General features: G+C 42.7%; 1 protein-coding gene across 3 annotated transcripts; it reads right to left on the bottom strand.

The window, feature by feature from the left end:
• Positions 1-43,395: 43,395 nt before the first annotated feature.
• kiz (kizuna centrosomal protein) lies at positions 43,396-83,234 on the bottom strand. 3 transcript variants are annotated; one of them, XR_002470760.2, is made up of 15 exons: positions 82,965-83,234; positions 82,156-82,218; positions 80,551-80,713; positions 78,950-79,027; positions 76,539-77,148; positions 75,956-76,325; positions 72,570-72,689; positions 71,745-71,909; positions 70,337-70,487; positions 61,954-62,116; positions 61,370-61,432; positions 59,983-60,063; positions 59,580-59,706; positions 44,771-44,817; positions 43,396-44,415 (listed from the first exon to the last, which is right to left on the bottom strand). XR_002470760.2 is itself a non-coding variant. In XM_021584620.2 (15 exons), the coding sequence occupies exons 1-15, from the start codon at positions 83,027-83,029 to the stop codon at positions 44,321-44,323; spliced, it is 2,304 nt and encodes a 767-aa protein (XP_021440295.2). In that variant the 5' UTR covers positions 83,030-83,220; the 3' UTR covers positions 43,396-44,320. The 3 variants fall into 3 exon arrangements, 2 of the variants coding, with proteins under 2 accessions (XP_021440295.2, XP_021440297.2); XM_021584620.2 differs by having other exon boundaries at positions 59,637-59,706; positions 82,965-83,220; XM_021584622.2 differs by lacking the exon at positions 82,965-83,234 and adding an exon at positions 82,743-82,864 and having other exon boundaries at positions 59,637-59,706.
• Positions 83,235-144,179: the final 60,945 nt, after the last annotated feature.

The raw sequence follows: 144,179 nt of genomic DNA on the forward strand, positions 1-144,179 counted from the left end.
ATTAAAACAGTATACCAAACTTACTGTGCACACCACATGTTGATGCTGCGATGCACTTTTCTTTGTTATAAGGCCTGCTATACATTCCCAGTCGGTTTTAATGGTACAATGTTTTCTATTCTAAAGGTTAACAAAAATGTATCACACTGAGTTATCCAACACTTCACTGCAATTCATTTTTTTATTCAGTTTTACTCTTTAGTCTCCCTCCATAGGCTATATCCTAACTGTGCACTTTCTATTGCATAATGATACTGCAATATACTGTTCTGTACTCAGTTGATCTTGCACTGCATCCAGAATACTGCTGTTATTCTCCAACATCACTGAGTATAGAAACCTATCCTAATATTGTAACTATACAAAATAGCTCTGTTTCTAGCTACTTCTATAAAGTATGAGTTATCACTCTCGAATTTCACGTTTAATTCAAAATATATACAGTAAACCATCACGTACTATTACCACAATACGAACCGTTCTATTTCTACAGTAGTTTTTTCCCCCACTTTTCAACTGGATCTAAAACTATCTGAATATAGTCAAAGAAATATACATGATACAAGTTATTGTAATATTATAATAATGTTGAGGGGCCCTTCTAAAACTAGCAGAGAAATCCAAACCCTCTTTGATAAGTCAATCTTTCATAAGGATGGCATGAAGTTACTACCTCTTAAATATTTTGTATTACACTCTCCAACACATTTAAATCCCAAGTTGTTATCTGTCTCTCTCTCTGTAGTCTGTCTGGTCTACATCAGGATTTGTACTGGACACCTGATAATAGGCCACTGCCTTCCATATCCATTGCCCATTTAAACACGTTTCAAAATTGCATCTCAATAACAGTCATGATGATACCCTTGGAGGAGGATGATGATGATGATGATGGCCTATTGCTGTCTCTGCATCCTCTCCCTGAAAAGCGCCAATATTATTACAGCTGCTCCCCATACAGCTGTATGGACACCCACTCCCTCAGATTACACACTCCTGTGCGGGGAATTATATAGGAAGAACTGAGACAATGTTCACTAAAGCCGTACAATTTGAATTCCATTCTTCAAACATGTTTTATAATATGTCATTTGCAAATGTTTGACATGAGGTTCAAAATTAAGGCATATATTATCATGGTGCAATAGTTGTTTTCCTGAACTCTATATTTTCTGTATTGTGGGTTTGGTTTCACTTATTCTCAGCAGAACTTTTCATGGGGGAACTAATGAACTGAAGCCATTATTGTCCTTGTGTTTTAGTTATGGTCATTAGTAGTCTATGGTCGTCATTTCTGACATTGCTACGATTGTGTCTCACAAGTTATGGGGATGTGCATTGAACTGCCTTCTCTTTAGTTGAGAGTTGTATGCAATAACTGCTTGGATTGTGGACACTGACTCTGCGCCTCTGTCTGTATCTGTTGGTAAACCTTTTGGGTGACTTCAGTCTCTCCATCTATTCTAGGCCTGGTTGATCAGCCATCTATCCAGTTGGCAGGCTATTCATGTACACAATTGTCAAATGTTACATTAGGAACAGAAAAATAATAGCATTTAGTAGAATACATCACATACATACATACATACATACAAGGGTAAACACATCAAAATACATTCTGAGATATGGCAGTTGTGCTATGGAACTGGAAGGATTCTTTCATTTATTCAATGCCAAACATATAACCATAAAAGATGGAGAGCTTGTTTTCAGTTCATGCACAGCATATTTCTGGTTCCATTCTTTCCAGTGAATTGCAGGTTACAAATGAATTCTTACCGCAGAGTAATTTGAATCTAGCAAGGGGCCTTGTCTGTGTTTTCTACCCCATTATTCTACTTAATATGTCAGAAGGTCTGATCGTGGAGAAACCTTTTCAAGTTCTATTGATGTGTTCTTCAATTGACCATGGTGACCTAGCAACCCAGTGGGCACTAATTGGCAGGGGATTATCGTAATTGGCCAGTACAGTTTACTTAGAAACAAAAATACAACCTTCATAATACATTTGTTTTGACAAAATGGTGGTCTGAGAAATGCACCTTGTACAGGCTACATATTTCACTATACATACACATACACAAATCCTTTTTCATCTGCAGCAGTTCCCAGGTTCTAGGTTTTTCCATGTCATAGAATATCTTGTATAGGACCTTCAATAAAAAATACAGGACAAATGTTAACCCGTCCCCCTTTGATAATGAGTCAGTACACATGATAAAGAACAAACTAAATAGACTACCATACAAGTTATTAACCTGTTACCTCACTCAGAGTTAACACTATCTTTAGAGGATCTTAGGTTCGTAAACTGTCTACAGGAATTCATACTTTGACAGCAATGGGTAAAAAAAACTATCCAATTGGACTGGGGGAAAAGCAAGGGTTGATAAAGATATGCTCATTCTCAATTGGCAAGTACCCAAGGATTCTAAAAGGTGATACAAGCATACCCCCCCCCCCCCCCCCCCCCCCCCCCGCCATCCACCCTCCCACTCCAGGTCTCCTTTTTTGCCAAAGATAGTCCCCAAATCTTGCACCATGTGAAATGAGTAGGGGACGAACACCGCTTTTCAGTGCAGCGCCGAAAGGATGCTTTGAATTGGCAAGTTCTCAGAGAGATTTTAATTAGTGTAATGCCCTCCCATTCTGGCAAGGAGATACAATCTTTCTCTTTTCTATGACAAACCTATCCCTGCCTCACTCAGAGTTGTTTGGTGTCCACAGAATGAGTCAATGCAGTTCTATATTCCTGCAGCAGGAGAATCATCAGATGTCAGGATCAAAGGAGATTGTGCCCCAGGAAGCAGATACTTTTCCAATTCAAGTAATTTTCAACTGGACAAATATTTAGACAGAACAAAAACTATTTCAAGGAGGTCATAGGACTCAGAAAGCAATTCTCACTTTAATAGATTTCCATGAAATTAAATAAATGAAACCACATTTTAACATTGACTTTAGTTTGAAGATAACATGGACTGACTCTCTCTCTCTCTCTCTCTCTCTCTCTCTCTCTCTCTCTCTCTCTCTCTCTCTCTCACACACACACACAAACACACACACAAACACACACACAAACTAATTCCGTTGCTTGCTATGAATAACATTTTAGCAATATGTGGCATTGTGAAGCCCAAGCAACCTTTTGAAGACCACTCTACTGCACTGCTAGAGGGAGAGATAGGAGAGAAAGAGCCCGGGGGAAGCACAGCATCCCTTATTAGAGAACCATGTCACATTCTCTCCAGTGCCTGCTTGCCTCGCCTTGCTGCCAGTAATCCTCCCTTCAAATGCTCTACGCATTTTATTCAGTTCGCTCATAAGTAGTTAAAGAAACTGTTTTCAGTCGCCACTAATAACTACTGACCTGGAGTGACACAGGCCCACAATGGGTTTGTCAGGCCTGAAACGCTGAACCAAAGAAGCTGATTAGTACCTCAAGTGGTTTGAAGCAAGAATCAATGGCAGGTCTGTCCCGACGCAGAGCTTCCAGCATGGCGCTGATAATGGTGGAACACCCTTAGTTATGCCTCATTAAGTCCTGCATTAAGTCCCCTTAATGGAAATGTGTTCAGCCTGTTCAAAATCTTTTACACATTTCAACAACCACTGTGGGGCTGTATGGTTGGCGATGCCCAAAAACATCAGTAAACTATAGGTAAGGCCAAGAAATGTAACTCATATATGTAGGAATCATTGGCGCTGAAAGACTTCAGCCCCCACTGTGACCCATACACTTGATATAACATATTATAAGGTATGGTATCGAGTTACAAAAGTTGCAAAATTGGTATTGCAACACAGTTCAACTTCTGAGATCCAATCTCAAGCTAATTGAGAATGAAACCATAAAACAATGAGCCATGTCAACGTGTGATTATGATTTAGGCACCAGGCACACATGTTCAAGATATGAGAATTGTGTAGGAGCCGTGTGGCTTTATGGCAGGCATGAGAAGGAATACATATGATGGATAGAAACCCAGAGAGCTACACATTGCCAAGGCTGAACTAAAACTCACAGGCTCCAGAACACACTCCGACCACTTGAAACCAGAATAGGGACAAGGGTAGATGGAAAGTCTCCACTGACTGACTATAAAATAGCTTTACATGTATTCATCAACTCAATAAGTTCTTTCCGCACATCATCATCTTCACTACTTTGTATATCTGAATTCTTGAAAGGCGTATGGCATACTTCCGTAGACTGTCCAGCCATTCTGAGGGTTGTCTTTATGTTAGTTATTATAATACATTTTCACATCATCCTTGAGACATCTCAAAGATTGGAATAAAGAAAATGATCATGAAACATGAAGAATGTGCTCCAAATATCAGAATAATAAAGAACCAACTACTGCGTTATATTTTTTATGCCTACCTATCCAGAAATATGTACTTTATATACAGTACCAGTCAAAAGGTTTTTTCTTTATTTTGACTATTTTCTACATTGTAGAATAATAGTGACGACATCAAAACTATGAAATAACATATATGGAATCATGTAGTAACCAAAAAAGTGTTAACTTCTTGACGCAACCCATCCCGTTAGCGGAGCGGGATAATTTTCATCAACAACCACTGAATTGCAGAGCGCCACATTCAAATAATATTACTAAAAATATTTATATTCATGAAATCACAAGTGCAATATAGCAAAACACAGCTTAGCTTTTTGTTAATCCATCTGTCATGTCAGATTTTGAAAATATGCTTTACAGCCAAAGCAATCCAAGTGTTTGTGTACGTTTATCGATCACTAGACAAAACATTATGAACACCTAGCATCAAAGTAGCTTGGTCACGAAAGTCAGACAATCAATTAAATTAATCGCTTACCTTTGATGATCTTCAGATGTTTTCACTCACGAGATGCCCAGTTACACAATAAATGTTCCTTTTGATCCATAAAGATTATTTTTATATCCAAAATACCTCCGTTTGTTTGGCGCGTTATGTTCAGAGATCCACAGGCTCGAACGGTCACGACAACGCAGACGAAAATTCCAAATAGTATCCGTAATGTCCACAATCCTCAGGTTGTTTTTAAAATATATAATCGATAATATATCAACCACGACTGTTTCTTTTTCAGTAGGAGAGGGAGAGACAATGGCTGCCCCACTCTGTTGCACAAGCAAAACTCATGCGAACACCCAGCTATCCACTGACGCAAAGTTATCTTTCTCGCTCATTTTTCAAAATAAAATCCTGAAACTATGTCTAAAGACTGTTGACACCTCGAGGAAGAGATAGGAAAATGAATCTGGTTGATATCCCTTTAAATGGAGTGAAGGCAGGCTATGGAACATGGAGCTTTCAAAATAGAAGCCACTTCCTGGTTTGATTTTCCTCACGTTTTCGCCTGCAGTATCCGTTCTGTCATTCTCACAGACAATGTTTTGACAGTTTTGGAAACTTTAGAGAGTTTTCTATCCTAATCTGTATATGCATATTCTAGCATCTGGGCCTGAGAAATAGGCCATTTACTTTGGGAACGCTATTTTTCCAAACATAAAAATAGTGCCCCCTAGCTGAAAGAGGCTAAACAAATCTAAATATATTTTAGATTTTAGATTCTTCAAAGTAGCCACCCTTTGCCTTGATGACAGCTTTTCACACTCTTGGCATTCTCCCAACCAGCTTCATGAGAAGTGCTTTTTCAACTGTCTTGAAGGTGTTCCCACATATGCTGAGCACTTGTTGGCTGCTTTTCTTCACTCTGCGGTCCAACTCATCCCAAACCATCTCAATTGGGTTGAGGTTGGGTGATTGTGGAGGCCAGGTCATCTGATGCAGCACTCCATCACTCTCCTTCCTGGTCAAATTGCCCTTACACAGCCTGGAGGTGTGTTGGGTCATTGTCCTGTTGAAAAAAAAATGATAGTCCCCCAGAGCGTAAACCAGACTGGATGGCATATCGCTGCAGAATGCTGTGGTAGCCATGCTGGTTAAGTGTGCCTTGAATATTTTATAAATCACAGACAGTGTCACCAGCAAAGCACCCCCACACATCACACCTCCTCTTCCCTACTTAACGGTGGGAACCACACATGCGGAGATCATCCATTCACCTACTCTGCGTCTCACAAATATACACAGCGTTTGGAACCAAAAATCTCAAATTTGGACTTATCAGAACAAAGGACAGATTTCCACTGGTCTAATGTTCATTGCTCGTGTTTCTGGGGACAAGCAAGTCTCTTCTTATTATTGGTGTCTTTTAGTAGTGGTTTCTTTGCAGCAATTGAATGCCTGATTCACACAGTTTCCTCTGAACAGTTGATGTTGAGATGTGTCTGTTACTTGAACTCTGTGAAGCATTTATTTGGGTGCAGTAAACTCAAATGAACTTATCCTCTGCAGCAGAGATAACTCTGTGTCTTCTTTTCCTGTGGCGGTCCTCATCAGAGCCAGTTTCACCAGAGCACTTGATGGTTTTTGCAACTGCGCTTGAAAAAATTGAAAATGTTCTTGAAATGTTCCATATTAACTGACCTTCATGTCTTAAAGTAATGATGAACTGTCATTTCTATTAGCTTATTTGAGCTGTTCTTGCCATAATAGGGACTTGGTCTTTTACCAAATAGGGCTATCTTCTGTATACCACCCCTACCTTGTCACAACACAACTGATTGGCTCAAATGCATTAAGAAGGAAGGAAATGACACAAATAAACGTTTAACAAGACACACCTGTTAATTGAAATGCCTTCCAGATGACTACTTCATGAAACTGGTTGAGAGAATGCCAAGAGAATGCAAAGCTGTCATCAAGGCAAAGGGTGACTACTTTGAAGAATCTGAAATATAAAATATAATTTTATTTGTTTAACACTTTTTTGGTTACTACATGATTCCATATGTGTTATTTCATTTAGGTGTATTCACTATTATTCTACATTGTAGAAAATAGTAAATATAAAGAAAAACCTTTGAATGAGTAGGTGTGTACAAACTTTGACTGGTACTGTATTTTTAAAGACCTTTTTGGAATTATAAGGAACATAAATAAAAAAAATTTGGTCGACAGAATGCCTTTGAATGTTCAAGAGATGAGTACTGGATTTGGATGTCCCCAAAAAATGTTTAAGCATAGAATGGGCAGCATTGTGAACTGGTGAAGTGCTCCAGGTCCCTCCATGGCCTCCACGAAGCTACACTTTTTAACAAACAAACAGCTTCTTCCCAATCCACCGTTGCCAAGGTAATGGCCAGCTGCGTGTCTGTGGCTTGTTTGTTTATAGGGGCAGGGTTGGAGAGCAGTTCAATGTAGGCTGGCAATGGGATGTTGGGAATGAGATCATCCCTTAAAGTGTGTGTGTGTGTGTGTGTGTGTGTGTGTGTGTGTGTGTGTGCGCGTGTGTGTGTGTGTGTGCGCTTTGGAGGGGATTCCAATAATTTGCATAGGTTATGTTTTGTATGACTGATGAACAGTCACCTCATAAATTATTGGCACCCTTCAGAACGATCTTCCTTACTGTGTGTGGGGACGAAATACACATACTTTCCCCCTGTAAACTTCTTAATTATTGCCTTAATATTGGTAAGTGGAATATTTAGATTTTTAGCTATTGTTTTGTACCCATTGCCTGATTTGTGAAGTTTAACAACCATTTGTCTCTTTTTGTTTGTGAGTTCTTTGCCTTTCCCCATGGGGATGGATGACAAATGGATTTGAAATGCAGATTACCTCATTTTTATACCCCAGTGACAGGAAGCCATGGAAGGCCACAATACAGTTCCTTAATGTGATATGAACTTAATAAAAGTTAAATGTTCATGCAAATGTAATTTTGCTAGATTTTATTTATAAGAAACACATTTTGACACCTATCTTTTTGATAAAAATTTAATATATTACTTGTTAAACAAAATCTCTTTCTATGGGAAGCTGTATTGCTATAAATAAATAAATAATTCCCCCCAAAAAATTGCATACAGTGTAGCTCAGTACTTGTGTATTATTGATTTTAATGTTGTTTTTGCACATTTTTTAACAAGGGTTCCAATAATTGTGGAGATGACTGTATTTATGGTTATAAAAACAACAACAACTATACACCTTAGCCTCACACACACACACACACACACACACACACACACACACACACACACACACACACACACACACACACACACACACACACACACACACACACACACACACACACACACACACACACACATATATATGGATATCATAACAACAACAACAACTATATATCTTAGCCTCACACACACACACACACACACACACACACACACACACACACACACACACACACACACACACACACACACACACACACACACACACACACACACACACACACACACACACACACACACACACACACACACACACACACACACACACAGTAGATGAGAAGACGAGAGCCAACACTCAATATAGAGGTCCGGTAAATTAAGTGAAGAAGCTAAGCGTTTCTGCAAATTTGACATTTGATAATCTCCTCTGCCAATAGCACATTAAAGTCTTAATACAGCATTCACAGGAGGCCAAGGAGCCAAAGAGGACCACCCACTTTCTTTTCAATTATCATTTTGCAGCAACCTGTCTCCTCTCCAGTATTCACCAGAAGACACTGCTCTCCAGAGGGAATGACAATTAGACACCCGTTGTCCCCCTAATAAACTTTCAGACTGTAGCTTACAATCCACTGTCTGAAGACCATGTGACCCCACAGACAAACAGGATTACACCCAAAATCCCCACGTTCCTTTTAAGGCCAACAAGGACGATAGAAAGGACTATGTGTCATGGGCTGCCAATTAGGCTAGGATCCAGTGACCACATGGGACAAAAGGTATGTTTCAGACGGCATGCAAACATATTGATGCGTGAATGCTGCTGTTTATTTAGCTTGCTTTAACTAACTGGCCATACGAGAGGCAGAAAGGATACATTGACTTCACCCGGCGGGGGGTAGTAACATACCGAAAAGGAAACCGAACTCTGTTTTAACTCCCTTTCCACAATGCACCACATCCAATCAAAAAATCCCCCAAGCCCCTTTTGTCCTGTTGTGGGTGGGTGGACAGGGACAGGGAGGGGGAGAGGCTGAGGCGCACCAGCACCCTTCTACCCCTGAAAATGTCCTGTCCGGCCGGCCAGGCGGCCACACTTCACAGTTAATTACCAGACAGATTCACTTGCCAGTTGTAATCAGCGAGACAGACAGTTAAAACTGCCCTAATCAGACGTAATACCCGCTTTGTGTCACTACACCCCCCTTCCCTCCCCTACCCTGCCCTCCTCCCATAGACTGCTTACCCTCTCTGTCTGTATTGATTAAGGAAGAGGGAGGGGGCATCATTTGGGTGTTTGTCCATCAATACTTGGAAATCTATGGCCAGTCTATAGAGGTGGTTCAGTAAAACTTCTGTGACAGACATGCTTGTTAAACTCTTTCTCTCATCTCTTAAAGTTGTTTCTACATTAACTGTGTCTATGATTTTCATCAATGACAATAATAATTCTAATGTAATGAAATGTAATAAATGTAATGTAATAATGTAATAATGTAATAAAATTGATGTATGGATCATAACCACTGTATGAGGCAACTGAAATGAGTATATTCCATGTTAATAGACCCCTCTCTCATGGGAACTGAAAGTAAACTTATCCAAGTTATCTCAATCGTTCAGTAATTTGGCATTTTCACAGTACTTGAGATAGGGGGAAGGATGTGGGATCTGTGGAAGTTGCATAGTCTCAAAAGCACCAATTTGTCAATTGAAAGCAATGTCTGTTTTATTTACCCAAAGCTTTTAGGAAAGTCTACTTTATGGCTGTCAATGTGTCTTTTTAATTAAAGCCAGCCTAGTGTTAATTGCTCATGTACAAACACTCGGAAATGGTTGGGAATAAAAAGATCCAGCTTTGTGATGCACCAATTTGTCTGAAGTGATCATTCAGAGAAGAATATGTACTTTGTAACAAAAGCCCATTTTATGAGCCATCATGACAATCTGGAATGGATGAAAAAAAGAAGCCAGAAATCTATTAAGGAATATTCAACATCGCTGAAATTCTACAGTGCCATTTTAGTCAATTTACTAAGTACTTACTAAAAGGTGAGAAAGCCTTGGGAGAATATTAGAAGTAGATCCACCATGTAGTAATAGAATCAGGACAAAAATACAGATATTTGCTGAACCATCTAATCCCATAAACCAGTAGTCTACTCTACATTCTGACCAACAATACGCTACCTAGGCTAATTCTCTCCCTCTGTGCCTAAACGAAGCGTCTGACATTTGCTTTCCGCAGTGGGAGAGACATTACGTAGGCAATTAGGTTGTCAGAATGTACAATGTGATTGAATTTTAATCCGAGTGCTGAACTGTAGAAATGGATGAGGTAATTACCGTACTTTTCAGGACTGTAAGGCCATAAATTAAAATCTCCAACAACTTCTCAAGTGACAACTCATCTAATCAGAAGGACAACCATGGAGAGGCCTTGCTGTTTACTGATTGCTCTAATCAAAAATGCCTTCTTCAAACACAGCTAATTGATGAGTTTACTCACGGAAAGGGAAAGCAGACATGGAGGGGATACTGCCGTGATTTGAGGAACCCAAATATCCTTATTTGCATTGAGTGCCACCAGAATGCACTTGACTCCCACAAGTTATCAGCAAACCAGACAATTATTCATCAGCCACAAATTGGCACATCAAAGTCAAATCAGGGAATTAGCGCCAGGAACACCCTAACGCACCGGCTGAGAGAGGAAAGGTAGCCTTTGATTGACCGTATTGCCCTTCCTGAATCTGTGGTCCACATTACCATGCTCTATGCACAGCACTCAGCGCTCGGCCTGCTTCACAAGTGCTAAACTCACATAACGGACATTTCAATGGAGAATGGATGTTCTTCCAAGAACAATAAACCCTGGTCTTTCTATGAACTACAACATATAGGCATTATAGAGCATTAATTCAATCTTCATAAGACTTGTATAGATGCTTCACAAATCATCTATAAGTCACACAATATTAAGGGCAAAATAACAGCTCCCTTGGTAGGGTGCATTGTCAAATGTGACATATTGCATATATCCTGGTGACATTAAAGAAAGGAACATTATTTGAGGGTGAATACTGTGGCACCCCTGATGGTAGTACAGAGCAGTAGATGACAGGTGCGTCGTCAAGAGGTCCCGCTCCAATATTATTCTGGTTATAGCCTTCCACCCTGTTTTCCCAAAAATGTTTCATTTGTCCTCCAGTATAGAACCTTGAATACAACGCGTCCAAGCAGAAACAAAACTGCCTCACTGACCTACAAAACAAAACGTCTTGCCCAAAGAGCATTAATGGAAAAATTCAGTTTATCATCAGGACTTGGGTCTTGAAATAACTGATTTCATAAAAAATGAATCCACACAGGCAGCACACTTTTACCCAATAAAAGAGATTTGTTTGAACGGCATCAACCCCATTCATAGAGAAATAAACAGATGACTGTCAAAGCAGGGATTTAATGAATGCTGCTTGGCCTTCCTTTAGTCAATTGAAGAATGGGGCTTTTCAAAAGTTAACTGAAAAGCACACACATTGTTGCACTCATGTCTGTGGTTGACATTGATAAAAAGCGGAGATGTTTGCATATAGAGAGAGCTTATCAAACATATATAATGGAAAACAATTAAGAATAATGCATTGTTTAGCTGACTGAACAAACTTTTTATTTTATTTTTTACTTTTTACTTTATATTTGTGGTGAAGTTTTCATATAAGTTATTTTGGGCTTCCAACCTCAGCTGCTCACCGTCGTAACCCGTTTTTCTGTCTGTACTGTTTTGTCTTTCAATTATTTTATTTGGTGTGAATAAATAACACTTAAAGAACCTATGTTTTTTTTCCCATTTTCTTTATCAAACAAGACCACAAAATAATGCATTGTTCCAGATGGAGTGGACACTTATTAAATAGCAAGGTATATGGCCATTGTAAAGTGGCTCCAAGCCTTCACTATAGAGAGAGACAAACAGTTGAAGTCGGAAGTTGACATACACTTAGGTTGGAGTCATTAAAACTAATTTTTCAACCACTCCACAGATTTCTTGATAACAAACTATAGTTTTGGCAAGTCGGTTAGGACATCTACTTTGTGCATGACACAAGGAATTTTTCACCCCAAAAAATAATAAACAGATTATTTAACTTATAATTACTGTATCACAATTCCAGTGGGTCAGAAGTTTACATACACCAAGTTGACTGTGCCTTTAAACAGCTTGGAAAATTCCAGAAAATTATGTCATGGCTTTAGAAGCTTCTGATAGGCTAATTAACATCATTTGAGGCAATTGAAAGTGTACCTGTGGATGTATTTCAAGGCCTACCTTCAAACTCAGTGCCTCTTTGCTTGACATTATGGGAAAATCAAAAGAAATCAGCCAAGACCTCAGAAAGATTATTGTAGACCTTCACAAGTCTGGTTCATCCTTGGGAGCAATTTCCAAACGCCTGAAGGTACCATGTTCATCTGTACAAACAATAGTACGCAAGTATAAACACCATGGGACCACGCAGCCGTCATAACGCTCAGAAAGGAAACACGTTCTGTCTCCTAGAGATGAACGTACTTTGGTGCGAAAAGTGCAAATCAATCCCAGATCAACAGCAAAGGACCTTGTGAAGATGCTGGATGAAACAGGAACAAAAGTATCTATATCCACAGTAAAACAAGTCCTATATCGGCATAACCTGAAAGGCCGCTCAGCAAGGAAGAAGCCACTGCTCCAAAACCGCCATAAAAAAGCCAGACTACGGTTTGCATCTGCACATGGGTACAAAGATCGTACCTTTTGGAGAAATGTCCTCTGGTCTGATGAAACAAAAATATAATTGTTTGGCCATAATGACCATTGTTATGTTTGGAGAAAAAGGGGGAGGCTTGCAAGCCGAAGGACACCATCCCAACCGTGAAGAACAGGGGTGGCAGCATCATGTTGTGGGGGTGCTTTGCTGTAGGAGGGACTGGTGCACTTCACAAAATAGATGACATCATGAGGTAGGAAAATTATGTGGATATATTGAAGCAACATCTCAAGACATCAGTCAGGAAGTTAAAGCTTGGTCGCAAATGGGTCTTTCAAATGGACAATGACCCCAAGCATGCTTCCAAAGTTGTGGCAAAATGGCTTAAGGACAGCAAAGTCAAGGTATTGGAGTGGCCATTAAAATGCTCTGACCTCAATCCTTTAGAAAATGTGTGGGCAGAACTGAAAAGTGTGTGCGAGCAAGGAGGCCTACAAACCTGACTCAGTTACACCAGCTCTGTCAGGAGGAATGGGCCAAAATTCACCCAACTTATTGTGGGAAGCTTGTGGAAGGCTACCTGAAACATTTGACCCAAGTTAAACAATTTAAAGGCAATGCTACCAAATACTCATTGAGTGTATGTAAACTTCTGACCCACTGGGAATGTGATGAAAGAAATAAAAGATGAAATCAAACATTTTCTCTATTATTATTCTGACATTTCACGTTCTTAAAATAAAGTGGTGATCCTAAATGACCTAAGACAGGGAATTTTTACTAGGATTAAATGTCAGGAATTGTGAAAAACTGAGTTTAAATGTATTTGGCTAAGGTGTATGTAAACTTCCGACTACAACTGTAATATCACATCCACATAGCATCCACAGGTAGATAAAAACAGATAGATATCCGCAGATTAACAGACTCTCTAATGGCACGATACAGTCAACTTCCTGCACTCAGGCCAGTGGACGTCTGAATGAGCAAGTGTGTGTATTGTGTAACTGGAGATGGATAGCTCTCATGTTTTGATGTCAGAAGAAAACACATTTATAAGGCTAATTGTCAAAATGCCTCTTCCGCTTGAGCACTAGGAGACATAAGTACACCTCTTTGGTTCTTCTGCTTTGATCATAAGTCCAGACAAGTTTCCTGCCTCAGGAGCAGTGGCTCTCCATTGAATGCATGTTGCCTGACATGTCTCTCTTGATCACAAAGTTAGATGGCAAAGAGCGATGGTATACAACATCACACAATATATCCCGCAATATAATATACAGCAATGGTATACATCATGTCTACTTTACTGCTTGCTACTCTCCTACCTGTCTGACTACCTCAACTTCATTCATGTGTACATAAAGAAGCAGTCCTGTACAATACCCATAAGCCCCTCTGTATTTAGACAGGAGGAACAGGAAATCCACTGTGGCCATCAGAGATTGCCCACCAAGAAGCCTGGCAACACAGGGGTTCTTCTGACCACCATTAGTGTCATGGGCTAATATCAATTTCAGCCCTGGCTGGAAAATAAACTCTGTCAGGCCGTGCGGGGCAGGTGCTTCAAGTTGTGCATTAGCATTTCAGAGCCATGTTAACGGCTGACCCCTATTCCCCTAGAAGGGATCAGGGAACTCTCTGAGCTCTCAGGCAGCACAGCATATTAATAACAGTGAGCCCCTCAATCCCCCCACTGTGTCTTGGCTAATCTGCTTTCATCACCTTTGCTAACATCTCTATTATCAACAGATTTCTGCCACCAGAGAAAGGAATAACATGAATGCCACTTCTTGTGGCCCAGTTGGCCTGGGCATGGACTGGTGTATGTCAACATGTTTATTCCCCCCAGGGCCAGAGGTGGAGAAAGGGATTGGGGTGGAGACATTAGTAATGCAATTAAAGGTCACCATTACACACTGTGTTTGTAATGCGTCTATGTAGCATAGGCTTAACCTACCCAGCAAACTGGGGACATTTCCAGAACATTATGCTAATTTTCCCATTAAGTTCAAGTCAGGTTTTATCTAACATTGGGATGATAAACATCCCAAAAACATTAAAATAATATTTTGATAACAAAATGTTTTTTTTGTTCATTTATGTTTAAAATAACATATCCTTGGAATGTTGTAACATTCACTAAAATGTTCCCAGCAAACCAAAATTGGTTCTGTGAAAGTTCCCAGATCATTTGTCAGGTTGCAGCAAATGTTCTCATTACACAAAACTGTCCAATCGTGCTGATGATTATACAATGTTTGTATAAAACATTTGGCTGATGTTGCAAGAACGTTCCCAGAACACATTTCGCCTGATCTTTAAAGTTTCCAAGAATGTTTTATTAGGCAACCCGATTCATCTCTATCGTTCATTGAAGTTCATCGTTAATTTATAACAAAACCTTTCGATATTGCCAATCATTTCATTTACTATTTCACCAACAAAGTGAGAAAAAAAACTTGAGTGAAATGACAAGATTGAACAGTGAACCATCATATTTTTGTATAAAAGATCCAATAATGAAAGAGAAGGATTGCAGAAATTTGCTCAAGATAGCGTGGGAGAGGTGGAACAACTATTGTTATCCAGTAGAAAGAGGAGGAAGGGAAGCGCTACTAAGGTACACAATAGTACATTTTGGTAGACAGAAGGTGCTCTTTGGTAAAAGGGGTAAATTGGTCATCAAAAAGAAAGGAGGACCAAGGCACTCTTCATAGTCTTCCTTTATTAGTATGGCATGTTCAGTAGAAACAAAGCTTTTTTTAAAACCGATGCGTTTCGGCAGCATGGCCTTCTTCAGGGAGTACAAAAAAAGGAATACAATGTCCTCTTTTGAATAGCTTTTCCAATTAGCCCTAATTGGAAGAAGGAGTGGTTACAAAATTGATTGGGTTTGTGGTCAAGCCAAGTTTTTTGAGAGTCACCCGGAAGATAACTGTGGACTAATTTGTCATTTAGGGTAGGACATCTCTTAAAGCTTATGACTGACTGGCTGCTCAGGAAAGACTTGGCATAGTAGCGTATCACTTTGGATGATTCCCCAATTATTTTTTATGATTCCTTTAATGTTCTCTGCTTCAATGCTGTATCTTGTAACAAAATACACTCTCTCTGATCTATCACGAGGCACTCCCCTTCGCAACAAGTTCTCTCTGTCAAGTAATCCAGCCCTTATACAGGCATCTTTCAGGACCTGAACGCTGTAGCCCCGATTCAAGAAGCGATTCTCCAATTCAGCAGATTTGACACTGTAGTCTGTTTCCTGATCGCAAATTCTGCGGACTCTTTGGAATTGGCCATATGGAGTATTCTCTTTTAGCCTTCTGGGGTGAAAGCTGTCTGCCCTCAGAATGGTATTCCCATCTGTAGGCTTCCTAAAGATTGATGTGTGCAAACAACCTTTGTCATTTTTACTGATGTCAAGGTCCAAAAAATGAATGTTATCCTTGCTGTACGCCATAGTTAGTTTGATGTTAGGGTTAATGTTGTTAAGGTATTGGTGGAAGGAAATAAGTTAATCTTCCGAGCCGGACCAAAACAGGCAAACATCATCAATATAGCGTCCCCACCATATAATCTGGTCAAAGAAATGGATATTAGAAGGATTCAAAATGAAGTAATTTTCCCATTTACCCAAGTACAAACCAGCAGAGGAAGGGCTGTAGCTCCCATGGCACACCCTTTGACCTGTTTAATACGGACCTGAAAGATAAAGATGTTATGATGAAGAGTCCATTCAGTCAGTGAGACAGTGAATTCTGTAGGAGGCATCTCAGTTTCAGGTCGGGTACTCAAGAAATGGTACGTAGCTGCCAAATCTTGTTCATGCTCAATGGTGGTGTATAGAGACTCCACACCCATGGTGACTAAAAAGGAAGCTGTACCTATAATTGTTCAATCCCTTCATTTTGTTCAACACATCTGTGGTATCTTGAAGATGGGCTGGGAGTGACGTCAGAAAAGGCTTAATAAAGTAATCAATGTACTTAGAGATGGGTTCTGTCAGACTTTCATTACCACTAAGGACGGGTCTGCCTGGGGGATTTTCAAAATTTTTGTGGACCTTTGGAAGAAGATAAAGAGAAGCCATACGCGGACTCCCATTGAAAATAAATTTGAACTCATTGTCTGAAATGTAGCCATTCTCCTTAGCTTCTGTGAGGATCCCTTTCAATTCAGTTTTTAGGTCCTCTGTAGGGTTGAAGGTAAGAGATTGGTAGAATTCATCATTGTCTAATTGACGGTAGGCTTCTGTCACATATTTGTCTTTACTCCACACTACTGTAGCACCACCGTTGTCTGCTTTCTTAACCCCAATCTGTTCATTTTTTGACAATGATTCAACTGCATCCTTCTCTGTCTTAGAAAGATTACGTTGTGTTTGGTTGGAGTCAATTTAACCCATAAACAGATTCCACACATCAGAATTCACTTTCTTGGCAAATGTATTTAGTGTGGCATTCTGGACGATGGGACAAAAAGTGGACTTGGGCTTAAAAGGTGTTTTAGAGGAAACAGAAACTGCCTGACCTGAGACACTGGCGTCTGTAGTTGGAGAGATGTTTTGCTTGTACCAGGCCTTCAGATGTAGATTCCTGTAGAAACGAAATAGGACAATCTTTGTATTAAATTCATTAGTTGAATATGTAAGGGCAAAGGACAGTCCTTTAGACAATACCCTTATGCAATCATCAGAAAGGGGTTCTCCAGAAATGTTGATCACAGCCTTGTTCTGGTCCTGCTCTGTGTGGTTGGATAGTCTTGATTTCTTCCTCCCCCTCCGTGTTGGCCTCTTCCGCGTCCTCTCATTCTCTTGTTGAGGAACCTGCGTGACTCCTCTTCCTGATCTAAAAAATCTTGGGAGGAGCTGGCCTCTGAGCATCTGGGGTGATCCTTCCTTCTCTGCAGATGTGATTCTGAATTCTTATGTGTTGGTTTTCTCCAGGCAAAGACCTTGCCATCTCTATAGTCTACTTCATCTCTTCTAAATTTTCTTAGCTTGTCTTGTTTCAATATCAGAGTGAATGTGTCTACTTTCTCTTTCAAGATCTCATCACATTGTGCTTTTTTAGAATTGTCACTGTGTTCTGTGATTTTCCTTTTTACTTCTTCAATTTCTGTTTGGACTACTTGTCTGTCCTTTTTAGATTATTCTATTAGAAGTAGCATTAGGTCAAAAGAACACTTGTTGAGAATAGCCTCCCGTTTATAGCCTTCCAGTATTCTCTGTGGCTGTCATCTCATCTAGCAATGAGGTAGTGGTAATAATCCTTTGGCCCTCTTCATGGGAATAGGAAAATCTTGTAGCCTCTTGGGTAAAATCCATAGTTTGAGTTGTAAAATGTCCTCAAAAAAACAGAAAGAAACGACTGTGGGGCTGCTTCCTCTAAGCACCACCCAAATGCTATGTTTAACTAGTAGAAAGAGGAGGAAGGGAAGCGCTACTAAGGTACACAATAGTACATTTTGGTAGATGGAAGGTGCTCTATGGTAAAATTGGTAAATTGGTCATCAAAAAGAAAGGAGGACCAAGGCACTCTTCATATAATTATTTTAAATACCTTTATTAGTATGGCATGTACAGTAGAAACAAAGTTTTTTTTAAACCGACGCGTTTCGGCAGCATGGCCTTCTTCAGGGAGTACAAAGAAAGGAATACAATGTCCTCTTTTGAACAGCTTTTCCAATTAGCCCTAATTGGAAGAGGGAGTGGTTACAAAATTGATCGGACACACCTAGTAAGCAATACTATACACATTAAAAGGTGAAATACTGTAGCTATGTTATCATAAAAATACAACTCCAAGCTAGAAGTATCAGAAGACTAAAAGGTAGTTCTAACCTTAAATATGACTGGGAGAAGTGTCAAGAATAAGAAAGCAATATATTCCATAGTACACTAGAACAACAAAACATGACCAACAACAGTCTAACCATTGCTGAGGGCAAATTAAGCAAAAGGTCAACTGGATGACAGCAAATGGACCCATCACAACCCTACAGGAAGGGTGATAAATCCATATCTTCATTTAAATTAATTGTATGAAGAGTGCCTTGGTCCTCCTTTCTTTTTGATAACTATTGTTATCCATCAATAATGATAAGCCACCAGGTATAAACCACCTTGATGGGAAACTATTGACAATGGTAGCAGACTTAATTGCCATACCTATTTGCTATATCTTTAACCAAAGCCTAAAGGTGTGTGTTCCACAAGCATGGAAGGAAGCTATAGTTCCACTGCCTAAAAATAGTAACATCTGCCCAATCATTTTGCTGCCTGTTCTTAGTAAAATGATGGAGAGAATTGTGTTTGACAAAATACAATGCTATTTTTCAGAGAACAAGTTATAGGAGCGGGGAGTGCGTCATTATAGCTTATTTATTATCAGAGCCTGTACCAAGACAAGAGATCACAATCATCTATTGATTAACAAAATATTGAATAACAATTAGTATTTTGCATAGAATTGTGGACTGTAGCATTTACTTTTAAATCGTTCAATAGACAATCAATATTGCAGAAAGCACAGACAAGGTTTGGCACTCGCTATAGACGGTATGCATTTTTTGTTTTAAAAGTCGCTGCACAGATGAAACATTGTGCCCACACCTCTACAAACATGTGCTAAAATGTGCCATTGTGCATTCTTTTAGAAACTGACATGGCCTAGTTCCAACATTTCCAAAACATACAGCAAATGAGGGTGTTTTTGTTACCATAAAAGGCCTTTTCCAGGCATGGGCTTTGTTTATAAACCATGCATAAATGTCTTACAAGATTCTGGCATACGTGGAGATTCTAGGATTTGCGTGCAGCAACAAATTATTTGGATTTATCAAACTGTCGCATACAACATATACACATGTTTTCATTGATGAATCAGAGCCATACTATGTTTGTGCGCTTGTGAAGGAGCGTCACAACCCTGCCTAGAAAACGCCCTCCTTCCACCTTTAATGGTAACAAAAACGCCCTAATTTGCTGTATGATTTGGAAATGTTGGACCTGGGCCATGTCTGTTTACATTTTTTTTACAGAATAGCTAAATCTATCACATTTCTGTAAAGGACATTATGTTTTAATTTTATGCAGTTACCTTTTCAACACAAAAAAGCATGCTGCCGATAGCAAGTGCCAAACACTGGCCGGGCATTCTGCATGATTGATTATCAATTTAAAAGTAAATGCTACAGCCCACGCTATGCAAAAGACAAATTGTCGTTCAATATTTTATTTGTCAATCGATGATATTCTCTCATGTCATGGTAAAGGCTCAGAGATTAAATAGGCTATGATGTTGTGTTCCTATTTCACAGCAATACTGCAGTCTATCCATACTGTCTAGGCTACCGGTCTATTTATTTTCGAGCAGGCTTGGATATTGAATGAGCAATGGTTAAATGGTAGAGTAGGCCTCCCGAGGTCTAAGGCACTGCATCGTAGTGCTTGAGGCGTCACTACAGACCTGGGTTTGATCCCAGGCTTTGTCATAGCAAACCTGAAGACCCATGCGGCAGCGCACAATTGGCCCAGCGTTGTCCGGGTTTAGGGAGGGTTTGGCCCAGCTGGGATTTCTTTGTCCCATCGCGCTCTAGCGACTCCTTGTGGCGCGCCTGCAAGCTGACTTCAGTTGCCAGCTGGACAGTGTTTCCTCCGATACATTGGTACCGCTGGCTTCCGGGTTAAGTGAGCAGTGTGTCAAGAAGCAGTGTGGCTTGGTTGGGTTGTGTTTAGGGGTACTAATGGCTCTCGACCTTCACCTCTCCTGAGTCTGCAGCGGAGTTGCATTGATGGGACAAGACTGTAACTACCAATTGGGGAGAAAGTACAACAAAAAGTACAAAGGGGTAAAAGTACAACAAAAAGACTAAAAATACTATGCTATCTCCTTCCCAAAGGCATCTGTTTTATCATTAGCATACGTTTGTATGTTTTTAATAGCCTACCATTATTATAATTCCTGTGCATCAAACACCTCCATTTCCCCCAAAAGAGCAATATTTGTTGGTACTAGAATTATTCTACCACTAGAAGTTGCCCGTGTGCATGCTCTCAGATTTGCATGGCGATAGGGACACTTTCCTGTCAAGTTCAAATGTGATAAATTGTCACGTTTATCATATTGATGAGACCAAGGTGCAGCGTGATAAGCATACATTCTTCTTTTAATGAAGGAAAAACACTAAACAAACTAACAAAACAACAAAACGAACGTGAAACTATAAGACACGAGTGCTGACAGGCAACTACACATAGACCACACAACAACTAAACCAACCACCCTCGTCACACCCTGACCTAACCAAAATAATAAAGAAAACAAAGATAACTAAGATCAGGGCGTGACATAAATACCAACCTTTTTGGGAAAAGTGGCGCGCACAAGGTTTAGAGTCTGTCTTGTGCCTAGGCACGCATCTTTGATGAGGCTCCTGGTCTTTCACCTTCACATTCCTCTGATTATGACTGCATGCACCTGAAACCAGAAACAAATCAAATGTACCATGTTATGACAACAATGCACAACCTTATGTACTGTACTCCATTTAAATATCTGAATGCTAAATCCTATCATGTTTCATAGTTAACTCACAGATTATGATGTCACAAATGTTCAGATTCTGAAATTATCGTTTCCCCGTCCGCCCCTTGTAGCTGTTTCCCCGGGAGACGTTATTTAGGAATACAAGCTATTTTAAAGGAAGCTTTATGAATATCTATCTAACTAAAAATGTATTTCATAAGACTAAGTACAGTGTTACAAGTACACAGCATTTGAAGAGGATGGGAGAAAAAAAATTAAACTCAGAATCTGTGTTCTGTGTTCTGTGTCCTGATTTACCATACAACTGAAAACCCCCACAACACCACATACATTCCCTAGTGACACAGAGGGTTCAGCACTTGCTGCAGAGCTGAAGAGTGCAGGTTTAAAACCCACATGTGTAGATGATCAAAATATGAATTGTAAAATATATGGTTGTGTTTGTGTGATTAAATACCGTTCAAATCTCCTTTAAATGAAATGCTGTGTGTCTAAATCACCTTGCCTACAACATAATCCTCAAAAGCACAAGCATTTCGCTACACCTGCATTAACATTTGCTAGTCACGTGTATGTGGCCAATAAAATTGGATTAAATCTGGAGAGAAACATAATGGGGATGTATTCCAATCTGCTTGATTAAGGAACTAGAATTTTGCACGCTGAGAATGTTGTGGTAGAATTAGGTCAAACTTAAATATTACATTTTCTAAATGTTCTTGAAATATTCAGAGGACCTCTAAGATAAGGTCAAATGTATATTGTGTGAACATTAATGGAATATTAAGTTAAACCCCCCCCAAAAAATATATGCTATGAACATCATAAAAATTGATTATTTGGAAATTGTGGAACATTGTGAAACATTGTGGGAACGTTCTGTGCAGGTACAATATGTGAATATCTATCACAAGAATATTATTGCAACAAGAACGTTCTTGTAACATCAGGTGAATGTTTTTTGCACCCTAAAAGAAACGTAGAATCATCTGCAAAAAGGGGCAGTTCATCTTTTGTGATGTCCCCACAATGTTCCCACCAGCCTGTTCCCTCAACCTAATGAAACATTGCGGGAACCTTTAAAGAACAGACTTTCTTTAAATGCGTTCTGGGAACGGTCTTGCAACATCAGGCAAATGTTTTAATCAAACATTGTAGAATCATCAGCACGACTGAACAGTTTTTGCGTAATGAGAACATTTGCCATAACCTAACAAATGTTCTGGAAACGTTTACAGAACCAATTTTGGTTTGCTGGGTAGAGACCCACAGAGAGACATAAAGAGAGATCATGACGCCCCGCTAGGGTGGAGAAACAAGATGTTTAACTCCCTCAGATCATTTAGCAGTATTTGTACACTCAGGAAAGATGCAGAGCATCAGTGGTGTGGATGTGTGGGCAGTCGGGGAGATACATGTCTCCTGTGGCAGTGGGGACTGCACTACGAATAAATTCAGCCCTTCCTCCCCAGAGATTGCCTTCAATCACAGAGCATAAGGTGTCAATGCTTCGCCCTGCACAGTGCACAGAGCAGGGAATTACCTTCTGGAAAGAAGATTGCTGAGCTGAGCTGGGTCTAATAGGACATGGGAACAGGCTGAAGAGGATGGCCTGCTAATTAACCAACCCGCAATCAGAGCGCACAATCTGGGCCTTCCTCACCACAATCTAGGCCTGCTTCCAACGTGTCATGTTCAACCCTAGGATACATGATGATGTTCAGGTAGCCAACAGGAGTGATAGAAAAACGTCTTTCTGGCAACATAAAAAGCGGTCCACAAAGTATGCCTTGGGACCGCAAAAGTCCTTTAAGCAATTACATGTACGTTATAACCCTTAAAACATAGTAACAACAGCAATCTTACATTGGACATGTGCCTGTTGTATTCCAATAATCTATTGAGAACCAGTCAGCACAAAGATATATGCACTGTAGCCTTCACATGGAGGGTTTAACAATAGATTATTTTTCACCCGATTTCTGAATGTCTTTATTTGGGACAATATTCTATAAAATTGTGCATAAATCATTTCAGAGCCTCCTGAAATGTACCCAGCAACTCAATGGCACATATCTATGGAACCACATAGCATCAAAGGCCATCATTTGCTATGTGGTTACTTATTACAACCCAGAACATTACATTCGCAATTTACATACCAATTTGTATGCATCTAAAAGCACAAACTCTTTATTAAAGCATTTTCCATTTGGAATAATAGGGGGTTTCCACTACTTTTTTTAATTGACAAAACAAAGACATGACTAGTGAATTAAAGCAATTGTCTATTGCCACTGAATCATAGCGTGTGTGTAATTTTGCCGTAAATGATTATTAACTGGTACAGAAACCATGTATTTGTATAATAGCCAGTAATCATTCCCCCTCAGAATATGTTTTCTCCTGATATACAGGGTTAAAGAATGACTCTGTGGTCAGTTCCATTTAGCAGGTCACCAAAATTGATTTGCTGCATAAGGAATGTTTTTATTTTTTTTGCTGTGCTCTGGCTCAGCAATGGTATTCTGCTCACATAATCAAGGATAAGCACTGCCTGTCTACCCAAGCTACTACTTGGTCCCACAGAGAAAACTGACTTGTAACAGGAAAACCTGCATGAATACTAATTAGCCTACTTGGCTTTAACAGCTTTGGCGAGCCCATCTCATAGGAATTTGCAGAATATGATGCTTTTCCATATTAATTACCCCATCTGAAAATAGGGACAGAGAGAGGGTGAGGGAGAGAGAGTGAGAGAGAGCGAGAGAGCGAGCGAGAGAGCGAAAGAGAGAGTGGGGATCACGGGAATACCTATAAGCATGGACTCTGCTCCGTCTTAAATACAGTTAATTATAATGTGATTTTGAACATTTCAAGCCAGAATCTGGTGGACTGGAGCTGTGGTTCAGGGACTAAATCCCAGAGCCCTTCCTGCCCAACTCTGCCCACTCTACACCAGGGCAATAGATGGCCTTCTAATGGTATTTATGAGAGAGAGAGAGAGAGAGAGAGAGAGAGAGAGAGAGAGAGAGAGAGAGAGAGAGAGAGAGAGAGAGAGAGAGAGAGAGAGAGAGAGAGAGAGAGAGAGAGAGAGAGAGAGAGAGAGAGAGAGAGAGAGAGAGAGAGAGAGAGAGAGAGAGAGAGAGAGAGAGAGAGAGAGAGAGAGAGAGAGAGAGAGAGAGAGAGAGAGAGAGAGAGAGAGAGAGAGAGAGAGAGAGAGAGAGAGAGAGAGAGAGAGAGAGAGAGAGAGAGAGAGAGAGAGAGAGAGAGAGAGAGAGAGAGAGAGAGAGAGAGAGAGAGAGAGAGAGAGAGAGAGAGAGAGAGAGAGAGAGAGAGAGAGAGAGAGAGAGAGAGAGAGAGAGAGAGAGAGAGAGAGAGAGAGAGAGAGAGAGAGAGAGAGAGAGAGAGAGGCCAATAGTGAAAATGTAGGCCACAACAAAAGCACCACAGCAGTCTGCAGTGAACCCACAACTTCCAGCAATGGGCAAGTTGGACTAGAACATACCACTGAGCTAAACCAAGTTCAATCAAAGAGTGCTCCTTTTAATCTAACATTATTTTTGGGATATACTGGTGTACAAAAAGTCCCATGTGGATGTGGTGTACAATTTTCCGTTTCAGTTGTACTGCTTTATGGCATTCGTCTTCTTTGTGTTCAGTGACATTTATGGAACCCATGACAACTCGCCATTTGACAATGAGGTATCCATTGGTTGTGCAAAAATATCATACTTTTATGAATCCCATTCAAATCCTTGGCCATGTTGACCGGAATTCATTTGGCCTTTTGTGTTTGAGAATCTCACCTGGGCTTTAGAGAGCGAGCTAAGCGGACCTCTGTGTCCGCCCGCCCGCCCGGCTCCCCTGCCTGTGCAGAAGGCCTTCCTCTGTAACCTACGCTCTCATTCACAGACATCATTCATGTGCAAATCACCCCGCAGCCCATTGTCCCCAGCTTGCTCTGTCAGATACTTGCTGAATCAAGGAATACTGTAATGGTGGGGCTCAAGATATTTTTGTTTAGTGGAAAGTGGTGGTTCTGTATGGCTCAGTTGGTACAGCATGGCTCTTGTAATACCCGGATTGTGGTTTCGATTCCCAGGGCCTACCATACGTCAAAAATATGCAAACTTTGACATTTAAAGTGGTAATAAGGCTAAATCAGGGCTGCTCAGATGGTTTTGTTTGTCACTTTAGCCAGGTACAAGACGCACTCATGCACTCATACGAGCCATATTGTATCGAGTCCCATTGGAATTCAAGAAGATTGATGCATCATGACAGATACATATTCAGCCATAGTGAATCAGGAGCATAGACCCCCAAGCAAAATTGACTCTGGTATAAAATCTAGGTGATGTTTGGAGCAACATGTAAACACAATCAACTTTATCTATAGGGGTTCAGGTTGATTAAATGACACTGCTTTGGTTTCAGCATCAGAGGCCAACAACTCAAATCTTGGCTAAAGCAAAGATACTGTTTCACTAAATGTGTTGATCAGAAAAAAAGGCTGTTTAACTCACCATAATGGTTCCTGATGTCTTTGAAACAGCCTAAGCTTGTTTAATCAAAAGCACAGCCTTTGTCTCCTCGACACACATACCCAGAGAAGCTGTCAAAGAGACCACAGAATGAATGACTGTTTAATTGAGGCCTATTGAGACAGAGGATCAAATGACCTTGCTTTAAATTATTCTTCTCTGATAAAAAAAAATTAAAGTGGAGTAGGGGAGAATGGGAGAACGGAAGGTGCACACTCGAAACTTGTCCAGCGAGCGAGAATACATTACACAAAGACCCAGTATGCAAATAACATTCTGCAACCATATTATTGTTGGTGAGGGTTTAACTTTGCCACTTGCTTTCATGTGAATCTTCTTCCTTTCAATGATGATTCTAAATTCCTCTCAAGACAAAAAAAACAAGAAATTGAGACAAACACGCTTTTGAAGTTGTAACACTGCATCCAAACTGTGGTGTAAATGAGTGTGTAGAGTTGAGGAGCAGGCAAAAAATTTGAATTATTTTCGACCCAGAAGGAATGTTTCATTCAATAATTCGATTTTTTTTTGAAACCCTCGAAAAACAACCTAGAAATGGCATCATATTGTTAGTCAAAGTGAGACTGAAACTCGTTACTCATGTTTTGTTGTTATGATCTATACTCCTAACAGTACCGTCAAGATTCTGCCTTCTCACATCATTGTTGTTCAACTATTTAACCAAAAAGCTGAATAGTTTTTTTTCGGGCAACAGTGATGCCTTTTATATTGACAAAGTCCTCTGTCTAGTAAACTACATAATGTGCCTGCAACAAACCCTTGTCTGGCTGAATCCGCATACTTCAGTCTTCAGAGGACTGCAGATTATACACAAAACATTCAGTATTATGAGATAAGTGAAGAACATTGGGTAACACTTTATTTGGATAGTCTATTTGTAGATCAGTAACATTTCAACTAACATTTTATTTATTTATTTAAACTTAACTAGGCAAGTCAGTAAAGAACAAATTCTTATTTACAATGATGGACTACCCAAGCCAAACAGACAAACCTGGGCAATTTGTGCGCTGCCCTATGGGACTCCCAATCCCGGCCGGTTGTGACAAAGCCTGGAATCGAACCAGGGTCTGCAGTGACACCTCTAGCACTGAGATGCAAAACCTTAGACCGCTGAGCCACTCGCCACACTATCTACTACCCCTAATCCTAGTCCTAATCCTAACCTTAACCCTTATCCTAAACTTAAACTTAACCCCTACTCTATCCCTATACCTAACCTTAAACCTTACTCTAACCCTTATTCTAAATGTAACTCTAACCTTAGGAAGCAGTTGCTTATCAACAAATAGTTTGTTGATAGTATGACCATCTGTAGAGCATCTACAGATGGATTATCAGGACAGTCCAAAAAGTGTGACTGAACATTGTATTAAAATTTGAACATTTCTTCAGGTAAAATACATCTTGACAAAAATGTTGATTATTCTGGGTGTCAAAAGTGTCAAAAATGACCCGTCCCTATCATTAGCAGTAGAGAAAACCCCCTAAATGATATTTTTTCAATTTGAAATTTGATGACTTTTCCTAGAATGACCCCAACATTAGAAAAAGTGAAACATCGCCTTTGTTCATATTTCATTTTTGACCCAGCGGTTATAAAATAATTTACACACCACACACACACGCACGCACACACACGCACGCACGCAAGCACGCACGCACACACACACACACACACACACACACACACACACACACAAACACACACACACACACACACACACACACACACACACACACACACGATGAGACATTGAGATTGTATGCTAGAGATTGAACTCAGACAAAACTAAAACTTTGTTGTGCATGTGCAGCATCTCCCCTCCAGGACCCCCCCGTACATGACTTCACAGACAAATTAAAAACTACAGTGCCTTGCGAAAGTATTCGGCCCCCTTGAACTTTGCGAACTTCTGCCACATTTCAGGCTTCAAACATAAAGATATAAAACTGTATTTTTTTGTGAAGAATCAACAACAAGTGGGACACAATCAGTAAGTGGAACGACATTTATTGGATATTTCAAACTTTTTTAACAAATCAAAAACTGAAAAATTGGGCGTGCAAAATTATTCAGCCCCTTTACTTTCAGTGCAGAAAACTCTCTCCAGAAGTTCAGTGAGGATCTCTGAATGATCCAATGTTGACCTAAATGACTAATGATGATAAATACAATCCACCTGTGTGTAATCAAGTCTCCGTATAAATGCACCTGCACTGTGATAGTCTCAGAGGTCCGTTAAAAGCGCAGAGAGCATCATGAAGAACAAGGAACACACCAGGCAGGTCCGAGATACTGTTGTGAAGAAGTTTAAAGCCGGATTTGGATACAAAAAGATTTCCCAAGCTTTAAACATCCCAAGGAGCACTGTGCAAGCGATAATATTGAAATGGAAGGAGTATCAGACCACTGCAAATCTACCAAGGCCGTCCCTCTAAACTTTCAGCTCATACAAGGAGAAGACTGATCAGAGATGCAGCCAAGAGGCCCATGATCACTCTGGATGAACTGCAGAGATCTACAGCTGAGGTGGGAGACTCTGTCCATAGGACAACAATCAGTCGTATATTGCACAAATCTGGCCCTTATGGAAGAGTGGCAAGAAGAAAGCCATTTTTTAAAGATATCCATAAAAAGTGTTGTTTAAAGTTTGCCACAAGCCACCTGGGAGACACACCAAACATGTGGAAGAAGGTGCTCTGGTCAGATGAAACCAAAATTGAACTTTTTGGCAACAATGCAAAACGTTATGTTTGGCGAAAAAGCAACACAGCTGAACACACCATCCCCACTGTCAAACATGGTGGTGGCAGCATCATGGTTTGGGCCTGCTTTTCTTCAGCAGGGACAGGGAAGATGGTTAACATTGATGGGAAGATGGATGGAGCCAAATACAGGACCATTCTGGAAGAAAACCTGATGGAGTCTGCAAAAGACCTGAGACTGGGACGGAGATTTGTCTTCCAACAAGACAATGATCCAAAACATAAAGCAAAATCTACAATGGAATGGTTCAAAAATAAACATATCCAGGTGTTAGAATGGCCAAGTCAAAGTCCAGACCTGAATCCAATCGAGAATCTGTGGAAAGAACTGAAAACTGCTGTTCACAAATGCTCTCCATCCAACCTCACTGAGCTCAAGCTGTTTTGCAAGGAGGAATGGGAAAACATTTCAGTCTCTCGATGTGCAAAACTGATAGAGACATACCCCAAGCGACTTACAGCTGTAATCGCAGCAAAAGGTGACGCTACAAAGTATTAACTTAAGGGGGCTGAATAATTTTGCACGCCCAATTTTTCAGTTTTTGATTTGTTAAAAAAGTTTGAAATATCCAATAAATGTTGTTCCACGTCATGATTGTGTCCCACTTGTTGTTGATTCTTCACAAAAATACAGTTTTATATCTTTATGTTTGAAGCCTGAAATGTGGCAAAAGGTCGCAAAGTTCAAGGGGGCCGAATACTTTCGCAAGGCACTGTATTTCAGACAAAATAAACATTTCTTGAAAGCATTGTTTACTAATGGGGAATGCAGTCAGAAGCTATAAAGGTGCTGCAGCAGGTGACAGACCCCCCAGTTGTCTCTTTGCTGAAGCCATGAGTGCACGTTTCAGTGCCCAATAGGTCGTAGATCTGATTTTTTCAGATGTCCAGGAGGAACTAGAGAACGATGGGGAAGAATACAACCCAGAGCACGATGCATCATCTTCAGATGAATACGAAATCCCCAAAGCTGAAAGAGAGACATTTTTGTCAAAGAACAGCAAAATAACATGGTCCTTCTCACCATATGACAACCAGGGCAGGATGGCAGCACAAAGTGTCATAAGGATAACCCCAGGGCCCACAAGACATGCAGTTGCCCATGCCCAGGACATCGCCTCAACATTCAACATGTTCATCACACCAGTTATCGAAAAAATCATCCTGGAGATGACGAATTTGGAGGGTTTCTGTAAATATGGAGACAACTGGAAAAGGATGGATGAGATTGACCTGCGTGCCTACATAGGGCTGCTAATCTTAGCGGGTGTGTATAGGTCCCGAGTCGAGTCTATGTGTAGTGTCTGGGATGCAGAGAGTGGATGGGTGATTTACTGGGCCACGATGCCACTGAAAGTCTTTCACACGTTCTCACGAATGCTACGATTTGATAACCGTGAGTCAAGACCTGCAAGACGTGTGCGAGACAAACTGGCGGCTGGCTATAAGAGAGGTCTGGGAGAAGTGGGAGGAGCCATAAGAGAGGTTTGGGAGAAGTGGGTGGAGCGTCTGCCATACCTCGACAACCCTGGGCCTGAAGTAACAGCGGATGAGCAACTGGTTCCATTCAGAGGAACATTTTTATTTTCATATCTGTAATGTAAGTGATATTCACTGTTAATTTTATGATGTATTGCTGTAATATCATTGAATTATGTGATAGTTTTCTGTGACACTGATACTAATTACTGATAGTAATTAGTCTCTTTTGTCAAAAGGTGGCTGTCCTTTCCGGCAGTATATGCCCAGCAAGGACTGGAAAACCAATACTATGTGCTGCACACGAGAAATACATCTGCAAAGTCCATGCACACACACCTGTACACTGTCCTACATGTGAGAAATACATCTGCAAAGTCCATGCACACACACCTGCATACTGTCCTACATGTGAGAAATACATCTGCAAAGTCCATGCACACACACCTGCATACTGTCCTACATGTGAGAAATACATCTGCAAAGTCCATGCACCCACACCTGCATACTGTCCTACATGTGAGAAATACATCTGCAAAGTCCATGCACACACACCTGCATACTGTCCTACATGTGAGAAATACATCTGCAAAGTCCATGCACACACACCTGCATACTGTCCTACATGTGAGAAATACATCTGCAAAGTCCATGCACACACACCTGCATACTGTCCTACATGTGAGAAATACATCTGCAAAGTCCATGCACACACACCTGCATACTGTCCTACATGTGCTAGTTAGAGTTGATTGATTTATGTTCTTGACGTTTTTGTTTCGTATCATTATCTTATTTTATTCGTATTTATTGTTGTTGTTTATACACCTTGTGGGTGGGGGCAATGGTTCAACAAATGGGAGAAGACTAGTATTTTGTAGTTGAGTTCCTCATTGTACAGTATTTAAGAATATATCACTATGTTGCCAAAAACATTCAATATTGTTATTGTTTCCCTTCAATAAAATGCATTCAAAACTACTTTCTGTACATTTCTGCTACTTTCTTAGACTATACAGGTGCTATCTCTTGCAAAAGAATTATGTTAACACCTATGCAGTACCTTCAGCAATAATAATAATAATAATAATAATAATAAACCTCTAATTCAGTAAAGAAAATAATTAGCCTTTTTCTCAGAAGTGGCTTCCATCTGGCTGTAGAAGTGCTGTAGAGACTGTTCTCCCATCTCAGCCAACCAACGTCCATCTTTCCCAGTTGTTCAGTTTGGTCAGACGGCCAGCTCTAGGCAGAATCTGGGTAGTTCAATATTTTTCAATCTCCAATTATGGAGACCACTGTGCTCTTGGAATCGTTCAAAACTCTAGAAATTGTTTGATACCCTTCCCCAGATATACGCCTCATCACAATTCTATCTTGGAGATCTACAGACAGTTCCTTGGACTTCAAGGTTTAGTTTCTGCTCTGACGTGCACTGTCAACTGTGGACCTTATATAGACAGATGAGTTGATTTCTAAATCATGTCCAAACAACTGAATTGGCCACATGTGGACTCCATTTAAGTTGTGACATCTCAAGGATGATCAAAGGAAAGTGGATGCACCTGAGCTTAAGTTTTAAATGTCACAGCAAAGGAGTGTGAATACTTACAGTTGAAGTCAGAAGTCTACGTACACCTTAGTCAAATACATTTAAACTCAGTTTTTCACAATTCCTGACGTTTGATCAGAGTAAAAACTCCCTGTTTAAGGTCAGTTAGGATCACCACTTTATTTTAAGAATGTGAAATGTCAGAATAATAGCAGAGTGAAGGATTTATTTCAGGATTCACATTCGCAGTGGGTCAGAAGTTTACATACACTCAATGAGTATTTGGTAGCATTGCCTTTAAATTGTTTAACTTGGGTCAAACGTTTCGGGTAGCCTTCCACAAGCTTCCCACAATAAGTTGGGTGAATTTTGGCCCATTCCTCCTGACAAAGCTGGTGTAACTGAGTCAGGTTTGTAAGCCTCCTTGCTCGCACACACTTTTCAGTTCTGCACACAAATTTTCTATAGGATTGAGGTCAGAGCTTTGTAATGGCCACTCCAATACCTTGACTTTGCTGTCCTTAAGCCACAACTTTGGAAGTATGCTTGGGATCATTGTCCATTTGGAAGACCCATTTGCGACCAAGCTTTAACTTCCTGACTGATGTCTTGAGATGTTGCTTCAATATATCCACATAATTTTCCTACCTCATGATGCCATCTATTTTGTGAAGTGCACCAGTCCCTCCTGCAGCAAAGCACCCCATAACATGATGCTGCCACCCCTGTGTTTCACGGTTGGGATTGGTGTCCTTCGGCTTGCAAGCCTCCCCCTTTTTCCTCCAAACATAACAATGGTCATTATGGCCAAACAATTCTATTTTTGTTTCATCAGACCAGAGGACATTTCTCCAAAAGGTACGATCTTTGTCCCCATGTGCAGTTGCAAACCGTAGTCTGGCTTTTTTATGGCGGTTTTGGAACAGTGGCTTCTTTTTTCATCCTTTCGCACCAAAGTACGTTCATCTCTAGGAGACAGACCGCGTCTCCTTCCTGAGCGGTATGACAGCTGCGTGGACCCATGGTGTTTATACTTGCGTACTATTGTTTGTACAGATGAACATGGTACCTTCAGGCTTTTGAAAATTGCTCCCAAGGATGAACCAGACTTGTGGAGGTCTACAATTATTTTCTGAGGTCTTGGCTGATTTCTTTTGATTTTCCCATGATGTCAAGCAAAGAGGCACTGAGTTTGAAGGTAGGCCTTGAAATACATCCACAGGTACACCTCCAATTGACTGAATTGATGTCAATTAGCCTATCAGAAGCTTCTAAAGCCATGACATCATTTTCTGGAATTTTCCAAGCTGTTTAAAGGCACAGTCAACTTAGTGTATGTAAACTTCTGACCCACTGGAATTGTGATACAGTGAATTATAAGTGAAATAATCTGTCTGTAAACAATGTTTGGAAAAATGACTTGTGTCATGCATAAAGTAGATGTCCTAACCAACTTGCCAAAACTATAGTTTGTTTACAAGAAATTTGTGGAGTGGTTGAAAAACGAGTTTTAATGACTCCATCGTAAGTGTATGTAAACTTCCGACTTCAACTGTATCTGTAAGGTCCCTAAAGTCAAGCAGTGAATTTCAAACACAGATTTCACCACAAAGACCAGGGAGGTTTACCAATGTCTCGCAAAGAAGGGCACCTATTGATGGATGGGTAAAAATAAAAAAGCTGACATTTTTGTGGTTGAAAAACGAGTTTTAATGACTCCAACCTAAGTGCATGTAAACTTCCAACTTCAACTGTATGTAAATGAGACATTTATGTATTTCATTTTGAATACATTTGCAAGAATTCCCAAAACCTGTTTTCACTTTATCATTATTGTCTATTGTGTGTGGGTGAGAAGGAAAAAAAAGTAATACATTTTGAATTCAGGCTGTAACACAACCAAATGTGGAATAATTTGAGGGGTATGAATATTTTCTGAAGGCACTGTAACAGACAAAACAACTATTTAATTCTGTGCTGAGGTGCAGATACAGGGCTTTCTGTCACGCCTGCTCCCGCACTTCCAGGGCGGCGCCAGGCTCGAGAGCGCCAGGCTCCCCAGCATTGCGCACTCCTGCCATCATCATTACGCACACCTGCCTTCCCCCGTCATGCGCATCAGCAATTATTGGACTCACCTGGACTCAATCACCTCTGTCATTACCTTCCCTATATCCGTCTGGTTCAGCGCTCTGTTCCCTGCTTTTGCATTGATTGTCGTCTGTCTTTGTGTTTCCCAGTTCTGACACTGTTCCTGTCCTGTTGCATGTCCGTTCCAAATTAAATGTTGACTCCCCGTACCTGCCTCCCTTCTCCAGCGTTGTCCCCTACAGCTTTCCCTGGTGGACCGAATACTATCAGTGTATTCAATACATATACATGTATAGGTTACTGCCAAAATAAAGGAAACCGTTGAGTAAATGAGTGATACAAAGTATATTGAAAGTAGGTGCTTCCACACAGGTGTGGTTCCTTAGTATATTAAGTAATTAACATCCCGTCATGCTTTGGGTCGTGTATAAAAATGCCCAGTTGCCCATTATTTTGGCTACCATGGCTAAAAGAAGAGATCTCAGTGACTTTGAAAGAGGGGTTTCAAAGGAGCATAGGGGGTTTACATATGTGTGTATGTGTGTGTGTCAGTCACCAGACCTCAGCTCAATTGAACACTTATGGGAGATTCTGGAGAGGCGCCTGAGACAGTATTTTCCACCACAATCAACAAAACACCAAATTATGGAATCTTTCTCGGAATAATGGAGTCGCATCCCTCCAATAGAGTTCCAGACACTTGTAGAATCTATGCCAAAGCTCATTGAAACTGTTCTGACGGCTCGTGGCGGCCCGACGCCCTATTAAGACACTTTATGTTGGTGTTTCTTTACCTTGTTTGGAGCCATGAAAAGGCTTTGTGGGAGCACTTTAGACTGGAGGATTTACCAAAGTGACAAACTAAAAGCATGTCCTTCATGTGTCCTTGAGATACTGTATGCAAGAAGTATACAGGTAAAATAAACAGTTGCCTTCCAGTGGAAAGGAATTCATCTTACATGGTACAAAAAGGCATAGAGCTTCTTTATATTAGGCATTCTCTGCTCCAAGAGGGAACTCTTTGGAGATTTGATGGAGAGTGAATTTTTCATTTCTACAGCACTTTCGGATGCCTCAAAGACACTGCGGGGCATTTTAAACAGGAACATAGGCCTGCCCTACAGGGTGTTGCTCATAGAATTGCAAGACACAACAATCTAGTCATTCCATTTCAAGGTTTTATTAGTTGTATGTAGAGGATACACATCAATAGAGGCTCCTCAGAGGCGGAAGGGGAGGACCATCCTCCTCAGTGAATTTCATAAAAAATAAAATAGTGAAACTTTAAAGTTATACTTTTTAGATAAAACTAAACTAAATATATTCACGTCACCAAATAACTGATTAAAATACACGGTTTTGCAATGAAGGTTTACAGTAGCCTCAGAAGACCTCTGTAGGGTAGCACCACAGTGTAGCACCAGCTAGTTTCTGTCCTTCTCTGGGTCCATTGACTTCCTTACAAAACATAGGAGGCTCATGGTTCTTACCCACTTCCATAGACTTACACAGTAAATATGACAACTTCCGGAGGACGTCCTCCAACCTATCAGAGCTCTTGCAGCATGAACTGACATGTTGTCCACCCAATCAAATGATCAGTCAATGAATCTAGTATTGAAAGCATAAGCTACAGCTAGCTAGCACCGCTAGTAGTTGACTAGTTAACTAAAATAGAGAGAGAGACAACAGTTTAACAGTTTTGAACAAATTAAGTTATTTCAAAATTAATATGAAGCAAGAGAGAGAGAGAGAGAGAGACCTAGCTATATTTGGTTGTGGTTTTTTAAAACTTTCACATAGCTAGCGAATGCAGTTGCCTAGTTTAGCCTAGCTGGTGTCGTGACATTGTATTAGTTAATGTGACAACTGTTGCTCATCGAATGATTAAAGGTTTCCAATTGCGTGATTAACTGAATCAAGCAATTATTAACTCATTAACCTGGGGCACCATGGGAAAATTTGTTTTATTGAGTTTCTATTTCCAAAATGAACTCAAAGAATATCAGAATATCGATTTTACAACAGCCGCTAATTAATCAGTTACCTCTACAGTCTCGTTCTGAATGTTGCATAATCCGGGAATCTGCACGGACCCGGGTCTCACCAATGAGTTCGTACCACACCAATCTTAGTTGAAAGAAAGCTAAAATGATGATAAAAGATATATATAGACAAAAACACATTCTAGGCTATGGATTAGAACTTAGTATAACGGGCCAACACACTATGGCGCGTGTTACCCAAAATGGGGATTTAAAAGAGAGAGAAAAAGAGAAAGTACACGAGAGAAATATACATTTGGGTGAATTTGTCAGCTATGCTTATTCTAACCCTAGCCTTGCCCCAAACTGCTGCTCTTATGGGTCAGAATATAATGATGTAATTACGTGGGGAAGGTCTCCGTGGATTCTCCGCGTGGACCGTTCGGACTGCTCAATGACGCACTTCTCCGGCGCAACTCTTTGGTTGTCCTCACGATGTCAGTGTCCTTTTGGCTTAGGAGTCTGTTCCCTCGCCCTTGCTCTGGAAGGGCTCTTCTGAGGACAGACAGCTCTGTAGCTCAGGGCTCACAGCGTAGGAATGAAACAGTGTAGATACCACAATTCGATGGAGAGTGGAGGTTAGGTGGTCCGGCTTGAATTCACCCGCTTAGACACAGCTACTCATCCGTAGCTTGGGTAGAAAAATATTTATTTGTCTTCAAACTTGTGTTGCGTTTTGGGTTCGTTGACTTTTTAAACCTCGGCTGTAGCTTGGGTCACTTAGTCTCATCTTTAAATTCTTCACTCACAGGTTTTATACCCTCGGGTCAGAAGTGGGCGTAACGGCCTTTAGGGCAATTCTCTGGGCGTACCAAGTTAACAGGCAAGGTCTAGATTTGACTCAAATCCAATTTTAGACAACTAACTTCACATTTCATCTTTACCAAAGCATTCTCTTTGATTTTGACATTTTCCACACTACGTACAATATATAAACATCAAATATATACTAGGTAAACTGTTGCCGTTACAATGTTTTCGTAATAACGTCATCTATTAACCTTTAATAACAAAACAAATATGACATACATTTTCATATTCCATCTATCATCATGACCACCATTGTGGCTGACGGAAACCATTGTTCCAAAGTCCCTTTATTTCATGTTTAATGTTCTGAGGCTGGTTCTCCAAATTGAGGGGACACAGGAATGTTGTGTGGCCTAAGATTTACCAGGGACGTGAGGGGTCATAAAACCCACACATCTTCATACCCCTAGATCTCTCCTCCTCTGTTGGGGTTGAGAGATAATCTCTAGGGTTGTGGTCTCCTGTAACCTGACCTGATCAGGACAGTCATGACACTGGCTATGGCTATCCAACACTGGAACTCTTCCAAGTCAAGGTAAGATTTAGATTTTATAAATGTATTGCCAGCGGGGCCCACCGGTGTAACTGCTAAACTACTTTCTGACTGTACACTGTATACTGCATGACTGTAGAGGGTTTACTAATGCGTTAGTTATAGTATGTTGACTATGAGAAACAGTGACATAGGCCTACACTCTGAATAATAAAAAAATATGAATCCCGTATTGGTCTTTCACAGTAGGGCAAACACAAGCTGTACTGTGCAAGTAGGCTAATAGTAGGCCTACCATTGAAACAGATTCATGTAAAAAAAAAACGCACAGGTTTTCAGATTGATGCAAATAATCATGATATCATTCTGACAGCTACTTTGTAGCTACCATAGTTAACATTTCATTTGGGAAAGCCTTCCCATCTACCAGAATATGGTTAGGCCTATCATTAGCATGGCTCTAGTTTTTCTATTCCTTAATTGTTTGAAACCTGGATGTTTTACTTCATATTATGAGGCATGTCTTACTTTACTTGAAAGTAGCCTATAGCCAAAATCCCACCATAGAAACGTGGAGGCAATTATTTTTTTAATAAAGACTCACTCATAGGCTTTCTCTTGTTCTATTGGTTTTCTTTCAACTTTCTTTCATTGTCTAACAGCCAAATCATATTAGCAACCCATGATAGTTGCATATTTAAACCCACCTCTTTCAAAATATATAATGGATAGTTCCAGCTCTGTCCATGAAACCGCTCACATGTGCGGCGCACATTTTAGAACAGTTTTGCTGCCAGAAAAGGCTTCGCTGATAGCCTGTGGTAGCAGTGGTAAGGTGTTGGGACTGCTGTTGGGACAGCTTTCTGTAGGCCCTAACAGTTTATGGGCACCGTTTGTCACTGTTGTAGTCCAATCAATGTATTGTTTAGTTTTGTGTTGTGTCGTGTAGTGTAGTGAGTTTGCCCCACGATTGACATGCTAAAACCACCACTGCACACACACATGGTATACACCATCCAAGAAAATGCTTACTTGCAGGTTCCTTCACAACAATGCAACAAATTAAGAAATACAAAAAATAAAAGAATATGATCATAAAGTAAATGGCTCAGTAGAATAAAATAAACATTTTAGCATAAGTATACAAGAAGGCAGAATTTATTTAAGTGATAATGCCGGAGAAGCAGGTGTTTGGAGGATATATTGGCACGAGTGTTAGGCCGGAGACGAAGTCAAGAAAATGTGCTCTCTAGTCAGGACACTGTTGTTCAGAGGAGCTAGCCAACAACACAGCTAACCCAATCACTTCAAACGGAAGCTGGAAAGACTGCAAACTAGCTGCATTGCGTTTAATTTTACCTGTTTCTATTGACATTTCTTTCTATATATCCATAAAAACGATGCCAGCTGATGCATGATTTCGACTGGCTAAGAAAAGCTGTCTGCCTGTCTGTCTCATCCCGACAAGTTCAATATTGAAACAATTTCAATATTTCAATATTGAAACAATGTTGCAAATGTCGCAGAGACAGACAGGAAAAGTGTATCAATTGTTCAGTAACCAGAGTCTGGTAGCGGCAGTTGTGGTGTGTGTGTAGCATGAATGTACTGTATACAGTATGTGTGTGTGTGTGTGCGAGTATCTGTACCCTGCTGAAGGTGTCGCAGGTGTTCATTACTTTATGGTTTAATAGATGCAAATCAAAGCTACTTTTTGTGTAATTGTAAACTTAGAAAATTGAAAGTGAGAAAGAGAACAATTCCTGACATAGCTTATTGAGAGCAGTGGTCACATACAGTATATATTTTACTTTATGGGGACTGAATGCTGAGTTAAGGCTTGCAAGGACAGACCAGATACAAATTCAATTAGCACTAAGGTGTGAAGTAAAAGGTGTCGAGGCCTTTGGGCCCAACAAGTGGCAGGAGTCTTTGAAGCATCCTCTGAAGCCCTGTCATGATGTTCAAAGACCATTCACTGGAATTTTCTACAATAACTAAATAAAAGCTTCATTTTACTATTTTCCTCATGACTCCTGCATGCTTTGTTGACTACAAACTTTCTTAACCCAACCGTGGGACAGACTATGTGTGTTCCCACACTCGGGACTCTGACTCTCTATTGGTTACACAGACATTTGCCCTCCCATCCTATCCTTAACCACCTCTCGCCGGCTATATATTCATGTTACCTGAGGAAATTGCTGTACAATTGTCGCGATCATTATAATGAGTGGACCGAAGCGCAGTGTGATCTGGGTTCCACATCTTTTTATTACTAAGTGAAACTCACAGCAAAACAAAACAATAAATCTCAAACTAAACGTGAAGCTAAAAATAGTGCTAACAGGCAACTAATCCATAGTCAAGATCCCACAAAACACAAAGGGGAAATGGCTGCCTAAATATGAGCCCCAATCAGAGACAACGATAAACAGCCTCTGATTGGGAACCATACCAGGCCAACATAGATGTATAAATCACCTAGATAACCCACCCTAGTCACACCCCGACCTAACCAACATAGAGAATAGAAAAATCAGGAAAATTAGAAATAAGTGCACTCAGGCTATCCGGAAGGCCAAAGGTAGTTAGTTCCCTTAAGGAGCAGTTCTCTCTCTGTGGGTCTAACCCCAAGAAGTTCTGGAAAACGGTTAAAGACCTGGAGAATAAACTCTCTCCCTCACAGCTGCCCATGTCCCTTAATGTTGATGATGTGGTTGTTACTGACAAGAAGCACATGGCTGAGCTCTTTAATCACCACTTTATTAAGTCAGGATTCCTATTTGACCCAGCCATGCCTCCTTGCCCGTCCAACGTTTCCTCAACTTCCATCCATTCTGTGACTATCCCCAATGCTTCTCCCTCTTTTTTCCCCTGCCCCGCTACCATGGCAGCCATGGTTCGTCCTTTATTTAAAGGGGGAGATCAAGCTGATCCTAACTGTTATAAGCCTATTTCTATTTTGCCCCGTTTATCAAAAGTGTTGGAAAAACTTGTCAATAATCAACTGACTTGCTTTCTTGATGTCTATAGTATTCTCTCTGGTATGCAATCTGGTTTCCGCTCAGGTTATGGATGTGTCACTGCAACCTTAAAGGTCCTAAATGATGTCACCATTGCCCTTGCATCTAAGCAATGTTGTGCTGGTATTTCTATTGACTTGGCCAAAGCTTTTGATACGGTAGAACAGTGGTTCCCAAACTTTTTATAGTCCAGTACCCCTTCAAACATTCAACCTCCAACTGCGTAACCCCTCTAGCACCAGTGTCAGCGCACTCTCAAATGCTGTTTTTTGTCATCATTGTAAGCCTGCCACATACACACTATACGATACATTTATTAAACGTAAGAATGAGTATGAGTTTTGTCACAACCTGGCTCGTGGGAAGTGACAAAGAGCTTTTATAGGACCAGGGCACAAATAATAATATAATAATAATCAATCATTTCGCTCTTTATTTAGCCATCTTACATATGAAACCTTATTTGTTCATCAAAAATTGTGAATAACTCACTACAGGTTAATGAGAAGGGTGTGCTTGAAAGGATGCACATAACTCTGCAATGTTGGGTTGTATTGGAGAGAGTTTCAGTCTTAAATCATTTTCCACACACAGTCTGTGCCTGTATTTCGTTTTCATGCTAGTGAGGGCCGAGAATCCACTCTCACATCGGTACGTGGTTGCAACGGGCATCAGTGTCTTACCAGCGTGATTTGCCAAGGCAAGAAACTCTGAGCGCAGCCCTATCCAGAAATCTGGCAGTGGCTTCTGATTAAATACAATTGCAATTTTGATGAGGCTCTTGTTCAGATATCGGTAACTGAACTGTAGGCAGGGCATGAAAGGGATAATGAATCCAGTACCTGCGTAATTGCGCACCCAGCTCACTCAGGTGCTTCGCATATCACATTTGACATTTTCCGTAAGCTTGAGGTAATTTGCACACAAAAAATCATATGATGGAAAGACCTGTGTGTTGTCCTTGTCAATGCAGACAGAAAAGATCTCCAACTTCTCAGTCCTAGCCTCAATTTTGTCCCGCACATTGAATATAGTTGCTTAGTTTCTTAGTGTCCCACAAGCTTTCTCTACCCGTAAACTTGTTCTAAACACCTCCAAAACAAAGGTCATGTGGTTTGGTAAGAAGAATGCCCCTCTCCCCACAGGTGTGATTACTACCTCAGAGGGTTGAGCTTGAGGTAGTCACCTCATACAAGTACTTGGGAGTATGGCTAGATTGCGCATTGTCCTTCTCTCAGCACATATCAAAGCTGCAGGCTAAAGTTAAATCTAGACTTGGTTTCCTCTATCGTAATCACTCCTCTTTCACCCAAGCTGCCAAACTAACCCTGATTCAGATGACCATCCTACCCATGCTAGATTACGGAGACATAATTTGTAGATCGGCAGGTAAGGGTGCTCTCGAGGGGCTAGATTTTCTTTACCATTCGGGCCATCAGATTTGCTACCAATGCTCCTTATAGGAAACATCACTGCACTCTATACTCTTCTGTAAACTGGTCATCTCTGTATACCCGTCGCAAAACCCACTGGTTGATGCTTATTTATAAAACCCTCTTAAGCCTCACTCCCCCCTATCTGAGATATCTACTGAAGCCCTCATCTTCCACATACAACACCCGTTCTACCAGTCACATTCTGTTAAAGGTCTCCAAAGCACAAACATCCCTGGGTCACTTCTCTTTTCAGCTGACTGCAGCTAGCAACTAGAAAGAGCTGCAACAAACACTCAAACTGGACAGTTTTATCTCAATCTCTTCATTCAAAGACTCAGTCATGGACACGCTTACTGACAGTAGTGGCTGCTTTGTGTGATGTATTGTTGTCTCTACCTTCTTGCCCTTTGTGCTGTTGTCTGTCCCCAATAATGTTTGTACCCTGTTTTGTGCTGCTACAATGTTGGTGTTATGTTGTGTTGATACCATGCTGTGTTGTCATGTGTTGCTGCCTTGCTATGTTGTTGTCTTAGGTCTCTCTTTATGTAGTGTTGTGTTGTCTCTCTTGTCGTGATGTGTTTTGTCCTATATTTAAATTGTATTTATTTATTAATCCCCTGTCCCCGCAGTAGGCCTTTTGATAGGCCGTCATTGTAAATAAGAATTTTCTCTTAACTGACTTGCCTAGTTAAATAAAGGTTAATTAAATAAAAAATAAAAAAAAATATTTGCAGCCTGCTACCACTGTGTCAATCAGGAAAAGTTATCTTCCAAGCTATTTATTGTGGTGTTATACACCGAGTATACAAAACATTAAGAACACCTTTCCATGACAGACTGACTGAAAGCTATGATCCCTTATTGATGTCACTTGTTATATCCACTTCAATCAGTGTAGATGAAGAGGAGACAGGTTAAAGAAGGATTTTTAAACCTTGAGGCATGAGATTGTGTATGTGGGCCATTCAGAGGGTGAATGGGGAAGACAAAAGATTGAAGTGGCTCTGAACAGGGTATGGTAGGTTATGGTAGGTGCCAGGCACACCGGTTGTAACAAGAACTGCAACACTGATGGATTTTTCTCGCTCAACAGTTTCCTGTGTGTATCAAGAATGGTCCACAACCTAAAGGACATCAAGCCAACTTGACACAACTGTGGGAAGCATTGGAGTCAACCAGGACCAGTGGTTGACTCCAATGTGGAACGCTTGACACCTTGTAGTCCATCCCCAGATGATTTGAGGCTGTTCTAAGGGCAAAAGGGTGTGTGTGTGTGTGTGTGTGTGGGGGGGGGGGGGGTGCAACTTAATAGGAAGGTGTTCCTAATGTTTGGTATACTCTGTGTATTTTGTACAATATACCTCCTCTCACAGAGTTATCTGCTGCACCAAGTATCTGTTGACCTGCTCCTTAACACGGATATTATGTTAGGGAGCCTTTTAGCAAACTCCAAATTATCCCGACACATTCCCTTTCTGCGTGAGGTGCAGGGCTGGCTGAAGCCATTACTGGTAATGAGTGTGGAGTCCTACTTTAGAAGGTTCAGGCATATAAAGTCACCTAAAAGCTGACTAATGGAATCCTACCGATGTACTGAACGCCAGGGGCTTTTACAATATTACAACATAACATGGCTTTGCAAATGTTCAATATTCTATAGACATGATACAGATTAACTTTCATGTACGATTCAGAAAGGCGACCTCTCACAAGATAGGAGTAACAGGTTATTTACAGAACTGGAAAACAGGCTCAGGGCCAGTGGAGATGCTGCATGGTTCAGGTGAATTTATTTCCAAGGCATTTTAACTAGTGTAATGAATAGTCACTGTCATTGACATGCACTGCCACTTGAAGGGTGAAAAGGAAAAGGGTGGATGGGAGGAGGGAGGTTGATGGGTTTAACAAACTGCATGTTTTTTTCCACAAAATTAATTATTATGTCTTTTGAGTACTGTATGTCTACTCGACACATAATTTGATCACAAAGCATTATACAAAAATAGAACACGAAAACATGATTGTACTTCTTCTGAGCAATAAAAAATGAGTGAGTTTGAAATGTCATAGCAAATGAAAAGGCCCATGGGAAATGAAAAAGGAAAAAGAATACAGGTCTGATATAATCATTGTATATAAGTACAACTTGTTTCAAAAACATACATTGTGATCATTGTGGATCTGTTAACACGACGGTACATCTTGTCCTGGGCGATGGGCCACTTCAACAGGTCCGCAGGTCGTTTGGTAACATCCAGAGTGGCCATTGTTCTTTGTCATTTCACAGGTGACTCACGTCACTACACTCAAGCATGCTAGATGCAGACCACTCGGAGATGCTAGCAGCATTCAAAATGCATGATTTCCAGCCTAGTGCAAACAAATCGCTTCAAAAGACCCGTTTAATCTATTTCAAGCTGTTATTATGAGTTGTAAGAGTCATTCAGATAAAGAGACTGAAGCAGGGTTAACATCGTGTGTTTGAAAACTCTTCACATACTTTAACCATAGTAAGAGGTATCAGGTTTATCATTATACCTTTTTTTATGATACAGTATGCATACAGTTTACAACGTAGATAGAATTTAGTCGGGTAACAAATGGAAGAAAAATAAACAGTATGCAGATGTTCTCTAAAGCGCTTTCTCTCAGCAGCTTGTGTTAAGAATCCCTCTTCTCAGGTAGTCAGTCCTAAAAATCCTCAGAGTTGTCATTGTTCGTATTGTATTGAGGGCGCAGAGCTGCTTCTATCTCGGAGTTGCTGTCGTCTGACTCTCCCCAAAAAGCTACAAAATAAATAACAGACCCAACATTTGACGCCTGAAACTGAATCATGAAATCCATAAAAGCAGAGATGGGGGGGTGTATTCAAATGCAAATAGGAACCGATAGTCATTGTGAAATGCATACTAATTACACATGTAACATGGCTATTACAGAGAGCAAGATCTTGAATAATTGTCCATGTGCCCTTTTGGATCACACCCATTTGTGATCCATACTAAGATGGATGATTCTGACATTGGCATAACATCTCACGTGGTTCACAATATTGCTAACAACTAGCTAGCCTGCTTGGAGATATGACAAAGATAGACAGCATTATTTTTGCTTTGGCTTTGTAATGCATTCTAAACTCACCTTTAGACTGTACAGCAGAGTAGGTTTTCATTTTTGTCGTTTCTCTCCTGAAAATACAAAGAAAACAGTCAATAGCCCTGTGTTTTGTTGATAGAGCATCATTTCAAGAAGCAATAGTTAATTGTGACGGTGGTCTTTCACATTGAGAGCACTTAAGATTTCAAATGTGTATGGCAGTTGTATCCAATAAGGAAAACCTCACCAGTTGTGTCAAAAGACACACAAACCTTTTATAATCTCATACAAGAAACAATGGTTCAGAATTCACACAAGTCAAGCACATAACAGGTAAATAGCCTTAAAGGATAAAAACATTTATATTGTTGCCACACAGTCAGTGAAATCCTAGAAAAACCATCAATACAGCTCAGTACATGTCCCATCAATCAAACGCACAACTCACACCGACAAATACCTTGTTTCTTGTACCAGTGCCCTTACCAAAATGTGTATCTAACACACACGTTACAAGGATGCCTATCCAAACATGGAGGAGCCAGACTTCCAAGCCTAAGCCCGTTTTAAAGGAAAGGAAAACCAAAGGGAACTTCCTTGACTCCTGTTCTAATCGTGCTGAAGGACTTCCACAAGCCCCCACTTTATTCAGAAGTGGTCCAAAGACAGGGTTGCTGGGTTCCCATAGCATCAGTGATGTCGCTATGTAAATGTAGGACCCCTGAAAAGGCTTTGATGTGCCTTGATGCATATGCAGTAGGCCGTTCCACTTTTAAAGGCCTCTTCAATTTACATCATCACAGGGCCTATTCACAACCACCACAATACATCCCAATCATCTTTCGGGTTATCGTATATCCATATGGCCAGTTGTTTATATTTTCATGTCCTACGGTGAAAGTCTTCTCTTTGAGATGTAACAAAAATAGGGCAGAGTTTGCTCTCTCTCACATATACACACACACACACACACACACACACACACACACACACACACACACACACACAGGTTGTGTTGATTCATCTGCATCCATGTGTCCCTCAATTGAAACGCATGACCCCTTTGATTGCCATCCTCACAATTACCCCCTTCTCCCCAAGCACAGCCTTGGCAGAGCCAAATGTGACTGCTGTACATCGAGTATATGAACTCAATTATGTTATATATATATTTTTTTTTTAAATCCTCCCAACTCCCCATTTCTAACAGTGAGAAGATTGCTTTCCAATACAATGCATTCAATTATGTAGCCGGCATAACTATTACGGTGTGACCATCACATTCACATATCAATAAGCTTCCTGGCAGATATTTGGATGATGTCTACCTCTTGCCTCAATGCAAAAAAAAAGAGAGTATAACTCTGAAAACCTTTGGCACTCCGAGCAGGCAAATCAAAATAGAGCCAGTCAAAAAACCAAGGTCAAGAAAGTAGATGTGTGGGACGAGGCAAGGACGCAATCACAAATGATTAGCCTGTCTGCATCTTAAAAGGGCACCTTGCAAACAGTATGTCCTTCTGAAACCCAGAGCAAGGCTTTTGTTGGGGGCCTTAAGGCTTTTAGATTACACCTTTTATGTTCAAAAAGGTACAGATTCAGATATGATTCAATTAGATATTCTTTAAGCAAGAAAATGGCGAAATGTAACATTAATTTATTCAGACTAGACAAATACACAGTGCCTTCAGAAAGTATTCACACCCCTTGACTTTTTCCACATTTTCTTGTATTACAGCCAGCATTTAAAATGGGTTCAATTGAGATTTGTCACTGGCCCACACACAATACACCATAATGTCAAAGTGGAATTGTATTTTTAGACATTTTTACAAATTAATTCAAAATGAAAAGCTGAAATGTCCTGAGTCAATATGTATTCCTCCCCTTTGTTATGGCAAGCCTAAATAAGTTCAGGAGTACAAATTTGCTGAACAAGTCACATAATAAGTTGCATGGACTCACTCTGTGCCACGCCCTGACCTTAGAGATCCTTTTAATTCTCTATTTGGTTAGGTCAGGGGGTGACTAGGGTGGGATATCTATGTTTTCTATTTCTTTGTTGGCCTGGTATGGTTCCCAATCAGAGGCAGCTGTCTATCGTTGTCTCTGATTGGGGATCATATTTAGGCAGCCTTTTTCCACCTGTTGTTTGTGGGATCTTGTTTTTGTGTAGCTGCCTGTGAGCAGCCCAGAAAGTCACGTTTCGGTGAGTTTCATATTTATTAAACATGTGGAACTCCAAGTACGCTGCGCCTTGATCCATTCATTCAGACGAGCGTGACACTCTGTGCAGTAATAGTGTTTAACATGATTTGTGAATGACTACCTCATATCTGTACCCCACGCACACGATTACAGTTGAAGTCGGAAGTTTACATACACCTTAGCCAAATACATTTAAACTCTGTTTTTCACAATTCCTGACATTCAATCCTAATAAAAATCCCCTGTCTTAGGTTAGTTAGGATCACTTGATTATAGGAATGTGAAATGTCAGAATGGTAGAGAATTATTTCAGCTTTTATTTCTTCCATCACATTTCCAGTGGGTCAGAATTTTACATACACTCAATTAGTATTTGGTAGCATTGCCTTTAAAATTGTTTAACTTGGGTCAAACTCTTCAGGTAGCCTTCCACAAGCTTCCCACTAAGTTGGTTGCATTTTGGCCCATTCCTCTAGACAGAGCTGGTGTAACTGAGTCAGGTTTGTAGGCCTCCTTGCTCTCACACACTTTTTCAGTTCTGCCCACAAATGTTCTATAGGATTGAGGTCAGGGCTTTGTGATGGCCACTCCAATACCTTGACTTTGTTGTCCTTAAGCCATTTTGCCACAACTTCAGAAGTATGCTTGGAGCCATTGTCCATTTGGAAGACACATTTGCGAGCAAGCTTTAACTTCCTGACTGATGACTTGATGTTGCTTCAATATATCCACATAATTTTCCTACCTCATGATGCCAACTCTTTTATGAAGTGCAGCAGTCCCTCCTGCAGCAAAGCACCCCCACAACAGGATGCTGCCACCCTCGTGCTTCACGGTTGGGATGGTGTTCTTCGACTTGCAAGCCTCCCCCTTTTACCTCCATAACGATGGTCATTATGGCCAAACAATTTTATTTTTGTTTCATCAGACCAGAGGACATTTCTCCAAAAAGTATGATCTTTGTCCCAATGTGCAGTTGCTAACCGTAGTCTGGCTTTTGTATGGCGGTTTTGGAGCAGTGGCTTCTTCCTTGCTGAGCGGCCTTTCAGGTTATGTTGATTATAGGACTGGTTTTACTGTGGATATAGATACTTTTGTACCTGTTTCCTCCAGCATCTTCACAAGGTCCTTTGCTGTTCTGGGATTGATTTGCACTTTTCACACCAAAGTACATTCATCTCTAGGAGACACAATGCGTCTCCTTCCTGAGCGGTATGATGGCTATGTGGTCCCATGGTGTTACTTGCGGACTATTGTTTGTACAGATGAACGTGGTACCTTCAGGCGTTTGGAAATTGCTCCCAAGGATGAACCAGACTTGTGGAGGTCTACAAATATTTTTTCTGAGGTCTTGGCTGATTTCTTTAGATTTTCCCATGATGTCAAGCAAAGAGGCACTGAGTTTGAAGTTAGGCCTTGAAATACATCCACAGGTACACCTCCAATTGACTCAAATTATGTCAATTAGCTTATCAGAAGCTTCTAAAGCCATGACATTTTCTGGAATTTTCCATGCTGTTTTAAAGGCAGTCAACTTAGTGTATGTAAACTTCTGACCCACTGGAATTGTGATACAGTGAAATAATCTGTCTGTAAACAATTGTTGGGAAAATGACTTGTGTCATGCACAAAGTAGATGTCCTAACCGACTTGCCAAAACTAGTTTGTTAACAAGAAACTTGTGAAGTGGTTGAAAAACAAGTTTAATTGACTCCAACTTAAGTGTATGTAAACTTCCGACTTCAACTGTATCTGTAAGGTCCCTAAAGTCAAGCAGTGAATTTCAAACACAGATTCAACCACTTGACCAGGCAGGTTTACCAATGTCTCGCAAAGAAGGGCACCTATTGATGGATGGGTAAAAATAAAAAAGCTGACATTTTTATATCCCTTTGAGCATGGTGAAATTTTTTTAAACATTTTTTGCTTCTCATTGAGAGATTGTTTGATTTAGGGAATACCAGACAGATAAAACTGTAATTACACAACGCACACACACAATCAATAGTTACATGGTCAAGTCATAATTTTGGGAAGTGCAACCTTGTTGTTCTGACTACACAGTTTATCCATAAGAGCATTCATGAAGTCTTAGTGCAAGGTGAGCTTCAAATGAAATGTTTTTAAAAACGGTCTGTACTATTCAGAAAATTGGCACTTGAAGTGAAAGTGGAACAGCAAAGAGTGTCTTGTCGTGATGTGTTTAGTCCTATATTTTTATTTTAATCCCAGCCCCCGTCCCTGCAGGAGGCCTTTTGCCTTTTGGTAGGCCATCATTGTAAATAAGAATTTGTTCCTAACTGACTAGCCTGCTGCTACACTAACATAACTTGTCAAACACAGTCCCTCTTATTTTGGATTGTGACGTATTTTACAAAATTATACATCAGCTGTTACGGCATTGCATCCTAGGCTATGACATCTGAAAACACAGACATAATCAATATGCATGTATATATTCACATTCCTTTTTTAAAAGACATTTACAGCAACATGTTACTTCTTCTCCCCGCCACTGTAATGACGGTAATAAATACATGTTTCCGGGGAATAAATTGGACTATTCTTTTATAACTTCCGCAGGCAGCATGGGAATGATCCGTCAGCTGCTCCACTTCAGACAGGGACCGGACTGATTTTCAAGACTGGTCCATTACCATAGAGAGCCCAGGATACCAATGACCCCTTCAAATCTGATATTACATTTCCATAAACATTTATGCCAGTTCATATTGTGCTGAGTTTCCCTTAATTGAGGCAATGATCTGAATATGTAAGACAGACTGGGCTGGCCACTGTTTTGCACTCTGGTAGACAGAGGTGAACGTAATGTGAAAAATGCTGCAAATTATAGCTACCATTGAAATGCCTCCTTTTTGGAGAGTCTCCTTCCTGGATATGTGATTGTTACATATTACTGTTTACCTTATGTTATATCAACATTACAATAAGGTTTGTGAGCAGGACTGGCATCCTTCATTCACAACTTCATGATTTTTTCCCTAACATTTGATTGTCTATCATTAGGTTATAGGCCTTGTAGAATTAAGAATTGTATGATACATTTGGTACAAAGGAAATATCAATATAACCAATCATGTCTTAGCCCTTATAAAATAATTCCATAATTACAAATCCGTATTATCCCACTGCATGTGAAAAAGCAGACTTTATTGTTCCCCAATTCGACATACTTATTGCTAGTGTCTAAGTAAAGGAGACCTAGACCTATGACTGCCTCCTTCGCTTCTCATATGCTATCTTTTCAAACTGCACTATATAATGATTGTGAATGTTTTTGTAATGAGTTCATTGGAATGAAGGTAATTTGATGATGTTCTTCCATAATGGAAAGCTATACAGGGTGGTGGATTCTGTCTGGAAAAATAATGCTTACCTTGCATTTCATATACTGTTAGCACAGCCTGTTAGAGAATGCTGCCTCTATTTACACTGTCTTTTTTAAGCTCCTAACACCCACACAGAAATGCTAATAGCACAGGCACTCTAGCACAGCATTTGTCTAAAGGTAAAGGGAAAAAAAGAGGGAGACCCATCACCCCATCACTCCCATCAACTCCTACTCCCTTCCCAGCTATGACCCACAGCTAAATTGTTTAGATGTTGAATAAAGCAGAGGATTATAGTAGGATGGAGCACTCAGGGGATTCACCGATTCCACTCTGTGCTCTCTAATGTATGAGTGCTCTCTGCTGGCCATAAAGGAAAACTGCAGCACTGGAAATAGTGCCACAGATTCACACTCGGGTACATTCATTGATAGTAGGTGGCTCCTTCATTGGAATCAGAGCTGCTTGACAGAACAGAACATATTGACTGACAGAAATAAAATTGAATATTTTTATTCAATTTTATTTCTAGACCAGTGAAATTAGTCACAAATGATATACTGAAAAAAATCTAATGTGCAAAAATGTCAGGTTTTACTAATCGGTTAATTTTAATAAAATGAATTTCAAATTGTATTAGTCACATGCGCCGAATACAACAGGTTACAACACCTTACTTACGAGCCCCTAACCAACAATGCAGTTAAACTAAATAAAAATACTAATAAGAAATAAAAGTAACACGTAATTAATGAGCAGTAGTAAAATAACAATAGCGAGACTATATACAGGGGGGAACCAGTACAGAGTCAATGTGCGGGGGGTACCGGTTAGTCGAGGTAATATGTACATGAAGGTAGAGTTATTAAAGTGACTATGCATAGATGCTAACAACAGAGAGTAGCAGCAGTGTGTGTGGGGAGGGGGGCAATGCAAATAGTCTGGGTAGCCATTTGATTAGATGTTCAAGAGTCTCATGGCTTGGTGGTAGAAGCTGTTTAGAAGCCTCTTGGACCTAGACTTGGCGCTCCGGTACCGCTTGCCGTGTGGTAGCAGAGAGAACAGTCTAGGACTTGGTTGGTTGGAGTCTTCGACAATTTTTAGGGCCTTCATCTGGCACCGCCGGTATAGCGGTCCTGGATGACAGGAAGCTTTGCCCCTTGATGTACTGGGCCGTACGCACTACCCTCTGTAGTACCTTGCGGTCGGAGGCCGAGCAGTTGCCATACCAGGCAGTGATGCAACCAGGATGCTCTCGATGGTGCAGCTGTAGAACCTTTTTGAAGATCTGAGGACCCATGCCAAATCTTTTCAGTCTCCTGAGGGGGATAGGTTTTCTAGTGGCCTCTTTACGACTATCTGGTGTGCTTGGACCACGTTAGTTTGTGGTGATGTGGACACCAAGGAACTTGAAGTTCTCAACCTGCTTCACTACAACCCTGTCGATGAGAATGTGAGCGTGCTTGGTCCTCTTTTTCCTGTAGTCCACAATCATGTCTTGATCACGTTGAGAGAGAGAGGTTGTTGTCCTGGCACCACACGGTCCGGTCTTTGACCTCCTCCCTATAGGCTGTTTCGTCGTTGTCGGTGATCCGGCCTACCACTGTTGTGTCTATGGCAAACTTCATGGTGTTGTAGCTGTGCCTGGCCGTGCAGTCATAAGTGAACAGGGAGTACAGGAGGGGACTGAGCACGCACCCCTGAGGGGCCCCTGTGTTGAGGATCAGCGTGGCGGATGTGTTGTTACCTACCCTTACCACCTGGGGGGCGGCCCGTCAGGAAGTCCAAGATCCAGTTGCAGAGGGAGGTGTTTAGTCCCAGGGTCCTTAGCTTATTGATGAGCGTTGGGGACACTATGGTATTGAACGCTGAACTGTAGTCAATGTATAGCTTCTCATATAGGTGTTCCTTTTGTCCATGTGGGAAAGGGCAGTGTGAAGTGCAATGGAGATTGCATCATCTGTGGATCTGTTGGGACTGTATGCAAACTGGAGTGGGTCTAGGGTTTCTGGGATGATGGTGTTGATGTGAGCCATGACCAGCCTTTCAAAGCACTTCATGGCTACAGACGTGAGTGCTACGGGTCGGTAGTCGTTTAGGCAGGTTACCTTAGTTCCTGTGCCCAAGGACACTATGGTGGTCTGCTTAAAACATGTTGGTATTAAACTCGGATAGGGAGAGGTTGAAAATGTTGGTTGGTCAGCGCATGCTCCAGTACACGTCCTGGTAATCCGCCTGGCCCTGCGGCCTTGTGAATGTTGACCTGTTTAAAAGGTCTTACTCACATTGTCAATGGAGCGCGTGATCACACAGTCTTCCGAAACAGCTGGTGCTCGCATGCATGTTTTAGTGTTATTTGCCTCGAAGCGAGCATAAAAGTAGTTTAGCTAGTCTGGTAGACTCGTGTCATTGGGCAGCTCTCGGCTGTGCTTCCCACACCCGACATGCGTCAGAGCCGGTGTAGTACGATTCAATCTTAGTCCTGTATTAACACTTTGCATGTTTGATGGTTCGTCGGAGGGCATAGCAGGATTTCTTATAAGCTTCAGGGTTAGAGTCCTGCTCCTTGAAAGCGGCAGCTCTAGCCTTTAGCTCAGTGCGGATGTTGCCTGTAATTCATGGGTTCTGGTTGGGGAATGTACGCACGGTCACTGTTGGGATGAAGTCATCGGGGCACTTATTGATGAAGCCAATGACTGATGTGGTGTACTCCTCAATGCCATCGGAGGAATACCAGAACATATTCCAGTCTGTGCTAGCAAAACAGTCCTGTAGCTTAGCATCTGCTTCATCTGACCACTTTTTTATTGATATAGTCACTGGTGCTTCCTGCTTTAATTTTTGCTTGTAAGCAGGAATCAGGAGAATAGAATTATGGTCAGATTTGCCAAATGGATGGCGAGGGAGAGCTTTCGATGCACTCTGTGTGGAGTAAAGGTGGTCCAGAGTCGTTTTCCCTCTGGTTGCACAATTAACATGCTGACCGATTTAAGTTTCCCTGCATTAAAGTCCCCAGCCACTAGGAGTTCCGCCTCGGGGCGAGCGTTTTCTTGTTGCTTATGGCGGAATACAGCTCATTCAATGCCGTCTTAGTGCCAGCCTCTGACGGTGGTGGTATGTAAACAGCTACGAAAAATACAGATAAACTCTCTAGGTAGATAGCTTATCATGAGATACTCTACCTCAGGTGAGCAAAACCTTGAGACTTCCTTAGATATAGTGCACCAGCTGTTATTTACAAAAATACATAGTCCGCCACCCCTTATCTTACCAGACGGCGCCGTTCTATCATGGCGATACAGTGTATAACCAGCTGTATGTTGATAATGTCGTCGGTCAGCCATGGCTCCGTGAAGCATAAGATATTACAGTATTGAATGTCCCGTTGGTAGTTCAATCTTTCGCATAGGTCATCGATTTTATTTTCCAAAGATTGCACGTTTGCTAGCAAAATGGAAGGCAGTGTTTTTTTTTCTCCAATTGCCTTCGAATTCCCAGAGAATTCCCCCCTTTTCTCCACCTTCTCTTCACACAAATGACGGGGATCTGGGCATGTTCCCGGGAAAGCAGTATGTCATTCACCTCGGGCTCGTCAGACTAGTTAAAGTAACAAAAGGATTCTGCCAGTTCGTGGTGAGTTAATCACAGTCCTGATGACCAGAAGTTATTTTCGGTCATAAGAGATGGTAGCAGCAACATTATGTACAAAATAAGTTAGAAAATAAAAAGTTACAAACAACGCAAAGGAGAAGAGAAAAAAAACACGTAGAAATGTCAGCCTTCTTCTCCGGTTGCCCTTTGGCCCTAATCTATGGATTTCACATGACTGGGCAAGGGCACAGCCATGGGTGAGCCTGGGAGGGCAAAGGCCCACCCACTGTGAAGCCAGGCCCAGGCAATCAAAATGAGTTTTTCCACACTAAAGGGCTTTATTACAGACAGCACTCCCCTCCGATGCTCCCACAGGTGAAGAAATTCAATGTGGAGGTCCTGGGCTGGCATGGTTACACGTGGTCTGCAGTTGTGAGGCCAGTTAGACATTAAGCCAAATTCTCTAAAACAACGCTTATGGTAGAGAAATGAACATCCAATTCTCTGGCAACAGCTCTGGTGGACATTCCTGCAGTCAGCACCCCAATTGCACTGTCTTTCAAAACTTGAGACATCTGTGGCATTGTGTTGTGTGACAAAACTGCACATTTAGAGTGGCCTTTTATTGTCCCCAGCACATGTTGCACCTGTGTAATGATTAATCAGCTTCTTGATATGCTACATCTGTCAGGTGGATGGAATATCTTGGCAAATGAGAAATGCACAATAACAGGGATGTAAACAAATTTGTGCAAAACATTTGAGAGAAATGTTTTTTTGTGCATATGGAACAATTCTGGGATATTTTATTTCAGCGCATGAAACATGGGACAAATAATTTACATGTAGCATTATATGTTTCTTCAGTATACAAATTGTTTTAACTACCTAAGTAAGACAACCTACTTATTGGAATTCGGAACACATTTTCTAATTCCATTTTCTACTTACTTTTATCATGAATAGAAATGAAAACACTTTACATTGTGTGATTAAAAGCCCAGTGCAGTCAAAAAGTTGATTTTCCTGTGTTGTATTGAGTACACAAAATATTATGCTCTTTCCATGACATAGCTTAGACCGGGTTTCACCTTGTTAGTCTATGATCCCTTATTGATGAAACTCGTTAAATCCACTTCAAATCAGTGTAGATGAAGGGGAGCAGACAGGTTAAAGAAGGATTTTTAATCCTTGATACAATTAAGACATGGAGTGTGCATGTGCGCCATTCGGAAAGTATTCAGACCCCTTGACTTTTTCCACATTTTGTTACGTTACAGCCTTATTCTAAAATCGGTTAAATAGTCCCGTCCCCCCCCTTATCAATCTACACACAATACCCCATAATGACAAGTCAAAAACAGGTTTTTAGAAATGTTTAAAAATGTATTAAAAAAACTGAAATATCACATTCATATAAATATTCAGACCCTTCACGCAGTACTTTGTTGAAGTACCTTTGGAAGCGATTGAAGCCTCGAGTCTTCTTGAGTATGACACTACAAGCTTGGCACACCTGTATTGGGAAATTTCTCCCATTCTTCTCTGCAGATCCTCTCAAGCTCTATCAGGTTGGATGGGGAGCGTCACTACACAGCTATTTTAAGTCTCTCCAGAGATCAGATTCAAGTCCGGGCTCTGGCTGGGCCACTCAAGGACATTGAGACTTGACTCGAAGCCACTCCTGCGTTGTCTTGGCTGTGTGCTTAGGGTCATTGTCCTGTTGGAAGGTGAACCTACGCCCGAGGTCCTGAACGCTGTGGAGCAGGTTTTCATCAAGGATCTCTCTGTACTTTGCTTGGTTCATATTTCCCTCTATCCTGACTAGTCTCCCAGTTCCTGCCAGTGAAAAATATCTCCACACCATGATGCTGCCATCACCATGATTCACCGCAGGGATGGTGCCACTTTTCCTCCAGAAGTGACGTTTGGCATTCAGGCCAAAGAGTTCAATCTTGGTTTCATCAGACCAGAGAATCTTGCTTCTCATGGTCTGAGAATCTTTAAGCGCCTTTAGGCAAACTCCAAGCAGGCTGTCATGTGCCTTCCGTCTGGCCACTCTATCATAAAGGCCTGATTGGTGGAATGCTGCAGAGATGGTTGTCCTTTTGAAAGGTTCGCTCATCTCCACAGAGGAACTCTGGAACGTTGTCAGAGCAACCAGTGGGTATTTGTTCACCTCCCTGACCAAGGCCCTTCTCCCCCGATTGCTCAGTTTGGCCAGGCTGCCAGCTCTAGGAAGAGTCTTGGTGGTTCCAAACATCTTCCATTGAAGAATGATTGAGGCCACTGTGTTCTTGGGGACCTTCAATGCTTCAGAAATGTTTTGGTACTCTTCCCCAGATCTGTGCCGCGACACAATCCTGTCTCGGAGCTCTACGAACAATTCTGAGGACAAAAGGGTGGGGGCGGGGGGGTTGTTTGAAAAGACCACCTGAAATTCAGCCTGTTTTTAAATTAGTCGATAGACAAATATGAGAGAGTGCTAAACCGCTCTGCCAATAACAGCAAATTTTCAGTTTTCCACTCCCCACTCAAACCATTCCGACAGCCCTAGTAAAATTCTTGCTTGAGAAATTGCTATTTGCTAAGAAGCTAATTTTTGTTATTTTTATTTTATTTTTATAAACCATTTTTATTGAAGACAATCACAGTATGGTACTTAATTGCTACCAGTAAAAATGTCTGCTTTAACCTATCAGACAGATGTATACACTATATGAATACGGTTAGATATGGTGTGATTGACTGTGGGAGGAAGAGAGGAACTCAATGCAGGAGAGTGACCTCGTCTGACAGTATCACCACAATGCTGTCTGTGCCCGTTTCTCTTGCCCAGTTCCAAATCAACTCATAGTGGGCTATATGGAGTTACACCCATATTGCTTACACAATTACAATGCTTTCAGATCTACAAATGAAGGGCCATCAAGTATCTAGGGGTAGGAGCAAGCATTTGTTTTTAGACTGGGCATGTGTCTGCCTTTGCCATGAATTCACAATGGGAAAAAAATTGTCACCATATTATTTCTCTGCCGAAAGTCTCTGAACACATTTCTGTCAGATGCGCTCTAAATCAGGCTCTGTTAGTTTGTCTGCATGTTCGTTGGTCTCTCTACCTGGCACCTTCTGGTGCCTGATCTCGGTTTTTCCTCCTGCTCGCTCTCCCTTCCTCTCCCTCCCTACCAGTGTTCTGTGAGAGATGCCACACACATCGCTTCTTCCTGCCTCTCCTCCAGAGGGCTAATTTCTGATTATGACACTTTGTGTCTGTCTGAGTGATTGGGGGGGAGGGGGGGGGGGGGGGCGAATGCCTGAGCACATCCTGTTGTCCAAGGAACGCTCCACACTAATTGTCAAGTCAAGGTTTTTGTCAAGCAGGAAGAAGGCATCACAACCACATCACTCACTGATTACTGGAGAGGGAGAGATCACCTATGTTTTCTTTTTCAGTGTGAGAATCTTTTCTTAGATCAAGGCCAGGCCCAAAAAAACAACAAAAAAAAGGGAAAAAAGCGAAGAAAATATAAAAACAAGAAAGGAAAAGGAACATCTGAAATGCCTACAGTAAAACAAAGAAAAACAGCATAATGAATCTTGCACAACAGGAAGCAGTGGCATGCACCCCCAGACAAAGGGGAACAAGTAGTCTTTACATGGAGTGCAGCTGCTTATTAAGTCTCACTCCTTCCTGCATTATTCCTTTCATCCCCACTCAACCACAAAGTGATTTTGCTTTACCACTCACAATGGCAGCAAAAGATTTCTAATGGATGAATCCTTAATAAACTGTTGTTGCAGCTCAGTCTGCTTGGCCGTGACTTATAATACAATAAACAGCACATTCTATACTCTGAAAAACACTGTGGAGGAGAGAGAGAAATACTGAATATGAAAGACCTTGATTCTCTCCAATGCCATAATAGTGAAATGAGCACATATAAATGTGTTAAGAGTATTTCTTTGCATCTTGTATCGAACGTGCGTATTTAATCTGTAAAGCTTATTAAAGGCAGAGTCATTGCTATGCAAAGAGGCACCCAGCGCCTTTCTCTTGCTTTTCAGCGGAGTGTAGTGTTTGGCCAATAGGACTGCCCCCCCCCCGCCTCTCATTCTGCATTCATAACATGCAACATTTGCACAATGCATCTCTCAAAGGCTCCTGAATAGAGGACCGTAATACTCATGTAAACAACTGCAAACCAATTACTTAATGAATCGGGCCCACACATAATGAGGAGCCATACAAAGGCCTATAAATGCATTTTTTTTGCACCAAAGCCTCTGCTTTAAACTACAATCCCTCAGCTGTAGTCTAGGCTTAACTGGGAAATCATAATTATTGTCTAAGACAACAGAGAGGAAGCCATTTTTTGAGTCCAGCCACAGAGTCGTTTGATGTCACTCATCAGCTCACTGACAAAATAAAGCAAATTATAAAAAATAAAAAAAAGGATGAAGTAGAGGGGAAGAGAGGAAAACACATAAGGACAGGGTGAGAGAGAGGAATAGAGAAAGGGGGAAAGAGATGGGGAGAGAGACATTGAGATAGGGAAAGACGTGGCAGAGCATGCTACAGTGTTATGCTTCTGTTCAAGTGCAGGGTTTCCAGACCACTTGTAGAAGCAATAAAGCGCAAGAAGTGACTGTGGTAAGTGGAATGCTTAAAACGGAAGCATCCGGGGGTGGGGAATCACAGAGGAGCAGGAAAGAGGTGCGATGGTGACCGCTCTTAGCTGTCGCTCTACAACAGATCACTCCTCCCCTGACCAGATTAGGTGTCAAGCATGCAAAACTAGTCATTAGTCTCATTTCAATAATTTATGCACAGGACCAACACGGCCACAGTGGCCAATCAGAGTGGTGTGATTCTCTCCATTTCCTCGACATTTACATGTGTTTTATCGCCTTCCCATGTTCCTTAATGACAGTGGAGACAGAGCGATCAGAGGGTCTGGAGTCTGAAATTGGCTCATGTTTATTAAAGAGGTATAGTCATTGGGCTGGCACTGGCAGACAGTAGCGCCTCAATAGAACTGGGCCATTATGCCCTTCCCTCTGCTAATAGGTAGACTGAGAGACCCGCTGGCCTGGCCAGGGAGACGCACACTTTGGGCCCTTGTGTCAGCGTGGTGCCCAGTAATCACATGAAATCAGAGAAGATTATTCCTCATAACGTTTACCCAGCCATTACCTTCCCAAATGGGCTCCCGGTGAAGAGCCGCTCTGAGGACCTACAATTGCAGATTTTGATGAAGTCGTGTTGATATTCAAATGTGTGAAAAACATGCAGCTATTCAGACGTTATTTTCCTACCACTCAACACTTTGATTTGAGCAGCCTAAATGCAATTCAGGATGTGGGGAAGCTCTGGAAATGAAGGGATGTGTCATCTTAAAACTCCTCCTTGTAAGTCTTCTTTTCAAAACAGTTGTTTCTGATTTTCTATTTGTTGAAACACAGTTTGTACACATAGTGCAAACCATTTGGGGTCGGATTGGATTTTCCAAACTAGTTTAGTTGGCAACGGTCTGGTTTATAGCTAGCCTCCTAAAACAAAAACCCAATAAATAGTGAGAGCAGGCTTTAGGCTTGATAACAGTCTGGCCTTTTGTTTTCATGCACAAGTTAATGGGTGGCGCCCCCTTGATCTAATGGAAATTAACACAGAATTATGAGAGCTACATGCAGATGTACATCATTACCTTTGGTGTCTGGTGGCCTATTTCCATAAAGGGTGTGAAGAAGAACAATGTCCTTACCAAGGGTAAGGGTCTTGATGAGAGGAGCGCTCAACCCTCCCAGTGTTCTCTTCATAGCCATCATTTATTCCTTAAAGAGCAAACAAGACAGATCAAACATTTTGACGTGCATCTAATTACACGATAATCTATGTTGTGTATTGACATGTAGGTAAATAAACGGAGAGGAAAAGCACAGAAGACTGACAAAATAAAACCTGTACACAGGGTGGTATTCTTTATACAACACTTGTGCCAATTCTTTATAGAACATAGAACAGTGAGACATATGGTCAGTGTTGACTGATGATTAGGCCACGGTGGCTCGCTGGAGGGGTGGGGTGGTGCAGGCGCTGTCTCCCCTTACCTGACAGATCCTCCTCGTCTCCAGAGCTCTGCTGCCTCGCCTGCGTGGCAGACTGTTTAAGCAGCTGATATGCTTTTGTCTCTGTTCCAAAAACACAAAATGTCAGAGTTAAATATTGACTCAAGGCCCAGGTTTCCAACTTTCAGAGGCTGTGTGTTTGATGAGACAACACGCTCCGATGGCTGGCTCTTTGGGCCTTCTGATGAACAGTGGGTCAAAACACAGCGCAGGGCAGGCTAAGCTGTGTATTTAAGCAGTGTGCATACACACGCCAAGGGGAGTAACCGTTTCCACGACACCATAACCACCCTCCACCTTATCTCTGTATCAGGTTGGCAGGCACCCCAACTCGGAAGAGAGAGATTTTCTTTCAATAAAACACTAACTACTTCCATATACAGTGGATTAGGTCTGATATTTGAGAACTACACAGGCTTTACAATCTATAGAGCAGCTAGCTGTATGTCATAAATGGCCAATTGTCTCAAGTTGATGACACTAACACACTACGGTAAATCGAAACATAAAAGCGTTATATCTGGTCGTTTTAATCCAAGTTCAGGCCAGGGGTCGAGTTTACGCATCCAAGCGTGCTTTCCATAGGCAAGAATCCTTTGAACTCTGTGGGCCACAAATGTATGTTTGGCCTTACAGAAATTATGAAACAATGGAACATTTTTATGCCAAATATATCTAAGTATCTGTCCATTGTAGTTGTCTTGTCTGTCAAATCATTTGCTCGGACTAACAAGTGCATGTCACTTTGAGCATTTACAGCCACACATTATTAACTCATTACCTTTGGTTGCCCAGCAGTGGCTCCAGACATGAAACTGGACTGGAAATGTTTCTTTTCAAAACAATATTTTTATTTTAATTAGTTGAGAGTTGAAACTGGACTAGTTCTGCGGTCCTGCGTCCTTGGGGGTGTTCCACACATGAAACGCCCAGTAGGAAATCCCATAGCCTAGTGTAATAAGAAATCATTTTGAATTTCTGAGATTCTGGCTGTGGACTAGTACACAGGCCGCTTTCAGATCCCGTCTTTTCAAGTCTGCTGCTGCACAGCATTGTTTATAAGATAATGAGAACCAATGACAGATCTTTGGCTACACCCCGGTGTCCTGACAATTAAACAGCTGCATTATGCGGGGCGCGAATTATCAATTTGGCCTCGCCTCTGCTCTGGCCGGCTGAAAACACGCACTGTTTCTCCAATATAATTAGAGGAACTGCACAGCTCTTCAGGTGGGACTTTGACCCCAGATTCACCTTGATCATCCTACCACAGCCATCCATTTAAAAAGAGCCCATTATCGGCTGCTGTGGGAGGAAAACAAACGGCACACAAGAACTCTGAATGCAGGGCTCGGTACTGCCTTTTTACCTTTAATAGGAATACTTTCCACGGGGTTCTCGTCTTGGCTGTCCTCTTCACCACTTTGTAGTCCTGTAAAAGAAAGGGAGGCCCACACAGAGCTCAGAGACAGGGGGAGGCTAGGCTGGGACTCTGGGTTTCCCTTTGTTTGAATAGAAGGCCCTATGAAGACTGAGGCTGCCAGGGATTCAGAAAGAGGCCTATGGTGAAAGTGTTGCGATTCTTTGTCATATGGGGGAAGTTTCCTTTCAGTGCAGCGATTGCTCATACTTAACAGAAATGGCACCATTCTACAAACGCTCACATCCCAACCTCTCTGTCTCATTGGGCAATTACTGACTTTCCTCAGTTTGAAATGTTGTGTAAACTTAAGTTGCAGTATGTGCAAATTACTTCTGATTGAAAAAATTATAGTCTAAAAACATTTGCATCATTGGACAGGGTCATAATCACAACTTCCCTCGTTAGTTTTAGTCTTGAGGCTGGCTATACAGTTTCATTATCATAACCGGAGAGTGATGCATCACTACAAAGGAGTAGCACATTAGCTAACAACTGCCCATACCGAAATGGTGAAAGAGAGGGATAATGACCTTGCATCCCTGAGGCGCCGTGCTCCTGAGAAGGTCTGGCTGGTTGGACCTCCGCAACGCTGTTGTTGAGGAACGAGGGAAGGCCACAAGATGAAGACTCACTCTCCAACGAGGGGCACTCCTCACTGGACCGGGACAGAAGTGTCCTCAGCAGCACTTTGGCCTGCAACCATGGCAAATTAAAACCACATTATAACTGCTCCCACATTGTGAAGGGAGTGTCAAATTGAACTCCTAACGACTAAACAAGTAATCTACCCAGGCCTGGCTGTGGTACAGAGTACTGCACACATCCTGACTGTGACAAAGAAAATAACTAGAAATTCTCTCTGGTTTAAGCAAAAGAGATTATCCTCTCTCTCTCTTTCTACTCTCCCTCCCTCCCCTCTCACACACACACACACACACACACACACACACTCCTCTCATCCATGAGATTAGACAAGTGCCTAAAGAACGCAATCATCCTCGCGTTAACGTGAAATGCGTTAAGTTATCTCCACTTGGCGGAGAGGATTGAGACAAACTGCTCTCTTCCTTCCTCTCAACTTATCTCCCGGGAGACGAGGACACACACAATTAAGAAGAGCTGCTCCATGTGAGGAGGAGGAGGGAGATGGACACGGTGATTCCATTCACCATATCAAACCAGCCATCATCATCATCATCTGAGCGATAGGCCCTCTCTTGTCTTCAAAGCCTGCCTCTCGGCTCAGACGGCCCTTCACAACTTTTAATGAGCGTTAATATGAAGGGGAAGATCAGGACGATTTAGAAACAGACAAACCTGTACAATATTAGTTGTGATCGGCAGGTCATCGGGAGACTGATAGCGTGTACAGGCTTTCATATCCTGAGAGGAGAACAAACACCCAATCTGATCTTTTCTTCCTACTCAACACTCACAATCCAAAATGTCCTGATCCCTCCTCGTGATATTTCTCTTTTTAAATATATTCCAAATGCACCACGTAGTGGAGAGAGCTCTCACAAACCACTGCAATTGAAATATCAATGAATGCAACGGTTGGCCCTTCAATATTCAAAGGGTCTCTGAGTGTGCATGCGAGATGCATGCTCCCGTTGGTCACAGAGTGGTGAAGGCTGTGTGGCAAGACGTGAATGGAAATTCTGTTCGGGCTCGTGTGTGAGAATGAAGGAGAATAAGCTGTTGTGTGGGTTTGTGAGAGGGGGCAAGAGAGAGAGAGGGGGGGGGGGGGTGAGAGAGAGAGAGGGGGGGGGGCGAGAGAGAGGGAGAGAGAGAGGGGGGGCGAGAGAGAGAGAGGTTTACACTCAGGCTCTTCCTGATGCGCTTGGACATGGTGATCAGGATTGCGGCACCTCTTCTCTTTGTCAGTTCATATTTTTAAGAGCCTCTACAGCCTCGCAAGAACCAGAGCTAAAATGCTAGCAGCCTTTTCAGAAGATTGGACACATAAGATTTGTTATTTTTTTTAACTGATTTATATTGAAAGAAATAAACAAATATTCCCTACTCAATCAAATGTTAAGATATTAATCTGTACAGACCTACTCATTGATTTGTGATACATTTACAGTTGAAGTCAGAAGTTTACATACAGTGGGGCAAAAAAGTATTTAGTCAGCCACCAATTGTGCAAGTTCTCCCACTTAAAAAGATGAGAGAGGCCTGTAATTTTCATTATAGGTACACTTCAACTATGACAGACAAAATTAGATTTTTTTTTCTCCAGAAAATCACATTGTAGGATTTTTAATGAATTTATTTGCAAATTATGGTGGAAAATAAGTATTTGGTCACCTAGAAACAAGCAAGATTTCTGGCTCTCACAGACCTGTAACTTCTTCTTTAAGAGGCTCCTCTGTCCTCCACTCGTTACCTGTATTAATGGCACCTGTTTGAACTTGTTATCAGTATAAAAGACACCTGTCCACAACCTCAAACAGTCACACTCCAAACTCCACTATGGCCACCACCAGAAACAAAACTGTAGACCTGCACCAGGCTGGGAAGCCTGAATCTGCAATAGGTAAGCAGCTTGGTTTGAAGAAATAAACTGTGGGAGCAATTATCAGGAAATGGAAGACATACAGGACCACTGATAATCTCCCTCGATCTGAGGATCCACGCAAGATCTCACCCCGTGGGGTCAAAATGATCACAAGAACGGTGAGCAAAAATCCTAGAACCATACGGGGGGACCTAGTGAATGACCTGCAGAGAGCTGGGACCAAAGTAACAAAGCCTACCATCAGTAACACACTACGCCGCCAGGGACTCAAATCCTGCAGTGCCAGACGTGTCCCCCTGCTTAAGCCAGTACATTTCCAGGCCCGTCTGAAGTTTGCTAGAGAGCATTTGAATGATCCAGAAGAAGATGGGGAGAATGTCATTTGGTCAGATGAAACCAAAATATAACTTTCTGGTAAAAACTCAACTCGTTCTTGTTTGGAGGACAAAGAATGCTGAGTTGCTTCCAAAGAACACCACACCTACTGTGAAGCATGGGGGTGGAAACATCATGCTTTGGGGCTGTTTTCTGCAAAGGGACCAGGACGACTGATCCGTGTAAAGGAAAGGATGAATGGGGCCATGTATCGTGAGATTTTGAGTGAAAACCTCCTTCCATCAGCAAGGGCATTGAAGATGAAACGTGGCTGGGTCTTTCAGCATGACAATGGTCCCAAACACACCGCCCGGGCAACGAAGGAGTGGCTTCGTATGAAGCATTTCAAAGTCCTGGAGTGGCCTAGCCAGTCTCCAGATCTCAACCCCATAGAAAATCTTTGGAGGGAGTTGAAAGTCTGTGTTGCCCAGCAACAGCCCCAAAACGTCACTGCTCTAGAGGAGATCTGCATGGAGGAATGGGCCAAAATACCAGCAACAATGTGTGAAAACCTTGTGAAGGCTTACAGAAAACATTTGACCTCTGTCATTGCCAACAAAGGGTATATAACAAAGTATTGAGAAACTTTTGTTATTGACCAAATACTTATTTTCCACCATAATTTGCCAATAAATTCATTAAAAATCCTACAATGTGATTTTCTGGATTTTTTTTCTCATTTGTCTGTCATAGTTGAAGTGTACTATGATGAAAATTACAGGCCTCATCTTTTTAAGTGGGAGAACTTGCACAATTGGTGGCTGACTAAATACCCTTTTGCCCCACTGTACACTTACGTTGGAGTCATTAAAACTCATTTTTCAACCACTCCACAAATGTCTTGTTAACAAACTATAGTTTTGGCAAGATGGTTAGGACCTCTACTTTGTGCATGACAAGTAATTTGTCCAACAATTGTTTACAGACAGATTATTTCACTATCACAATTCCAGTGGGTCAGAAGTTTACATTCACTAAGTTGACTGTGCCTTTAAACAACTTACAAAATTCCAGAAAATGATGTCATGGCTTTAGAAGCTTCTGATAGGCTAATTGACATAATTTCAGTCAATTGGAGGTGTACCTGTGGATGTATTTCAAGGCCTACCTTCAAACTCAGTGCCTCTTTGCTTGACCTCATGGGAAATCAAAATAAATCAGCCAAGACCTCAGAAAAATAATTGTAGACCTCCACAAGTCTGGTTCATCCTTGGGAGCAATTTCCAAACGCCTGAAGGTACCACGTTAATCTGTACAAACAAAAGTATACAAGTATAAACACCATGGGACCACGCAGCCGTCATACCACTCAGGAAGGAGATGCGTTCTGTCTCCTAGAGATCAACGTACTTTGGTGCGAAAAGTGCAACTCAATCCCAGAACAACAGCAAAGGACCTTGTGAAGATGCTGGAGGAAACCGATACAAAAGTATCTATATCCACAGTAAAACCAGTCCTATGAATCGACTTAACCTGAAAGGCCTCTCAGCAAAGGAAGAAGCCACTGCTCCAAAACCGCCATACAAAAGCCAGACTACGGTTAGCAACTGCACATTGGGACAAAGATCGTACTTTTTGGAGAAATGTCCTCTGGTCTGATGAAACAAAAATAGAATTGTTTGGCCATAATAACCATCGTTATGTTTGGAGGAAAAAGGGGGAGGCTTGCAAGCCGAAGAACACCATCCCAACCGTGAAGCACGGGGTTGGCATCATCCTGTTGTGGGGTTGCTTTGCTGTAGGAGGGACTGCTGCGTTTCACAAAAGAGATGGCATCATGAAGTGGGAAAATTATGTGGATATATTGAAGCAACATCTTAACTTCTCAAGGGTAGGGGGCAGCATTTGGAATTTTGGATGAAAAGCATGCCCAAATTAAACTGCCTTCTACTCAGATTTGGATAGAAAACACTAAAGTTTCCAAAACTGTTAAAATAATGTCTGTGAGTATAACAGAACTGATTTGGCAGGCGAAAACCTGAGAAAAATCCATTCAGGAAGTAGGAATTTGTCATTACAGTATCCATTGACTTAGGACTCAAATTGCAGTTCCAATGTCTTCCACTAGATGTCAACAGTCTTTAGAAATTATTTCAGGCTTGTATTCTGAAAAATGAGGGAGTAAGAGTAGTCTGAATGAGTGGACCCTGCCGTGTTACAGAGCTTTTTCATGTGCGTGACCAGAGAGAGTACCTTTCTTGTTTACCTTTTTATATTGACGACTTTATTGTCCGGTTGAAATATTATCGATTATTTAGGCTAAAAACAACCTGAGGATTGAATATAAACATCGTTTGACATGTTTCTATGAACTTTACGGATACAATAGATTTTTTTTTGGTCTGCCTGTTGTGACTGCGTTTGAGCCTGTGGATTACTGAAGAAAACGCGCTAACAAAACTGAGGTTTTTGGAAATAAAGAGACTTTATCGAACAAAAGGAACAATAAATGAATGTCTTCTGAGTGCAAACATATGAAGATCATCAAAAGTAAAAAAAAAAAAGAATTACATTTTCTCTCTATTTCTGACTTGTGTAACTCTTCTCCTTGGCTGGTTGCTGTTTGTAATGATTTGTCTGCTGGGCTATGTTCTCAAATAATTGTAAGGTATGCTTTCGCCGCAAAGCATTTTTTAAATCTGACAGTGGTTGGATTCACAAGAAGTTAATCTTTAAACCAATGTAAAATAGTTGTATCTTTTCTGAATTTTTATAATGAATATTTCTGTATTTGAATTTGGCGCTCTGCAATCTCACTGGATGTTGGCCTGGTGGGACGCTAGCCTCCCACATACTCTAGAGAAGACATCAGTCAGGAAGTTAAAGCTTGGTCGCAAATGGCCTTCCAAATGGACAATGACCCCAAGCATACTTCCAAAGTTGTGGCAGAATGACTTAAGGACAACAAAGTCAAGGTATTGGAGTGGCCATCACAAGAGGTTGACCGATTTTATGATTTTTCTACGCCGATACCGATTATTGGAGGACCAAAAAAGCCGATACCGATTAATTGGCCAATTTTTATTTAATTATTTGTAATAATGACAATTACAACAATACTGAATGAACACTTATTTTAACTTAATATGATACATCAATAAAATCTATTTAGCCTCAAATAAATAATGAAACATGTTCAATTTGGTTTAAATAATGCAAAAACAAAAGTGTTGGAGAAGAAAGTAAAAGTGCAATATGTGCCATGTAAGAAAGCTAACGTTTAAGTTCCTTGCTCAAAACATATGACAGCTGGTGGTTCCTTTTAACATGAATATTCAATATTCCCAGGTAAGAAGTTTTAGGTTGTAGTTATTATAGGACTATTTCTCTCTACCATTTGTATTTAATATACCTTTGACTATTGGATGTTCTTATAGGCACGTTAGTATTGCCAGTGTAACCGTATAGCTTCCGTCCCTCTCCTCGCCCCTGCCTGGCCTTGAACCAGGAACACATCGACAACAGCCACCCTTGAAGCAGCGTTACCCATGCAGAGCAAGGGGAATAACTACTCCAACTCTCAGAGCGAGTGACTTTTGAAACGCTATTAGCGAGCACCCCGCTAACTAGCTAGCCATTTCACATCGGTTACACCAGCCTAATCTCGGGAGTTGATGGGCTTGAAGTCTTAAACAGCGCAATGCTTGAAGCACAGCAAAGAGCTGGCAAAACGCACGAAAGTGCTGTTTAAATGAATGCTTACGAGCCTGCTGGTGCCTACCATCGCTCAGTCAGACTGCTCTATCAAATCATAGACTTAATTAATACATAATAACACACAGAATGACGAGCCTTAGGTCATTAATATGGTCGAATCCGGAAACTATCATCTCAAAAACAAGACGTTTATTCTTTCAGTGAAATACAGAACCGTTCTGTATTCTATCTAACGGGTGGCATCCATAAGTCTAAATATTGCTGTTACATTGCACAACCTTCAATGTTATGTCATAATTACGTAGAATTCTGGCAAATTAGGCAGCCCAAACTGTTGCATAAAACCTGACTCTGCGTGCAATGAACGCAAGAGAAGTGACACAATTTCACCAGGTTAATATTGCCTGCTAACCTGGATTTCTTTTAGCTAAATATGCAGGTTTAAAAATATATACTTCTGTGTATTGATTTTAAGAAAGGCATTGATGTTTATGGTTAAGTACACATTGGAGCAAGGACAGTCTTTTTTCGCGAATACGCACCGCATCGATTATATGCGACGCTAGATAAACTAGTAATATCATCAACCATGTGTAGTTAACTAGTGATTATGATTTTTATAAGATAAGATTAATGCTTGCTAGCAACTTACCTTGGCTTACTGCATTCGCGTAACAGGCAGGCTCCTCGTGGAGTGCAATGAGAAGCAGGTGGTTAGAGCATTGGACTAGTTAACAATAAGGTTGCAAGATTGAATCCCTGAGCTGACAAGGTATTAGTATCGGCCAAATCGATGTCCAAAAATACCGATTTCCGATTGTTATGAAAACTTGAAATCGGCCTTAATTAATCGGCCATTCCGATTAATCGGTCGACCTCTATATTGGAGTGGCCATCACAAAGCCCTGACCTCAATCCTATAGAAAATTTGTGGGCAGAACTGAAAAAGCGTGTGCGAGCAAGGTGGCCTACAAACCTGACTCAGTTACACCAGTTCTGTCAGGAGGAATGAGCCAAAATTCACCCAACTTATTATGGGAAGCTTGTGGAAGGATACTCAAAAAGTTTGACCCAAGTTAAACAATTTAAAGGCAATGCTACCAAATACTAATTGAGTGTATGTAAACTTCTGACCCACTGGGAATGTGATGAAAGAAATAAAACATTCGCTCTACTAATATTCTGACATTTCACATTCTTAAAATAAAGTGGTGATCCTAACGGACCTAAGACAGGGAATTTTTACGAGGATTAAATGTCAGAAATTGTGAAAAACTGAGTTTAAATGTATTTGACTAAGGTGTATGTAAACTTTCCAACTTCAACTGTACATGTGTCAAATTAACAATGACAACCCTGAGCACACAAACAAAGAAAGCAACAGAGGATTCCGGAAGGAAGATGAGTAGCAATGATGGTACCTTACTCTTATCTCAATCTTTCATCCTCTGTGGGCCTGGTGAATAGTCTGTCATTTCATGGCCGGTTTAATTGGGCATGCTCTGCTGCAAGGTCAATGAGTAGGGAATTTCAAAGACTCCCGCCTCTGTTGTGAAGAAGGTCTAATGGCTGCCTCATTAATGTGGGCCTGGGCCACAGCAATACTTCAGCTAATAACAAATTAAAGGTCTGTGTTTTTCAGGACAATAAGCCACAGGATGAAAGGAGTCTGGGCAGAGCCTGTTATTTGCGATTAGCACATGGGTCAGAGTTTCCTTTGGCCAAGGTCACCCTGTGTAGCAATCTGATGAACGGGAAGCACTACATTTCACACACACACAAAGTGTGAGTCTGTCTGTACAGATGTTTTATCAGGGTCTCCTGAGTGGCGCAGCAGTCGAAGGCACTCTGCATCGCAGTGCTAGAGGCGGAACTACAGACCCAGGTCACAACCGGACGTGATCGGGTGTCCCATTGGGTGGCGCACAATTGGCCCAGCGTTGTCCGGGTTAGGGGAGGGTTTGGCTGGGGCCTTTACACGGCTCATCGCGCTCTAGCAACTCCTTGTGGCGGGCCTGGAGCCTGCAGGCTGACCTCGATCGTCAGGCGAATGGTGTTTCCTCCGACACATTGGTGCAGCTGGCTTCAAAGTGAAGCGGGCGGGTGTTAAGAAGCGCGGTTTGGCGGGTCATGTTTCAGAGAACGCATGACTCAACCTTCGCCTCCCGGGCCCTTTGGAGTTTGCAGTGATGAGACAAGATCGAAAATAGAAAAAGGAGTTCAAAAAAATTCTAAATAATAATAAAATAAAGAAATAAGTATATCCTTGTAATGCATGACATGTTCTTCCTGTGCATGACAGAGTATGTACTGTAAGAAAAGGTACTGTACCCTGAAGTGTATTGTGAGATGCATACCTTGGCACTATAGGAGGCGTTGTATGGCAGCAGCAGTGGAGTGAACAGCTGGACGAGGCGCTCGGGGGTGAGGACATGGTAGTCCTTCAGCAGAAGGGCGTGCTTGAACCAGCGATCCCACAGAGGAGCAGCATCAGGGGGGAGACGGGAGCTGCAGCATGGATGACACACTGTACCGTGAGCGAGGATCACAGGCTTGTATCTTACCACAGTAAGATACAACATAAACATACTTTATTACAGTGAGAGAATGCATTTATACATATACTGTCCATCTATATAGTGTAAACACTCCAAATATAAACAATTATGGAGTTGGGTCATTCATGCATGTAATGGTGAGAAAGAAAAACTCAATGGAAAGAAACACACACACGGTGCGCCTAAAGAAAAGGTAGTGTAGTTTGACATCTTGATATATTGACCAAAGTTGGCTTATTTTATATTTGTGAATTGAAGTTAACCTAATGACACATAAGTTGGCTACATACTGAGAAAAGGTCAAGCGACCACAGTAGGGTATAAAAGATACTGTATCTCAAGACACTTTCTTTTTGCCTGAATACAATAAGGTATTCAGGCATAGCAGAGCCTGAAGCTATGGTTCAAAATGGAGCTCCTCATTATCAAAAGAAACCAGTCACAGATAGGGCATTTCATTTTCTCATGACATTCACACACACACAGAGTTACTGCTTGAGGTAACACCAATGACCTTTACATTTGTGGAGGATGGAGATGTGTTCACGGACATTCAATTCAAATCTCAACCTGTTCTAAATATGTGCTTCCCCTCTCCTCTGAACTCCAATCAAACCTTCAAGAAAAATGCACAGGAACTAATCTGCTCTTTGTCTGGAAAGTGGAATTCATCTTTGAATCGGTTCACTTTTCATTTGGACGGTGAGATTGTCTATTGGACTCGGTCACTTTTAGAGCACTGATATCTCTGCTCAATGACTCCATTATAGCTCACATTTATTACAGGAGCAGAGTTGAAAATGTTCCCGTCTTGACTCACTCAGACTTGATGGAATATTTAGCAAATATAATACTAAGGGACCCTGAAGCAGCAACACAAGACCAATTGAAGCATTTTTCTACCTGAGTTTTTACAGCACAATAATTATGTAATTATCCAAAAATAATACCAAAAGCAATTAATAATTTTCTTTAGAAAAACAAAAGGACGCAAAGGAGAAAATAAACATTCTGTACATGAAGGCTCAATTTCAAAGGGTCATAACATTACTGACCAGCATGAACCTGAAGATCATTTTAACTGCCTCACCTAACACACACTTCTATTTACGATTGAAAAGAAATGCATCAAATTATACATTTTCAAAACAGTGACATCAACAAACAAAAAAAGACTTATCTGGTGCAGAGTTCAAAGAAGCCTTACCTTATTTTCCTGGGCTCGGTGGTGGACCAGTTGGAGCTAACTAGCTCTTCGGGTAACAGGCAACCCATTGACATGGTCCATGACAACCTCTGAAGCTGGTGAAGGACGACTGCTCCACATGCATCAAGGTCCTCTCCATTCAAGCCTGCCCTGGCGTTACAAAGGCTGACGAATATATAGAGCGGAGTGAGCCATCGCCATGGAACCCGGGGCTCAGCCTAGCAGCCCACAGGTCAGGAGTATAGAGCACAGCAACTGTTCTCAGTACACCCCATGTTAGGGATGAGCCCCAACACACACAAGCCCCAAACACATGGCAAAGGCCACAGCAAGAGACAAAACGCACACAATTCACCGTCTGACAACCAGGTGACAGTAGTTCTGATCATTCTGGCAAAAAGGCAAGAAGTTGGGAATGTCATTTCCTTCCCTGCTATTCTATTGCAAACACTTATTGATAATAAAACATTTGTATCTTTATCCTCTTGTACAAAAATGTAATATATTTAGAAAAGTGTTCACTTTCGTTTCAAATGACACATAGCCAGTGCATTTCAATGACTCCCAAATGCCAAGAGGACCATAATTCAGCAGCAAAGTGTGGTTACTATGACAATCCTGTGTCTTTGAAAAACCCTTAGAAACCAAGATGTGCTGCAAGAGCATTGTTGGTGCCAAGTGATGACACTTAATTTAAAGTGAGAGCCCTTGGCGGCAGGTTCATACATTTTTCCCAGATCCATGAACACTGGTTGATAATGAAAATAATTGCAGCCAAACTCAAGGCAAAGACCAAAATCGTTTCTAAATATGGAAAGAGCTTACCTGATCACTTTATTGCGTTTGCTATCGCCAAGTGACGAGACACAGTACACACTTCGTTCTCCTCTGTGGAATCGTTCTTCGATGCTCTCCAGTAGATGGAAGAATCCCTCCATGGACAGTCTGAAAGAACATGTATATCAAATGAAGACACAGAAACAAAAAGTCTGACTGGATTTGAACCATACGTGTTTACAGATTTTTCCTCTCTCTGTGTGTGTTTAAGGGGTCAAGGCACTATGGTAGCATTTGTATTGACTGACATGTTAACCAATGTCAGAGATGTCGATTGATGAATACCAATTCGATGTCAATTGATGCGGAGTGAATACCAGGCAGGAAAATAAAGTGCCTCAGCACTGGGTACACAGCTAATAAACTGAGGGATTAGGAGCATAGAACAAAACTGTTCTTGTGTCTCATTTCAATATAACAGGGGCCTGGAAATTATTACAGAAAAACATGAATTTCATCCATATTCGGACAGCTAACATAGCCCAACCTCCCAACAAGAAAAAACCCAAGATGATTTCTTTTGGTGAGAGATTTACACTTTAATCTGGCCATGTGAGGCTGTAAAATGAGAAATGGGTGCCTAATGCATGTGGATCGGGGGAATCCATCTCTTTCTTGAGCATTAAGCTCTGGGTGGCCCTCATTGAATTCCCCAGAAACCCCAGCCGAGATCCTGAGCCCCCCAACATAAAAGGGGCAAAAAGAATGTATGACAATCTATAATGGGCTCCGGGGTTAGAGGTCAGCAAACAATTGCTCCTTCCCTTTTGCAGGTTGTTTCCTGGTAACATCCTGATTAAGCTGGCAGCTTGAATTATATCCATGACATGTAGTGCACCATCCATCTGCGCTAAGTCCTCTTCAATGCAGCTGAAGTAGCATGGGTAAAAGCTCTGCCTTTTTTCCTCCCGTCAGCGTGGGCCTTGAAATTGTCATCAACTTACTCTACATTTTATTTGTCAGTGCTCTTCAAAAAGGGACCTTTTAACTAAAAAAAGGGAATTAGTTGTGTGCACCAAACCTCTCCGTATTGTTGTGAGGGCTTCATCGCGAGGTCTCATACCACACGTTTGGTGTTGCTGTGTGTGTGTCTGAGTCTCGACATCATCAGGAGTGTATTATTAGTAGGGATGGAGGGGGGGGGGGGGGGGTCAGCCTCTGGCGAGTGATATAACACTGACACTGTGTACAGTGGCGATTTCACCATGATTTCCTAAAATGTAATGGTCTCAACATGAGTGATTGGTGTCAGATCACTTTCAGGGCATTTCTTTCACACACAAAGAAAAGGGAAAATGCTGGAAAATACTAATAGTTGTATCAAATGGAGAGACCTGGTTAAACAAATAACACTGTACAATAATTCTCACTATTAAACGGTCGTATGTGAGAGTACACAATAACCAGTACAATCCAGACAGCCTTTGTCCGTTTGGAACCATTTCTAAGTAATGCCCTTGATTAAGGAGCTTCGTACTCAGACACTTCATATAGCTACAGAATCTCCACATGATTTTTAGAAAAAAAAAACATCTCACAGCTGACATAGCCATGACGTTGTTGTCTTAACAACAACATAATACAAGTAATTCCCAGTCACCACAGGAGACATTACACAGCATCTTCTAATTATGTACATATTTCCATCGTTACACTTTTTTTTTTCAACTACTTTTTATCACTTATTTGTTAATATTAAGATACTTTTACTGCACTAAAGACAGCGTACAGGTAAGCATTTCACTATCACTGTATCAGTGTTTAGTTTTTTTTACTTGTCATGTTTTGTGTGGATCCAAGAAAGAATAGCTGCTGCTTCTGCAAAAGCTAATGGGGATCCTAAATAAATAAACACCGCATCCCTGTGAAAGACTCCAGCCATTACGATGAGCACTAAAGAAAACCCAAGAGGGTTTCTGTTCTCTACTCCCTCACCCAGGTCACACCAGGGGGAAATATAATGGAATAATGGAATGAATTGCCAACACTTGTTTTCCTGCCTGGGAGCTGAATGGGAAAAGCGATATAAACTCTAACCTTGACGTTGAGTGAGGCCGCGTGGCACTGGAGACAGGCTGCTCTGAGCTTCACATCAAAGCTTTGTGTCGTCCCCCCCCCCCATACACAGGGCTCCATGTTAACAATGGAGAGCTCAGATTCTCCCCTCCCCATCGCCGCCACAACCAACCACTCTACAGCTTCTCTAAAGGGCACAGTGGAACATTTAAATGGAGTACACAACATCTAAACAAAAACATTCATTGTTCAGGTTCTAAGTACAATAATTTGTCTGTTTTATTTTCATTCCATGTCAAACTTCAACCCTGATACCAAGCAAACAATACATTTTTGTTGTTGTAGCAGATCAAATGTTAAAATAGTTTGGACTGTAAAAAGAAATGCTGTATTTTTGTGGCCTTGGAAAACATTTGTACAATACACATGTACAACTGGAAGATGAGGCCTATGCATTGAGGAATATACACCCATGCATTGCTAAATCTAAATCACAGACAAGCTACAGTTATTTATAAGAAATACCTTTGAGTTTCACCCCCAAACAGTTACTTGTCTACCAACACATATACTGAGAATTATCTTAACACACAGAGGAAAGATGCGTATTATAGCTACATCTATAGCCTGCCATCAGACTTTTTTCAGAGGACAGTAAAGATCTGGATTAATGGACAGAAATTGTCACTCCGTTCACTGTGCAAGCCATCACAAGCCATCCTTAAAATCAGAGGACACCAAGCGCTGGATTTCTTAGTGTGAGTGCCTGTCCACATGCCCACCCTCCAGAACACTCTATGGCGCCACAAATGTCCTCCTCCACTGAGACTTCCTGAGGTCTCCCAAGCAGAAAATTGCTCTGTTACAGCATTATCTTGGATTAAGGCAATAATGTTTGTCACGGGTCCTAAACCCTCCCTATAAGGTGCACTGAGGCTAAAGCGGCTGCTGCTGAGAAGAAGTGAGTGCGGTGGGTCGTGTGGAGCGGGACTCCCACCATCCTCTCTGGCGGCTACAGATGTGGCGCAAGTCAACTGTCTTGAGCAGAATCCCCAGTGCAGCTTAGTTATCCTGCAGCCCAGTTCAGCTTGGCCACTCTGGAACATGCTCATGTAAAGCTGTAGCTTCACTGCTTTAGCCTGCCCCTCTGTTTAATTTACTCAACAATAAAACTGAATTAAACAGATAGGCTGGGAGGAAAATGTAGAAAAATGTTTACAAAATTAAAAAGAACTGTGTTTGTTATGATGGTTGACATAAGGGTTTAATTGAATGTCATCAAATGAATAGACAGCTCTTTCCAGTGCAGTGCAACACTTCACTGAGACCGAAATGTAAAGTACATAACGAACTCCTACCTTTTCAATGGGATTTCTGGAGACGTGGATTCGCTACGTGATTCTGGTCTGTTCCTAGGCTTTGGAGTGTCCAGTGATTGACTGTGAACACTGGCGCTGCGGAGCTCCCTCTCGCTGGGTGGAATAGCACTCCTCTGTGGTGGGCTGTCTGTCCTCCTGGTGTGGTTGTCTGTCCTCCTGGTGTGGCTGGCTGTCCTCCTGGTGTGGCTGGCTGTCCTCCTGGTGTGGCTGGCTACATGGACTACACCCTCTGGCACCTTTGGTAGCTCAGCCAGGTCAGACTCAGTCAGGGAGGTGGACAGGTCACTACCAATGCTGGTCACTGACAGCTCCATACTGGAACTGGATCTACTAAGGGTTTCACTCTTCTCTAAAAACACATAAACATCAGGCTATTTGAATCCGTGTGTATATGTAGCATTATAAGTCAAAATATATGCATTTCAGCAATTCCTTAAAAGGAACATGTTTCAATCAGATTGCTAAGGAATAAAATACTAGCTAGTACAGTGAAACAACGTACAACATACAGAGTCTGGATATCTTCTGGCATTTAATATCTTTCACTAATAAGATCACCAACCTGGCACATCTTGAGATTCTTTTCCCAAGTCAGTTTGAGGCAGTGATCTTAGCAGAACTCTCTCCACATCTTCTTTTATGCTCTCCTGATGACCAGACCCTCTACCCCGAGTGTATTCTGCAGGTGAATTCCTGTCCCACATATGGCTGATAGTGCTGGGCGATGGGCTATTCTTCTCAGGCCTCGTCAAGGTCACCCGAGGTGAAGTCAGTTGTTCATCACCTCCAAAAGGCACGCCGGCGCTGGCTGTTAAGGTACGAACAGATGGAACCACTGCCGCCGTCCTTTCATGTTTGTCACACAAATTACAGCCGTCGGGGGAATCGTTTGAGCCTGAAATGTCAACTGATAAAGACGCTCCGCTGTCGGCAACGACCTCTCTGGAAACTTTGGAGTCATTCGAAAGGCCACTTTGCAGGCATTCCGAGGCATGTGATGGCTGATTTGGTGAATGACGCTCCGCTTGTCGTAAGTGTATACTTGCGGTGGCATCTTCAGCCGCGGAACTTCTGGAGGTCTGGCGACCCATGAAGATGACAGATGGTTGGCGTAAACCCCTGGCCTGTGGTGAGGGGGACTCACCCTGAGGATGGCAATTCAACAAATCTCCCTGAAAAACAGGAAACAATAAAAATAAAAAAAAGGTAACCCATTCACGGTTACTCAATGTCAAATAGCAAAATGTTTATCAAAAGCAATGCATTTTGGAGATCATATCTAGGGATGCAGGTGTATTGTGTAACTCCAGTTAAATTGACTGCTAATTCATATCATTATGCTCAAATCATATCCCGAAAGACCAAGATTTTTTCTTGTCACAGTCCACATTCCAATTTGAGCAATGAAAATTCGAAAGACAATGGTACTTCAATTGATATATAATCCTAATAACACGACGTACCATACCATGGCAAAATAGCGTGAAATGGTCAAGGATACCCTTCAGCCACAAGCAGCAAAGACATTTCAAGTTGGTGTAATATTGCTCCTACAATTTTCTGCTTCTATAATTCTGTTTATTCTCCTAAAAATGCAACACTTGCAAATTAGGTTATAAGGGCTTTGTCTTCAAAAACAAACAGCGGAGTGTTTTAAAAGTATCACTTTTTCTGTTAAAAACGCTGTTTATTTGGGTCAAGGTCATATTTATTTCCAAAACCCTCTTTCAGAAGAATGTTACACAATCAATGTTTTAACTTCTAATCGTATAAGCAATCCTCTGTACAAGTTGTGATTCATGTCTGCTGTGGCACCAAGGGGGTCGGAGAGAAAGCTAAAAAAAACCTTCCTCCAAACATAATAACAAAAAGTATGGCTTCTGTTTCTTTTCTGATAAGAGTCTTAAATACCAAACAGTTAGCTGCTTAATAACATTCACTGTAAACCATGCAGCTCTGCCCAGCAGATCCACAAAGTAGGTAAAAAATAGGAAAAGTTAATTTCTTGGCTGAGTGATTCCATCGGTAGCTGCAGGGCAAAGTAGAAAGTGTTTCACTAAAGTAGCAATTGATTCTTCTATCAATCTGCGGCACGCGCGTGCTCTTCCAAGGAATGTATTAAATATGAAAATCATATCCCGTTATCATCTGTCTCCAGCTTTCAGCCCGGTAAGCTTCCCTTAATGAATGCTGTAGCCTGAGGGACATGCACACTGCCAGCAATGGCTTGTATGCATAATGGAGTGACGGTACCATTTTGCTCATTACAATATCGCCAAGCTGAGGGGGGGTTGTGCACACAGTCACAAGTGACTGCTCTAGACAGCATGCTCCAAGTTATTATGAGATGTCTTAGACATTTCATCTAAAAGAGCTTTAACTGCGTTAAGTGAAGGAAGAAGCAGCTATAGGCTTGAACTACATCGCTTGTACAGATGCACCAGCCAGGATTAGACACCTGCATTATTACAGACACAGTTAAAATGTATACTGCTCTACAGATTTGCTCTGCATAATGTCTACTTTTCTTTGTTGTTCCAAAGCTGAAAACACAGTTTGATAGAGCTAAGATTTGCATTATCCTACAAAAAAAAAGAGAGAGAGATTTGCCATAAGAAGAAAATACTGTGCGAGTCAAATATTTTGGGCCAAATCTTCTGGAACTCTAAAATATAAGAATTGCATAATACATGGTACGCATTTCCCAAATACTATTTTAGGCTGTATAACTTTTAAATCATATAAATGACCCTTATATAAAATGAATTGCACAAAACATAGGGCACCCTGCATTAACAAACAGCAGACTACTACTACAGCCAGAATGAAACATACATGTAGCTTAGTTGCAAGTCATGTATGTTCTTTGAAAAATGTGTTAATTTATTCTAATCAAAGGTTAGGCTTACATCTATCTTCTAATTGACATTTTTTTTGTAATTTCAAGAGAATCTTAATTATTATTATTATTACCGTGTCTATTTTAAGATTTGGCTCTTCTTTCTTCTGCTTTGCTGCCATAAATCTGGAAATTCTATTCAAGCATTCAACCTGAGAAATTCAGGAAAAAAATACAGTCAGTAGAGCACAATTCATTTAGCAAATGTCAATTTTCAAAGTAATCACTAATTCTATATCTATTGTACCGTTTTTCAATGCATCAACAAACAAAAAAGGATACATCGTTGGACATTGTCCTTATCAGAAAGATCTACATAATGAACATGTCATTATCTTGGTAATTGTATACATAGGATGTTTCTTCAGTGTGATAAAACCGTGTTAAACATGTTCTGCAAACACATTTAAAAACATAGACAAGAGGAGCGGGTGAAATCCAAAGTGTCCAAACATGAGAGTTAGTCACCACGGGTATTCCCCAGTGAGTGTCCTCCATGGTGCCTGCAACACTCTTAATCATCTGAGTAGCCAGACTGACTGCCCTAATCCCAACTCCAATTAAACAGTCTAATGGTGCAGTTAAGGGCACTAGGATTAACTCCAACATCCCAGGCCTTTTCTTCAAAACAATACAAATTGCACACAAAAAAAAGCTACTTTTGTTTATCAAAAATTACTAAATACACTTGTTATCTATTTGCACTGATTCGACAGCGACTGATATCAACAATGAAGTCACGAGTGATTATGATTACGGTCAGCATCATTTCTATGTATGTGTGTGGTCGTACTGTATTGGAGAAATAGGCTGAAATATCTAAACAAGAAAACAAATAGCGACATATACATATACAGTATACAAAATATCTACAATTGAATGTTAAAGGTACCTTTTCACAGTTGTTTGACTGCTTGACAATGAAGCCATAGCACACTTGTAACAGGAAGATGAATGAAACAATGTGACAACAGAAAATTATTTATAAAAATAAACTACAAACATGTATGAATCATAAAGCATAAAAAAATAAACAAAGCAACTGCTTGAGGGGGAAAAAATAAACCTCTGGAGCACTTCACTGTCTCAATATTGGGCAATTAATTTAGCGAGTCATAATTAACCAATTTTGTTAATTTGATATTAAGCTGTAGAGCACTGTTGTTGAGTTAAGCGATAATCTGACTCGTTCATTGTTTTCTCTTGCTCATTTGCCTGCAGTGATAAACTGCAGTGTTCGAGTGTTGACTATTGTTACATCAAGCAAATGAGTGTAAATATCCCTACAGTGTACGGCAATTAGAGCATGATACTAAGGCAATTGACAATAAGAACGTCATTGAAGTGCATGCATCATATTTTTGAAATTCTAAAACATTTTTGTGTTGTGAAATGGCCTTGTAAATCATGATCCCACGCTCACATTAACTATTCTTCAGTACATAAGGGACAATAGAGCATGAGCGTCAACCATAGGTTTACTGTACAGTGATCTTTATTGAATCATGTAAAAAAGATTTCAATAAAAGGTGCTCTCCATCTCAATCATGTAAATCGTGGTACAGTTTGCTGAGAATCATAAACCTTTTAAATTCACAATGCCTAATAACAACTCTGCAGCTGTGGCTACACACTGAACAGATGAGACACTGGCACTGCAGTGTCCCAGTCTTACCTTGTGTTCATCCAGAGGGTTACGGTCAGGACAGTGCTCCTTCATGCTCATTTCAATGCGCTCCACATCTCTCAGGAGCTCCAGGTTTCGAATTTTTGCCTGTTTCTCTCTCTCACAGATTTCCTTGAGATAACCACGGAGTGTGGCACACTTTATCTGAAGACTTAAGGCAATAAAGAGATGTATTTATTTAAAGGACACTCATGCAAATAAAAGCCAGATGTGCAGTACTATTCCTCCACACATTATTCTAAAGAAATGGTTACTACGGCAGTGTTTCCCCTATATATTAATTTAGCTGCGGCACCCTGCCACTCTCCCCCCGATTATAATATTATTATTTTTAAGGTGGAATGTGCCACTATTTTAAGAGGAAAAAGTGCCACTATCTGCCACCGCCACCGCAGCCGTTGCTATTGTTTTTTCTTACGATGCAGACGTCGCCCGGCGTGACAAAAACACTTGCAGTACATAATCTGCTGTTCTATCGAGCATACAATGATGTCTTAGGGAAGAAAAACAGTGTTCTTTGTTTGCAGTAACTTCTTTGTTGTTGTAATTTCACAAACGGACGTGGCGGCTTCACCATTAAGGACTCCAGCTTTAAATGTCTGCCAAGACATGCCTTTAATATCAGAGTGACAAGTTACAATGTACAGTATATTTGTAGCATTTGATGCATTCAAAGTATTTGGGGGGTTTTCAATTAGGTAAATGCAGATGAGAAACCCCATGCTTCAGCCCTTTTATTTACATTTGCCCTCTAGTCTCCTTTTCCCCTCTTATCACCTAGCACCACTATTTTTTTAAATTTATTTTACCTTTATTTAACTAGGCAAGTCAGTTAAGAACAAATTCTTATTTTCAATGACGGCCTAGGAACGAACAGCTCTGGGATTCGATCTTGCAACCTTTCGGTTACTAGTCCAACGCTCTAACCACTAGGCTACCTGCCGCCCCGATGCGGCATCAATTGGGCTACAGGTTATAATGTTTTTAAAAGGGAAAATTATATTTCAGATGGTGTCAACATTCTCATTCATTTTGGAGTAGAGTGTCCTTTTAAAAAGTCACCAGAAAGTCAGTCGTTTCACCCCCCAAAAATATTCCCCCGCTACATTTGCCACTGCTGCTGAAAAATAATCCTAGGGGAAACACTGTACTATGAGTAGGCCTATCTCCATGTTCTGTTTTCACTAGCATTCCTCATTAGTAGCTGAACAGTTTAGAACTTCAGTATACAGTTAAATAATAATAATAATAATAATAACCTTGCATTGTATAGGCCTAATTCAGACCCGAGTGACTACCAGTGAAATAACTAGCATACTAGTATAGCCTAATAACAGTGGTACTACTAGTCTAACTGTCTGTACTTACATAACCACTACAATGTCATGCCTACACAGGTTATTGCTCATCGTTACCCTGGAATAAACCGGGTGCTGTGCCCACATAAAGGAAATACAACAATTTGGGATGAAAAATAATAACTGGATAGCTAATGAGTGAACTGTTATTATGATTAAGGGTTTGATAAACAATGCACATAAAGATAAACTGCTAGCTAACGAGCTACATTGTTAATTGTTGGGACCCACTTACCCTCTCTTGTCAGATCTGCAGTAAGCAAACAACTCCCTCTCCAACTCAAGTCTCCTCTTTTCCCTACAGGAATAGATTAAACAGATGTTGGCTACATAGTTTTTCCCCCATCTTTGCATCATACGAATAAAAACTATTATAGGCAACAAACAAAGACGTGTCCCCATAACATACTAGCTTCAGCAGCCCCATGAACGCCCACAATAGTGGTCTGTGAGAAAGAAAAGGTCCAGATGGTCGTGCACGGTGCTAAACGTACATTAACCGTCAACATCTTCATAGTTAGCTAGCTACAGTAACGTTACAGTAGCTAGCTAATTATTAAACTACTGATTAGTCGCCTGATCTAACGTTGCTGCAGTTCTGGTAAGAATGACATGTTTTACCAGTTCGTATGAAACCGGTATTGCATACACAGTGACATGAGTAACAGTAGCTATTTAACGCTAAGCTAGCCCTATCTAGCTAGCTAACGTCGTTAGTTTGCTGTTGGTGTAACCTCCCTACTAAGTTGGTTAGCTAACGTTAGCTAGCATAACGAAAATATGCAATAGTTATTGTTAAAATTATACATTGAGGTTACTTACACGTCTTTTTCAAGCCATAGTTGCTTGCTAGCGCGTCAATCCGCTGACCGGTAAAATAGACCAACAGCTAGCTAGTTAGCCGTTGCTAATGGTTAGTTAGCTAGCCACTTTATCCACTGACACATGGCGTGAAAAGCAGCAGCAGTGTCGGGAGAGTGCACAACTCAAACTCGTGGTGTCAAAGGGGCCTGGCACCAAAAGGAAAACGGGTTCAAATCTTACCTTTCGTGCATGCTTTGTTGAATGGATCCAATTCTTTCATAGTATTGGTCCTCACAGAACGCCATGACAACAACGTTCCTTGCCCTTTGCGCCCCGTTTTGTACAAGCAGCGAAAACTTAGCTACTGAAAAGTGTTTATGCTGGTTGCCATGAGCACCACTTCCCAGAGATCCCCTCTTGTAAACAACAGGAGCGGGAAAGTAGCGAAGTGATGTGATTTGCGCTGGTCTAGAATCAGCTTACAGACTGTACCAATGACTGTATATGAACGGTACATTTGCTCATGCAAATGAAAATGCATTTGGAATCAAAATAATTATTGCATACATACAGGGAGAACGGGCATTATTTCCCTATAATCAAATCAAATTGTATTAGTCACATGCGCCGAATAATTACGAGACCCTAACCAACAATGCAGTTTCAAAAACATCTGGAGAAGAAGAGATAAAAGTAACAAGTAATTAAAGAGCAGCAGTGAAATAACAATAGTGAGACTATATACAGGGGGGTACCGATACAGAGTAAATGTGTGGGTGTAACAGTCAGTATAAGTTTAAACCGTCCCCTCGCCCTTACCCGGGCTTGAACCAGGGACCCTCTGCACACATCAACAACAGTCACCCACGAAGCATCGTTACCCATCGCTCCACAAAAGTCGCGGCCCTTGCAGAGCAAGGGGAACTACTACTTCAAGGCCTCAGAGCAAGTGACGTCACCGATTGAAACCCTATTTAGCGCGCACCGCTAACTAAGCTAGCCGTTTCACATCCGTTACATGGGGACACCGATTATTTGAGGTAGTATGTACAGTTGAAGTCGGAAGTTTACATACACTTTAGACAAATACATTTAAACTCAGTTTTTCACAATTCCTGACATTTAATCCTAGTAAAAAATCCCCGGTTTAGGTCAGTTAGGATCACCACTTTATTTTAAGAAGGTGAAATGTCAGAATAATAGTAGACAGAGTTTATTTCAGCTTTTATTTCTTTCATCACATTCCCAGTGTGTCAGAAGTTTACATACACTCAATTAGTATTTGGTAGCATTGCTTTTAAATTGTTTAACTTGGGTCAAACGTTTTGAGTAGCCTTCCACAAGCTTCCCACAATAAGTTGGGTGAATTTTGGACCATTCCTCCTGACAGAGCTGGTGTAACTGAGTCAGGTTTGTAGGCCACCTTGCCTGCACACGCTTTTTCAGTTCTAACCACAAATGTTCTATAGAATTGAGGTCAGGGCTTTGTGATGGCCACTCCAATACCTTGACTTTGTTGTCCTTAAATTAAGCCACTTTGCCACAACTTTGAAGTTTACTTGGAGTCATTGTCCATTTGAAAGACCCATTTGCGACCAATCTTTAACTTCCTGACTGAAGTCTTGAGATGCTGCTTCAATATATCCACATAATTTTCCTTCCTGATGCTGCCACCCCCGTGCTTCACGGTTGGGATGGTGTTCTTCGGCTTGCAAGTCTCCCCCTTTTCCTCCAAACATAACAATGGTCATTATGGCCAAACAGTTCCATATTTGTTTCATCAGACCGGAGGACATTTCTCCAAAAAGTATGATCTTTGTCCCCATGTGCAGTTGCAAACCATAGTCTGGCTTTTGTATGGCAGTTTTGGAGCAGTGGCTTCTTCCTTGCTGAGCGGCCTTTCATGTTATGTCGATATAGGACTCGTTTTTACTGTGAATATAGATATTTTTGCACCTGTTTCCCCCAGCATCTTCACAAGGTTCTTTGCTGTTGTTCTGGGATTGATTTGCACTTTTCGCACCAAAGTACGTTCATCTCTAGGAGACAGAACGCGTCTCCTTCCTGAGCGGTATGACGGCTGCATGGTCCCATGGTGTTTATACTTGCGTACTATAGTTTGTACAGATAAACGTGGTACCTTCAGGCATTTGGAAATTGCTCCCAAGGATGAACCAGACTTGTGGAGGTCTACAATTATTTTTCTGAGGCCTTGGCTGATTTCTTTTGATTTTCCCATGATGTCAAGTAAAGAGGCACTGGGTTTGAAGGTAGGCCTTGAAATACATCCGCAGGTACACCTCCAATTGACTCAAATTATGTCAATTAGCCTATCAGAAGCTTCTAAAGCCATGACATCATTTTCTGGGATTTTCCATGCTGTTTAAAGGCAGTCAACTTAGTGTATGTGAATTTCTGACCCACTGGAATTGTGATACAGTGAATTATAAGTGAAATAATCGGTTTGTAAACAATTGTTGGTAAAATGACTTGTGTCATGCACAAAGTAGATGTCCTAACCGACTTGCCAAAACTATAGTTTGTTAACAAGACATTTGTGGAGTGGTTCAAAAACTAGTTTTAATGACTCAACATAAGTGTATGTAAACGTCTGATTACTTGTCATCAACAACACGGCCAGGTCTCTGACTTCCTCCCTATAGGCTGTCTCATTGTTGTCGGTGATCAGGCCTACCACTGTTGTGTCATCAGCAAATTTAATGATGGTGTTGGAGTTGTGCCTGGCCGTGCAGTCGTGAGTGAACAGGGAGTACAGGAGGGGACTGAGCACGCACCACTGAGGGGCCCCTGTGTTGAGGATCAGCGTGGTGGATGTGTTGTTACCTACTCTTTCCACCTAGGGGCGGCCCGCCAGGAAGTCCAGGATCCAGTTGCAGAGGAAGGTGTTTATTCCCAGGGTCCTTAGCTTATTGATGAGCTTTGAGGGCACTATGGTATTGAACGCTGAGCTGTAGTCAATGAACAGCTTCTCACATAGGTGTTCCTTTTGTCCAGTTGGGAAAGTCACGTTTTTTTTACTGCTGATGTAGTGATTTGCATTGGTCAGCAAGATTGGATATTTGGATTGACACATTATGCAAGCCAAGTTTTCAACAATGCATTATTCTACTCATGTTCTTTACTATCATTTCAGTAATTTTCTGTAAAAATCTTCCCTTTTAAATACGAAGTGATGTACAGTGTAGCCTGGCTTGACATAGCAGGCCTTGAGTGGACAGAAGATGCGGCTGTAGACAGAAGATGCGGACAGAGTGGACACAAAAAAAGTGGACAGAAGATGCTTGGACAGAAGTGGTCAGAAGATGCGGCTGCATCAGCAAGCATGGTAAGCCCCATACATCTCTTATCCCTGATCCCAATCAATTTTAGGGAGACTCAAAGAAACTAAAATGACTAGGGAAAGCTTTCTTAGCCGTGGGCTCTTCGGCCTACAGAACGTGCCTCCAGAATTACCAACAGCCTGTTGTAGGTTTTTGTTAAAGTTCTGTGTTCTGCTAAATAGCTAAATAGAAGCCAAAACGAATGCATGAGTGATCTGATCTACGTGTATGCCATTATTACTGAACAGATAAACTGGCTCTGTTCTCTGTCCATGGTCCTGATGCAGCAGGCTTCCTCTTTTCTCCAGTAGCCAGCCACAGCATCCCCACGGATCATGCTTTGCATTTCAGAAGTTCATTGTTGACAGCTCTCTAATGTCATGCCACGTTCTGACTGATGCTACAATAGCGGCACATCGGTTTTGTGTCTCGCTACGGACGCGTCACCCACATCCGAGGTGCTGTTATTGTCAGCCCCTCCAAATGCAGCCCCTAATCAAGCAATTTCCCCAATTCCAGCCACATCAAATTGCTATTTAGCTGTTGAACTGGGGAGTTTTGCTGTCCTTTTCATATGTTAATCACCCCTATTCAACATCTCTCCGTGAGGCTATTTGTTGTGGAATAAATCCCCTTGTTTGCCTCCTGCATGTATAATTGATATTGTTGCTGGGCTCTTTGTTTGTGCTGCACAGAGCTGAAAAGCACTACTTTGGAGGTGATGAAGTGAGTGAGACTCGCAATCACTCTTCTTTCTACTGGGGCCCAGCCGAGGTTGGTGAAAGTGATCAGTCCTCCTATTAGATTTGAATATTACAACACTGTATCATATGATGGGATGCATTAGATGATGATTCTGTTCATTTTACAGTCAGCTATAACATTACATCTGCATATGAGCAACCTTGAAACACAATCTGTAGTAGAAGCACTAATTTTGACAATTAGAGTCAGTTAGCATGTACTTGTCGAATACCAACCACAACCTGTCTATGGGTTATCCATCATAGCAAATACATTCCAATGTTTCTTTCTTTCTTGACTTATCCCTTCCACTGACACACCCATTCAGTCTCCGCTTTACGTAGGTTAACTTTCTTATCTGACTCTTGAACCTTGAGTTACATGGCAGTCTCAAGAGATAACTAAGCCTACATATTCCACTTTTACGGCCCCAGACCCGTACCATACATCAAAACATACACTGCCTTCAATCCTATTTCAGTTTTACTAAGAAATGATTCAACATAAAACCATAAATGTCAGTTTTCCCTGGGAGAGTATGTATGGAATATAAACAGCACAATAGGCCTATCCACCAACAGCAGTAGTCATATACATATTGGGGAAAAGCCAGCATGTTATGTTTTATCAGTAGATGCTTAATGGTAAAATGGGGCTTTATTATTTGAGTTATAATATATGCATGGGAAAATAGAAATGTGTCCTTTTCCAATTGTATTCCCATATAGAATTATTGGCCCTTTTCTTCCTCCTCCTCATCTTGTAGAATAGATACAGTATGTAGGGTAATTGATATGCCTTAACAGAGGTCTTGATTTGCATGAGAATTAACGGCAGTAAATTAAATTGATATTCTGTGCACATCTCAAATTATTCCTTCAGACCTTTGTTTCCCTGCTTGGCAGAGCCCGGGTTCAGCTGCTAACCAGACAGAAACATCTGGGTGGTTAGTAATTTGATAAACAGCTTATAGAAACACTCCCCAAATGATCTTCTCTGAAGACTCAGATTTTTTTCTTGTGTCAAACTTGGAACAGTTGGCTAAGGCTGGGCTTTCTGTAATGCACATGTTGGGTTTATCTGTTTTGTGGCTATTCTTCCATATCCTAGGTCTTCATGGCTTTTGCTCACTCTTTTCACTACCATTTAGATTTTGGATCAGTGTTTGGGGTTAATTCAAACCCCCAGTCAATCTGACGGTGAGAGTTAAGTAAAATATTTTACAGGTTGGCTATTGTGGCCAACATATAAAGGATCTACAACTGCATTTAATATTCATTCAAAACATTGAAGACATTGTGATGAACAATAAATACAAGAAAAAGCTACATATTCTCCTGGTAATAATAGCCATGGAAGGAATAGCATTTAGTACTCAATAGGAATAAACCTCCCATTTCTAATGTGTCTAAGGGTAGGCCATTGTTTGACTGGAGCTCAGATGAGTCCCACTGAAATTGCAAATAAGGTGATTTTTTCCCCCCACAGAATTTATTCTAGATCAGAATATAAAAGCTGTCAAGTTCTACGTATGGGCTAATTCAATGGTCACTTGTTTCTATAATTGGCTTATGCCATCAGAAAATGAGATTTGACAAGCTTTTATCATTGTTTCAACAATTGGGCACTTGAAGTTGGCATAGCTATATTTTGATTTTCACACAGTCATATTAAAGCTGAAATGTGGCTAGCTAATGATATGAGTTATGTCCGTGTCCACCTTCAACAAATAATAAAACAGAAAATAGGTTTGTTTATTATTGCCAATCGTCACATAGGCGTCAAATTCGGTCTATTTGACACAACATTTCATTGTGGATCCAAACAAAGCAGCAACATGTTGATGTGTGCGTGGTATGTACATTTATGTGTGTTTGTTCATGTTCGAGGGTGAGAAAGTCAATTATGAGTTAAGTGCTGTCAAGAGGATAAAAAGGTGCAAACAAAATCCCCCTTTTAATTGTTTGGCCAGCAAAGTTAATAAAGTATGGAGTGGGGATCGATGAGACGGAGTTTCTCTGAAAGCTTTTCTTCACGGGTGAAGATTAAGAGGCAATTGGACACAGAGAGTCTCAGAAACGAACGTCAAGATGCTGTATCATCGCTGCCAGTGACTATAATTGTCCTACTAATCCAGAAGATGTCTCCAGTAAGTATTAGTCCTCCCACACATACTCTGAATGGGTGTGGTTTGAAGATAATTAGAAAATAAAGCATTCTGTAGGATGGCCATCTCATCAGGCTAACTAGGAAGGACAGTGCATGCTAACTAGGAAGGACAGTGCATGCTAACTAGGAAGGACAGTGCATGCTAACTAGGAAGGACAGTGCATGCTAACTAGGAAGGACAGTGCACACTAACTAGGAAGGACAGTGCACGCTAACTAGGAAGGACAGTGCATGCTAACTAGGAAGGACAGTGCATGCTAACTAGGAAGGACAGTGCACACTAACTAGGAAGGACAGTGCACGCTAACTAGGAAGGACAGTGCATGCTAACTAGGAAGGACAGTGCATGCTAACTAGGAAGGACAGTGCATGCTAACTAGGAAGGACAGTGCATGCTAACTAGGAAGGACAGTGCATGCTAACTAGGAAGGACAGTGCATGCTAACTAGGCAGGACAGTGCATGCTAAATAGGAAGGACAGTGCATGCTAACTAGGAAGGACAGTGCACACTAACTAGGAAGGACAGTGCATGCTAACTAGGAAGGACAGTGCATGCTAACTAGGAAGGACAGTGCACACTAACTAGGAAGGACAGTGCACGCTAACTAGGAAGGACAGTGCACGCTAACTAGGAAGGACAGTGCACGCTAACTAGGAAGGACAGTGCATGCTAACTAGGAAGGACAGTGCACGCTAACTAGGAAGGACAGTGCACACTAACTAGGCAGGACAGTGCACACTAACTAGGAAGGACAGTGCACACTAACTAGGAAGGACAGTGCACGCTAACTAGGAAGGACAGTGCACGCTAACTAGGAAGGACAGTGCACACTAACTAGGCAGGACAGTGCACACTAACTAGGAAGGACAGTGCATGCTAACTAGGCAGAACAGTGCATGCTAACTAGGAAGGACAGTGCATGCTAACTAGGCAGAACAGTGCACACTAACTAGGAAGGACAGTGCACGCTAACTAGGAAGGACAGTGCACGCTAACTAGGAAGGATAGTGCACGCTAACTAGGAAGGACAGTGCATGCTAACTAGGAAGGACAGTGCATGCTAACTAGGAAGGACAGTGCACACTAACTAGGAAGGACAGTGCATGCTAACTAGGAAGGACAGTGCATGCTAACTAGGAAGGACAGTGCATGCTAACTAGGAAGGACAGTGCATGCTAACTAGGCAGGACAGTGCATGCTAACTGGGAAGGACAGTGCATGCTAACTAGGAAGGACAGTGCACGCTAACTAGGAAGGACAGTGCATGCTAACTAGGCAGGACAGTGCATGCTAACTGGGAAGGACAGTGCATGCTAACTAGGCAGGACAGTGCATGCTAACTAGGAAGGACAGTGCATGCTAACTAGGAAGGACAGTGCATGCTAACTAGGAAGGACAGTGCACGCTAACTAGGAAGGACAGTGCATGCTAACTAGGAAGGACAGTGCATGCTAACTAGGCAGGACAGTGCATGCTAACTAGGAAGGACAGTGCATGCTAACTAGGCAGGACAGTGCATGCTAACTAGGAAGTACAGTGCATGCTAACTAGGCAGGACAGTGCATGCTAAATAGGAAGGACAGTGCATGCTAACTAGGCAGGACTGTGCATGCTAACTAGGAAGGACAGTGCATGCTAACTAGGCAGGACAGTGCATGCTAACTGGGAAGGACAGTGCATGCTAACTAGGCAGGACAGTGCATGCTCCAGTGAATATAAAGCAGTTTCATTGTGCCAAATTGATCTGAATTGAAAGTACTCTGTTAAAAGCAAGAGATGTCACCAGAGATGTAACCTACCTTAGAAAAGAGTGTGAAAGGTGTCCATTATTAATGCAATAGCGTAAATCATTATTAAAGGTAGGCCATTTACAGATTACTATACACACTTTTATCTCATTGTTCAATGGACAACTTGAGGCATTACATTGACCTTGATGTTGCATTTGTTGGTGATTTGAATAAGCATCAGCAAAGTCTAGAGTGCTGTCTGAGAGGACAATGGATACAGTGTTGGTAAAAACAAAGCCTTGTGGATGAGGACGGTACTCTCCTGTTTGTTTGTTGCTCGGTTATGTAGATCTTGTGATGTCACAGGTTGGTGAGTGGATTCATTCTCCATTCTCTTTCTCTGGAGCCTTGGCAACGGCTTTGAGAGAGAGGAAGCAGAGTATTGTCATGCACTCAGACATGAGGCAGTAAGTCGGGTGTTTGAGTGACAGACAGCGGTATCAGTGTCAGTGTGGAGGGCAGTGGATGAGGCCAGCAGTGTGTGTGGCAGGCTGGCTGGCTGGCTGGTTGATGAGAACCATGTTGTCAGGGTCGTGTGCGACATCCAGGGCCTGTCTGGGCCCTCACATGAGGTTAGAAGTCTATGTCAACTCGTTTAAGCTGCAGCATGTGGAAATGCACCTCCATGTTTACCAGCTCTCTGTCTGTAGCTGACAGGTAAACCATCTGTCATGTGGTGGGTCAGAGATCTGGAGTGATCCCATTACAGATGCTGTGCTGGTGCTGGGCTCACTGCAGTTTCCTTACTCTGTCTCTCTGGCATCGCCATGGGAAGATGTTTTGGGGTGGGGGTGCTGAAATGTTCTCTCGTCCGGGAAGGTATGACAATAGCCAATAATGATACGATATTAGTAATACAGTGATGGTGATATAACCATGGCGATAATACGGTTTTGTCAATACTGAAATAAAGCATCATATCCCTTGACGTTGACTGCTCATTATCTGGAAACCTCTACCCTCATTGAAAGAGATGTTTGGCCCCCTCCAGCAGAGAGGCCCAGGTTACATGTCACATCCACGTCAGTGCATTAGTGAGCGTTTATTTGTTGTGTGAGGGAGCCCTCGCTCGAATCCACTTTCAAGGTCACACTCGATTGACACTGCCACTGGATGTTGTGCTTATGTGGGTTTAGTCTCAGAGGTCAAATTATCCTTTAAGTTGGAATGAAATTGGGAATAGTGGAGGCAAGGATCAGCCCTGAGCCCAGGCCCTGGCTCTCCTCAGTATTAAGCCATCACAGTGATGTAAGCTCATATAATGAACCCTTTCACCGCTACCACTGCACCAATATCCCTACAACACAGCATGCATATTGATTGCAGATTGTGAGTGTGTGAACGTATCAGCGTGTGTGATTGTCTGCGTGAAAGTGTGCGTGAAAGTGTGTGTGTGTGGGTGAATGTGTGTGTGTGTGGTTTGCCTTTTTCCTGCGAGGAGCAGGGGAATCGTGTTACTCTCCGACTGATTAGAAAGCTCATGCATAGGAAATCACGACCGAGATGCTGGTCCCCATCTGCCCACAGTGCAGGTGAAAACAATTTACACATCGGCGGGCTAATGGATACATTCATAGGGAGCAGAGAGAGAGGGAGTAGAGGGTAGAGGGAGAGAGGGGCGCAGTAATGGGCCTGGGCCAATGCAGGTCAGTGGCCCTGGTCAGACAGCCAAGTCAGATAGCAGCGTATCAGATGACACATAATCGCCGGGTCATGGACTAATGAGTGTGGTCGCGCCCTGGCCCCCGTTGTAAATACACTTGTAAACAATTCTGTGAGTGAAACATGGCAATAATATGTTGATTCAGCAGGTAATGAGGTGCTCCCAGAATCAATACCCCCGTCACCCTCTCCCAGCCGGGCCAGTGGAGAGCAGCTAGCCAGGTTGCTGTGTGCCTCTGCGGATGACCTTTCCGCTGCAGTAAGGACACGGTGCGGTCTGAAGAGGACTATTCTCATATTGCAGGAGGTGCTGAGTGCCAGAACTTTCATTCGCAGCAAGCAAATGAACAGGCAGCCCCTGCATGCTAATGAGCGGCAGGCTATTTTCCACCTTTTTTATCTGCACATTATGCTCTTGACTTTGGAGAAGGTGGGAATTAGGTTGGACCTCAGTGTCAGACTGCCTGATGGTTCTGCTCAGGAAAACTGGTAATTGAAGCCGATGGCTGCCGCGGAGGAGGTCTGAATTTGGAAATAAACAGTTTCAAGCACTGCGCGTCATTTCTAGAGAGATGACAGGGGGAATAGAAATGAGCTGTCTGGATCTAATGTGGTTTCACAGCAGGGGAAAAAGGGTCCATCTTTTAGATAACAATTCCACTCATTAGGACTTCAATGCAGCCATAATGACAGCAGCCCCGAGTTGTTAAAATCAGAGAGGGCAATTAGGAAAAGTCCACACCCAAAGAACCCAAATAAATGCAGATGTGTCGAAAGGAATTCTGTATGTTGTTGTTATTTGACATTGTGAGATACATCTAATTGCTTTGAAGGGGAAGTAAAAAAAAATAATAATGAAATGGCCTCCTACTGAGTAGTTCTTATCGGCGTGGCAACTTTGTCATTATTGCTTCTTTATTAGCATAATGGGAAGTAGACCAATTATTTCTCCTCTCATTGGCAAAGTGACTAATTTGTGTTTGTTTCTCAGCTTATTAAGTGTGAGGCTTTAAACATCTTCATCTCAGTGTGTATGTTTGTGTGTGTGTTGATGACTGCCAGCATGATACTATACTTACGGTTTACACCTGTTATGAAACATTGCACAGATTTCAGGATCATAATTAATGTTTTTAATTGGTGCAATTATCAAAGTATAGCCATAATTACTGGAGCTGAAGCGACAACTGACTGCCTTTGCAGCATATGGCAGTTCTGCTGAAATAAACAGAGGCTATGAGAAGGGGGACTTTTGAAAGGACATTTGTCTGCTGTATGTTCCAACGCAATTTCTGGAGATGTGGCCTCTTCACCTTGTTCCCACTTGGCTACAATCTTTAGAACCCCCCGTGGTGATCACCAAACTTCTCTGTCATTCAAACGCTGGAGCCTGGCGGTAAGCTGTGTGTGTCCACTGCATCGCCCTCCCCTTAGGAGACGCTGCATCGCCCTCTTTCAATTTCCAAAGGATTATCAACAACAATGCATTTCCTCAGCAGATGTGCAAACTTTCTCTCTCCCCTTCTCCCACCCTCCTTTCTCCCCCTCTCTCCCCCCCAAACCCCCCAAATGTTTACTTGGCTGACATTTTGAGAAGCATTCCATGAGCTGAATGATGTTTCTATATTTATAACTAGTTGCAACATGGCGACCATGGTCACTTCCTCTGTGTCTTACAGTATAATAAACAACTTGTTTATACATCCACAAATGACTTGGTCGGTTAATCCCTGTTGCTTTTTAATGTGGCATTATTGTTGCATGTCAAAAACACAACCTTCCCGAATGTGGAATTGATGCGGCGCAGCAACCTTGATGTGGCGAGAGAGACCGCGGGGGTTTCGTAGCTCAGATAGACTTCATGCTCATGAATAAAACAGAGGGTTTAGGGCTTCCTGTGTGGCTAATTCACAGCTCTGAGGTTTCAATCTGTTTTTATGGTGCTTGGGTGGAACAATTTCGCTTCCCAGCTCCAGGGCTACAGCAGGTAGAGGATTCTCGGCTGCTCATACAAGTAATTTGTCATAATCAATCCTTGTGCTTTTGTGAAGTCGACACAAGCTGCAGAGACATGATACTTTCTGCTTTTTTTGCGATTGTATGGAAGAAAATAGTTTATAACGTCATCAAAATGGAGCTTGTGTAAATATTGTGGGCCGACGTGGTTTTGTCACTCATTTTCAGTGGTGACATTACATTTTAGGGCTATTGTTTGTTTACAAAAACTTGTTTAAATGCATCCCGGTAAAGGAGATCAATTAATTGGATACTTATTACATAATTATTACTGATTAGCAAGACCTTGTCTTGCACGTTATACCTACACCGAGCTCTAACCTGGAGACATAAGATTAAGAAACCTGTTTCAAGCACCATCCTTCAGCTTGGTCAAGTAGAGCCCTATAGCTAAAACTCCAAATACTCTCAGACCCTAGTTTCTCTGTTTCTGTCACTCAGGGCAATTAGTCATGAGCAACGCGGTTCTTTTCCTTGTAAGTCTTGTTTGCAGACTCATTACTGGGCCCTGCTGGTGTCTCCTGCACTGAGAGGAAGTCAAACAAAGCACCACTCACACCCAGCGGCTGTGCAACAGAAGCAGGGCCCGGACCCACCACCAAACGCTGAGAAGTGAAGGGCTGCGAAAACAAACCGCTATGGAACACCCTTCACTTCTACTCCCGTCGCAGTCACAACCTGCCACCTCCTCTCTCTCACCACCACTCTGAAGTGCTGGGAAAACACACCAAGGTGGTCCCCTGTACGACTCACCATTTTACAGAACAGCACCTCCCCACCTGGTCCATCCTCTACTTACCTTCTCTACTCAGTTTAACCCGACAAACCCTTTAATAGAAGGGTAGGACACATAGGCCTGGATTACTGTACACCTGTGTCTTCCCAATCTCTCTTCCCTCTCCATCTCTGACACAGACAGACAGAGGGGACCAGCTAATTAAAAGCAGACAGTGTTGCTGTGGCCAGGTATAGCGTACAGTGGAGCTGAGCTAGGGGCCACAACACCACAGCAGCTCGAGCTCCGGTTCATCTCAACCAATTAGAGTGAGCATCAAAGCCGGGGCGGCCATGCAAGGGTGGGTTCTGAGGAGACATTGTTGTGTGCGTGGTCAGCAATCAGCATGGCCCCCGCTGTGAGACGGGTTCTGTTTTACGCCGTTTAAACATTGTACACAGTCACGTGACGTGGCTCCCTACAGTGGAGGCCTCGTTTCGGATGTCCTTCTCATAACGCAGGACTGAACTGAATCGTGGATGTCCAGAAGGAAAAGAACGTATTATGATGTGCTCTATGTTTTCTGGGACAGTTTGGGGATAATATGCTTTACAACTTCCATGGTTTGACTCAGAGAATATTGCAATGTGGAATTCAAATGAGGTGGAAGAATATCATATATGAAATGATAGCCTATATGGCATTGGGAAGAATATATGGTTTATGACATTGTTCATTCCCACCTGACTGATAAATGACCACTGAAAGTGCTGAATAATATGGTGTAGGCAAGCTGCCTGCAGAAAAACATACTGCATTGAACACATTGTGTCCATGCTGTATGTGTACCGTATACTGCGTGTGTCACAGTTTATTTTCAGTGAAGATATTGGTTCTCACTTCAACTGGTTCTCCAATCCTCTCCTCTTACAAAATTAACCAATTTCCCCTCTCCTCCAATGACTCGCCTGCTATCCATATCCTCATGTCAGTTTCGAGTGTCTGAGAGAGAAAGAAAGAGAGAGAAAGAGATAGTGAGACAGAGAGAGGCAAATAAATAGTAAGTAAGAGAGAGAGAGCAAAAGAGAGAGAGAGAGAGAGAGACGTGCTTGACCTGCTGAATGGGCAGGTGCCTGCCGTCTCTGTGGGTCAGTGGGAGGAGCAGTGATAGGATCTGAGGGGAGCCAGAGGAGCCGGGATGGCCCCTGTGTTTCTCCCTAAAGCCTTGAATAAGCCTGCAGTCAGCAGAGACTGGATCCCCAGGATTAGGATGAGGGCAGTGCTGGAGTGCTGCCACTCTCCCTCTCAGCGGCTGAGCAGGAACTCCTCATTATACCTGAGGTGCAAACCATCACTCATGGTGCTTGGCCCCCTCAAACTGACTGTCCCATCACTGTCTGCCACCAGGACTGGAAGGACTGCAATCTGTTATGGTTGATATATGATAAATTGGGGGGTGTTGTGGTCTACATTCCTTGATCCGAAGTAAATTGGACTGACAGACCAATCTCTCTAAAACTGAAGTCAATAACAGAAGTAACATTTTACAGGGCAGAGTAGGTAGCCTAGCGGTCAGAGCGTTGGGCCAGTAACCGGAAGGTCGCTGGTTTGAATACCCGAGCTGACAAGGTGAAAAATCAGTCGTTGTGCCCTTGAGCAAGGCACTTAACCCTACATTTTTCCAGGGGTGCCGTACTACTATGGCTGACCCTGTAAAACAACACATTTTACTGCACCTATGCCGTTTAAGTGACACTAAAACATCTATTTCTTTAATCTATTCTGTAGCGATTCCTTCAGGTCTTGAATTTGACGGACGAATGACACCGCCTGGGATGTGTGTGAGTGGAGGCTACATGCGTGTACAGCTGCATATGTTAGCAAGTCCATGTCTGCGAGGAATTTATATTCTACTGCAGCTAACGCATCCCTCACAGCGCACTGACCAAGCTAATAGCCAATCATATTGATGGGCCTTTGCTAATTTATACATTTATTTATATATTTCCTTAGCTAAACATAATTAGTGATTACTGTCCAGTGTTTGAAAAGCAATAGTTCTTAGTAAATTAGAGAATGATTATTGCATGGCAAATCTACTTCATTCTAAATATGGTAATTAATGGTCTATGCAGTGGGAGCATTGGTTAAAAGCACTAGTAACCTCACGCAAGCTTCAAATGTACCACACTCTAAATTGCTTGACATGGGTTTCTTTTGAAGGCTTTATTTAATTGAATGCCATACAGTAGCCAGTTTTGAGGCTAATGGAATTTACATTATATGTAAGGGATCTGGTGAGGAGTCACTTAACCATCCATTATGCTGTGTTTTTGAGCCACACTATTTTCTTACTCACCACATTTAAATGGCCACGATTAAATCAGGCTTGTAATATAATTAGTAACTGATAAAAGTAGAAATGTAAAATGTAGCCTCGACATTATCATATAGGAAATTGGGGGGGGGGGGGGGGGGGGGGGGGGTTGAACATTGACAGAGTGATTATGAAGTTGCTGATACACTGAGGATAAAACCACATGGATCACGATGGGTTATTTCATTTACTGGGGTGATTTAAAATAACTGACAACGCCATCACACAATATTGCTCACTATTAGTTTTGATAGAATAAAGCATGAAAAGATATGTTGTATGAAAATAGTAGAAACGCTTGAAGGGTGAGCACCATCATCTCCGAGCAAGGCATCCCTGCAGAGCCACCTAGTGTCAGTAGCTACTGGAAGTTACTGCACTGCACACTGCGTGCAACATCACCAATCATCACCTCCACACTGAACACTGAACACTGAACACTGAGGGGACACAAACAGACGGATGCACTCTGGACTAACGAAGATTCCCTCTTTATACATGGAATTACAACCTTTTTTTACAAACAAACCAGGCAGAGTTGCAGCTATTGGTATATTACCCACTCCCCATCACTGTTCTACAAACACCAAACACGTTTAACGACAGTGATGGTATTTGATTGTCTACTGAATACAGCTCATTACTGTTTGTGATAACAATGATACTCCAAGACAAAAAACAATAGTTGTCATATGTCACTGTGACCACTGACCAATAACTTCATGCTGTGGACCAGTGTTTCAAAACTTGGGTAAGGGTGCCCCCACATGGTCACTAGTATATTGAGTCCCTGACGTTCTCAGAGGCAGGCAGCATTTCTGTCTGGGAGACGAGTCATACCCATTGTGTTCTTGGAACACTCTTAACATCCAACTACTATCAGGATTATGATAAAGAATGAACTGTAATTGTATGTTTGAATTATATTATTTTCAGAGTAATATTACATCATTTTGGGAATTATAATAATTTGATCCGTGGCAGGTAGTCTAGTGGTTAGAGTGTTGGCCCAGAAACTGGAAGGTTGCAATATCAAATCCCCGAGCTGACAAGGTAAACATTCTGCCACTGAACAAGACATTTAACCCACTGTTCCTAGGCTGTCTTTGGAAATAAGAATTTGTTCTTAACTGACTTGCCTAGCTAAATATAGGTTATATCAGAACATGATCATTGGTCTATTTCTCAGGTCTTGAAGAATGTCACTAACTTCTCATATTGACCTCCTAACGTTAATTATATAGTTTAATCAGTGGTATTAGAACTCAGATGATACAATATGTAAGTATGTCTATGTAAATTATCACAATGTTTATGTATTTTCTAATATATTTGTAATATATACTCCCATCTCAGACACACACCCACATACAAGACAAACCAGAGATAGTGCCTAAACACTCATAGACTGCAGCAACAGTTGTTTTAGTCAGACTCTGTAGTTTTAGGAGAAAGACCCAGGCTGAGGCTCTGTAATTTGCAGTCTGGTCTGAGCCTATTTCATTGTGTGTCGTTAGGCGCTGCTGTTCAACAGTATGGAAGTCTATTAGGTGAGGCAGAAATTGTAATGATGGACACTGAATTCTGGGAATCAGCTGCTCAATATAGGCCCCTTAATTGCTTAGCAACAGTGTTTCAGGCCTCTCATTTGAGATCAAGAGTTTACTGGACTGGAGACTCCGCTTTGGAGAAATAGAGCTTGTGCCATTAGATAAGACACGCTAGAAATGGGCTCTATATCTGCTTCCTCTGTGCCCTCCTCCCCCCCCCCCCGTCTCTATCTCTCTCTCCCTCATGCTCTCTCTCTCCAGACCCACTGAACCACCCCTCCTCCCTCCCTCCCTCTCTCCCCGAACCCTTCCCCACCAGGATGATTATGTTACCTTTCACATGGCTGATGTATTCAGTTCACTAGATTATTTTCTGTCATCTCAGTTAATTGAATTCTGTCCATCACATTTGGATGTTGTTGCATTTGCATAAAGGCTAGAGTGGTGAAGAGTGTCAAACTTCAATTTAGACAATGTCACTCAAAATAAGTATACCGGGCTCTCTCTGGAGGTGGGTATTTCCGGATTTTGCCAGATTTTAAATATATGTATTCTTGGGATGTGGGGCTCTCATATACATGTAAATATAAATATGAAAATAACCGGATGGCTCTCTGATATTGGGTCCATGACTATGTGTGTGTGTGTGTGTGTGTGTGTGCGTGTGCGTGTGAGCGTGCATGAGAGTACATAAATTGCGTGCGTGTATGTGTATGTAGAGTGTGCGTGCGTGGGTTGTTAGTGTGTGTGTGTGGTCATGGGGTCTGTTTTGGTTGCCCTCATGGCCGGTGTGTGACACAGACAGTGTGTGGGCTTCACTACTCCCTATTGAAGCTGATGTCTCTCAATAGGTGCTTCCTCCTACTCCCATACTCACTGTCAAGTACTTCTAACCTCCAAACTACAAGTGCCGTATGAAAACAGTGCACAGGGCCATGGTGGGAGGGGAAGTCGAAGGACCTACCACAATCCCATGTGTTAAAACGCACACACACACACACACACACACTCCTCCATTGAGTTTTAAAGCAGTCTCTCCTCGGCGGGCAATCTGTTAAATCGCTGCGACTGACAGAGGGAGACGAGGCATAATAACATGTCACACAATGAAACATAGGAGAGAAAGGGGGGCAACTGTTCCTCCCTGTCAGCCAAGAAGACCTGGGCCAATTCAGATTTAATAAGTGTACCGGAATATCCAATTATGTTTGCTTTTGAAAATTGATTCATATGTCTTTAGTGGCAATTTTCATATTAGCCTCTTTCAAATAAACATCTATTAGGTTTATGTATCCCATCCTGTTTGGCACTGCAGCACAGCCCCAGCTAAAATAAGTCTGTGTCAGTTAGTCAATAAAGAGGAGCCCGAGACGACGGACAGATTAGAGTGCTTATCTCTTTTCATCAACTCTGAATGCGGACTGAATTGAAGGTCAATATCTGACGATTCTCCAGAGCTGAGCAGGTGTCTGAGAGTATGGATTTGCTGCGCTCACAGCGTCACCGGCCCTCTTTGTGGGCTCGCCAAGGCCATACTTTACATGGTGTTCCAGTCTCTTTCTCAACCCTCCTCTCCTCCATCCTTCCCTCTCTTTCTCCTCCTCCACCCCCATGTTCTCTCCATTCTGAGACTACAGACATGTCATCCTTCCAGACAGTAGCCTCATGGTGTGAATTATCTGTGGAGGCTTAGGAAATGATGTTGTCTATTGAGAGGCCCAGAAAGGTATTCTGTTTGTATTACTCACAACAAAATGAAAGACAACAGCGAGCTGGTATCGACTGAAAGCCTGCCATCATTTCACGTGAGTGCTCTGAGGCTCTGAGACGAGATGGGAGAAAAATTCCTGGTCTGGTTCTAAATTAAAGAGAACAAATATGAGGACATAAGTACAGAAGCCAAGAATCCCTCTTTCAATGGGCCATCTGTTTACAGAAATTCTCAAGGTTGTTTATTATTGATTATATCTCTTTCTCCAAAACCCATGCCTCAGATAAAGAGCTGCAACAGAGTTTCAAACTTATCAGGCTGAATATGTGTGTGTGTTTGTTTCTTTATCCAATTTATTTTTTTAATAGAACCAAATGTAAAGGTTGTGTCTGTGGAATGGGAGTGGACCAGAGGCAGCAGCTAATGGCCTGTAGAAGACAAACGGGCTGGGAACAGGGCAGCTGTCTTCTCCTCCAGGCAGACTGACACACTGTTTGTGTTTCAGCTTAGAGCCCAGTTCAAACTCCAAAACCACACCAAACAGTGGATAAAACAACATTCCCTCTCGAGTGGTGCCACACGCGAGCCAGACGAGCGTGGCCAGGGTGTGTGTGTGTGTGTGTGTAGGGCAGAGGCTGGGTGTGGATAGCCATGGGCTGAAGGCAGCGAGGTGCTCGTATGGAGGGCCTTGTCCAGTCTGTCAGAGGGCCCTCTCGGCTACTCTCCTCTTACACAATGCCTGTGTGAAGGGGCTCACTCAAACAGGAGTCTGGATGCTGCTAAGCTGTTAGGCTGGAGCAGCAGTCTGCTGCAGCCCTTCCAGGTGTAGAGCTATCTCAGACCACTCCTCAGGCCAGCCGGCCTTACTCCTACCCCCAGGGAAGGCCACATCCGACTTTATCTGATCACACAGGCCGGTGTCCGTCAATATGTATCGATGTAGCTACAGAAACAGGGCTCTCGTAGGAAATTAAAAAAGGTCACAAAATCTATAAAGTGTTTATATATGCTGGCTATCAAAATTATGTTCAAATTAAATGAAATAGTAGTATTTGGTAGTATTTACTAATGAAGATGAAGTGATCTTGACCGCTGTCACAATAAAATGATTGAAACAGTCACACAGCTTCTTTCCTGAATTTCGAAATCTACAACCGGCTGGATGAAAAATGTTGATATATTTTCGCTGAATAAATGAACAAAAAAAAAAAGATATTGCCCGCTGAGTATATCTTTGAATGGAGCACTTTATTTGTGTACGCATCTGTAACGTTATTGTGTCCATTTTTATTCATGCCCGTGAAGTTGTGAGCTCACCCTAAGCTTTTATTTACGTGGTAGTCTTTCTCCTGCGCTACAGGAGTGCCTGGCGAGCTGCAGATAGGTCCTTTCAGAACCTTACAATGGCCTGCTTCAGCAGCTTTTTGTTGCCGTAACGACCTCTTTCTTCTTAACATTCCAAATGGCTTTGGTTCAAACCTGAAGGCCTTGATGGACAAGGTTCTATGGAATCAATCAACTGCTTCCCGCAGAAGATTTGAACATACTTTAATGTTGGGCTTGTCTAGTTGTCCTTTTGATATATAAACCTCGCGCGACAAACGTCTAAGATCCAAGTTTCTATTCTATTTTCTCTCTTTGTGCAAAGTGGATTTTAGAGAGGCCTCAATGTGGGTGAAAATATAGCAGCGACACAGGGGCTATGCTGAAAGCTATTGTCATCTGTGGTCATCTTGTTGGGGGCAGTATGTACGTATTTATAATTCTTGAAATAATTGAAATATACTCATATTAATATTTTGTATATTACTTATGCTAGTCAAGACATGTAATTCCTGAAAATAAAAATATATTGTATTTCCTCAAGGCATTATATAAGCAAGGCAAACATTTAATTCTTATGTTAGTGGTTTTGAAAAATAATCAAAGGACTGAGATCTGCACGGAAGAAATGAGATGCAACAATGATGCCAAAATATTTGTTCATGAATATTCAATTGTTTATTAACGAATGTATGAAAAGAGGACAAATACACCTGCGATTTATTTTGTCCCGTTTGTGGCAGTGACTGTTATAAGAGAAACAAGACAGCTACTCCACAATACTGCACGCTAGATGTGCAAAGCATCTCTACGACCTCTCCCTCCTTTCGTAAAACAGCAACATCTGCTTTGAGTTTTTATAGCCAACAACATATGTCCCCGTCTTTAGTGACAAAGCTGACCACAGCTCTCACGCTGTTCCCTTTCCCTAGTCCAAACACACAACTTTAGATACCTGTCAGCCTTTATTGTACTGTCTTCTGTCACAGCAGATAAGGCAAGTTAAAGTTTAATGAAATGAGGCCCGCCTTTCATAATTTGTCACAGGCTGTGAGGTAGAAGCCCCCTGCTATGTCAACATGGGAGTCCAGTGTTAACAGTCATTAGTTCTAAATGACGGCACATGGACGGTGCAGCAGAAATGTCATGCTGCAGCCATTTTTCTGTTGCTCCCACAGGACCCACAGACACTGTACTGTAGACACCAAGCGAGATGGGGGTGGACATGAACAAAATCTAAAAGCACGTGATGGCAAATCACAATTATTGTACAGCTAGATAAAATGAATCAAAATGCAGGGAGCCCTCTCACTTTACTTCCTTGGTGTTATATTAGTATGCAGTATTCAGGATTAGCTTGCCTGCTAAGATTTGGTGGTGAAGAAATAGACCATCCATCACTGAATGAGGTGTGATGATAACTGTGAGAGCTGGGTTCTGCAGTCAATGACCCATCTGTCCCTTTGGGGAGGGGAGAGGTTGGATACAGCAGCCTATACTGCTTCAGCCCGAGGGGAGAGGATGACATTCACACTCTCTCAGTCACAAGGGCCACAGCACTATTTATACACACCGTGTCATAACCAGCCTGTCATCGGGCTGGGCTATGACTGGCTATAGTGCCTGCAGCTGCAGTGGTCAAGAAGCTCCACTAAACATCTACTGAACCCTCCATACTGTTTGACTGATGGGTCCTACCACCAACTCCCCTCGGCTCAGTGTAGTAGGGGATAAGAGGAGATCCGTATCTCTGACCATCCTTACTGGAGCAGTGTCTCAAGGAAGAACAACACAGTAGCCTGCTAGGAACTCTTGGCTTCGTGTGTGAGGGAGTAGCATCCTGTATTGTTTTAGTGCAACCCTCGCCATGGTTTTGATAGGGGATTACATCAAGAGCAACTCACCATGCTATCAGAAATTCAAGTAGACAGAGATTGTGATGAATCAGACGTGTTCTATAGATCACTTAACAAAAGCACAACGCTGCATATGGTTTCATGACAATATATTAGGGAAGGGTCCATCTCTCTTCAGTGGTTTGTTCTGCGCTAGTCTAAACTCTGGGAAGCACCACATTTTAGCACTTCAATTTGTAGCTTCATTTTAGCACAGTCTGCAGTCTAGCTGAGAACACCAGTCTGCAGTCTAGCTGAGAACACCAGTCTGCAGTCTATCTGAGAACACCAGTCTGCAGTCTAGCTGAGAACACCAGTCTGCAGTCTAGCTGAGAACACCAGTCTGCAGTCTAGCTGAGAACACCAGTCTGCAGTCGAGCTGAGAACACCAGTCTGCAGTCGAGCTGAGAACACCAGTCTGCAGTCGAGCTGAGAACACCAGTCTGCAGTCGAGCTGAGAACACCACTCTGCAGTCGAGCTGAGAACACCAGTCTGCAGTCGAGCTGAGAACACCAGTCTGCAGTCTAGCTGAGAACACCAGTCGGCAGTCAAGCTGAGAACACCAGTCTGCAGTCGAGCTGAGAACACCATTCTGCAGTCTAGCTGAGAACACCAGTCTGCAGTCTATCTGAGAACACCAGTCTGCAGTCTAGCTGAGAACACCATTCTGCAGTCTAGCTGAGAACACCATTCTGCAGTCTAGCTGAGAACACCAGTCTGCAGTCTATCTGAGAACACCAGTCTGCAGTCTAGCTGAGAACACCACTCTGCAGTCTATCTGAGAACACCAGTCTGCAGTCTAGCTGAGAACACCACTCTGCAGTCTAGCTGAGAACACCAGTCTGCAGTCTATCTGAGAACACCAGTCTGCAGTCGAGCTGAGAGCACCACTCTGCAGTCTAGCTGAGAACACCATTCTGCAGTCTAGCTGAGAACACCAGTCTGCAGTCTATCTGAGAACACCAGTCTGCAGTCTAGCTGAGAACACCACTCTGCAGTCTAGCTGAGAACACCATTCTGCAGTCTAGCTGAGAACACCAGTCTGCAGTCGAGCTGAGAACACCAGTCTGCAGTCTAGCTGAGAACACCAGTCTGCAGTCTAGCTGAGAACACCATTCTGCAGTCTAGCTGAGAACACCAGTCTGCAGTCTAGCTGAGAACACCAGTCTGCAGTCTAGCTGAGAACACCAGTCTGCACACCCAGCAGAGACACACACATTGCAGCCATTGATGTCTTAATACTGAGAGGATCTAATTTTGCTGATCCTCTGACACTTATCCTTTAGGTAAACTCAGGCCCTTCTGTCTCTGTGTCCCTATGGCCCCCTTGCCAACAAATACAACACTGGCAGCTTTTTGAACACCCGCTTCACTGCCAGTGAAGGTCTGAGCAGGGTCTGAGCTAACTTCCTACAATTCTACACATTTTGCCATGGGGCAAAGAGAAAAATATGCAGTTTTATAGCTAATCTCATGCTATTATACGCATTTTGCAATGAGGCTGAGAGAATTTAGCATTGTTTAAAGCTAATTTCCTGCTATTCTACACATTTTGCCATTAGGCTGAGAGAAAATTGGGGCCCCACGCCTAGCATGGGCTGCAGGGTTGTGTGGCACGCCGGTGTTCAGCGCTGAAAAGACACTCAGAGATGCTTGATGCCTCTGTCTTTTCACTGTGGTAGAACAGATTGATATTGTGAATAATAGCCATTTTCAGCTATACAGGAACAGAAAACAGAACTCACAAACAGACACTGTAGACACACACAAGCACATACACATACACTGTCCAAAAACAGACACACTGACAAAGACACGCACATACACCCTGCCTGTGTGTGTGGTGTGTGTGTGTTTGCGTGTGGCTGCGGCTGTCTGGACTGGCCCTGGCTGGCTGTAATCAGTAGCTCTGTGACAGGAGGGGAGGGAGGCTGGCGGGAGGGACAGAGGGACAAGAGTGATAACAGATTGGCGACTCTGATAAACTCTCCTCTAATGGCTCTGCCTGTCCCTCTCCCTTTTTTTCACCAGCACCTATTTAGTGGAGTCTTTCACCGGCGGGGATTAGCAACCGGGATAAGGGGAGGTAAACACTAGCAGCTTCTCTGAGCAGGAAACGGAGAGAGAGAGAGAGAGAGGTACAGGAAGATAGAGAGAGGGAGAGGAGAGGGAGGGGGAGAGAGATGAGGAGAAAAGAGGAGAGAAAATTCAAGGAGTGGCACTTACAATACCCATCCATCCTTTTTTAGTCTATTCCCCTTCTCTTCAAATGTTCATTTTGCTTTCTGGCCTCTCACCAGTGCAATAACCGCTATGTTCCTATACTCTAGTAGTGATGATGGGTTCCTATACTCTCTTTACTACATAGTAGTGATGATGGGTTCCTATACTCTCTTTACTACATAGTAGTGATGATGGGTTCCTATACTCTCTTTACTACATAGTAGTGATGGGTTCCTATACTCTCTTTACCACACGGTAGTGATGGGTTCAAGTGCTGGGTTGCAGTTGGTGTCAAACACGGTCTAATTCTGTGTGGTTAGCGGCGAGCCGGGTGAGGGTTGACACATGACACACAGGACAGTGTAAACATGGATTAGGTAGATGTGTCAATCACAGCATGGCAGGCTGACTGACAGACAGACACGCAGGCAGGCAGGCAGCTCTCTCTGACGCTGTCAACTTCATGGGGAACAGAGGCTACGGTTTTCTTTGCACTATTTCAGCTTGGTACAATGGCCCTGTGTGAAAATGAATATATACTATATGCATAAATATTGGATTACGCACGTCTTAATGTGTTGTAATTGACTTATTCACAGATAATTAGCCTAATTAATTTATAGTTAACTATCTTAACAAACTGCAAAAATGATCCAGTATATAGTCAGTGTTATTGCAGCATTTCCCCCGTTGCTAAATCTTTGCTGCAAATCCCCAAAATATGAAAAATAGATAAATACATATAACTGGGTGTAACGAGTTTCGTCTTCATACGAAGGAGAGTCGGACCAAAATGCAGCGTGTGGTTTACGATCCATGTTTATTAATAATACGAAACACGAATCTCCAATACAATACTACAAAACAAAACGTAACGAAACCCTAACAGCCTATATAGTGTGAACACAGGGACACATAGGACAGGAACAATCACCCACAAACACACAGTGAAACCCAGGCTACCTAAATATGGTTCCCAATCAGAGACAATGACGAACACCTGCCTCTGACTGAGAACCATATCAGGCTGAACATAGAAATAGACAAACAAGACATGAAACATAGAATACCCACTCAGATCACACCCTGACCAATCAAAACATAGAAAATACAAAGTAAACTATGGTCAGGGCGTGACACTGGGAAAAAAATTGGGAGGGTAAAATGTTTTTAGTGTGAACTTAAATGACTCAAACCAGATATAAATGATGTAGAAAGCATAATAAGATCATATTTGAGAACTAACAATCACCAAAATATAAACTGACAGGGAGAATCTAAAAATTCTGCCTGGGGCCCTGATTGATTGTGTTATAATGTTTATGTCACTTAGATAGCATAAGAAGATGGCATAAGCCATGGTAAAATGTGTAGAATTGCAGGAAATGGGCTTTAAAACGGCAACTCTTCGCTCAGCCCAATTGCAAAATGTGTAGAATTGCAGATAATGTGCTTTAAAACTGCAATTTTTTTCTCTCAGCCCCATGACAAAATGTGTAGAATTGCCGGAAAATAGCTTTGATACTGCAAAATGTTCTCTCCATCCCATAGCAAAACATGTAGAATTGCAGGAAATTAGCTTCAAAATAGCTACATTTTCTCTGCGGCCAACAGGAGGGGCTACATTGCTGGGGTCGGAGACAGCGCCTTTGGCCGTGCCCACAGCCACTACCCCCCCCCCCCCCCCCCCCCCCCATGCTAACTAATAAATTCTAGGGAAAAGGAAAACACTGCGTCATAGTCAGTTGCACTGTGGATTATGTGTAAACAATCATGGGAAGCCAGCAATGCTACAGTCAGATATCTAAACATTGTATGAAATAACAGGGGTTGTGAAGGGGCACTTATTTTCAGGGGCATCTTTGTCAATAAGGTTGCTTGACTACATGTGAGACCAAGACAATTTAAGTGTGCTGAGGGCCCGGAGAGCAGCATCACTCAGCCTACGCTACAGTGTCAAGTGCTGCAAACAATATGCACTCACTGGAAGCACAGCTCGACTCATGAGACGACATGTTCCGATGATCGTGGCAGTGCCATTTTACAATAGCCCATGTTACAGACCTATACACAGTGTACCTCAGTTCCTTCATCTTAGTATCTCAAAACGACTTGTTTTCGATAGCGAACAAGTTAGTGGTAAATAATTCTCTCCTCCGATCCCTTCACATTATTCATCTGTCAAGCGTACAGAAATGTACGGCCACGCTCAAGGCTTAACTAATCCAACAAATGCAGCAACAAGCCCAATCTGAGAGAAATCTGTCTCAAGATCCATCTCAAAGCACTGGAGGAAGACTGGAGACACACCAATGTAATCACTGCAAAGCAGCCATGAACTGTGAAATCCTACCCTTTCAATCAAACAGCTGAGCCTGGTGGGAAGGATGGGGCTACAGTCCTGTGGCATGGTTGTGCTGATAGAAAGTAGACTTCCCCAATGAGAAAGACAGACGAGACAGAAACATGAGTTTGTCTACAAATACAGTAAAACAAGTCTTTGTGAACTAAACAATCGTAAAAGAGATACATCTGTAAAGTATTATCAATAAACTATTCCACAGAATATCATACCCGTAACACACTAAACAAAGAGTTAAAGTCCAGTGAAAATCTCACTTTTTCATATTCTGTTACCTCATACCCAAATAATGTTTTTGACTCCTATATTGTGTTCAAAGCATAAATCAGAGAAAAAACACAAAAAAATCCCATACCAAACTTGTATCTCAAAGAAGACCATTTAAAAAATGCTTGCTATTTCCTCTTAGAGGATGATGTCATGAGCTGGCCAATCAGCAGTCTACTTGCATGAATATTTTTAATGACCGGTATACGCCCACACCATTCTGTTGTTGGGGTACGCCCACACCATTCCAACAGAAAAACTGCTTTTTAATATACTTAATTAAAACATTTGCGAAGGAAAACATTTTAACTCATATTGCAATTAATTATAGGTCATATTTCATAGAAATCGGGAAACACTGGACATTTACTTTAAAGAGCAATTAGCTATGAAAGATCCCACCAAACTAGTAAGCAAGCTAAACATGTTATACTGGCCAAATTCCCAATCTGTCTCATTTAATTAAGCCATTTAATCATGCACCAGGCTAATTGCATAATTAAATCACTGCCTCCTGGGTGCTGCTGATGTGTTTTGGGCAATCTGGCGCTACAATACCACTCATCAACACTGTGCTTGGCTGATAATGGTAATGCAATGGCCAGTGGAACTTACCATGGACAACTTTCCTGGTAAACACATATTATTGTCAACATGTATATCATAATTAGCTGTGATGCTGTAGTTGTAGTCGAGATGTCCTACTGTAAATGCCATCATGTATTAATTGACTTTAATTACCTCATGTGAACAAAAATATATATTGTGCATGTTAATCATGACAATCAACTGAAATGGACAGATCAGAAAATGCATGTTCCTTGTTATTCAGTATAACCTTTTTAAATACAGTGTACGTTGGTTATGGGGACATAAATTATATTGTGCCCTCACAAATGCAATATACTGTGCACAGTGGTGCATTGGAGGGTATAAGCAGGTACTGAATATGCCATGTACCCACTTGTTTTTCCATGGGCATTGCACATATTCACTTTTTAATCCCCACTAATACGTACCAAAGTAGTGCAGTGGAGGTATACTCAGTTTCAATGAATGAGGCTGATGGAACAGATGAGAATGTTTAGCTTAAAATGTTGATAAACTATTATTTATTCACATTTTAGGCGCATCAGGGTACAGACGGAGGTAGGCCTTTGCGTGAATGTCCCAAAATGCAATTTGCGCGAAAACACCGTTCTAAAATCAACAGAGAAGGAAATATCTGTTAGAAATTTTGAAAGACCAGCGATTTAAATATGCAACAACTATCATGGGTTGCTAATATGATTTGGCTGCTAGACGATGAAAGAAAGTTGAAAGAAAACCAATAGAACAAGAGAAAGCCTATGAGTGAGTCTTTATAAAACATTATTGCCTCCACATTTCTATGGTGGGATTTTGGCTATAGGCTACTTTCAAGTAAAGTAAGACATGCCTCATAATATGAAGTAAAACATAGAGGTTTCAAACAATTAAGGAATAGAAAAACTATAGCCATGCTAATGATAGGCCTAACCATATTCTGGTAGATGGGAAGGCTTTCCCAAAAACCTTCTCTATTAAATGTTAACTACAGTAGATGCGAGGTAGCCTACCTGTCAGAATGATATCATGATTATTTGCATCAATCCAGTAGCCTAGACATTTTTTTTGCAAACTCCAACTCATGTGCTACAGAAACACCGCTAACCAAACAACAGTCCTAGGTGCTTGCAGTTGAGTTAAAGGGTAAGTACAGACAAAAATCTAAATTGCTTGACTTTTTCATAGACCTCAAAAGTGATCTCCTGATGTGGTTTAAGCATCGTTATGGACTTAGAACATGCAATTTTGTTGTTTTTCTGCAACAACAAAAAAAGTGTGACTTTGAGAGTGAAAACCAGAAAAAATGAGGAAAAATCTGAAACCTGTGAATTGTTTACATGCATCTGTTTCAATGGTAGGCCTACTATTAGCCTACTTGCACAGTACAGCTTGGGTTTGCCTGACTGTGAAAGAACAATATGGGATTCATAATTTTAGATAATTCAGATAATTTTTCACACAGGGCGCATTTCTTTCGCAGGGTGGGGCATTTGGACATTTTTCAGTAAGAATTATAGTATACCCACTTCTAAAGGCACTACTGATTGTACAGTTCACAGACAGACAATAAAAAATGTCCTACTTCATAAGTAAGATTAAATGTTTGTTCTTTATAATGTTCAAGTGGACTGGGCCTGGCCGGCAAGTGTGCTATATCCTAGTCAACTTCAATAGTTTATTTTGTGGTTTGGGATATGTGGGTGTTACTGAATATATTCTTCAGACAGACAATGCAGACAATCAATTTGAAGTTTAGACCACAGTAGTGAGTGGGTTACAATATGCAGGAAGGACGGATGTACTGTATACTGTAGTGGTTTGCAGATTGCTCGCTCAATTGCACTCTATCAAGCTAAAGTTTATGCAAGACATATATTTGATTATTTCACTCAATCAAAAGCCCTTCAAAATAACCACTTGAATTACTGTACACAACCAAAAATGATGTCTCACTCCTACACTACAACAAATGACAGTTGATTCAAGAACCACACATTGCATAAAAACAAACTGAATGTTAAAATAAATAAAAAATACTATTGAACAATGGTGGACGTGGAAGTTCCACAATAACAAAGTCTATACCTCAGATCCAGACGTAGCAACAAGCTGTAACCAACCCCTTCCATTTAGCACAATTGTGGTCATCCGGCTTGAGTATCGCCCAGCACAAACACCTTGTGTTGTGGTCCTATGTGTCTCGGCACGAGGCAGGGCCGCTCCAGCCAAGTGTTTCAATTCCTGAAGAGCCTCCTGAAGAAATTAGTATGTAATGACCACACTCCGCAAGAAGAAAGGCCCATTATGGCTTCCACACACTGTACTTGGCTTTCATTTGCAAGCTAAATGGATGCAAAAGAAGGTCAGAGTTCACTAGCCATTCAAGTATTTGGCTTTAACAGGCTCCAGCACTCTTTAATTCAAGCAGAATGACAAGTATGGATAATCGCACTAGATAATACTCATCAAAACCAGCAGTGCTGCCATTCGTTGGTACCCCCTCCACACGCACGCACACACACACACACAGACACACACACACACACACACTGTCTCCCCCCTCCGCACGCACACACACACACACGCACACACACACACACACACACACACACACACACACTGTCTCCCCCTTCCACAAAATGGCTGGTGAGGCATAATGACAAAATACAAAATACATTATGCCTTTTAATTTGTAATTTTCTGGCTTTTGTGGCTGCAATCTGGTTTTGGTGTATTATTGCACACTGTGTTATTTTGATGCAAATTATCCCCAGCTATACTCAACTAGTTCTAATTTCACATTGGTTTATCAGGGTACAGAAAACAGCGACAGAGAGGAAAACTGCAGCTCTAATGAATTTAAAATGGAACATTAAATATGCAATGGTTACAAATGCATGAAGACTAGTAATGCTCACAGGTTTGGATGTGCGAGGAAATGATGGTCTGCCGCATATTATGGAGACAAAGAGGCTTCACCCAGATGACACTGTGTGGCCCATTTGTAAAGAATTGCAGTTAGAGAGAAATGTCTCTTTGTGGGCACATAATAACCAAGGAGTGAATGGTTTATTTAGATACATGAGGGTGCACGGCCAAAACTGCTAATACGAGGCCCCAAGGGTGTTCATTTCATGTAATATATGCACAGGCTAATTTATTACTCTGTGACTAATTTCCATTTCTTGTGCTTGGAGTTGCCTCACTAATTATGGGATTTTTTTCGGGGGACCAATTTTTCCCCTATTTCATAATTACTCTTCCACATTCAGGAGAAGCATTGGTGCAAATGAGATGGGCCTCGCTATTTGGCATTCACAGACCCCCACACCCAGGTGAGCCCAAACACCAGACAGGGGCCCCCGAAACCCCCATTCCTGAACCCCCCCTTCCTTCCCGTTCCCCAAAAGCACCCACCCTCCCAATCAGCACCCATGGCATCTTTGATCCATTCTACACTGGCGTCAGCCTGACCATCGCTTTCCGCTCACAAATATCAGATAGGCCGGCGTGTAATTAGACTTGGGGCTTTAATTAGGAAAAGTTAACTGTCACATGAAAGCTGTCACATCTGTGATACGTACTGCTGGTTCAGTGCCTGTTCCCCAGGGGGTCTGCATCAAAAGGCCCTTCCCTGCTGAGCAGGCCCACTCTAGCATGTTCTCATGCGCCAAATCAGACCTTCCGAGTGGCTTGGGATGCGAGGGGATGGAAACGGAGGCGAAGACACACAAGTTAACAGCAAAAAAAAAGTAGAGGAAGAAAAAGGACAAGGAGAAGGAGAAGAAGGAGGGGGAAAAGGGAGGATCAAAAAATCATTGAGCTGCTCTGCTCTTTCTTGTGTCTCGTTAAACGGGGAACACGGCCCAGACACAAAGGGATCTGAGGGAAAACAATGTCGCTTAACAAGACATCACTGGGTCATCATTAGCAATTTGTTGTGGCATAATTTCCCCTGCCCTTGCATAATAGGTGCCCAGGGATATGGGGAAAGGCGCCGGCGCTTTGCATGCCTTCATTTAGCTATTTATTTACTTGGCTCATGTCACAAAAGAGATCTCCCCACCTATGGAGGAAGCCAAGATGACTCTGTTATAGCTCAGCATCACAGTCCTATTAAGAAGGGTCTCCTTTAATTGACTCCCCGGGCTCATCTTTAGTTCCAGAGTTGTCCTGATCTGAACCCACCCAATGAAAGGCTTTGATTTGAAAGAATAAAACCAGTTAATTAAGGGACTGTGATTAAAGCTTTGCAAACTAGTTTTGTCTGTCGTTATTTCAAACAGCCTTGTTATGGTGGCTGCTCCGTTTTTATGCTGCAGTATCAACTCCTGAGATGCTAAAAGAAGAATTATTGCAGTAGTAGTGGAAAATTCTAGATTTTGATGGCTGTTAGCTCCTCTCTCTCCATTTATCTCTCACCGTTTCTCTCCCTCTCTGTTTAGAGGAGAGAATGCAACAGCTGCATACTCCTTTGGTTGTGTTAAATATGGTGAAGCGGCTTGACGGATATCACTGCCATTAATCACAAAAGGGGGAAAAGCCTTATAATTGAATTGCGTGTTTCCTGTTTACCCGTCCACACAGATGTTACTGACAGAGGTTTCGCACTTTCAGGCTGTTCCATCATTCCCACTTTAGTGGCCCTTTTGTGATGCTGCAGACAGGGAACTGTCATTTACATTCAATAGGCAAATGTCCACCGGGAGAGGGAAGAATAGATGAACTGAACTTGTGATAACAATGCTGCTATGTGAAAAACTGTCGACGGGTATATCTAGAGAATGAAAAGGACTATCATTAAGAATGTGACAGTGACAGTTGGATACGATTACAATGACATACAGTAAGACCTCGATAATGGCGTGACTGACATTCTTTTGTCGACTTCCTCTTCTCATTCAGAGTAGCTTGTATGTGCTTATATGTGTTCCATAGTACATTGGATTTATACATGTAATGCCTTCTGAATGAACCCTTTGTTGAGGATATGACATATTTGACCTTTGGTGCCTTCTTAGTGTGTCGGTTTCACTGTTGGACTAAAACGCTGCTGCTCCACATGAACATCCATCTGATTATCCTGTTACCATCAGTGCTGTTACCTGGATGACAACGCCAGAACATCACTGTCTTAATGTATTCTCCTCTCAGCCCCGCTAGACATTTGCATGAATTTGTTAGGCTTAACAAAACCAGGCTGAATCTACTCAGTCCTTCATTGTGACTGTGTTAAATGTACAGACATGCACAACCCACCGTGTCTGCGTTGACATTGCGCGGCTCTCCAGCGAGGCCAAATGGGAAGATTGTGAAATCGATTTCCACATTGTATTTCACACCCTTTCATCAGTCACAGCCCTCATGCCTGGAACATTTGCGATTTTCAAAAGCACTTAACATACGTCAGCCCCTTTGTTCAAGAAGCAAACTACTTCTGAGGAGACATCAATGCAAATAAAACCAAATAGCAGAGCGAAGAGAAACTCGAGCTGAAGAACAACCAAATTACCCGTAGTTAATACGTCTTCATTACTATTTATTTTTTCTCCTGCACACCAAAGATCCCAGGCACTAATGATTTCCCGGTATTAAAGAGAACAGCCACTGCTGTCACTTTGAATATGAAACAGGGAAACAGATTATTACAGAGATTTCTTACACAACCCGCTGTGAACACCCGAATGATACTTAAAATATAATGATGTTCTTAACCACTCTCATTAACACGACGGCACAGCGCCGGAAAGAACAATGCTCTGCTTCAGGAAAGCCAAACAGGTTTCGAATTAGACCATAAAGAAAGCAGGCAATCAGTTTGAGGGAAATATTGAAGACGGAAACAAAGCCATAAGTGGTGTGGGATATGGTGTTCCCAGTCACACAGACAATGTGTACATTGCAGCCAAAACATAGTGAAGGTTTGGCTGCCCTTATCGATGGATATTCTGTCTGTGTTTTTTCACTTTTGTTCCTCTGTTGTTTTTGATTACATATCATCAAATTATGAAAGCGACATCTAAAATGATGTTTTCTTGCTGGCCAAAACACATGTTTTGCGATCCACCGACTGTTGTGATAGGCATTGTTTGTGATGTTAATATTTCAACTTTGCTGTTAAATACGTCATTTCAAATGACATACTTTTTGAAGATTGGTCTCCTAATGGATTGGTCTAATTTCAAAGCGTTCTGTTCGGTCCCGAGTGAAAGTACACAAATATACTGTATACGAAAACCACATTTTGAACCTCTAATTGGAGTAATAGTGTAACATACACAGCCTGAATGTACTTTAGAGCAGGAAGCTGTCATTTGGTGAGAGGCCAACATGGTGATCGGCTGCCTCAGCTTTTATTTCGACCGGCTGTGATAAGCCAGAGGCATCTTTTCAGTGGTACAAACCACTATACTACCGCTAGGTTTACAAGCCACTGAACAAACAGTGGGAGAGTAACCCCATTCTGTGTGTTCCCATTAGTCATGGCCTGTCCTGCACTGCCATCCCAGATAGAGAGGACAACTAGGGACACAGTGGAATTGTCCACTACTTTGCAAAGCCTAAACGATTCTTTGTCACAGGGGTGTAAATAACATAGTGTTGATTGTTCTGTCAAAGATAATCTGACAGCTTGGGGAAGCAGTCATTTATCTAATGACAGCGTTTCTATGACGACAATCGATGCTAGAAGCAACCAGGGGACGGAAAAAGAACAAATCTTATTGAAAAGGCAAAAACAGTTAGTCCATCTACCCAGGAAACATTAGCTAAACACAAAACACATTGCCCATGGCTTCATCTAGTGTCATCGTTATAGCCTGCATTGACGCGCCCTTTTAACCACACTTTGACCTCCTAAGTCTCCATTGAGCTACCGTATAGCCAATGAGCCTTCTTGAGTTTCTCCGTCACAATCTACATTCAAATACTTACATTCTTTATAACATATATTTGCGATACCTGGTGTGAATAGAGGGGAGATAATGGTTTGATACTGTAATGCTGGTTCTCTTTGGAGTCTGTGTCTTGGGGTTTTCCACATGGGGGGTCTGTCTCCTCAGAACCTTCATTCAGAACCTTCATTCATGGTACATCGCTGAGTTCAGTCTGTCTACATTCACCTTTAAAATTCATCCACAGAACAAATGGCAGAATTCCTTTTTTAACAGATGAAATTGCTGTTGTGGGAGGCGGAGGAGGGTATTGCATAGTTAAATGGCTCACATAATTTTAGTACTCATCTGTAAATGGAAAGTCTTCTCTCACATTGGACTCCAAAACGTGTAGTTAAATGCTTTCTCCGCTTCTTTTTGCACCACGTGGGTCAAATGTATTTCTGCTCTGTGCTCTCAATATGGCAGAACAATGGCCAGGGTTTTTAGACCATGGAGTGCCGGGAGAGTGCAGTCTGTAGTATCCCTCCAAAGATGGCCTTGGACGCCTCCCTCATTAAAGTGTCCCATTTGATATGAATTCCTCTCCTCTATGCATAGCCTTCACCTTGGGCTAATCACTTGTCCCCCAGGAAAATGAACGGCATCAGAGAAAGGACTGTGTTTTTATGATGTCTACTGCCCTGGTAATTACATGCACTGCTATGGCTGAAATGCTGAATGTTATGAATGTTGGCAAATGTATTTTGCTATGGATTATTCCTGACTGACAATAAGGGAATTGGGGAGGGGAAAGCACAATGCAGAGGTTTGGACAACAGTGCTGAGCAAACAATGGCTTAGCAAACCTTAATTTTTGTTAGTTGTTTTGTGGATGTTTTATAACATGCTTTTAACCATAGCCTGTTTAGCTATATTTGTACACAGAAACATTTTGCAATGCAGTAGGTCTTAATTTTACTTCTAAAAGCTATTGCCTATTATGAACTGGGTGGGTCGAGCCCTGAATTCTGATTGGCTGAGAGCCGTGGTATATCAGACCATATACCACAGGTATGACAAAAAATGTATTTTTGCTGCTCTAATTACGTTGGTAACCAGTTAATAGGAATAAGGCACCTTGGGAGTTTGTGATATATGGCCGATATACCACGACTAAGGGCTGTGTCCAGGCACTCCACGTTGCTTTGTGCCTAAGAACAGCCCTAAGCTGTGGTATATTGGCCATATACCACACCTCCACAGGGCTTATTGCTTAAATATACCACTGTCATGACTTGTTTGGGTTCTTTTCAAATTATAAAAAGTTGAAATGATCCATTGCTGCTTCATATCAATGTCTTGTTTATCTAATGCCCAGGAATGGTATTATGACAGGACATTTCAATTGGGCAATGACGTGTGAAAGAAAAGACAAGAACCCCCAAAAAAGGAAGAAAGAAAGAGACAGAACCTTGACAAATATCATTCCTAACATTAGAATTGCCCCATTGTCATTACGGACAGAGAGATTAAATTCACCTCATCAGACGTGAGTATGACAGGTGCCTCAATAGGCTGATGCCAAGCGCCGAGCCAAGAAGATTAGTAGGCCACTGATATCATTCTTTCCGCCTATCAGGGATTCAGCAGGGAGGCAATTGTAATTTCTAGGCTTATTAGTCCACACTCGGAGGAGAAAACCTAGTGATAAAGCTCCCAGTGACAGCCGGGCATTCCAGAACCAAGTGCTGTCACAGTGACACTTACCAAATGCCAGCGTGCCTCTGTCCCTGTAATCCTTTCTAATAGAGATGAAAACACAATACAAAGAGGTCCTCATCAATGATCAAAACAATCCAAACATTTGCATTTTTTAGTTACAAGCCGTTTATATTAGGGAGATGTTAGTGGTGAAGAGATAGATGGTGGAGGGTGGGAGTTGGACGAGTGGAGGGGTTGTAGGTCTCACATGGCAAATACAGATGCAGTACACACACGCGTGCACACACACACACACACACACACACACACTGGTATCTGTTTGAAAGTTCTCTGGAGGAGAAGTGGAGCCTGGCTCTTGTGCATGCAAGGCAGACATCTGTGCCTCGCCATCACACTCCCGGCCCAGCCTGTACCCTGTAATACAGTGCCAGTCCCAGCCCCACAGAGACCCCTGTTCTCCCCTCATTTAGCCCACAAGTGTTTGTCAAGCCTAATAAATATTCCACATCGCTTCCTCTTAATCTCATGACTGTTTGTGCATGTCTGTCGGTTACACTTGATGTAAACAATGGATGAAAACTAAGCCCTCTAAAAGACTGCCGCTATCGACACCCATGCATGCGTCCCCCGTTTCTATGTACCCGTTTGGAAGGAATGCGCTAAGCTAGTGCAACACGGACTAACATAAAACCCTAAAGCACATAGGCATTACAGTCTGAGCCACGAACACCTGAATTGTCCTCCGGTCAGATTTGTTCTGGGAATCCAGGCTTTGATGGGGATGCTACTGTCTGTGCTGTTCTGGCCTGAATGAAGATATCTGGAGCTTTATTTGGCAATGTGTCTCCTTAATTAGGGCTCATTTGTAGACCAAACAGCAGCTTATCGGTTCACTGTATTTGACAGCTTAATAATCTCTACCCAGGCCTGTGTGAGCGTGACGATAATATGATTTGCTGTGTTTTTGAAGTCATGGTTTAACTGTTTTATATGCAGGCCTAGCGATAACCATCATATTATTAGGGGGGGTACATATTTGCCATTTTTTCTTCTCAGTGGAAGACAACACTGTGATTGAGCGCATTACAATAATGGTATCAATCAGGATCCCAGGGGATCTAGGGAGGATTTGGTCTCTTATTTTAGCTACTGACATTTCCCTGCAACCCCTGTCTCTGCAGAGCCACAGCCAGTGTTGAAACAGAGGAATTCTCTCGGATTTGAACTACGTTAGCCTGTTTTTCCATTGTCTTATTACGCTAAATGGAGAAAATGACTACACGATCTAGTTGTTTTTTCTCTGTTTTCTCAATTGCTGTGAAAATTACCCTCTTATTACATTTGATCTTTTGTCTGTTGCGCCTGTGTGTGTGTGTGTGTGTGTGTTGTGTGTGTGTGTGTGTGTGTGTGTGTGTGTGTGTGTGTGTGTGTGTGTGTGTGTGTGTGTGTGTGTGTGTGTGTGTGTGTGTGTGTGTGTGTGATAGGGGGGTGGGGAGGTATGGAGATGAAGATGGGTGAGTACACATTGATGGCAGCGCAGTTTAATCTACCCGGATTTGCCTTTACCAGCCGCAATTATCATTAAGCCTCTGATGTAACTAGCCCTCTCAAGAGACACCTAAAAGCAGCCGTAGACCCCCACATAATATTATATTAAATGGGACCAAAAATCGGTACACAATGCAAATGAAAAGCCAGAGAAGTATCCACTCAGTATGCATATTTCCTGTCAAGTACACTTTCTGACCCCCTGAACGCTATGCGAGGCAGAACTCAGTACTTTGGAAAATTACAGCTGATCTCTTGTTATGAGCTCCTGTCTGCCTCGCCGGCTGTGGTCCTGATACTGCACACTGTGTGTATGGTAAAAACCGCTCCATTCCAATCCTGAATGAAAAGAGTTTGTCTGTGAACTGAGGAGCACGCACCGCTCATGTCCTTTTTGTATCCAGTAAATGGAAATGAAGCACTTGTTTTGTGGCGTCTGTGTGCTGTACACAACAGCGGAAGAGACCTAATTATCAGCAGGGTGAGCCGGGGTTATGCGTTTGGGATTTATGCCTATTTACCTCGCTTTCTTTCCATTGTATACAGATATTTCTTCCGGGATGTAAACATGTGTGTATAGGGAGGGGCTAGTGAGAGGTGGTAGACAGTAGAAAACTCTAGCGGAGGAAAGGTAGTGAATGCATGTGCTCAGTTCATGCAAACAGATAAGTGCTTATCATATACCCGTAGCCAGGAGGTTATATCTAATATAGCCAGGCAATTCCACCTACACACCTCCCTGAGTAGAATTTGCAATCTTAACTGCAAGGAGGGGGGGGGGGGGGGGGGGGGGGGGGGGGGGTCTCTTCCATTGTGAGCTGAGAGCATTCTGGGTATTGTATTTTCTCTATATACTCTTACATAGCAGGCATTATTTCCTCCATACTCTCACTCCATCCTCTCTCTGTCACAATATCCCATAGCTGCACACCTTTCACAAGCATACCGTATTTGTTTGGGTTTATAAGGCCGTATTTCACAGATATCAGAATCAAATATTGAACAGCCATCATAGCCAGCAATAGCATGTATTTATGTGTATGCGCAGTCAGAAATATCACCATGAACAGAGCAAAATAGAAAAAAATAAATGTATTACATGTACATTTTAGCAGACAGTTAGTGCATTCATCTAAAGACAGCTTTGTGGCACAACCACATATCACAGTCTCTTGTGTGGTGTTGTTTTCATTGCTGAAGGATATCGTTCCACATAACTGAGTCACATCGCAAACCCCAGTTTAAAGTACGTTTTTACAGTGCCTGTTTCAGATTCCTAGTGTTTATCAGCTCCGCTGTGAAAGGAGTTGAAATGAACCTTTCATTGTGTGGCACCTTTAACACACCACCATGTCATCATCACAGAGCATTGAAATGAGCTGTTATATAATGAGCCGCTTTCTAACTTACTGGTAAAACAGGAGTTTACACAGGGACAATATTAGTCACTCACTGGTTTGTTTTGGTTTCTTTGTTTCTTTCTCTTTTTTCCCTTCCTTCTAGCGCACCTCAGCGGAGGACATTTGTGAATTTGTTTTAGGTCAATGGTTATGATGTGAACTCATTATGGAGAAGGTCAGGCCCATGCATAAATGTATTACAGCGGCTGGGTCTGGCTGGCTCAGAGGAAGATCTCAGGGTGCTTAAAGGCCTAGCCCTGGGAAGAGAGATGGGTAGACCTCACAGGAGGTTCACAGGAGCTGCCCGCCCTCCCGTCAATCCCAGCCAGCCAGCCAATCCCTCTCCCCAGCTCTATTTATTATGCACACTTCTCCAGACCGGAATGACCATACTCCACAGGGAAGCGGAGGAAAGCAGGGTTTTATATGGTGGGTATATAAATAATGATGTCAGGCCCATGACCGGGGACTCTGCTATTCCCCTTGGACTGTTGGTTCACGGCCTGTGTGCTGCAGCACTGACTGAGACTCCTGTCTCTAATGACCCATGTCAAAGATTACCCGCCACACGAATAATGAGATATCATTCCTGGTTATCTGGCTGCCACAGTGCCTATTATAATCATATAGGCTATGTGTTAGTCGCTACTGTGTCGTGTTACTCCCCTGGCAAATTTACATGAACTTGGTGATGAAGGACGTATGAAGGGTGGGAGGTTGGGTGGGTGGGTGGGTGGGTAGGTGGGGGAGGGGAGAGATGTCTAACCACACAAAATCCCAGTGAGGGATGGCTGGACACACCTAGTGAGGAAACGCAGTATCAATGTTCCAACACAGAGCTCCTTTCTTCAGAGAGGTTATTGTCCATTCACACCCTTGGTCCTTAAACAGTCATATCCTACCCTGTTTGGCTAAAGAACACTTTCTGTCTGTATGGGCCCGTCACTCCCTTCTCATTCATTACAATGGGGGACTTTAAACTGCCACACTAGCTGTATAAGACCGCCCCGCACACAGGGAAGAGGGGACAGACCACCAGCACACTCGGGCCACTGTGCCCCATGATTGGCCCAAAACAAAAGCACATTGAGTCTCTCCTCGGTTGCCACGACCCCTAGGTACCAACACCCACAAGGCACTGGGGCTACTTCCTGTGCCTTCCGTTTTTCCATACATTTATTACACATCCGGACGCGGCAACAACACACCCTTCAAACTCAGAGATGGATGTTTGCTGAATGGGTTAACATTAGTGGTATTTGGTGGTCTTCTTTTTTCCGTCCATGTTAAGACAAAGGAACTTTTTGTTAGTTCTTTTTTTGTCTTGGTCCCCCCCCCCCCCCCCCCCCCCTCCCATCCGTCTATTTTCCTAAAGAATAAACACCCTCAAGGACATCTTTTACTGATTCATCTGCTCCTGTTTTTCCTCCTGCCCCATCCCCATCCCCATCCCAGCCCAGTGTCTCTCCCCCCAGCCTGAGTCTGCCTGGCCGGGACGGCTGCAGATTGACTCTTTGTTGGCTGGCGTTAATAGGATTAAATTGGGTTACTAGCTCTATCACAGAGAGCTCCAAACCATCCCTATATTTAAGTATCTCATGGGGGCCGGGGCATTGTTGCGCTATCTGTCCCCCCCCCTTCGCGGCTCTCCTGGCTGGGGCAAACCTTAGGCCTGGTGAGGAGCAGGAAGGGGGCAGACAGGGGTCGGCCTCCAGGAAAATCCCAGGATTATGTCAACGCTCATTACAATGTACACAAAGACCACAGGATCAGTAGAAGCACAAACGGAGAAGTTAAGTCAAATAGGGAGGGCCAGCGGATTCTCTGCTCCAACCCCACTACTGATTAGCCTTTGTGCACTGGGACTCCCCACATTCAGCCCTGCACTGCTGGGTTAAGGATGGGCTGTGTGTGGAGTCAATGCCAGCAATGGGCTATGTTGCTAAGGTCTTCAGCTGCAGTCTGTGTAGGATGCAACATTATCTATTTTCCCACTTGAGCTTTATAGGATTGCAAATGATGGAATAGTTCTTGGAAATTATATTTACTGGCAGGATAAGAGGAAGACGTTCTAGATGTCATGATAACACCAATTAGATTCAAGCCAGGTTAGTTACTTTGAATGTTGATAATATTGTACATACTGCTGCTCACCGTTCACATACGTACGTAGCTACATTAGACAGTGGAAGCGAACAGCAAGGGATCTGTAATAATGTCTGAGGTCATACTCCACTTCAGAATCTCTGATAATGACCATAGCCAATGAAGTTGTGTCCATTAGTCAAGCTGAAGTGTCCAGCACTACATTCACACCAACCTGAGACTGACACAATGGCGTGCAAACGCCTCATTTGCATAGCGCTTAAACAAAAGAGAATCAAAAACAGAGCCGGGATTAATATTCCTGCCATCACAGATGCACCCTGGGAGGAGTGTGTGCGTGACCACTACAGTGTGACCCTCGAATGCTGGGAACATGAGGGGCCAGCCTCTGATTGATGTTTGTGTTCATTTCAATAGGTACTCAGGAATGGTGCTACTCCCCACACTAGGAACACACACTCCACACTGTGTAAATGCTCATGTTGCACTGCCCAGTATGCACACTGGTGTTAAGATATGCATAAACAGCCATGGTTCCAATTCAGCTCTAGAGCTGACACACTCTAAAGGGACTGTAGATTTACCGCCAGTGTCCACCATGTTGGCATCGCTGTCTATGTTGAGGTTCTACAGTCGCTATCACTGCTGAGGCAAGAATTCATCTGGTTGACCAGGAAGTGGAGGTATAGAATAATACAATCTTCGTACACCTCCCATTCGATTCAGTGCACAAGCAGATCCTGCTCTGCCAGTACAAGCTGCCCATACTGTAGTTAACTAACAAGAGGATTGTCATGAGAGAGAAAAAAACATGTTGCTCAATTCCACTGTACAGAGGACATACTGTGAAACAATACAATGGACACATCCATACAGTTTCCTTTTAAGGTCACTTCTCAATAAATATTGCTGAGGGCCTTTAAGAATATTATGTGTATATATTTGTTTATTTATTTGCCCAGATTAGATCATAAAATCATGAAATTACTCTCAAATTGCTTTTTCCAGAAATCATATTTATTTTATTTTCCCCTTCCTCTCCTGTCAGCGGATTCATAAATGTTGCTGGAGAAATTCTTATTTTAGCAATCCCCAGATAGGCAGTCCCCATTTCCATAGCTTTAAATAATGTCAATCTGGGCAGACCCTGAATTGAAGCCCATGAGCCGGAAGGCACAATTTCTCCTTTTCCTACAGTCTGATAATTTTCTGAGCTATTGGCAAGTTGGGAATTTTGCAGCCTTATCACTTGGGCTCAGCGAAGTTCACTGCCACTAATCGGAGCTGGAATCACTCGTTCAAGGATTGCATGATCATGTTTTTCCTCGGCAGTGACAGCTGTCTGCACCAGCATTAGCGATGCAGATGAACCAGCCTAATAGGTTAATGCGGAACACACAAAATTGAGGTGTAATCCCCCAGCCAAATAATCGAACATTCCCTGATGTGGGAATAGAGTCATTGCCTGTAACTCAATTAGGTGCAATGCAGATCAAAGCACATTTGCTTAGAATAATCTATGCCCTGGATTGTGTGTGTGTGTGTGTGTGTGTGTGTGTGTGTGTGTGTGTGTGTGTGTGTGTGTGTGTGTGTGTGTGTGTGTGTGTGTGTGTGTGTGTGTGTGTGTGTGTGTGTGTGTGTGTGTGAGAGAGAGAGACAGTGAGGGATATGGCGGTGTGCCTGCCCTCATAATGCTGCAGGCAAACTCAGGGCAGCAATAACATCCACCTGACAGAACCCCAGCAATAACATCCACCTGACAGGACCCCAGCAATAACATCCACCTGACAGGAACCCAGCAATAACATCCACCTGACAGGACCCCAGCAATAACATCCACCTGACAGGAACCCAGCAATAACATCCACCTGACAGGACCCCAGCAATAACATCCACCTGACAGGACCCCAGCAATAACATCCACCTGACAGGAACCCAGCAATAACATCCACCTGACAGGACCCCAGCAATAACATCCACCTGACAGGAACCCAGCAATAACATCCACCTGACAGGACCCCAGCAATAACATCCACCTGACAGGAACCCAGCAATAACATCCACCTGACAGGACCCCAGCAATAACATCCACCTGACAGGAACCCAGCAATAACATCCACCTGACAGGACCCCAGCAATAACATCCACCTGACAGGAACCCAGCAATAACATCCACCTGACAGGACCCCAGCAATAACATCCACCTGACAGGACCCCAGCAATAACATCCACCTGACAGGACCCCAGCAATAACATCCACCTGACAGGACCCCAGCAATAACATCCACCTGACAGGAACCCAGCAATAACATCCACCTGACAGGAACCCAGCAATAACATCCACCTGACAGGACCCCAGCAATAACATCCACCTGACAGGAACCCAGCAATAACATCCACCTGACAGGACCCCAGCAATAACATCCACCTGACAGGACCCCAGCAATAACATCCACCTGACAGGACCCCAGCAATAACATCCACCTGACAGGACCCCAGCAATAACATCCACCTGACAGGACCCCAGCAATAACATCCACCTGACAGGACCCCAGCAATAACATCCACCTGACAGGACCCCAGCAATAACATCCACCTGACAGGACCCCAGCAATAACATCCACCTGACAGGAACCCAGCAATAACATCCACCTGACAGGAACCCAGCAATAACATCCACCTGACAGGAACCCAGCAATAACATCCACCTGACAGGACCCCAGCAATAACATCCACCTGACAGGAACCCAGCAATAACATCCACCTGACAGGAACCCAGCAATAACATCCACCTGACAGGAACCCAGCAATAACATCCACCTGACAGGACCCCAGCAATAACATCCACCTGACAGGAACCCAGCAATAACATCCACCTGACAGGACCCCAGCAATAACATCCACCTGACAGGACCCCAGCAATAACATCCACCTGACAGGAACCCAACAATAACATCCACCTGACAGGAACCCAACAATAACATCCACCTGACAGGACCCCAGCAATAACATCCACCTGACAGGACCCCAGCAATAACATCCACCTGACAGGAACCCAGCAATAACATCCACCTGACAGGAACCCAGCAATAACATCCACCTGACAGGACCCCAGCAATAACATCCACCTGACAGGAACCCAGCAATAACATCCACCTGACAGAACCCCAGCAATAACATCCACCTGACAGGAACCCAGCAATAACATCCACCTGACAGGACCCCAGCAATAACATCCACCTGACAGGAACCCAGCAATAACATCCACCTGACAGGACCCCAGCAATAACATCCACCTGACAGGACCCCAACAATAACATCCACCTGACAGGACCCCAGCAATAACATCCACCTGACAGGACCCCAGCAATAACATCCACCTGACAGGACCCCAGCAATAACATCCACCTGACAGGACCCCAGCAATAACATCCACCTGACAGGACCCCAGCAATAACATCCACCTGACAGGACCCCAGCAATAACATCCACCTGACAGGAACCCAGCAATAACATCCACCTGACAGGACCCTAGCCTGTTTATTTATTCCCTTTACTTACCCCACTGCTGGACATAATGTCACACACACACAACATACACGCATAGCATGCGTGCACACACACACACACACACACACACACACACCACACACACACACACAAACCCACACCATACATACATTTGAAAATACACACACCTCGGTGGAACCTGCAGAGAACTGCTAACTAGGAGAGTGTGAGCAAACTCAGCCACAGCAGCAGTGTTTTCAGCCTAATTGAAGCTAAGTACCAGACACGTGGGAGCAAATATATGTGGCGATTCATATGCATGTTTTCAGATTTGGACCTATCTCTTATTCAAATATCAATTGAATAGGGACCGCTCGGATCCTGTCCAAATGTGGCCACTAATATTGGATACTGTCCTGCATCGGATACCCTGATTACTATTAATAATCTCCTGCCATGTTTATATTTCAGGCCCTATATAGCGACCCTGTTTTATCACGGCTATGAAAATGAAGCAGCTCGTCGTATTAATGGCTATGCTGTGTCTGGGTGCAGCTGGTCATTATGGGTCCATGGTGGGTGTTGTGCTACTCTTATCCACACAGCCTTCCTGTCTGTCGCTCCGGTATTCTCTAATGCGTCACTCTGACCACAGACACTTTGTTAGAGGACAAGCAGCAAAAAATCCTCACTGCTTCCAGAGAGGAGTCTGCGAAGGAGAGGTCGAGCCTCATTTCTCAAAGCAGGTAGCGAGTAATGAAAGTCACACTAAGCGTCAACCAATTGGCAATTGAGAGAGGAGAGAAGACTTCAATATAAGCACTGTTTGGGGATGAGAACCGTGGAACGCACCAATTACTCCCAGTCGGTCGCCCAAAAAAACAGAAATCAATGAGGACACAAAACCGAACAATCAGCTGCAACCAGCTATCAACGTTGTAGTGGAATATGCAAAAATGCCAATTAAATGCGTTAGCATACGCACATTTTTTCATGATATCGGAGCATCTGTGGCATTAGGCATGGTTCTCTATGTAAAATGGAGGCAGGGAAATGAATACGCAATCTACCACTGTGTTTTCATCATTAGAGCGCTACAAATCCAGCTAGTCTGCTCAGAGCCCACAGATGGGAAAGAGAAAAATGTGTGTGCCCTCGGCTGCCAAATTAATTCCTGTCTTGACATCTTAATTCTCAGTTCTTGTGTGTGGTCAAATCAACCTACTATAGAAAAGCAATCAAGCAATTATTCCTAAATTATATTTGTCCAACACACACTGATTGGTGATTCTTTCCTTATTGGGTAAGCTCATTAATTCTGAGCAGCTTGCTTGTTATGCCTCTACCATTACTCCTTCCCCTCTCATCCTCCCTCTCTCCCTCTCTTCTTCATGCACACTTACTCCCAGCTCCCCCCTCTCACTCACTTCTCCCTCTTTTCTCTCTCTCTCTCTCTCTGTCTCTCTCTCTTCCCTTTCTCTCGCCACAGATTCAGCCTATCTGCCGCCACCAGGCCGCTGGTGTTGTGAGATGACACACACTACAAAAGCCCCATGATCTATGGCATTGTCTCTTCCTCCAATTACTATTCACACCTCTGATTAACTTTGATGTGGAACCTAATGAGATAAGGGCGATTATCAAGGCAGTGGCTGATAGTGGTCTCATTTATTCCAGCGCCTGGAACCGGCAAGTGACAAAAAACTAATGAGGAGGAGTCTGCCAGTAAAGCCCAGAGAGTTAAGGCTAGGAGAGGAGAGGAGAGGAGAGGAGAGGAGAGGAGAGGAGAGGAGAGGAGAGGAGAGGAGAGGAGAGGAGAGGAGAGGAGAGGAGAGGAGAGGAGAGGAGAGGAGAGGAGAATCTCCAATAGCAGGACTTCTCTAGTTCATCAGCCTGGAGAAAAGCAAACTGAAATGGCCTCTGGAATGGTCTGGGTGCAGCTTGCGGCAGCATGGAGACACTCCGCATAACGGTACAGATGCTGCCTGTAAAGGAGCCAGAAAGTTTGGAGGATAAAAGGAGCCATCTCTCTTCCCTCCAGCATCTCTCTCTCTTAACAGCTACTTCAAGGCTTTAACGGCCATGCTAATTGCTGGGTTTGTTTGGTGTGAGGAGCGTGGACAGTATACACTCCTTCCCCTTATCTAGGAGCATTAAAATCTTTATGCTCCACATCTGGCCGCAGTGTAAAGCCAAATGCTGTGTGGCTGAAAGGGGGGAGAACATTTGCCTGACTGAATGGTCATTATCAGGGACATAACGTACATATTAAGTATTTGAACTGAAAACCGTTATCTGTGAATGGGGTCTGCACAATAGTCAATTATGTTAAAGGAAAATATACTTTACCATAATACCACGATTTTACTACAATCAAATTGTCCAATTAAATTCGACACAATACCCTACAGTATTGTATTCAATGTTTTTTAATGGCATGAACTGAATTCAAATGCTCTACATTTGCTTTATGTCATTTCTGCACTCTGTTGGACACTCTATCATGTCTCGTTGCAAACAATTATTATGTTTTAAATAAATTCACAAAAACATTTAACAATTGTCTTTGATTTGAAAATTCAATGTTTCATTTGGTTTTTAATTTGAACATAAGGTGAGTACAATGCTTTAGCTCTTCATCAATTTCTCTCTGCACTACATTCTGCTGTACTGTACTGCAAGGCAATGGAATTATTGTTGAACAATGGAATTATTGTCTATGAAAATATAATATAATGAAAGGGTTATTAATCTCACCGTGTCAGTCTAAGTAACTTAACAATAAATCCCCATCAAAATCCGTCAGTTTAAGCTAGAGCGTCTGCATGGGCCGAGTCTCAATCCATCCGTTCCTCCTATGGCGGCCTTTCGCATCTGCGGTGGAAGGTGGCCGAGGTACAGCAGTGTTTGTCAGACCATGAGAGATCCTGAAAATCGGTCTTCTCTCAAAAACCTCCGTCCGCGTCCGAACAGTTTGACCACTCTATGGAAAGACGCCACTCACGAACACGATGGTGTTCTCCGTTTTGCTCTACAACCCCCACAAGCCCCAAGGGACTCTGAAGTTGGTAACGCTAATGTGCCAACTTCTGTCTGTAGTGTTTGGGATGCAAACGAATACGTGGAAAGGGGAGACTCTCACAAAGACGATGGTCCTTTTGCTCTACGACCCCATAAGTTTCACAGGACTCGTCTGAAGGTAACCCATACGAATGAATGCAAGTTTGCAGGCAGTTTTGTGTAAAAAATATATTTATATATTTCCCGAGCTTTCTTATATCTCTTAAATATAGGACAGATACTTCAAAACCTTATTCCTTATGATACATTTTTTGACTGTCTTTTTCCCCATTTATGAATGTGCTTTTTCTATTGGCTATAGTAGTAAAGGCAAAATTCAATATTTGATCAAATATTTTTTTAATATATTTTCTTGATATTTAAAGAGGTTCTAAAATTCATTTCAAATATGTAAATGGTCCATGGTATGACGATCATAAAAAATCAGCTTCGACTTTCAGAGGTTAATATATTGCATTTAACAATACCATTGTTCATTATAGTCGAATGGTGCTTCAAAATAATTATTTTATTATAGACCAGCAACATACAGTATTACTGTAATATGGCTTAGGGCAGAGGTGGGTAGTAAAGCTCTAGAAGTCATGTACTTTAGTACATATTTGGAGGAGCTAGTACTTTTAGAATTACTCTCAAGTAGTTTCTGAAGGAAGTAACTTACTTTTTACTCAATCACTTCAGTTACATAGATTTATATTATTATATTGCCGCTGTCAGATGAAAACATCACCACTCCAAATGTTGTAATATATATATATTTTTTACATGAATCAATACTATTTGTTCCCCTTTACGTATGTACGAATGTTTCATGACCCCTTGACCAATGAAATGTATTTTTACCATAAGGGGTAAAAAATGACCAAACTAAAAGTAGTTTTCTGATCAGACACTTTTACTTGAGTAGCTCGTTTCTTAAGAGGGATATTTGTACTTTTACCTTAGTAAATTACAATCTAAGTAACAGTACTTTTGTAACAGTACAAATGTTCTGTACTCTACCCACCTCTGGCTTAGGGGAAGTAAAGAAACTGAATGTGAAATAAACAGTGAATTTTCCAGCACTAACTGACTGTGCGTAAAGTAGCAGGAAGTGTGTGCCTTTTGATTTGGAGTATAAAAGTAAATAATATTTGTACATCTAACACATACTCGAAGTGAATGAGCAGCCCATGAATGTGTTTCTATGAGGTAGTGGAGAGCCCTACAGACTTTAAAGCCCAAGCCCAATTAAGCCTTGCCTCATCGGGAGACAGAAAGGAGCTGAAAGCTGAATACATAAGATAATGCTGCCTCGCAAAGGAGCCGACTCACTCAGTGCAAAATTAGAGAGAGAAAATCTTGATAAAGGAAAAAAACTGACAGACAGTAGGGGGAGAAGGAAAAGAGAAGTTCCTTTCGGCCAGATTCCTTTGAAACCAGTTAACCAAATACAGCTTTTCATATTCAGCACAATTAATATTGTCCCTTTCTTGTTCTGACTGCACATCATAACGGGCCGAGGGGAAGCGAGAGAAGAGCATTTCTTTATCGAAATTGTACCCAATTTAGGGACAAAGCGGTGCCCTCTAGCTTCTCAGAAAAGGAGTCGCGGGCATAAAAGAACACTGACAGTCGACATCCAAATCTCGTTCAAGGACGCAATTTCCAAATGCTAATCATAATCTGCAGATGTTGGCCACTGATACATTTACTTATTTATTTTTTTAAACATCATGTCTGTCCCATTTGAAGCTGTGAAATGTAAAACAAAGAGGGAAAAGCCCTTGTTTTTGAGGTAAGGTGAACACAGTGGATGTGCCAGCCCAGCCAAGCTCCATGCTGCCTACCATGGTTTCTGAAGTCCTGCACACCAGAGAGATAGATGCACAGACTTCTCCCCCATCTTTTCCCTCTCTTTACATCTCTCTCTCCCTCTCTCTCTCTCTCTCTCTCTCTCTCTCTCTCTCTCTCTCTCTCTCTCTCTCTCTCTCTCTCTCTCTGTCTCTCTGTCTCTTTTAGAGTACCTTAGATGTGTGGTTTCTATCTGAATAAAGAAATACTTGACAGAGAGCTATAGGGAGAGAACATTTTCGACATTCTTTGCACTGCTGCTTCAAAATGAGGAGGGTGAAGAGGCTTTCCTCTCCCTCTCCTTTTTGGAGGCAGGTTCGAGGTCTCAGGAAATGTTCAGACGGGCTCCTCCTTGAATCTGCATGGTGGTATGAGACAAACCCTAATTCACTAGATCATATTTAAATCAGTCATTCAAACCGATTAGTTCAATAGGATGACCCCCTTTCACTTCTTCCACTTAGGCATTGTTGGGAAAGAATACATTTTTTTTCTTCTTTTTCGATGTGTTATTCAACAACAACAAGCTGAATTACTGACATAGAATGTCTTTCATTCATTTATATTTCTCCCTGTATCATAAAAATATCAATCAAAAATGTTTGTGTCTTCGGAGCTATTTGACTCTCGGCAACATACAAATGACCAGTTTAGCCACAGTAATAAAGGCGTCACTATGAGCACGTTGATGATGATCTTGGAACAGAGGAGCCATCCGAGGTTAGCCTAAAATCCTACCCTAGCCGCAGGTTTTCTGCGCTTCATAAGAAGAGAGTGGCTGGAATACTCAGTTATTTATTGCGAGCGCGGCATTTTGTTTCCCATGTCAAAAGTTCTGTATTTGGTCCAATGCTAACGCACACAAGGCCTTCACCCAAGCTGGGTATTCTAACTGGAAAAACGCTGTTGATAGTGCCAAAGCAATTTGCTAGGCATGCCTCAAGCAAAGAGCATTTGTCATGCACGGTTGAAAGACAAACAAGTTCGAGGTGCTATGGGAACATCGGTGACAACACTTGTTAAAGATGGGCAGCTGACAAGAAATCGCATGCATTTGTTGGCGATTGAGTTCCTTGTTCCAAACTAGCAACCACTGAGCGGGACATTTCCAGTTTTTAGACTGAAAATCGCCCACTCTAGTGAGGACAAATTGACCCTACTTGATATCCTGCAAGATTCTCTGGGCCTCTCTGCTATGCCGACCATGCTTATTGCACTGAAACATGATTGACTTTTGGGGAGTCTACATGCAAGAACTCATTTTCCACTTGACAAACGTGTTCAGTCAGCACAGAAGCAGCATGCTACACCCAAGGAAAACTCAACTAATCCAACTGGCATTTGAGGGGGATCTTACAAGACGATTTTTGGGAGAATGGAATGATCGATTACTTAGGAAGTTCCTCAGAGCATCAAGGAGGCTGCAACTCTTCTGAAAAGGTAGAAAACAATCTAGCTGTTTGGTTTTGATCAAATTCTTGGTGGTATAGCCGGTTGTGTCAGGTCAGGAAAAACCTAGGGTCAGACCAGGTTTTCAATGGTGTTGCTTTAGTGTGTTCAATTCCAATGCGAGAACCCAAATGACGCCCCTGGGTATAGCTACATATTGGTATGGTGCTGAGAGAACCCCTATTGAATGCAGAGAGAAACACTAAGTTTTAGCGTTCATTTCCTGCAATTTTACACATTTTGCCATGGAGCGGAGAGGAGATTTAGTAATTTTATAACTAATTCATGCAATTCTACTCATTTTGTCATGGGGCGGTGAGAAACATGTTCAGGTTTAAAACTAATTTCCTGGAATTCCATACATTTTACCATAAGGTGGAGAAAAATGTATGTTGTTTTTAATATATGACATCTGAGTGAGAGGGACTGATCAATGTGGCGCCCCGGTTGGTCATTTGGCCACTAGACCAATTTATCAATCTAAAGAATTTTAACTGACTGACAGTGACTGACATGAGAAACAAGAGAACAACTGCTGATACACAACCAAATTTAAAATGTTACCTTGTGTATTCTACTATTGTAACTCTTGAGTGAGTTGAGACCCCGACTGACAACCTAAAAATAAAAAGCTGCCCATCTCTGCTTTAGTCTGTATGACAATGATAGTTGCACACTCCTCTGCACATAATCAGTCCTTCTGATGACTTGTCAATGTGACACAAAGCAATCCATTCCTGCTCATCTCCTTCAATACGTCTCTACAGCATCATTAATAGTCATTCATTAAATAACAGCTTACTGCGAAAGGACCAGGTGTCCTTTGTTTTACTTCGGAGTAGAAATGAATATTCTATTGCTGTTCTCTAGCCTATATTTAGTGGGTGGCTTGAAGCAGGGTGTATAGATGCTGCTTTCTTTGAAGATGTTTCTGTCCGTTTCCTGAGCTGCGGTTGGCTCCTCGCTCCCTTTGTTGACTTTGTCCTGCCTCTCCCCAATAAACCATCCCCGGCCTGATACAATGCCAGGTTCTGTCTGAAACAATCAGGACTCGTGCCCCTCTCAAGCATGCCAAGCAAAACCCAGGCAGAGACAAACAGGCCGTGCAGCTGTCCTCAGACAAAATAAACCACTTCCGGGCCAGAGGGAAGGACTGGGGTGCTGGGCAAACCCTAAATGGACCATTGTTGTTGCTCTCCCAGAAACCCACAGTATCACACAGCACTCGATTGTGGTGGCAAATGATTATTCCCCCTCTCCTCGCTGGCGCACAAGGCAGCCTTGGTGGCAGTCTGTAGGGGAAGAAAAGGCCCACCCTACTGGAAATGTGTGGAATGGCTCCAGTCGAGTCTACAACAACACTCCACAATCAGCAGCCCGAGTGAAGCAGATTCTGCATGTCTGGCAGCCAAGGCACTCGACATGCCACAGCAGTTTGACAGGGTGCTGAAAGCGGGTTCCCATTTTAATATTCAGTGCACCAATTCATTAACATTCTATTCTGCCCCACAATGGAGACTGGAGAGGCTTTGATCCTCCACATTCTCAGATCAAGGTCACTAAGAAAATAAAATCTGCATTCTATTCCTGGCACTTTATATCTCACAGCCCCCCCCCCCCCCCCCCCCCCCCCCAATAGATGAATACATTCATCATGTTCTCAATAGGGGTACTTCTGAAAGAAAATGCCATGTTTTAAAATGAAATTATTTTGATCTCATAATATGAAGGGCAATTTCATCTTAAAGACAACCGTTTTCTGCAGGGCCGCTGCTGTCATTAAATTACCCTGGTAAATTGTGGCTTTGTTAAAGGACAGACCTCTTTATTCAATCCCACACTCTCACCCCCAAACAGGGCTCTGTCTGAAGCACATGCATTTGGAGTCCACTCCAATAGGGGTCTGGTTTGCATGGCAACCAAGCAATGCAACATCCCCAAAAGCCTCTTTGAAAATATATGTCCTTGCACATACGTGCAACACGCGCACACACACACACACACACACACACACAGAAGAGAGAGAATAAATCCAGTCGACGAGTCGATTATGTGATTGGACCCTGTGACAAATGGTCGAGCATGCTGCAAACACATCCCCTGTCAGTACTAGGTGTATGTGGGCAGACACAAAGCCTAATTCAAATACATAGACCCAGCACAGCTTTGGTGGGTGGGAATGATGCTCCATCAAGATGTCGTTACAACGGCCCTGTCCCCACCCACTGGCATGTATCTCCCTGCCACTGTCCCCTCCCAGGACAGCACAATGGCAGCCTCCTTTATTGCCTGTGTGGCCTGCCTGCTCAGGGGTCAGCCCTAATCCATGGGGAGTTCTCACATTGTGTTTTACCAACCAGGGTCAAACTGTTTGAAATGAGGGGGTTTAGTTAAACATATATTAGCAAGGTCCAGTGTGTTGTTGCCTGATTTATGAGAGGCTGTTGTGCTCAGCTGTCCACATACTCCACAGCGTATGGCGTGTATGACTCATGTTATGTGACACAGCCAACACAAAGCACACCACACACCGCATACAAATGAACACTGATCCCACAGTACCCCACTACCCCTAACACGTTATCAGATATAGATCATGTGTTGCATATCATTGAAGAACACATTGAGCCTGTTCCAAAATAAAGGTACATTTATTGATGGTGACAGTCCTCTTTGCCACTGAGAGGCACCATGCTCTCCAGTGTTTACCAAAACAAGTTGAAAGAGAAACATATGTTGTGGTGGTTTCTGTGCAGCCTGACTGTTAGCTCAGTTAGTGTAGCTGACATTGAAAGAGAGGGGAGAAACACGGACAACAATCCCACCAGCCCCTGCTGCGAGAAGACATTTCACATGGTGGCCGTCTCCTTTGATACAGCTCTTGTGATCCCTGCTGGTTTGGCTTTTAGAAGAAAGCACACACACAGACATGTACACACAGACACGTACACACAGACACGTACACACACACACACACACACACACACACACACACACACACACACACACACACACACACACACACACAGCATATGGCCTTGACAACACAAGTGCTAATCACTATGCGAAGTGTGAACATGTCCCATTATTTCTGGTATCTTGACATTTTCATAGAAATCTGTTTTTATACTATACAAAAAAATTCAAGTCAGAGAAAGAATAAATATGACTCATAAATTGCACCACAGATCAAGACATAAAAATGATATTTATTTGAGTCTTTTAACAATGTAAACGAATACTCCTTCTCGACTAAACTAGCTACTCTCCGAACCAGCATAGAATGCAAGTCCATGACAGTAGTTATATCTGGGGCCAGAGGACAGTATGGCAGGGCCAATGAATATAACACCCTCTCAAGACTGGAGGTAAACAAGCTCCTTTAATTACAGCAGCACTACAGCAATTTCCTTGCTCACGCAGGCTACAGAACGGTCCTCTATTACTTCACTCCCAGTTCCAAATGCCTAAGCTAATGACCAGTTACTAATTGGTGCTTATACCTTATATCGGTTCGTGCAGAATATAATTGCAGCTATTATGGTTGTAAATAATCCTTGAAATTAGTATCTTTTAGCAAAAATCCATGCTGAATATTGGTATGGAGAATGTTCAGGAAAAGGTCTCGGTGTCGATACTGAATCGGTTGATTTATCATTAACTAGAGGGTTCAGGGCAGAGGGAAAGCCTTTCATATAATATTGCGGTTTCACTTCATCTTCTGTACCAGCGTTAATGGAGGCATTCTTGTAGTAGAGCGCTGGCGTGTGTGTGTGTGTGTGTGTGTGTGCGTGTGTGTGTGTGTGTGTGTGTGTGTGTATGTGTGTGTGTGTGTGTGTGTGTGTGTGTGTGAAGAGGAGAGTTGGTGGGGGGAGGTATATTACATGTAGATCACACTTCCCAGGCTTCAGCAGCTCGTCTTTTGTGTTGGCTCTTCCGTCAGCTGATGACTCCCTAAGTGTCTCAGACAGCCGTGTGTCTGTCTGCGCCTCTGTCCACTGGCTTGTCCTGGTCACATTTCTGAAGTCCGCTGACTGCTAATGGCCGTGTCCAGACAAAGAGCCCACTCTGTGGCCACTCTGCGGTGCTGGGCCGGGGGCCAGAGAGAGCCTAGGGGGCCCGGGGAGCTGGGTGTGGGAAGAGGGTGGGCTGGAGCTGGGCAGAGCACCCGGCACTGCCTGCCTCTCTGCACCCATGTCACGCTTGTGTGACAACTGCTCCTCTGTGCTTGTTTGAACTGTCCTTCCCAATTAGCACTAATAAGAGACTCTGTAAGGATGAGCAAACATAGTGCATCCAATCACCACACACACACGCACACACACACACACACACACATGCTCTCTTACTCTCTTTCTCCCTCCTTACGCTTAGCAGGCCATGAAAATCCCAGGAGCACAACCTTGCTAATAGACGGAGAAAGCCAAACGCATCTTGTTCTGAGCATACAAGTGCTGGTAAAGAGGCAAATTAATGACAAGTCATTTGAAGGGTTTGCCTGAGAATGATTTTACCCCTGTCTTCTTGCCACTGAAGAATTGATTAGACCCTGCTCGATCAAAGTGGCTGAATCAATAAAGAGAGGCAATGAGCGGAGAAGGCATGCTCCATCCAGCCAATTTATTCACCACACTGTTTCATATGAGAGAGAGGAGAAAGAGGAAGGAGGAGAGCTCTAATCTGTCAGCTGGAAATTGGAAGGCCCTGTGAAGACTCGGTGCTAATGACGAGTCCTGGAAGGCAGGTGCACCCAATCCATTTCTCCTTTAAACTAGAGGATCAGACTGTCACCTGCTACTGACTGGATGGGCTGTCAGGCTATAACCACACGGCAGCAGGGTAAGAACGTTGGGCCATTTCGGTTACTGGCCCAGGCAAAAAATTTCTAATTATGCCGATGTTCCGTTGAGCAAGGCACTTAACCATAATTGCCCTGTAACTCACTCAGAGTAAATTACTTAAATGTAAAATGTGCTCAGGTCACCTCTGTCAACTCACTTCACTATACACTCAACTAAATATACAGTAAACTATGTAACCCATAGAGATGCAAGATTGTAAAATGACACTATTGCTACATTATAGTGTCTATTTCACGTGATATTCTTCAGCTGATAACAAAGGGGAAAAAATAAGAGTGTACAAATAAATGTAGAATAAATTCTAGCAAAAACTCCTACAGAATAGAAAGAATAGGAGTGTTCTGGGAAAGTGGAGAATTGTGGAATTAGTGAAGCTGCAGGGCTGTTCCTGTCTCCTTCCCTTTTCTGTTCATTGTTCCCTCGTTCATTTTGTCATGCAGAAGGCAGAAGGCAGATTTCTGAATTGTTTTAAATGTGGCGCCGAAGATTAGAGCGCTTGCCAAACACTGTGGAAACACTTAATTGATTTCCTTTGGCCTGTTTACCTTTATACTGTAGCCTGGTAGAGTAGAGCAGAACAGCGCAACAGAAGCAGCTCTGGCCTCTCTGCCGCCAACAGGCCTGCCAAGTACCTCATTAGTATTCCCAGCAGTGCCATTTGCCAGCCTGAGCGTTGCCGTGGTGACGCTGCCCACACAAGTGATGATAAATTGTGCTTTCACATCTACTCCCTCCCACAAAGAAGAGCAGTGAGCTGAGGAGTCCCTGGCCAGGCCCCAGGACACATCACTCAGGCTTGAGGCACCGTCGTCTGGGTGGTGCTGTGTGCTGCAGCCTGGATGTTTGGGGTAGTGTTTAGGGAGTAGGGAAGAGTACGTGTGTGTGTTGGAGATGGTGCATGCGAGCATGTGGGTGAGTTAAAAGGCAGTGAGTTAGTATAGTGGAATGTCATCTCGCATGGAGTGTAAGGGTGTGTCTTTGCATATGTGTCATCACACACTGACTTTTACATTCAAGACCCACCTTTAAGGCTATCTCACATTACTGAGTTCGTTCATGTATAAGTTTAACTCGGATTCATTCCTGTGAGCACATTGTCATAACAATTAGCACTGATAAAACTAGAGCTAAAATAACAATTTGCAAGGACACAACCTCGCAGGAAGGCAGACTATAGTAATTATCTCCAACACAGAATTTCCTCAAGCTGAGGTAATTGCACTTCATTATAAAGTTTTAACAGTTGCATTTGTTATATTTTGTCAAGGTGTCAAAAAGACCAAAACAATGAAAGTTAATAGGCCTGCATCTGGTTGGCACAAGATTATTTTGACAGCGACATTCATTTCTTTCCTCTATAGGTGTCTCTTGTGGAGGCTTCATTTACCTTCCGCTGGGACACCATGTAGAGCTGTGGAGCAGGGAGGGAAGGAGGGAGGGTGGAGCAGGGAGAGAGGGTGGAGCAAGGAGGAAAGGTGGAACAGGGAGAGAGGGAGGGTGGAGCAGGGAGGGAGGGAGGGTGGAGCGGGGAGAGAGGGTGGGAGGGCGGAGCAGGGAGGGAGGGTGGAGCAGGGGGGGAGGGAGGGTGGAGCAGGGAGGGAAGGAAGGAGGGTGGAGCAGGGAGAGAGGGTGGAGCAAGGAGGAAAGGTGGAACAGGGAGAGAGGGAGGGTGGAGCAGGGAGGGAGGGAGGGTGGAGCAGGGAGAGAGGGTGGAGCAGTGAGGGAGGGAGGGTGGAGCAGGGAGGGAAGGAGGGAGGGTGGAGCAGGGAGAGAGGGTGGAGCAAGGAGGAAAGGTGGAACAGGGAGAGAGGGAGGGTGGAGCAGGGAGGGAGGGAGGGTGGAGCAGGGAGAGAGGGTGGGAGGGTGGAGCAGGGAGAGAGGGTGGAGCAAGGAGGAAAGGTGGAACAGGGAGAGAGGGAGGGTGGAGCAGGGAGGGAGGGAGGATGGAGCAGGGAGGGAGGGAGGGAGGGTGGAGCAGGGAGAGAGGGTGGAGCAAGGAGGAAAGTTGGAACAGGGAGGGAGGGAGGGTGGAGCAGGGAGGGAGGGAGGGTGGAGCAGGGAGGGAGGGAGTGTGGAGCAGGGAGAGAGGGAGGGTGGAGCGGGAGGGTGCAGCAGGAGGGTGGAGCAGGGAGGGAGGGTGGAGCAAGGAGGAAAGGTGGAACAGGGAGAGAGGGAGGGTGGAGCAGGGAGGGAGGGAGGGAGGGTGGAGCAGGGAGAGAGGGTGGAGCAAGGAGGAAAGTTGGAACAGGGAGGGAGGGAGGGTGGAGCAGGGAGGGAGGGAGGGTGGAGCAGGGAGGGAGGGAGTGTGGAGCAGGGAGAGAGGGAGGGTGGAGCGGGAGGGTGCAGCAGGAGGGTGGAGCAGGGAGGGAGGGTGGAGCAAGGAGGAAAGGTGGAACAGGGAGAGAGGGAGGGTGGAGCAGGGAGAGAGGGTGGGAGGGTGGAGCAGGGAGAGAGGGTGGAGCAAGGAGGAAAGGTGGAACAGGGAGAGAGGGAGGGTGGAGCAGGGAGGGAGGGAGGATGGAGCAGGGAGGGAGGGAGGGAGGGTGGAGCAGGGAGAGAGGGTGGATCAAGGAGGAAAGGTGGAACAGTGAGAGAGGGAGGGTGGAGCAGGGAGGGAGGGAGGGAGGGAGGGTGGAGCAGGAGGGTGGAGCAGGGAGGGAGGGAGGGTAGAGCAGGGAGGGAGGGAGTGTGGAGCAGGGAGGGAGGGAGGGAGGGTGGAGCAGGAGGGTGGAGCAGGGAGGGAGGGAGGGTAGAGCAGGGAGGGAGGGAGTGTGGAGCAGGGAGAGAGGGAGGGTGGAGCGGGAGGGGGAGCAGGGGGGTGGAGCAGGGAGGGAGGGTGGAGCAGGGATAGAGGGTGGAGCAGGGATGGAAGGTGGAGCAGGGATAGAGGGTGGAGCAGGGAGGGAGGGTGGAGCAGGGATAGAGGGTGGAGCAGGGAGGGAGGGTGGAGCAGGAAGGGAGGATGGAGCAGGGAGGGAGGGTGGAGCAGGGATAGAGGGTGGAGCAGGGAGGGAGGGTGGAGCAGGGACAGAGGGTGGAGCAGGGACAGAGGGTGGAGCAGGGAGGGAGGGTGGAGCAGGGAGGGAGGGTGGAGCAGGGACAGAGGGTGGAGCAGGGGCGGAGGGTGGAGCAGGGCCAGAGGGTGGAGCAGGGAGGGTGGAGCAGCGAGGGAGGGTGGAGCAAGGACAGAGGGTGGAGCAGGGACGGAGGGTGGAGCAGGGACGGAGGGTGGAGCAGGGAGGGAGGGTGGAGCAGGGACAGAGGGTGGAGCAGGGACAGAGGGTGGAGCAGGGACAGAGGGTGGAGAAGGGACAGAGGGTGGAGCAGGGAGGGAGGGTGGAGCAGGGACAGAGGGTGGAGCAGGGACAGAGGGTGGAGCAGGGACAGAGGGTGGAGCAGGGACAGAGGGTGGAGCAGGGAGGGAGGGTGGAGCAGGGAGGGAGGGTGGAGCAGGGAGGGAGGGTGGAGCAGGGAGAGAGTGTGGAGCGGGAGAGAGTGTGGAGCAGGGAGAGAGGGTGGAGCAGGGACGGAGGGTGGAGCAGGGACGGAGGGTGGAGCAGGGAGGGAGGGTGGAGCAGGGACAGAGGGTGGAGCAGGGAGGGAGGGTGGAGCAGGGACAGAGGGTGGAGCAGGGATAGAGGGTGGAGCAGGGACAGAGGGTGGAGCAGGGACAGAGGGTGGAGAAGGGACAGAGGGTGGAGCAGGGAGGGAGGGTGGAGCAGGGACAGAGGGTGGAGCAGGGATAGAGGGTGGAGCAGGGACAGAGGGTGGAGCAGGGACAGAGGGTGGAGCAGGGATAGAGGGTGGAGCAGGGACAGAGGGTGGAGCAGGGACAGAGGGTGGAGAAGGGAGGGGCAGTGAGCAGAAGGGGCATGTAAATCCTCCTTATCCTAGTTAAACAGAGTACGCTGTATAATTCCCACATTATGGTGTGTAGCTATGTTGGTATTAAGGGCCTGGTTGATGTGAGATTCCAAGGTGCTTTATTGGAAAAATATTCAGCAGAAGTAGAAGGTTTCTTATTTGATATTTAAATCCTTTATTTGGCAACATAAGACTTTTTTTTAGATAGCATCTTTACTCAGAGTTTATTATCAGCACAGTGCATGCATGCATTGGTGTAGCAACTACATAATTGAAATATTGAATTGTTCTATGATTTCATGTTTTGTGCTTATTTTTGCTGTGATTTCTTTTTTTACACATCATAATATAACTACTGGGCTGTTCTGGTGTGGACAAGTCTTACTAAATAAAGAAATATAATTCAAGGAGTCCCATGGCCATCCTTTTCTTACTATCACAAAAATAAACTAATTTCAGAGGTTCCAAAATATACATTTTCAATAGATGAGAGCCAACTTTGAACGCCTAGCTGCGTTTATTAGCATAATATAATCTGTGTTCATTTTTCTCAAGGCTCTAGCTACATTTTGGAGTCAATGGCAGAGTAGTCCTGATTCATAGTGTCACAGCTGAATACACATCCACAACTCAATATGCCTCCCCTACGATAACTTCATAGAAGACAATTTGCAAAAGCAATTATAAAATCTCAAGTAATTATGAACCAACTGAGAGGCATACTCACAACCCCTCTACAATATTTATGTGAGGACCTAATGACAGATCTCGTCACTCAATATTCTTTACTTTACACATCACAATCAGAAAGGAGGAATGTGTGTGGTAAAACAATTCCAGAACAACCGACTGCTGGTATTGTAATTGTTGCAATGACACAACAGCGAGCACAGCCCCTCACCTCCCGTTTGACGAACTTGAGGATGATCTGACCCTCCAAATCAAGCCTGATTACACGTCTCTAGGACACTAAGACGCGACCGACTTCAAAAAGACGAGAGACAATCGGCGAATATGAACCTCGGCCTGCCGCCCCCTCAGCCCCAGCCAAGCTGAACAGCCCTAGCCAGGGGGCCATAGCTATTAAAAGATAAATGTATTTCCCCTATCCATTATTCATGATGGGGCTGAGCGGGGGTGGGGGGGGGGAGTCAGAGGCTTAGCGCAGCAGTGGATCCTACTCGGCCGTGTCGGGCCAAGCCCCCGCTGGACCACAGTCTGATATAGAAGACCAGGCGACAGCTGTGGGGAGAGACAGAGAGAGACAGCGAGACAGAGAGACAGAGAGACAGAGACAGAGAGATATACTGCTAATATCTGCACACATGCACAAACACACACACACACTTAGATGACTATAGGCCTGCCACAGAGAGGATCAGACTGTGAGACTGCATAACCTCTCAGCCAATGATTGAGTGAAGGGTCTGAGCAAATATTTTGGAGTAATATTGGACTGGAAATATCGAGTTCTAAGAAGAACTGATCTGAAGGAAAAACAGATTAGGAGGACCTGTGTGTATGTGGTCACTCATTTAGAGTTTAGTCACAGTCCAGATCAGAGCAAACACACTGAAGTGAATGTCAAACAGCCTCAGCTCTTCTCGCCATCCATTCAGCCCTCCGCTAATGTTGGCCCAGATGAAGACAGTGATGAAATCATATAAAGAATATTTTTTTGTACAATATTTATTTAATTTAATCCTCTTTAGTCTTGCCTCATAAGCAGACAAAAAAAACACTGCTCAGTGTTTGCCCTAGGATTATTTTCAGCAGCAGTGGCAAAGGTGGGGGGGGCCCGCGGGCCGCATTCAGTCTAAAAATGTATTATATTTCCTTGCCATCAAAATGAGCAAAGAAAGTCCTCTATCCATCACTTTTGGCATTTTAGATGCTACCTGACTGTCTAGCTTTTGTAACAGAGACTGTTAGCAAGCTGGACAGAAACTGTTAGCAAGCTGGACAGAGACTGTTAGCAAGCTGGACAGAGACTGTTAGCAAGCTGAACAGAGACTGTTAGCAAGCTGGACAGAGACTGTTAGCAAGCTGGACAGAGACTGTTAGCAAGCTGGACAGAGACTGTTAGCAAGCTGGACAGAGACTGTTACCAAGCTGGACAGAGACTGTTAGCAAGCTGGACAGAGACTGTTAACAAGCTGGACAGAGACTGTTACCAAGCTGGACAGAGACTGTTAGCGAGCTGGACAGAGACTGTTAGCAAGCTGGACAGAGACTGTTACATAGCTGGACAGAGACTGTTAGCAAGCTGGACAGAGACTGTTAGCAAGCTGGACAGAGACTGTTACCAAGCTGGACAGAGACTGTTACATAGCTGGACAGAGACTGTAACCAAGCTGGACAGAGACTGTTAGCAAGCTGGACAGAGACTGTTACCAAGCTGGACAGAGACTGTTACCAAGCTGGACAGAGACTGTTACATAGCTGGACAGAGACTGTTACATAGCTGGA

Source organism: Oncorhynchus mykiss, chromosome 25 (assembly GCF_013265735.2).
Source record: "Oncorhynchus mykiss isolate Arlee chromosome 25, USDA_OmykA_1.1, whole genome shotgun sequence".
Taxonomy (NCBI): domain Eukaryota; kingdom Metazoa; phylum Chordata; class Actinopteri; order Salmoniformes; family Salmonidae; genus Oncorhynchus; species Oncorhynchus mykiss.

What these genes read in the sequence shown, in the direction of transcription:
- kiz (XM_021584620.2), bottom strand. Translation starts at nt 83,029, where the DNA reads ATGGCGTTCTGTGAGGACCAATACTATGAAAGAATTGGATCCATTCAA. An exon ending in CCAGAAATCCCATTGAAAAG is followed by an intron (nt 72,690 to 75,955) that starts GTAGGAGTTCGT and finishes ATGTTCTTTCAG; the next exon opens with ACTGTCCATGGAGGGATTCT. An exon ending in AGACGAGGAGGATCTGTCAG is followed by an intron (nt 59,707 to 59,982) that starts GTAAGGGGAGAC and finishes TTGCTCTTTAAG; the next exon opens with GAATAAATGATGGCTATGAA.